At 43.0% G+C, this 144,179-nt stretch overlaps 1 protein-coding gene and 1 pseudogene across 2 annotated transcripts; both read left to right on the top strand.

Moving 5' to 3' along the window:
* The first annotated feature begins 4,410 nt into the window (after positions 1-4,410).
* On the top strand, positions 4,411-32,308 carry LOC149467356 (guanylyl cyclase inhibitory protein). The gene is made up of 5 exons (XM_089671702.1): positions 4,411-4,489; positions 16,020-16,152; positions 21,312-21,461; positions 24,495-24,600; positions 26,499-32,308. Exons 1-5 carry the CDS (start codon positions 4,422-4,424, stop codon positions 26,660-26,662), a joined length of 621 nt encoding a protein of 206 aa, XP_089527828.1. The 5' UTR covers positions 4,411-4,421; the 3' UTR covers positions 26,663-32,308.
* Positions 27,199-95,759, top strand: LOC149467357 (uncharacterized; annotated as a pseudogene). Its single transcript, XR_016311932.1, has 10 exons — positions 27,199-27,207; positions 32,595-32,673; positions 37,553-37,629; positions 44,771-44,900; positions 57,549-57,601; positions 61,476-61,573; positions 67,957-68,062; positions 71,056-71,105; positions 72,387-72,465; positions 94,182-95,759. The product of XR_016311932.1 is annotated as an uncharacterized LOC149467357 (transcript).
* Positions 95,760-144,179: the final 48,420 nt, after the last annotated feature.

A 144,179-nucleotide genomic window follows, 5' to 3' on the forward strand; every position in this document is an offset into this window, starting at 1 on the left:
AGTAGCAGCCTGTGTGCAATAGTCAGAAGCTCAATATTTCGGTCAGAGCTAAGAGGCTCTGCAGACCAGCTCTCTTGGATTTTCCCCTGCTCTAGAACTTTGGAGAAAGATCTAGAAGCAGTGGGTGGAGTTGAGGAGTGGCTGGTCTGTACTCTTAGAGGATCCTGGCCAATCCCCAACAGGAGGATTGGCAAGGGGCCAGGGCAGCCTTTAAGAGTAACTGAGTCTACTCAGCAGCAGGAGAGTTGTAGTAGAGTAAGGAGGAAGATGGGAAGGAAGTGAAGCTGGAGAGCAGGAGCCTGGGAGGGGGAGGGACTCACCTCCAGGCTGGAGGACTTTTGGAAGGAAGAAAGCTTGGGACTTCACCAGTCCCCTGAGAGAGGAACACCTGTGAGGCAGAGAAGGAGCAGCACTGCTAGAAGGCCTACTAGTAGCCACCGATCCACTGGCATCACAGGAGAAGGACTAAGTGAGTAGACCTGCACCCCCTGGGCCAGACAGGGGAAGGAGCACTCTGGTGGGAAACCAGATTAGCAACTACCTCGGACTGTCTTACTTTAACATGACCGGCATTGGATCCCCTACTTAGGGATTTCCCTCAGATAACTGGATGAGAGGAGGATTCATCTGGGGTCTGGGGTGCTACAACTGGAGACATTGGCTAGCTCCCCAAAAGAGACTGTTTGTTGTAAAAACTTGTATATAGGTCCAGGAAGTTTTCCTTGGTTGCACAATTCCATTGGGCATCCCGTATACCTCTTACCTTATCCCAGTTCAAATCCCCTAATAATGCGTGTTGGCTGGCTGTGCAGGACTATAGAGGAACCCAAATCTCTAGTGACTCCTAAGGGGGCAGTGCTACACAGGTAATTACTGATTGAGCAATTATATGCGAGTGACCACGCTTAGCTGCCGTTGCTGTCAGCATCCCATCGCTTTCAGTAGGGCTTCTGCCCCCAGCTAATTGCCAGGAACCCCCGATGAGTCTCCTATATGTAATTGCAACAGCTACTCACTGTATTGTATCCTGCTGTCACCTAAGTTGCTTGGACTACAGAACCATCTTCTCTTCTCCATAACATACAGGGGAGGTGTTTTGTGGTTCAGCAGATGTGAACTGGGCAGAGAGGGCAAAACTACTTGGAATTTCAGTGCAACACAGACAGAAAGCATGTGGGTGAGGCCAACTCACCCGGTGCACATGGGACCTTTCCTTGCTTTGCTGTGTACAGGTGCCTCCTGGTCCCATGATACGTACACCTGCACAGGATGTGAAATTTTGAAGGAGACACCAAATTGAAATGTCCTGTTCCACCAGTCCAGCTAGACTCAGCTACCCATCTCCCAGTGACATAGTGGGTCCCGCCGGGAACCAACGCGGACCCCATGCGCGTACATAACTAACTCTTCTGTTCCATACGGCTAGGTCCCTAGGATCTCTGTTACGTGGATTCAGTCCCAGTTGCTGAACTGCTACCCTCACTATACCTGAGACCCATCACCCCTGCCAGAACATTCTGTATGGCTGTCTTATCATCCTTCTTTGTCACTAGCAACAAAATGTCACCACTTCACACCGTGTGTGTGTTGCAGCCCTGTTCTTCTATACACAATTACCACCATGCACCCTTTTAAGTAACTTCAGACCACACATGACAACATTTTAAAAGCTTTACTGGAATAATGAAAGAAAACAGTTCAACAGAAAGTGCAGTCTTTTCCTATCATCCCTAACTACAGGCTTCTCTGCTGCCCCAGCATACCTGCTTAGGAAAGAGTCCATGGCTGGTATCTTCTGGGAGGACTGCAAGTCTCAGCAATCCCCCTACATGTAGAAGGTGTGTAGCAGCTTTGCTGGAATCAGAAACAGAAGCGGTCTCCCACATCTTGCTGGCAGGGCCAGATTTACATCTCAGGAGCCTACAGGCAGAGAATTTTTTTCTTGCTAAAATATTTTTATGTAAATATTTTTATATGTGTAAAGGGTATGCTGCAGACTTTCATGTAAAGGGGAACACTGCAGACTGTGATGTAAAGGGGAACATTACAGTCTGTGATGTAAGGGGGAACTCTGATGTAAGGGGCTCTCTGGTCACCAGAACACCCCTTACACAAGAGTCCTCAGAGTTCCCCTTTACATCAGATTCTGCTGGGTTCCCCCTTACAGTGCAGGGGGGGCCTCTGCAGACCCTGATGTAAAGCGGAACCAAGGGGGACATGGCGGACCATGATGTAAAGGGGAACTCTGATGTAAGGTGGTCTCTGGTCACCAAAGCCCCCCACCCCCACCCCACATTCAGCAGCTTTCCCTTTTACAACAGGGTCTGCGGTGTTCCCTCTTACATAATAGTTTCCCTTTACATCACGGTCTGCAGAGGTCTCCTAGCACTGTGGGGGGGGGGGGGGCTCTGGTGACCAGAGCCCCCCTCACATCTCTGTGGAGGAGGTGATGTGTTCGGTGTGATCCACTCTCCCCTCCTCCCTCTTCTGTGTACAGGACAGCTATGCAGAGACTCCTCCACTTTCATCACTGACAGGGACTCACTGTCTGTGTCCTCTCTGCTCTGCCTAGAGAGATCCTGACTGTCCCCGGCCCAGACTCCTCTGCTCACTTCGCTCCCCCAGTACCTACTGGAGAGTGGATGGCTCCGTTCACAGTGTCTGCAGCCTGACTGACCCTCTCACGTCTGCACCAGACAGCGGGCCCGAGTGATCACCTCCAAGGAACCAAACGCCTTGTAGTCCTGCCCAATCACTGAAAGCCTCGATTCACCAATAGAGCCGCTTGATCAGCTGCTGGGGACCAGGAGCTGGAGGTGATAGTGGGAGGGATCTGTGTGCCGCCAGTTATGTCGGCTACCCACCTCGCCTGGCATCGCCTGTTTTGGCACCATGTGCACAAAGTTCACTGCAAGCAGTTCAACTGTCTATAACAGACCTTCATTTCTGGAACTCCTCAGGACAGCTGTCAAAAAAAAAAAAAAACTTATACTGACGAGCGCCCCTCTAGGAAGGGCATCTGTAGGCACATGCCTAGAGTGCATATTGGGAAATCCTGCTCTGCTTGCTGGCTGTCTGTGTCTTTCTTTCCCATTCAGCAGGCTATGTGTTGTGGGACTACAGGTCTCAGCAGCCCCAGCCATGTTGGCAGACTCCTCAGGCAGGCAATCTATAGTGAGGACAATCAGAATGAGAAGGTAGCTGAAGACAGAGAGGGACAGTGCCCTTGGGTAGGTGCTGGAGGATCAGGTTACATCTCAGCTGTCAGCCTAGTTTCTCCCATGTGGCTGGACTCATCTGGGCAGAGCTCCATCCTGATCTTTTATTGACAAGGAGCCCAGCAGCAGCAATCAAAAACAGAGATATGGGAAATAAGTTACTCTTTCCCTCACTGCCGGGCAGCACCTGACCGGCACTTTACAACCTGCTTACTAGCACAAAAAGCTGCAAATGTACTGGATTTCTGGCATGAGCAACTATTTTTTTTTCTGCCCTTTTAAAAAAATGATATAGAAAAACGTTTCCAGTAGTATATTTAACAGATCAAATTATAGAAACGTGTTTTACCCTTGCAGCCCCAACCATTTACCATTTAAATGTACGTCGTGATGCCCAACCATGTACCTACATGTATGTCGTTTACAGGTAGGTGGTGTTTTTGTTGTCTTTATGGCAGCCTAGTTCATTTATTTTATTATATGTATTTATATTGTTTACCCCCTTTTATGTGAATATTTGATTTTTTTTATGTATTGCCACTTTAATTTTTTTTGTCTTTTTCATGTTCCATTTTTTTCTTGCTGTGCAAGAAACATACAGTAATGAGATTAATGATGGGGATTTATGGCATGAGCAACAGTTTTTTTCTGCCCTTTTTAAAGATGATATAACAAAAACATTTCCAATGGTATATTTAACAGACCAAATGGTCTGACTCTAGACCATTTTTAAAGAGATTTCAGGGGAAAAAAAACACATTTTCACTCTGTTCACTTGTCCCTAAACAAAAAAATGGCAGTTGTTTATGATAAATGGTGCTTTAGTAAACTACCGTAAATGTCATTCAGTTAAGGTTTACATTTACTTTAAAACAATGATTATGGGACATTTCTGGACACAGACATTGGGGCATATTCTTTTTTAAAAAAGGGACATTCCGCATCTAATCATGCTATATTAATATACATAACTGTTATCCTCCATGTTCAGCCGTGTTTGGCAGCCAGGAGGGTTCAGGCAGGGCTGTGTTGTGGTTAAAGTGAATTATAGTAGATGTAATCACATTAGGCCCAGGGCATTGAGTCTGAGCAGATTAAATACTTGTAATGTCATTTGGCAGATGCCGCTCTCCTAATCTTTCACCTTATATAAATTCTGCTGCCAGGCACGGGCACAGTCTGGTCTCTCGATGTCGCTCAGTCATGGGTCAAGTGGCTGCCATGCCACGCAGATGTGGTGCCTACGTCCTGGAACTGCATGAATGGTATAGGTAATTTTTTGTATACATTTTGTTTGGTGTTTGTAAACTGTGATAACAAAGGAGAATCAAAGATGGCAGATAAGAGATTTATCTAATTTATAATGGGGAAAAGTGTAACTATACCCTTTGGGCCCACAGGCCCAAGGGTCCTAAAAACTGCCTGGCTACACAGTAAGTTATGCAGTTACCGATAGAATTTGGCAAAAAAATATATTTAATATCTCCAGAGTGCCTGCCTTTAAAATGAAGATAGGAGAGGTGGGAGGCCCTTAAAGTGTAAAGCAAACCCAAAGATCTAACTTTCAATGAAGATTGGAGAGGTGGGGGGCCCGTAAAGTGTAAAGCACTGAGCAAACTGTTGGCACTATATCAATCCTGTATACTAATAATAATAAAGAAAACCCACAGATCTAACTTTTAATTCTTGTTTCCCTTTTGTCTGTTAATTTTTCTATTGAAACTTTTTTTTTTAAATCTGTTTGTTAAGTTCAGAAAAAAAAAGGTTGATCCTTCTAGGAATTCAGCAGGCAATGTTTCCAGTTCTCTCCATTAACTACAAAACACCTCCCCCTATGTGGAGATGAACCCCTCTTGAACCTCTTAATAGTTAAAAGGAAACACTTTCATGCCTAATAATCATTTGTTTCACTGAGATCCTATTAATATTTACGATAATAACTTACTCAGTCATATTAATAATATAATTATATTAAGTATTGACTATGGTAAGTGTATGTGTAATTATTTCTATATATTTGTGGGTGGGACCTCAAATAGGGCAGCATACGTTTTGTCAGCATTTTGAGAGTTTATAAGGGTTATCAATATGCTTTTTCTTTCCATTAACATAAATTGGTGTGTATTTGGGCTTTTATTGCTGTCAGATCTGCTTTTCAGTCCATACAAGTCAATGGAAATACCAAAGCAGCTTGATGCAGCTTAAAAGAAGGTCAACTGAAGGTCAGAAAGAAGTCAAGTGAAGTCAGAATGAGGACAGACAGGGGTTAGATATAGGTCAGAGAGAAATAAGATTGTGGTCAGATTCCAGCCAAAATGAGGTCAGAAGGGGGTCCAAAACAAGTCAGAAGGAAATCAGAATGTGGTCAGAAGGAGGTCAGATATAAATCAGAAGGAAATCAGAATGTAGTCAGACGGAGGTCAGATGCAAGTCAGGAGGTCAGAAGAAGGTCAGATACAAATCAGAAGATCAGAATGTGGACAGAAGAAAGTCAGATGCAAGTCAGAAGGAGGTCAGAAGTAGGTCAGATATAAATCAGAAGGAAATCAGAATGTAGTCAGAAGGAGGTCAGATACAAATCAGAAGATCAGAATGTGGACAGAAGAAAGTCAGATGCAAGTCAGAAGGAGGTCAGAAGTAGGTTAGATACAAATCAGAAGGAAATCAGAATGTGGTCAGAAGGAGGTCAGATACAAATCAGAAGATCAGAATGTGGACAGAAGAAAGTCAGATGCAAGTCAGAAGGAGGTCAGAAGAAGGTCAGATATAAATCAGAAGGAAATCAGAATGTAGTCAGACGCAGGTCAGATGCAAGTCAGAAGGAGGTCAGAAGAAGGTCAGATACAAATCAGAAGATCAGAATGTAGACAGAAGAAAGTCAGATGCAAGTCAGAAGGAGGTCAGAAGTAGGTCAGATATAAATCAGAAGGAAATCAGAATGTAGTCAGAAGGAGGTCAGATACAAATCAGAAGATCAGAATGTGGACAGAAGAAAGTCAGATGCAAGTCAGAAGGAGGTCAGAAGAAGGTCAGATACAAATCAGAAGGAGATCAGAATGTGGACAGAAGAAAGTCAGATGCAAGTCAGAATGACGTCAGAAGGGGGTCAGATACAAATCAGAAGGAGTTCAGAATGTAGACAGAAGAAATGTCAGATGCAAATCAGAGGGAGGTCAGATACAAATCAGAAGCAAATCAGAATGTGGTCAGAAGGAGGGCAGATACAAATCAGAAGGAGATCAGAATGTGGACATAAGAAAGTCAGATGCAAGTCAGAAGGAGGTCAGATATAAATCAGAGGAAATCAGAATGTAGTCAGAAGGAGGTCAGATACAAATCAGAAGATCAGAATGTGGACAGAAGAAAGTCAGGTCCAAGTCAGAAGGAGGTTGTCATGGATCGTGGCGTCAGACCCCAGACCTTCTCACCAAACTCGTGACCGGAGGACTGGCCGATCCAGACCGCGATGTGATGTGCATAACAATGCCACACCCAGCTACACCCTACACAGCGATTTTCCAGCTAATGGATTTCAATCTGTGTCTGCAGCCTGGATGCGCTTGTTACTGGGTCAGGTTAATTACGCAATTGACCCTTACACACTGCCACCACCCCTTTTTCGTACAGAGAAAGAGGAAACTCTCTTTATCAAATATACACTCTAATGGTTGAAAAGTCGTCTGTGCAATACGGTCACCGCAGGCCGATTTGGCAGAGGATTAAACAAACACAGTAGCGTCTCTTTAGAGGCAGGGATTCGTAAATTGCAATTAAGCACTTTGGAAACAGTCTAACACTTTCAGAAAGAAAGATTTATTACTAAAAGAGTCAAACAGGTGCAATAAAATATTTACAGAAAAAGATGTAACTAAGATATATATATATATATACACACAAAGAACCATAGCACAGCAAAGAGATAACAGGGAGAAGTTAAAGGGTTAAGTTACTTGCCATTTAAGCCTTTGATGTAAGCAGATCCAAACTGCAGAGTGAAAGGGTCTCCCCAGGTGGTATTGATGTTACAGATGGGAGATGTCTTCAACTTAACTTTTTAGGCCTGCTAGCCTGTTTTTTAAAGTCCCCCAGCAGGGGGGTGGCTCTGAGTAACTGGTCTATAGCTTCTCAGCTGCACGAGCTATAGTCCCCTCGCGGGTATATTATTACACCGATAAGTCTAAGGATCATGTAGATATGAATTATGAAATTGTACGTTACATGGTGTATGAGTTCTATGTTTTGGCCACCCTGAGCATGCAAAATGAGTGGAGTGACCTACTAAACGATTCGCCTGCCCCTCGCCCATCCGATGATATGTCTGGCATTTATGTATGTCTCTCATATTCTAAGATATGAGACATAGGATAAAAATTGATTTGAGGAATGTTCATTTAGTTCTGTCACCTACACTGCTAGGTTTTATGAGGTTAAAACCTCTTTCAATTCCTGGGAGAGCTACCTTATCTCTGTTACGGGGTGAGAAATTACACAGGTTCTTGGGCAGAACGGCTCTGTCTCTCTTGGGAACATTGGCCTTATCCTGGCCTAGGTGAGGAAGGCTACACTTTCGCAGACTGCTTGGCACCGAACTAGGGATGCCTTGCCCTGCTGTTGACCCATAACCAGCACACACACATCTGTCACTGTGCCTCTCAGGAAGGGGGGGGGGAAGGAATGAGAAATGGATACCCTTAGCAGGACTGAAACCAAAATGGTTGCACCGCGTCCATCTCAGATGCGCGTTTTTGCGACAGAGGTCAGAAGAAGGTCAGATACAAATCAGAAGGAGATCAGGATGTGGACAGAAGAAAGTCAGATGCAAGTCAGAAGGAGGTCAGAAGGGGGTCAGATACAAATCAGAAGAGGATCAAAATTTGGTCAGAAGCATGGCTGCACGGAGTTGGGGACATCAATTAATGGTAGCCATGAAAAGTTCAGAACCACCTGGTATTATTGGTTGGAGTTCTGCACAGAAGAATTTAAATAGCTGTGCTCAGGTTGAAATCTTCACTTTCTGACTTTGGACTTTATATGGTGGTGCCTTGTCTACTATTGGCACTCCTCCTGGCATGGGGGGGAGGACTTTCCCACCTGATGGTACTTTGCTCCTTTTTCCTCTCCTTACCCGCTCATATTTTCTGTGTCTCGTTCTACTCTGTAATTGGGGGGCTAGCCCTACCCCCTCGGAGGAAAGGTTAAAAACACCTTTTGGCTCACTTCTCTCTACCGTGTACAGGGATGAGTTTATCCCCTTTTTCTCTTTAGCCCCATATATACAAGGGGCTTTCAAGTCAAACTGGGACTTTTAATTTTCCAGGTATAAAAAGGGATACTAGTGTGGCGATACTACATGCAGTAGTAAGTGGCAAGTGTGTCCTATTACCGATAGGCCATGCACATGTTTCAGGCCAGTCAAGAGACTGTTAATCAAAATGGCAGACAACAGTGTTAATGTGTGCAAGGAACAGTGCGTGGTGATGAAGTTTCTTGTGAATGTAGGCATAAAACCTGCAGATATCTTCAGAACACTTCAAACACAGTACAGTGATAAGATGCTCAGCCGCTGTAAGACATTCGAATGGTGTAAATGTTTCAAAGATGGCTGTACGTCCATCAGTGGTTCCCAGCCCACAGCAGTCATTCCTGTGAGTATTCAGTGTGAGGAACGTCTGATCCTGGATAATCAATACATAACCTGTAGTGAAATTACACAAAAGACAAATCTTTCTATAGGAACAGTAAACACAATGATTACGAAGTGACGCAGGCTGTCCTAGGATGGTTAAGGCGTACTGACAAATCTTTCTAAGCCAAAGCTTTCCAGGCATTAGTTAAATGCTGGGATAAGTGTATATATGTAGCAGGGGAGTATGTTGAAAAATAAATGCAGTTTCCACTCCTTGAAATTTGTTCTTTTATGATATAAACTCAAAAGTCCAGATTTGACTTGAACGACCCTTGTACAAAAACTAAGATTCGGGACTATTGTTACTCGTGTATTTTCCATATCTCCCAAACCAATATTGTCACTGTTAGATGTACCTGGAAGCCTACTGTACCATGCTTGTCTGTTACCACCATACCTTATGTATATTTACTGTTTGTGTAACGCATTTTGACAATCTAATCTATGTATACTCGGTTTCACCTGGACTGTAAACTACCCAATTTATTAGCAAATTAAAGAAAGCATTAAAAAAAAGAATGTGCTCAGAAGGAGGTCAGATGTAAGTCAGAATGAGATCAGAAGGGGTCAGATACAAGGCAGGAGTTCAGAATGTGCTCAGGAGGTCAGATGTAAGTCACATTGAGGTCAGAAGGGGTCAGATACAAGTCAGAAGGAAATCAGAATGTTGTCAGAAGGAGGTCAGATGCAAGCCAGACAGAGATCAGAAGGGAGTCAGATAGAAGTCAGATCAGAATGTACTCAGAAGGAGGTCAGATGCAAGTCAGATAGAGATCAGAAGGGGCTTAGATACAAGTCAGGAGTTCAGAATGTGCTCAGAAGGAGGTCAGATGCAAGTCAGATTGAGGTCAGAAGGGGGTCAGATACAAGTCAGAAAGATTTCAGAATGTGCTCAGATGGAGGTCAGATGTAAGTCAGATAGAGATCAGAAGGAGGTCAGATGCAAGTCAGACAGAGATCAGAAGGAGGTCAGATGCAAGTCAGAATGAGATCAGAAGGGGGTCAGATACAAGTCAGAAGGAGATCAGAATGTGCTCAGAAGGAGGTCAGATGCAAGTCAGAAAGAAATCAGAAGGGGGTCAGATACAAGTCAGGAGTTCAGAATGTGCTCAGCAGGAGGTCAGATGCAAGTCAGATTGAGGTCAGAAGGGGATCAAATACAAATCAGGAGTTCAGAATGTGCTCAGAAGGAGGTCAGATGCAAGTCAGATAGAGATCTGAAGGGAGTCAGATAGAAGTCAGAAGATCAGAATGTGCTCAGAAGGAGGTCAGAGGCAAGTCAGAATGAGATCAGAAGGGGGTCAGATACAAGTTAGAAGGAGTTCAACATGTGCTCAGGAGATCGGATGCAAGTCAGATAGAGATCAGAACGAGGTCAGATGCAAGTCAGATAGAGATCAGAAGGGGGTCAAATAGACGTCAGAAGATCAGAATGTGCTCAGAAGGGGGTCAGATGCAAGTCAGATAGACATCAGAAGGGAGTCAGATAGAAGTCAGAAGATCAGAATGTGCTCAGAAGGAGGTCAGATGCAAGTCAGAATGAGATCAGAAGGGGATCAGATACAAGTCAGAATGAGATCAGGAGGTCAGATACAAGTCAGAAGGAGATCCAAATGTGCTCAGAAGGAGGTCAGATGCAAGTCAGATCGAGATCAGAAGGAGGTCAGATGCAAGTCAGATAGAGATCAGAAGGGGGTCAAATAGAAGTCAGAAGATCAGAATGTGCTCAGTAGGGGGTCAGATGCAAGTCAGATAGAGATCAGAAGGGAGTCAGATAGAAGTCAGAAGATCAGAATGTGCTCAGTAGGGGGTCAGATGCAAGTCAGATAGAGATCAGAAGGGAGTCAGATAGAAGTCAGAAGATCAGAATGTGCTCAGAAGGAGGTCAGATGCAAGTCAGAATGAGATCGGAAGGGGGTCAGATACAAGTCAGAAGGAATTCAGAGTGTGCTCAGGAGGTCAGATGCAAGTCAGATAGAGATCAGAAGGGGGTAAAATACAAGTCAGAAGGAGATCCAAATGTGCTCAGAAGTGATCAGAAGGGGGTCAGGTACAAGTCATAAGGAGGTCAGATGCAAGTCAGATAGAGATCAGAAGGGATTCAGATACAAGTGAGGAGATCAAAATGTGGTCAGAAGGAAGTCCGGTGTAGATCAGAAGCACGTGTGAAGAACTCCAGGGTGACTAAAACTGGCCCCAAACTAGTAGTCAGTTGTATAGCTGTAGAAAGAAATACATTGAAGAAGAGAATTGGATGAAACAGACAACACAAACCAATCTTTAGGTGTGGTTAATTGCTAGGTGTAGTGAAAGCAGGCTCAGCCAGTTAAAACCTTTCCACACATTTTAGTAACTGAGTGTACATATACTTTAGGGTCCATTCACAATTCTGGTTGCAGTGGCACATGCATTAGCACAACGCACGTTCTTGCACATAATATATGTTGCTGTATTCCAGTGTCATTCATTTTGAATGGCATCCTAATACACTAAGGCAGCACGGTGTAGCGTGCCAATGCACAGTAATGGGGTGCAATGCATTAGAAAAAAAGGAACTCATGCATTTTTAAGCACATTAGAGTGCATTACCTGTGTGTGTTAATGCACCACAAAGATGTTAGTAGACCCTTAAGGTTGAAGGAAGAAAATGGAAAAGTGTTAAAGTATATCTAAAGCCATATTTTTTTTAGTTTAGATAGCGTGGGGGAGGGTTAAAACTGCTATCATTTTTTTTCCATCTGTGTTTCATTATGGATATTTCCCTTTACTTCCTGTTCTGTAGACTCCAAAGGAAGTGAGAGGCTACCAGCGAAGTTGATGTTTAGAACAATAAAAGAGTAAATCTCCCCAATGGGGCACAGACAGTAATAAAATGCTGACAGATGTTCCAGCTCCTCTTCAATTATAAAGAGAAAAAAAAAGCTTTGTCTTTATTTATACTGTACGTTAAAATGGTTGTAAACCTCTGACTCCAGAGCACTAAGTGTCATTCCTGTCTGCTGTTCCTCTATTATCAGCATGGATCACGTTTTACACATTTCCCTGACACCAAGACAAAAAAGGTGAAAATGGATGGAGCTCTAGCACACAGTCTGTGATTGACAGCCTCAGCTCTGTTCCTGTATGCTTTTTGAAGGGTGGTGTGTTCCTTCCCTCCAATCAGCTCTCAGAGCTCTCCTCACTGAACTCTGTAGAGTGTAACTTCAGCTCCCCACCACCTGCTTCCTGAAAGCTCAGACAAACTGTATAAACTCTGCGATCTGAATGGCTGTAGAGAAGACATACCTGCAGAATAACAGGTACAACTTGTGTAGGAGGATTTGTTTCACTTCACTGGGTATATGTAAGGGTTTACAACCACTTTAAGGCTTAATATAACTAAGGTACTGTCATAAGCTCATATAAAGTGTGACTGACTATGCCCACCCATCTCCAACATTCATAGTAGGCATACTATAGATTCTATGAATGAAGAACAGATGGATAATTGATAGCCCCACCCCCTCCATTTATAAATTGTGTTTCATTTATAGTAGCTGTAGTACAGCTTCTAGGAATGGAGCAGCTGGGCAGAAAGGATGGGCATAGTTGGGCTCTCTTGATGACAGCCTGTGGCAGTCCTTCAGTTCTATTAACCTCTGCCACACTAGTAGCTTATGGCAGAAAATGCACGGGGACATGGATGGAGGTGGATTTCTACTAACAGAAGAAGTATCAGCACAAGGGATATACACTACTGACTGTGTTTTTCCTTTTTTATTTTGGCTGCACTTAGACTTTGAAGAAATGTCTTTTACAGAGTAACTATACTGTTTTAAGTCGCTTTATTTTAGTTTAGTTTTTTTTTTGTATTTTTGTTTACTTTCTTTTTACATAGCACATTATATAGCCAAAAAATTGTGAACACTGGACCATCACAGCAGTAGGAGCTGGCTGGATGTCCCATTATGAAAACTTTGACATTAATATGAAGATGGCTATCCTTTGGAGCTCCAGCAGCCTCCACTCTTCTGGGAAGGCTTTCCAAAATATTTTGGAGTGTGGCTGTGAGAATTTGTGCCTATTCAGCCTGAAAAAGCATGTGTAAGATCCAGGGGCGGACTGACAACTCATGGGGCCCCCGGGAAATAGGGGATCATGGGGCCCCTGTGTCCTTGCCCAAACTCAAAAAAGCCTATGAAAAAGGTACCAGGGGCATCTCATGGGGCCCCCTACTGACCCCGGGCCCTCGGGCAGTGCCCGACTTTCCAAATGGTCAGTCCGCCCCTGGTAAGATCAGATACTGATGTTGAGGGGAAGACTTAGCTCACAATCCCGGTTCCAATTTACCCCAAAGGCAAACCTCCCAACTTTCTGAGATGGGAATGAGGGACACTTATTAGCAAAACTATGTAGGAAAAGGACACATCCCCTCCCTGCCCTTAACCACTTGCCCTCCAGAGGATTTACAACCCTTCCTGACCAGGCTATTTTTTGCGTTACGGCACTGCGTTATTTTAACTGACAATTGCACGGTCATGCAATGTCACACCCAGATTAAATTTATGTCCTTTTTTCCCCATGAATTGAGCTTTCTTTCAGTGGTATTTGATCACCTCTGCGTTTTTTATTTTTTGCACCATAAGCAAAAAAAGACCGACAATTTTGAGAAAAAAACAATATATTTGACCTTTTGCTATTAAATATGTCCAGTAAAAAAATTTTAAAAATATAAATTCATCAGAAATTTAGGCTAAAATGTATTCTGCTACATGTCTTTGCTAAAACAAAATCCCAATACGTGTAAATTAATTGATTTACGTGAAAGTTATAGTGTTTACAAATGGTGGTATAGATACTGGGATTTTTTTTTCCCTACTAGTAATGGCAGCGATCAGCGACTTTTAGCGGGACTGCGGCAGGCATTCTGACACTGGGAGGGAACTAACTTGGTGTCACTGACATTACCAGTGACACCAATACAGTGATCAGGGCTAAAAAAAACAGCACTGACACTGTACTAATGACACTGGAAAGGAAGGGGTTAACGTGAGGGGCGATCAAAGGGTTAACTGTGTGTATGGAGTGTTTTACTAGGGGATGAGGGGGGTGTGCTTCACTGTAAGCACACTGATTGGATGGCTGTGCTGTGCACAGCCATCCCGTGCAGTGTGCTCGAGCTGCCAGGGAGGAAGACTGTTTGTAAATAAAACAATCTTCCTCCCCGTCGGTGATTGTCGGTAATCACCGGGCGCCGGCAGGTAATCACCATCCGGTACTCGGTGATTGACATTCGCGGTCGTGAATGGCGGCGCACTGCTCAAGCGTTCCCCCTACCCGGTAATGCAAATCACACATATATATATAAATATATATATATATATATACACGTGATTTTGCGCACCTGTGCTGCCGTTTAGCAGTATGTCTGCTATACGGCGGCGGGTAAGCGGTTAAAGGAGATGTGTTAAAAAAAAAGATTGATTAAACCCGCAAGTGCTTTTTTACAACTACTAATCCTTTATATTGATGTTTGGAATTTACACATGCAGCAATTTAGAAATTGGATGAAAGGTTTAACATTCAAAAACACTTTTTGATAGATAAGTAGTGCATTTTATATACAACTATATAGATCAGATGAAAATGAGGGACATATGAGGAGGAAAGAGGAAAATAGGGACTGAATGAGGGACAGCCCCTCGAAATGTGGGACAGTTGGGACCTATGCCAAAGGTGTTCAGTAGAGTTGAGGTCAGAGGCCTCTGTTGGCAACTTGAGTTCGTCCACACCAAACTGGTCAAACCATGTCCTTATGAAGCTTACTTTGTAGTCAGATGCACAATCATACGGGAACAAAAAAGGGCCTTCCCCCAGGGTTACCACAAAGTTGGAAGTGCACAATTGTCTAAAACATCTTTGCTAAAATGTATTCAGTTCAATTTTTGGCACTAATTCACAAAAACATTGGGAAACTGGAGAAAGTACAGAGAAGGGCATCCAAACTGATAAGAGGCATGGAGAAGCTCAGCTATGAGGAAAGATTGGAGGAACTGAATTTATTCTCTCTTGAGAAGAGGTGATTAAGGGGGGATATGATCAACATGTATAAATACATCAGTGTTTCATATAGTGAACTCGGTGTAGAGCTATTCACCCTGAGGTCATCACAGAGGACAAGGGGGCACTCTTTACGTCTGGAGGAAAAGAAATTTAATCTCCAAACATGGATAGGTTTCTTCACAGTAAGAGCTGTGAAAATGTGAAATAGACTCCCTCAAGAGTTGGTTCTGGCCAGCTCAGTGGATTGCTTTAAAAAAAGCCTGGAACATTTATAGGTAAAGTTGATCCAGGGAATATCTGATTGCCTCTCGGGGGATCAGGAAGGAATTTTGTCCCCTGCAGGAGCAAATTGGATTGTGCTTTGCTGGGTTTTTTTTGCCTTCCTCTGGATCAACTGTGGATGCAGGATTCTAACTTTTTTTTTTTTGGTTGAACTGGATGGACTTTTGTCTTTTTTCAGCCAGACTAACTATGTAGCTATGTATGCTATAGCAATAACAGTCATTTTCACTGGTAACACATGAACTCAATCATTTAGAGGGGTGTCCACTTATCTTTGGCCTTATAGGGAAGTGTGATGGCCAGTCATCCACATGATAGGTACATGCAATTTTGTTCAACAAAAACAAAGGATTCCCAGAGCTGGATTAGCTAAAGAGTCCTTGCCACAGAAGCTTCCTGCCTTGACCCCTTGTCTGATTTAACCTTCAGACTGAGCCATTTAGTGAAAGAGGAGTCACTGCAATGAGGCATTCTGTGTGTACATTTTTGCTTTAAGTTATAGAGGTCTATAAATAACAGATTTTTTTCCAACAGGCTGTAAAGATATGTGATAATATAAAAAAAAAAACAAAAGCTACACTTCCTTGAAAAAAAAAATCAAACATAAATATACAATGCTTAATATGTACCTGCCTAATGCAACGAAAAATATATTTGTACAAATTTTATTTATTTATTTTTTTCACAATTCATCATAATAAATGAATAAAGAAAATCTGCAGAAAAACCCAGAACACAATGCATTCTATACACAATGTAATCATCTTCAACAGTGTGGTTTTTGTTTACAGAAAGTTTGTCCAGGAATGTCCTAGTGGATTGATCACTCTCCATGAATTTCGTCAGTTTTTCGGTGAATTTACAGTGGGAGAAGGATCTTCGGAATACGCAGAGCAGATATTCCGAGCCCTGGATAACAACGGGGTAAGAGCAGTCCTAGATCTTCTATTCAGTGATTTAAAGCTGATCTCCGGCCAAACAGTTAAAGTTTCTGACCTAAGTTTGGTCAGAAATAAAGAAAAACAAACATCAGAACAAGGGAAATTACTTACAGTCAGTAGGATGTGTCATTTGTTCTGCTGGATCTTCTATTAGCTGAAATCCTTTTCCTTCGATCTCACCACCACCTCCACTGTAATCTTCCAGAGTGGCAGGGGTTAAAAGATTTGATGGGGCTATGACAATCATTCATAAAGAGTGCCCTACTGTGTGCACTCTTTCTCTGTTCCTAGAAGTTTATAAGTGGGCTTCTGATTGGCAGACTGTTGGCTTTTTCTTGGATAGGACACCAACCCACTGCTCTAGCCCAAAGCCTCTGCCATATTGTGCCCACTCCTTGCTGTAGGCCTGCCCACAACATCCCCAACCATTAACCTTTACAGTATATTCTCAAGAAAAGGAATGTCCATGCAATGAATTATATTTTCTGCACTTTACTAATGTTCTTCAACAATGGTAGTAAGACATCACATCAGCGTATTGACAGGTGTCTCCAGCATACATCACCAAACACAAAAGTGGATAAGCTGTAGCAGACTTTTGTAAAAGCCGAACATTGCACATCCCTCATAAGCCATCTTCTCTCTCCCTGGGACCACCATATTGTTGGAACCTGTCTCCCGGTATATTAAATCTATAGCATTCTTCTCTATTCAAACTTAGATTCACAAGGTGAAGCAGCCTGCTCTGTCGGCTAGGAATAAGAAGGTACCTTCAGTAGTATACTGGCTTCTCTTTCTATGTCCCACTCCATAGCTCTACCCAGCTGGGCATGCTCCCTGGTGTTACTCCCAGGGTCATTAGTACTCGCTTAGACTTGGCCCATTAAGCTCTATGCACCCTTCTCACTCCCTGCATGTCATATAAGAGACAGAACTGCTGCAGCTGCACCCTGGGCTGTTGTTAGAAACCATGGGACTCCATACAGCCAACTTGACAGGGCCCTCCACCCCAAGAAAAACAGTTTACTAGGCTTTATTTACGAATGAACACGGAGAGTGATTGGTACCAATCAGTCATTGTGTTCATTCAGGAAAGGAAGGGCAGGTAAACTGGTAAAGTGGGGCAGCACAGTGGCTAAATGGTTAGCACTTCCGCCTGGCAGTACTAGGGTCGTGGGTTCAAATCCCAGCCACGGCACCTCCTGCCTGGAGCTTGCATGTTCTCCCTGTGCCTGCGTGGGTTTCCTCTGGGTACTCCAGTTTCTTCCCACACTCCAAAGACATGCTGGTAGGTTAATTGGATCCTGTCTAAATTGGCCCTTGTATATGAATATGAGTTAGGGACCTTAGATTGTGCACCCCTTGAGGGTCAGGGACTGCGTAAATTGACGGCGCTATATAAGTACCTGAAATAAATAAATGTGACTTATTTACTGGACCCTTCCCCCACTCTCCATCCTGAAGGATCCTATTATGTGCTTGCAGCTACTGGTGGGAAGGAGAGGAGGGAAGTTGGGAAGTTGGCAGCACTGCAAGGGTGGGGGCACAAAGGGGAAACTGGCAGGGTGAAAAGTATGGTGCACAGGTAGGGTGATGGGTGCAGTGAGGGGGCAATTACTGGAATTGATCCCCTGTATGGCTTACTCTGCAGCAACTGAAAGCAAGCAGAAGGGAGAGGAGAAGAAGCCAGATTTCAGCTGCTGCAGGGAGAGCCATACAGGGGATCAGTTCCAATAATTGCCCCTCCTCCAATACCGATCACCCTCCCTGCACACATTCAATTCACCCAGCTGGCTGGCCCCCCCTGCTGGCCTGGGGCCTGTACAGGAGGACTGCTGGTACCCCCTTATCCATGGCCCTGGCTGCACCTACTGAATACTCTACACTTATCTCCGGACTTCAGCCCTGTGCAGGTACTCTGCAGAAGCTCACTACATACATACATATGTATAGCTCTGGGTGTTTGCCTCCCATGCCCAATCTCACAAGGCTCCTCCCCTCCCGGCATTTATATGGGCACTAACTCCACCCATTACATCACTCTAGGAAGGCTTTGTCAAAATGGGAACCTAACACCCCAATTAAATAATTCCCTATTACCACACTAATTTCAGACAGAGCCACCCAGTGGCAGACTAGCTAACTACACCTGGTTACAAGCTGCATTATAGCTTCTATGAATGAAACATTGTCTATGAATGGAGGAGAGATGGACGATTGAAAGCAGCAGGTAGATGAGCTCATCTCTCTGCCTCTCTGCTTCTCCCTCTCCCAGGCTGTACAAGGACTGCAAGAGGCTATTACAAGTCAGATCCAGTAACTTACCCTGCTTGTATCTATTGATGGGCCACCCTATAGCAGAAATACTGGTGTATATATATGTGATTTTGTAGTTACGGGTAGGGGGCGCACACATAGCAGAGCCATACAAAGCAGTGTACTTACAGTGAAGAACACACACAGAACACACAGTAAAACAGCACGCAGCACACAGTTAACCCTTTGATCACCCCATATGTTAACCCCTTCCTGCCCAGTGCCATTAGTACAGTGTCAGTGCTTTTTATTAGCACTGATCTTTGTATTGGTGTCACTGGGGATGTCAGTGATACCAAGTCAATTCCCCCCAGTGTCAGAATGCCCACCGCAGTTCTGCTAAAAGTCTCTGATTGCCGCCATTACTAGTAAAAAAAAAAATTCCATTATACATACCATTTGTAAATGCTATAACTTTCACGTAAACCAATTCATTTACATGTATTGGAATTTTTTTAGCAAAGACATGTAGAAGAACACATTTTGGCCTAAATTTATGATTCATTTTGATTTTTAAAATGTTTTTTACTGGACATGTTTAATAGCAAAAAGTAAAAAATATAGTTTTTTTAAAACTTTTTTTGCTTAAAGCACAAAAAATAAAAAATCACAGAGGCTCTATTTGTGGGAAAAAGGGACATAAATTTCATTTGGGTGCAGTGTTGCATGACCGCACAATTTTCAGTTAAAGTGACGCAGCACTGTTTTGCAAAAAATGGCCCGGTCAGGAAGGGGGGTAAATCCTCTGGAAGGCAAGTGGTTAATGGAGGACAGAATTAGTGAGTGCCTTTTGTATCTGCCTGGAGTTTAAGAGGAACTATGATAGATTTAGATCCATTCTAATTCGCATTTTTGATGAATACGTATGTTTTTAAACCAATTTATATCTTTTTTACAATTTACATAAAATGTTTATTTTACTAATAAACATTTAATACACCATACATCCATGGCATAGAGTACTGTGGGTTTTCTAAAAAGAGAGTACAGCAGAAACTGTTTGCATTCAGACTGTATCTCTCTAATTGAAACCCTGTATAATCTTGCTGGATAGTAAAGGGAGGGAGGGGTATTGATCAGATGTGTATGTAAATTTGAACTTCATCTATTCAGTGCTGTAAACAACTCTTAAACTGTAAAGAGCTCTTCCTGGTAGAAATGTAATCTGACTGTAAAAATGAAGCTTGCACAACTACTAGTCTTAATGTTTAACAAATGTTCTTGTTCAGAGTCACTTACATCTCTGGCCAGACTCTGCCTTTCTTCAGGGCTTAGTCATAGAGATTAATTTATCCAACTAAGAAAAAAATGTTTTAAATGTCCTGAACATTATAAATAAATAAAGAAAACCTATACAAAAAACAATAAAGATTAATTTTAAGTGAACAATTATACTGAAATTATAATGTTTTTTTTTAACTGGACACTTTTACCCCCTTCCTGTCCAGGCCAATTTTCAGCTTTCAGAGCTGTCACACTTTGAATGACAATTGCGCGGTCATGCAACACTGTACCCATATGACTTTTTTAGCATTTTTGTGATAGATACAACTTTATTTTGGTGGTATTTATTCACCACTGGGATTTTTGAAAAATTTAGAAAAAAAGTGTTTTTCTTATAAAATTTTGCAAATAATCTTTCTTCATAAATCTTGGCCAAAATGTATTTAGTTATCTTTTTAGTAAAAAAAAATAACCAAAATTAGTTTATAACCAAAAATTATAATTTTTCTAAAACTTTTTACATTTTTATTTTTTTTTATATTTATATTATTATTTTTTTTTTTAGCATACTGTCACCCTAGCAGTACAGTGTCACCATAGAGACACTGTACTTCTTGTGGGGGGTGATGAAGATTTGTTTTTCTTTTTTTTACACTGATTGCTGTTACACCCATAAAGGCTGTAAAAGCAATCATTTCTCTTTCTCTGTCTGCATTCTTGCAGCCATTGAGAAATACTGTGAGAGCTGTGATTTGTCACAGCTTGTCACAAGGTACAAGGCTGTTGTGAATAACCTTGTACCATGTGACCTCTGTGATCATTCACAGAGTTCACACGTAGTAAGCAATGATGTCAGAAGTGACATCTTGCTTACTACTGTTCATGTGATCACTGACTGGCCAATCAGTGATCACATGATTGGGAACTCACACAGAGGTCCCATACAGCGATCAGTGTTCTGTTGTGTCCTCCGGACACAGCGGGCACCGGATCGCGGTGCTGCGCGCTCCCATGGAGCTCGCACAGCCTAAAATTGCGGGCGCCGTTTATGAACGGCAACCCACACCTGCGCTGCTTCCGTCCAGCCGATTATATACATGGGCCGGACGGGAAGTGGTTAAAGAACAGTTGCTTAAACATGAATGCAGTTGTGCTTCTGTGTTGTCACCCTTTCACACAGACATCCAATAGGTTAAAAGTGGCTGTTTAAACACACATTAGGCAGGCAGGGTGCACTGTTGTCACCATCAGGAAACCTGTCCTGAGAATTACCTTGTAGCATGCATATAGACATGGAGTGTTGAAAGGATGCTGAGGGAGATCAATAGCATTACGATGCAAGATAAGATATAAAAAGGTGAAAATAAGGATTTTATTGGAAAATAGAAATTGTTCATGATACACATACTGTAACTAAATACCATTCAGTTAGGGTTTACCTTTACTCTCAAGTACAGCTTTACTTTAGGTCTGGCTCTTGGTACCTGTTATTGTGCAAGCTATTTCCAAAAAAACCTCATCCCTTTTGCACCCAAGAACTGTGAATACACTTCCATATTCAGGACTCCATGTATTACAATTGTTCCCTTATCTTGACTGTAGGATGGAATTGTGGACTTCCGAGAATATGTTACAGCAATCAGCATGCTTGCACATGGGACCCCAGCAGACAAGCTTAGGTGGTCCTTCAAGCTATACGACAAGGACGGAGATGGTGCTATCACCCACTCGGAGATGCTGGATATCATGAGGGTCAGTAAACATTGTGGGGAATCTTCTTGAATTGTTTTCACTGTGTCTTCAGAATCTAAGGAGCACCTGGTCTTCTCCAGATCTTTTAATTATTTGACTTTCTTTCCTGCAACCACATTCAGTGTTGATGGGGGAATCCTTCCCGTGGAGCTATTGTGTTCTCCCAGTGGGGGGCACATCTAGCTGTCCCTTCCGAGAGAACACAGCTGAACTGGTTGAGATTCGAACCATCTATAGCCGGCTTTAGTGGTAGAGGTGGAATGTTTTTGTTGTACAGCTACCAGGTTGGCCCCATCATGATGGTAAGAGAAGTGAGAGGTTGAGCTGGGATGAAGCAGGATCACAGATTGGGAGTTAAGAAAGTAATCAGATGTAAGGCAATATGGTAACCAGAAGGACAGCTAGTCAAGCAAGGTACAGAATGGCGGGTGAGGTTGCAGGAGACGCAATGTCAAGAGAAGGAAACCAAATCATATTAACAATAGGAAGTGTGGTCAGACAAGCCAGACTGATGATTAGGTATATAAGTGGAAAAAACAGGGAATGAGAGAAAGCCAGAGTTCAACAGGCCAAGTCAGCAAGGTAACAAGTCAGCTGGGATCATAGAAATAAAGTTACAGCCTGCCAGTAGATTGGAGAGCTGTGTCCCTGGAAGCAATCAGAAGCTTTTAACTGCTTTTGTGCCATTCTTCATTGATAGACACACATTGGGATGTTGACATCAGTGCTTACAGCTTGCACAATACCAAGGAAGGATGAGAACAGCAGAATATGCCTATACATCTGTGTCCACTAATGGCTCTAAAACAACATAGTTCAGTGGTATCTTTAAATTAATTTATATTCTTTAATTGTTTTTAGAAGATATCTGCTTGGTGTAAATACTCTTCGGTGTGTTAATGGGCTAAAAACCTTATTGCTATGCAGGGCTGTGGATAAGGGGGTACCACCAGCCCTCCTGTATGAGGCCCAGGCCAGCAGAGGGGCCCAGGCAGCTGGGTGAATTGGATGTGGGCAAGGAGGGTGATCAGGATGGCAGGGTGTGAGGGTGTGTGTGTGTGTGGGGGGGGGGGGATTACTGGAACTGACCCCCTTATTGCTCTCTCTGCAGTAGCTGAAAGCTAGCTTCTTCTCCCTTCCCTCTCACTGGCTTTCAGCTGCTGCTATACAGGGGATTATTTCCTGTAATTGCCCCACCGCTGCACCCATCGCCCTCCTTGTCCACCATACATTTCCCCCTGCTGCTCAGGCACCCCTTTATGCCCCCACCGCCGTGGAGCTGCTGGCTTCCCCCCTGTTCTTCCCACCGGCAGCTGCAAGCACACAATAGGATCCTTCAGGATAGAGAGTTGGGGAAGGGGCATGTAAGTATGTCACATTTACCAGCCCTTTCCTTCCCTAAATGAACACAATGAGTGGTCAGTACTGATCAGGCCTGGACTGGCCATGGGGCACACCAGGCATTGCTCCATGGACTTCCAAGAGCTAGAGGGAGCAATGATTCAAGGACAAGAACTACCAGGAGGCCATGGGCAAGTATCACTGGGCTCTGCTGGAGCTGAAAGGGCTTCCTGGGAAGCAGGACAGTGTGGCCGGTTCCCAGGCCAGGTACTCGATGTCTGATACAAAGAGAGGGAGGGGGGAACCCCCCAGGCAAGGGAAAGAGCAGGGCGGTGTCAGCTGACATTCTTGCTTTGTGATTGGCTGGCCAGGGTTTCTGTCAGTGGAGTAGTAAAGGAAAGGACAAGGAGGGATGGCTCACTGTGCAAGAAAGTGATGGGAGAGGGGTCCAGAGGGATGACCACTGTGTGGTGCCGAGGAGGGACTTTGTCACCTGTGGGGGGAGGGGAGGGGTGCTGCACTACCACCAAATATATGGAGAGCAGAGCACACATGTGGGATAGGGGCTCAGCCTGTAACCTTCGCTGTGTGCATGCTGGACGTGGCTACATGATTGATCACAGCTGGGTGGTTCTACAGGGGCTCATGACCATGGATGTGAAAAATGCTGCATGTCTATTACGTTAGCATCTGTTCACACCTGTGTGTTAAATATGCACTTTAGGTGCATTATAAAAAAATCCTGCTTGCTGCATTTGTGATGTGCTTTCATCTAAATCAAAGTAGAATTCAATGGTAACACACCAAAAACGAACTGCACAGATGTGAACAGAACCTGTACATTTGATGCACTAAAAGGCACGTGCTCAACAGTGCAAGTAAAATATCCCCTATAAAGGCTATGTAACCAGTCAGATCTGTGCATTGCGTTTTATACTATATGTGCTGGGTGTTTGAAATGCCCTACTTGATACATCTTTAGCGTATATTGCGTAGGCTGTCCGCTGCATCTGCAAACCGTGAGTAGAAAACCTCTAGCAAGATGAGAATCGCGTGTGAGCACCGGCTTGATTTTAGAAAACAAAAATGGGATGCTCAGTCTGAAATTCCCAGACCGGGCCTGGTACCGATCACTCATTGTGTTCATTCACAACGGAAACATAGTAAACTGTGTTTGTTTTGGGGGGGGGGGCTGTATGGGTCCTGTGGTTTCTACTATGTATATTTTGTAATTATATATGTACATGGGGCAGACATAGTTGCATAATATATACACAGGACCTGTTTTCTGCGGTCCTATGACTGCCTAGGCTGAGACAATGTGCAGTTTTACTAAAACTGGATCACTCAGAATGCTGCTGTAGCTGTGCATGGTAGCCAATCAGCTTCTAAATTCAGCTTGTTCAATTAAGCTTTAGCAATAAAACCTGGAAGCTGATTGGTTTCTCTGCAGAGTTGCACCAGATTTTGCACTCTCCAGTCTTAGTAAATAACTCTCTGTATGTTATCAGTCTGGTGCAGGCATGAGGAATATCATGACTGTGTCATCTCTGAGATGGCATCTCATTTTATGATGTAGATGTTGGCCCTGGATGATGTCTGAACAAAGATGGCACTGTCCTAAATTTTCTTGTGATTCAGTAGTGGCAGTGGTCCAGGTGACTGTTTTCTATTTTCTCTGTCTCTGCACAGGCTGTGTATAAAATGAGTGTCGCAGCATCCCTTACAAAGGTCAACCCAATGACTGCAGAAGAATGCACTAATCGCATCTTCATCCGTCTGGACAAGGATCAAAATGGTAAAATGAACATATTAAACTTTTTATTCACGCTGAACTCCATACACACAGCTAAAGGCTTCTATACATGGCTTGGCCCTGTTGGTTGATTGTTGTGTTGACTTTTGTTGAAGGTGTCTGGTAGAAAACAGCACCTGCAAGGTCCTTGCTGTCATAATAAAATACTATATATATTTACTATCTTACCTGCCTAAGGATTTGTATTTTTATTCAGCCCCTCTTGTGATGTAGGGACCCCTGCTCTGACAAAATGGCGTGCTTGAAGCTGTGTTTAGATATGAAGGAGTGTCTGCTTGTTTTGCTTGTTTTTGGTCTGGGATAACTGAAAGGAGCTTCACCACCTTAAAGTGGTTCCAAAGCCTTAAAGTGTTACTAAACCCACAACAGTAAAATCAGTCTGTATATACAGTAAAGCATGCTTGTTATACTCACTGTGGAACCTAAGGGGTTAATCCTCTGCATTGTGTAAAAAGCTGTTTGATTCTGACTTATCTGCCCTCCTCGTGTTCAAATGTCCATGCTGATTAGACAGACTGAACCTGTAGCCCTTCTGCACATGCTCAGTTTAGTGTGTATTGCTAGAGGTTTTTTTTTTCTTGGGAGAGTGCATGTGATCAGCACAGGGCCAATCAGCAATGTCCAGACAGAGGTCAGGGGTTCTGCATCCTCCTAGAGCAGAAAGAAAACTTACCAGTGCTCTGCTGATGAGAAAAGGCATGTAGCAGTTTATATTTACTAAAATAATTGCATCTCCATGTTCTGTGTGAGACCAGATATTGTGAATGCAGAGTCCTGGGTTTATTTATTTCAGGTACTTATATAGCGCTGTCAACTTATGCAGCGCTTTTACATATATATTGTACATTCACATCAGTCCCTAACCCTCAAGGGGTGTACAATCTAAGGTTCCTAACTCACATTCATACATACTAGGGTCAATTTAGACAGGAGCCAATTAACCTACCAGCATGTCTTTGGAGTGCGGGCGGAAACCGGAGTACCCAGAGGAAATCCATGCATGCACAGGGAGAACATGCAAACTCCAGGCAGGTGGTGCCGTGGTTGGGATTTGAACTAACGACCCTAGTACTGCCAGGCGGAAGTGCTAACCATTTAGCCACTGTGCTGCCCTGTTACTGTTTAGTAACATTCAGGGGTGAAGTAACAACTCATGGGGCCCCCAGGCAATAGGGGATCATGGGGCCCCTGTGCCCTAGCCCACACTCAAACCACACCCAAAAAAGCCTATTAAAGGTACCAGGGGCATCTCATGGGGCCCCCTACTGACCCCGGGCCCTCGGGCAGTGCCCGAGTTCCCAAATGGTCAGTCCGCCCCTGGTAACACTTTAAGGTTTTTCATCTTACTGCATTCTATGCATTAGGTGAAAAACCTTCTGTGCTGCAGGAACCCCCCAGCCCTCCCTTACCTGAGCCTGATCCAATCCAGCGATGTGCACAAGAGCAGTGGCTCTCCCGACATTGTACCTCCTCCCTGGCCAGATTAATAGCAGTTGGAGCCATTGTCAATTAAGTGCTGTGCCGAGCCAAGGGGGGCGGGGCTGAGCCTCCCACTCTGTTTCAATAGACATAGACAAGGCGGCTCAGGAATGAGCCTACAGGGGTGCCCTCATGGAAAATGTCTTTCCATGGGGGCACCCACCGAAAAGGATGAGCCTGGAGTGCTGGCAGGGGTCCCCAGAAGAGGAGGATCCGGGCTGCTCTGTTCAATACCATTGTACAGAGACGGTAAGTATGACATGTTTGTTATTTTAGTGAAAAAAAAAACAAAGGTTTAATGTTGCTTTAAGTTTCACCTTCTGCATTTTTGCCAACATTTGGGAAAAATTAAAGCTTTCTCTGCCGCTCAACTTATATGTTAATATGTTCTCCTCTTTCAGCCATCATCAGTCTTCAGGAATTTGTAGATGGTTCTCTGGATGATGAGTGGGTCAGAGAGATGCTAGAATGTGATCTCAGCACGGTGGAAATCCAGAAGATGACGAAACACGGTCATTTACCTGCAAGATCATCCAGGGAAAGACTCTTTCATGACAATACATAAACTTTCAATTTTTTTTTTCCCTGCTTAAAACACATTGCTCAGAATGCACAGCCTACCTACAAAGTGACACAAAGTCTCATTGCATCAAAATCTGCTAAATCCCTTCACTTGCAATGATACTGAATTACTAAATGGTCAAAAGGACAAAAAAAAAAAAAAAAAAGCACGTTCCCTGGTTCCAAGCACTGCCACTGTGAATTCCTGACAAATATATAAAATTCAGATTGACTGGTACTTCTGGCTTAAAGTGTATGTCAGGCCAAAAACTCTGTTTCTTCCTTTTAGATTTCAGACGTGATTGGCCGCTTTCTTGCATGTCCCTGCTACATTGTTGGTGTGCACATTACATGTACAAAAGAAGATCACAGTGAAAATATAAAACATCTCTTTTTAAGGAAGAAATACTTTCAGAAATATTATAAAGATAGAATAACTCAATCTTTATATATTATATACATGGCACTAGAGACATGACCATAGGACTTGGGGCAGAAGTCTTCATTTTCTAAAGTTTAGACACCCCGGCCAGATATAGCATGTATCAGGTAACGTGGCAACAATTCTATGTTTCATTTTTCTGGTTGACAGCGAGTCTGAGAACTAGGAACACACCGGTTCACATTCCTAGTTCTGCTGCAGGGTTAAATAATGTTCCCACAGCAAGGGCATTTGGAATTATAAAGTCGTATTGCAATCATGAGTAGGTTTTAAGGAAAGGTTTAAAATGGATCTAAAGCCTCAAGATTTTTTTTATTTTAATGCAGTTTATGCATTATTGTAAAAAACCTTTTTGTGTCACATATTCCCCCCTCACCCACCCTTATGCTTACCTGAGCCCCATCACAATTCAGCTCTGTGTATGAGAGCTGTGGCTCTCCTGGCTCTGTCCCTCCTCCCTGGGCAGATCGATACCAGTGGGAGCCATTGTCTCCCATCCCTTTCAATCAACTCCAGTCCTGCTGTCTGTGTCAATAGATGCAGCAGCGGGTTTCGATAGCGAGCTCGCACAAGTGCCCCATGGGAATTCACTTCCTATTGGGGGCACAAGCAAGATAGGAAGAGCCAGGAGCACCGGCGGGGGACCCGAGATCAGGAGGAGCAGAGTATAGAGATGTTAGAGATGTTTGTTTTAGTCTTTTTTTTTTTTTTTTTTTTCTTTTATACCACTTTGAGGCTAATAAAAATTATTCACTTCAGCTCTCACACCTGTATACCATCTATGAACCAGAACAAATGTAACACTTCTAACTTGGGCTTTTTGATTCAGCAATAACTTTTTCATTACAAAGATAACAAAGAAATATATATATATATATATATATATATTTCTTTTTTATTTATTTGTGTATTTATATTACTACTTTGACTAGTGCTAGTTTAAAAAATAGTGTTACTATAGCTAAAGGGGATACATTTTATTCTATGGTTTCTCCATGGTTCTTTGTTTTTTTTCCATTCAAAATGGTGCTATGATTGTGGTACAAATCACTGTTATTTGTAAATGAAATAAAGGTTTGTTTGTTTTTTAATTTTGCGGGGGTTTTTTGGGACACTGAAAACATTAAAGAATCAAATAAATATTTAAATATTAGTTTATAGAAAAATAGAAATCAGAAAACAAATCATCATGAAAATATTCGTTAATCAATTTATGAATGGAGATGGACCTTTGATCTGTCCATTCTCTATTCATAGAGCACTTTCCATTGATGGAAGCTTTAGTAGAACAGTACCTGTTACACTAGGGATGAAGGAATCTGACCAGGTTCAATTTGTTAAGGGTTTGGTGAATCTTGTTTATAATTTAGTGAGCTCTTGTACTTTTAGTAAACTGTGGCCATTTTTATTAAAAAAAGCCTGAGAATCTGGGCATTGTTATGGGGGACATGTACCAATGAAAAAAAAATGTGGGTCTTATCATGAGGCATCGATGGCGACATTAAAAATATATACAAATCCTTAAAATAATCTGCTTTGGGGATGCCTTAAAGTATATCTCAAGCCAAAACTTTTTTTTTTATTTTGGATAAATGGTTAGCACTTCTGCCTAGCAGCACTAGGGCCACTGGTTCAAATCCCAACCATGGCACCACCTGCCTAGAGCCTGCATGCTTTCCCTGTGCCTGCATGTGTTTCCTCCAGGTACACTGGTTTCCTCCCACACTCCAAAGACATGCTGCAAGGTTTATTGGCTCCTGTCTAAATTGGCCCTAGCATGGATATGAATGTAACTTAGGGACCTTAGATTGTATACCCCTTCAGGGTTGGGACTGATGTGGGAGCACAATATATGTGTAAATTGACAGTGCTATATAAGTACCTGTAATAAATTAGATGGATTTTCATTCACTTTCTGTCCTGTAGACTCAACACTGGTCTATTTATAAAAAGCTTGCATAAGGGCCCTTTCACACAGTCCATTTTCAGGTGAATCTGATCACACCATCCATTGTTCTCTATGTAAGCGGATAATTGCCCGTTTACACCCGCTTGTATCAGATCCGATCTGATCTGCTAAAAACAGACAGATGGAAGATCTGTTACCCATCTAGTGGATCAGATGGGATGACAGTTGGATGTAAACAAACAAGTGTTCCATTTACATCTGACCGCCCCATAGAGCAGTGGTCTCCAAACTATGGCCTGGGGGCTGGATGCGGCTTTGCTTGCCCTTATCTGGCCCTTCGGGCACTTTTTCTCCCACTGATACAAAACACTATTCCTCCCACTGACACCAACAAGGGGGCATAATTCCTGCTACTGACATCAACAACAATCAGTATTCCTCTCATTGAAACAAACCATGGGGCACTATTCCTCCCACTGACACCAACAATAGGGCACTGTTTTTCCCACTGACACCAACGATGGGACACTATTTATCCAATTTACACGAAGACTAGGGTGCTATTCCCCCCCTAATGCCCCTAATCCCAAAGATGCATTGTGTAATCCCAATGACGCAGGACAATTTGCACTCCCAATGGCCCTAAAGTTCGAAAGCCAGTAAACTGGACCTTTGTTTAGAAAGTTTGGAGACCCTGCCATAGAGAACAGTGAGCTGTATCACCCGCCTGTGTGAAAGGGCCCTAATTAAGTGTTCTTGCATGGCAAGGCCACTTACTGTTATCTCACATATATATTCTTATTATTATAGCCAAATTTACCACCCTAACTCCTCCCACGGTTTTTACACTACATAGACAGTAATATGCTGAAACGTGCGGATTGTTCCCGATTGGTGTGCTATTACTTTGTGGATCGTTTCTCCGAATGGTTCACGAAATATCGGCGTTTTTGTGGTGAAATTGGGCTGAAAAATCAGGACATGATTTCTAAACTGCCATCACTCCCTCATTTTCAAGCCCACCTACACAAATCTTATATCAAAACGTTCAGCTATCCCTGCTGCCACTAAAAATGTTCACGGCTAAGCCATAGTCCTGATAGTTTTCACAATATAACCATTTGTTTACAAGTCATGCAGCCCATTGACATTCATTGAAACTCCACTCTAGCCACCTCAAAGTTGAAGGGCAATTTCTAAACTGCGACTGTGCCTTCATTTTTAATATTTTAGAGACATACTATGCATCAAAATGTAGGTCTGGGTCTTGTGATTCTCACAATATAAAGCTCTTTGGTGTAGGATTTACAATTTTTAAACTACAACCGTTTGAAGATGGCAACCGCCAGTGAAGTGAGCAAGTTGGAGCAGTTTGTTTTTAACCGCTCTTCTCTGCCCTTGCTGTAGAATGAGTTGCCATAGGAACCCAGGTGGAGGCAAGAGCACTTCACACAATTTTACCAGAAATTGTAGCTTTGCTAGTAGTGTAAATGTTTTCTTGTTGCCTTTTGACTGGGTGAATGTACCATTCCCTAACATTCAATTCTAAGAGAAAAATGGCTATAGGAACATTTGATCCTTACAATGCGCCAATAGAGAAAGTAGCTTAACATTACAGACTAAGAACAGTCGACCAGCAGGAGAATAATATGAGGGAGAGTTCTGCACAGTGTATCATCTGTGGAGAATTTTGTGGGAATGGCAGAATAAATGCATTTTTCAACTGAACAACCCTCCAGCTGCAGTGTGAAGCGAAACATTTAGCAGTAGTATTATTACCACTGCTAAATGCGACAGCTTCCTCCTAGTTATTAGGGAGCCAACATGAGTCCTAACAACCTATAGTGTTTGGTGATTTCTCTATTGGGGAATGTTTGTGAAATGGTTGTAAAGGCATGTCATTTCTTGTATTCAGGAAAAAATATCCCAATTTTTATTGTCTCCCACCCCCTACCTTCTAAATACTTACCTATCCCAATTTTTATTGTATCCCACCCCCCACCTTCTAAATACTTACCTGAGTCCTTACTCGATCCAGCTCTGTGCCCATCTGCAGCAGCTCTCTCCTCTTTCTCTGCTTACAGAGGCAGCATCAGGAGCCATTGGCTCCTACTGCTGTCAAACAAATCCTAGCAGAGAGTGAGGGCGCACTATGTGTGTCCATGGATGCACACAGCCCGGCTCAGGGGGAAGCCTGCATGTGCACCCCCATACTAAGTGGCTTTCTATGGTGGTATACTGAGAAGAGGAGAAGAAAAGAGCGCTGACAGGGGACCTCAGAAGAGGAGGTTTGGGTATGTTCTGTACAATACCATTGCACAGAACAGGTAAGTATAACATTTTTGCTATTTAAAAAAAAATTGCCTTTGCAACCTCTTTAAAGTGGTTGTAAAGGCTGAATGTTTTCAGCCTTCAGTGTGCAGCAGCTTCCCCAGCCCCCTCAATACTTACCTGAGCCTCATTGTGATGTGAATGACAGCCTCGGCTATCCCGGGTCTCTGCCTCCTCATTGGCTGAGACAGCAAGTGGGAGCCATTGGCTCTCGCTGCTGTCAATCACAGCCAGTCAGCCAATGAGGAAAGAGGGGGTGAGGCAAAGTCACGGCTCCGTGTGTGAATGGACGCATGGAGAAAGCAGGTGCCCCCATAGCAAGCCTCACAGGACAGTCAGAGCAGAATGAAAACTCCTCCTATAACCAGTACTCAGCTGGACACTGATAGAAGTCACAAGACTGATCTAACTGCTGATGAGAAAAAGTATTTAGCAGTTTACATTTACTACAATAAAAACATTTCCATGCTCTGTGTACTGTGACAGACTGAATATAGTGAATGCAGGGACCTGGGTTTAGTAACACTTTAATGTCAAATAAAATGCTGGTTTCAATCTTAAAATCATTCCTGGTGATTTTGCCCTAAAGTTCTTGTTCAGCCACTTCCTGTTATAGGGTGACAACGCTTTGTCCCTGTTTCCCAACTGTGTTCCTATACTGTCACCTGTCACACAGGGCACAAGCAGTTATTCACCACACTTTACACAAGCGCATTCCACTATTGTCACCATCAGGAAAACCCGCCCTGAGAAATACCATGCAGCCATTCATGGAGTGCATATAGACAGGAAGTGACTGCAAAGAGGCTGCAGGAGGTCTGCAGCACTGAAGCGCAACAAAGGATGGCAGAAATGTGAAAACTGTATTTTATTGGAAAAAAAAATATATGTTACATGGAGCTTTAGAAAATGTAATTTTTATCCATTGGGGTTTACATCTACTTTAATAAAATGCATTTTAAACATTTCTTTCTTTGATATTGTACAGTGTGGTTAATCATGTTTAGAGATCTTTCTGAAAAAAGAGATCAAAGTAAAAACAAAGTAAAACAAAAAAACAAAACAAAACAAAAAAAAGATTGCACTGGCTCTTAGAACCCATTTAAAAATTGATGGTCCCAAATTTTCTGGGGCTAACAAGTAACCCAAAGCTGACTCTCTACCCTGTGCTTGGGGGAAGCCTGGGCTTAAATTGAAGTCATTTGCATGCAAACCGTTTGACTTCTGTCCCCATAGTGACATGTTTGTTGACAGTCAGTGATTGCCAGCAATCAGCACACACACCCACTGCTGATAATTCAGCCTGGACACAAAGGGGAAGACTGGAAGGAAGGTAAATAATATTTTATGGGCTTGACTCTTGAATGGATTAATAACATTGTTATCATACAAACTTCTGATTAAGACGTTGCAGCTGTCCCTTTAACCCAACTGCCGTATGTCCCTGATTGATTGCCAGGTGCAGTCCCGGCTTAAAGAGCTGTCCCTGGAAATGACAATGAACAATATCACAGTAATGTCTTTTTTATTATATTCTTTTCCTATGGCCTATTGAAGTTAAAGGAAAACTTTACATATTTTGCAATTTTAAAGTAATTTTTTGCTGTTCCATGCTTTTGAAATGTGTTACATATCCAGGTAGATTCTCTTTCTGGTCTGTATATCAGGGACTGTGGTCAACATTCCCTTTATGACTCCATTCATACTTATGCTTGTGTAGATTTTTGTGCGTTGACATCTGTTGTTTTAAAGCCTAATGCCAGCTGTGGTATCACTTTTTTAAGGTATATTTAATCCCTCACCTTGTAAAACAACCTATACAGTTTAAAATAGAAATGAAAGGTAAAACATTTTTCTATAGCTATATAAAAAAAATTATAAATACATATCCCCCCTTTTTTTTTTATAAGTGATCGCATTCACTCTGTTCTCAGCTGCATAGAAAGGTCAGGGTGGAGAAACAGCAGTACACCGATCTTTCCAGTGAATGACTGTGCAGTGGGTGTGTCAGGACAAGTCTGATCATTGGAGAAAAGCCCACTGTGTTCCCAGCATAGCTAGATAACTGGCCACGCTGTGATCTCCTGCTTAGTGTGGTCAGTTTTGTAAAGGAAAGCAGAGTGACTGGCAGGAATACCAGGGATTTCACACAAAGGATGCAATACAAAGGGAATAGGATACATTTTCATACAAGTTCATGGTGCAGCAGGCACATATCATAAATACGAAATGTTGGTTTAACACATTTCTTAACTTACCCATATAAGCTGTTCCCTTTACTAATTGATGCACCCACTGTCAATGCTGTATGGACTGTACGTTGCATGAGTTGCATACAGTATACAGTGCTGTGTTCCGGCAGCAGTACAGGTCTTCCCATCCCACTCCTGGAACAAAATCAAGTTGAGCTGAGGGCTGTTCAGCCATTCATGGCAAGTTTTGTATTTTATGAATGAACACAAGTCTTTCTCTGAATGTCTGAGGCAGAGCGGTGGGCAGATAATGTCACGATTTCTATCTCAGCCAATCAGTGGAAGCCTTGTAGTCATTCATAAAATACAAAACTTCCTGTGAATGGCTGAGCAGTGCTCAGGCCGACTCCATATTGTTCCTGAAATAGGATGCCAGAAGACAGAGCTATATACTGTATGCAGTTGCTGCTCCATACAGTTCATACAGTACTGACAATGAATTAGTAAAATAAATCGTTTAAGAAAAAAAAGGGGGGAGATAGGCGCTAAAGAAGCAAATATTGCAAATAAGACCATGCAGGAATATAACCATAAATTAAGCAAAAAAGTCCATGATAAGTCTATTAAATGTCCATAATTTTAAAATATATGTAGGCACCACCGGCAGCACCCTCCAGAGTGAAGTTGAAGCTCTAATTGCTGTAAGTAAAAAAAAACACAGAGGGGCACCAGACTAAGAGCAGTATGGGACAATTCCATTTATTAAAATGTAGCAAATTGGCAACTCAGCATTGAGCAGATAGAATACGCATATAAAAGCATCTCAACATACACAGTCTCAGTACTGTAAAAGACATGTTAGCAGGTTGTAATAAGAAAGAATATCTGACAAAGGAGGTGACTGGTAGGCGGAGTGGTGACAAAGGCGCCCAAAGAGGTAAAAGGTAGCAGCTCAGGCAAAAAGGTCCCTACACTGTCCCTCCTTCACTGGAACCTTTCCCTATACTAGACACTCTGTCCTTCACTGGGAGGTTTCTGTCCCTGACCTAGACAAATGAGCACCAACTACAATAGGACAGTGCAATTAGCACTGCCCTCACTAAAGATGGCCACTGAGGTCAAACATATTCAAGATATAGTTCTATAATGGATATGAGCTAAAAGTGCAACTCTTAGGTTTAATTTGAGGGTATGTACATCCAAATTGGAGGAAGGGTTTAGGAATTACAGCTCTTAAGAGTAGCCATCCCCCCTTTTTCAAGAGACCAAAAGTAATTGAACAATGGAATCAAAAGCTGTTTAATGGCCAGGTGTGGGCTACTCCCTCGTTATTTCTTCATCAATTAAGCAGGTAAAAGGTCTGGAGTTGATTCTAAGTGTGGTATTTGCCTTTGGAATTTATCGCTGTGAACCTGCATCATGCATTCAAAGGAGCTGTCAATGAAAGTGAAACAGGCCATTGTAAGGCTTCAAAAACGAAACCAATTCATCAGAGAGATAGCAGCAACATTAAGAGTGGCCAAATCAATAATTTGGTATATTCTGAGGAAAGAAGAACGCACTGGTGAGCTCAGCAACCTAAAAAGGCATGGATGTCCACAGAAGACAACAGTGGTGGATAATCGAAGAATCATCTCTATGGTAAAGCAAAACACATTCACAACATCCAGACAAGTGAAGGACACTCTCCAGGAGGTGGGTATATCATTGTCAAAGTCTACAATCAACAGAAGACTTCATGAGAACAAATACAGAGGGTTCACCACAAGGTGCAAACCATTCATAAGCCTGAAGAATAGAAAAGCCAGATTAGACTTTGCCAAAAAACATCTAAAAAAGCCAGACCAGTTCTGGAAAAACATTCATTGGACGGATAAAACTAAGATTAATCTGTACCAGAATGACGTGAAGAAAACAGTGTGGAGAAGGCTTGGAACAGCTCATGATCCAAAGCACACAACGTCATCTGTAAAAAATGGTGGAGGCAGTGTGATGGCATGGGCATGCATGATGGCTTCCAGTGGCACTGGGCCATTGGTGTTTATTGATGATGTGACAGAAGACAGAAGCAGCCGGATGAATTCTGCAGTGTTTAGAGATATACTGTCAGCCCAGATTCAGGCAAATGCAGCAAAGGTGATTGGATGGCGCTTCACAGTACAGATGGACAATGATCCAAAACACACTGCAAAAGCAACCCAGGAGCTTATGAAGGAAAAGAAGTGGAATATTCTGCAATGGCCAAGTCAATCACCTGATCTCAACCCAATAAGCATGCATTTCACTTGCTGAAGGCAAAACTAAAGGCAGAAAGACCCACAAACAAAGAACAACTGAAGACAGCTGCAGTTAGAGCCTGGCAAAGCATCAGAAAGGAGGAAACCCAGTCTTTGGTAATGTCCATGGGTCCAGACTTCAGGCAGTCATTGCCAGTAAAGGATTCTTAACAAAATATAAAAACTGAACATTTTATTTATGAGTATATTCATTTGTCCATTTACATTTGAGCCCCTGAAAATGGGGGGACTGTGTATAAAAATGGTTGCAGTTCCTAAAATTTGTACTTGATATTTATGTTCAACCCCTTGAATTAAAGCTGAAAGTCTGCACTTCAAATTCATTTGGATTGTTTTGTTTTAATTTATTATGGTGGCATACAGAGCCAAAAGTAGGAAAATTGTGCCTGTGTCCAAATATATATAACTGTATATTGACTTTCATGCTACCATAGCATAATGTTTAGAGTTTTTTTTACATGCATTTAACTTCTGTAACACACTCCAGGTTAGCTAAATAAGTTTTATTTTGTTAGATTGAGGCTGAGAAACAGCCTGGGATGAGTCAGCCTGGGAGTGAGGCAGGGAGGTCACCTCAGGAAGGCTGGGAGGCTCTAACAAGTCAGGGCTTCTGGAGCCCTTTCACCTTTTCAGAAACCTGAGAGCTTTCTGGAGCAGGGGAGAGGAGGGAGGAGGCCCAGATCTGCATGTTTGAGGGACCTTGGCCAATGCCCTGGCAGGAGGCTGGGCATGGTGACCAGGGCAGCCCTCAAATAGGGCAATTCCTGGGGGAAGGTTGCAGTGTCAGGTGGAAGATGGATTGAGGAGCCTGGGAGTGGGCCCCAGGGAGGGGAGCCTACCTACAGGCAGGTCTCTGGAGAAATGGATATTCGCTGCCTCAGTGTCAGTGCCTGTGTAGCAGGGAAGGAGCCAGCCTGAAGGAAGCCACCAAGCAGCTAATCTAAGAGGAGAAGACAGCCCTGGGCCAGATAAAGGGAGAGGGTGGTCAGGTGCAAGACCCAATAAGCTTCTCATCCGGAACTGTTCAATTGACAGCTCTTAGGCCCCCTTGCTCAGAGATACCCTCAGGCAACTGGGTGAAGGGAAGGAATCATCCAGGGTCTGAGGAGGTACACCTAAGAGCTTTTAGTGCTCTTCAAAAAGAGACTGTTGCTGATCTAAATCTTTGTACATACTTACTAATAGGGTATAGGATTATAACTTTTTTTATGGTTAAACTAGATGGACTTTTGTCTTTTTTCAGCCAGAGAAACTATGTAACTAACTATGTAACTAAGGTGTTGTCTTCAAGTCCTACAGTTCCTCAGGTATCTCATATACCCCTCTACCCTATAAGTTTAACCTCTCAATAAAATCACAAAGCCAAGCTCAAGGACTGTTTGCTGAATCCATTGTGCAAGGTGTGGAAAGTGCGTGTTACCTGGTCATGCAGAACATAGGGGGACCCAATTAAATTCCAGCGGCCCCTAAGGGGGTAGTGCTACACATCACACACTTCATTGCTTGTGGGTCAGTCACATTCATTTTTTTGTTTTGGTTTCGAAAAGCCAACATCTGCTCATGAACGCAGGCCCTTGACCCAAACATACCATACAGATTTAGCCCTGCTTTTTCATTTGTTTGCTTGTTTAGGCCCCAAGTCTTCACAGAAAAAAATATATCATTCAATAAGCTATAAAAGTAAGTTTCAATGTTTTGCATAATTGTAAACTGTCTCCAGCAGAGGGCACTGATGCTGCAGAAATGACTTCTTACATTGACAATTCTCCGATTCTGGAGCCCCAGCAAGATTTCCCAGAGGTAAGGCATTTTTTCATATTAAATTTTGACTTTTGCATTCATTCATAAAATGAGCTTGTTCTGCCATTTACATTCTAATAAAAATGAATGTGGTCAGAACTCGCATTCTGGGCTTGCCCGAAAAGCTACAGGTCCCTAGGAGATAATTCAATCTAGGGGCCCCTCAAATATCATAGGAAAACCCTTGACAGTGCTTTATCACGTCAATCCTTATAAGCCCTTCAAAGGGTCAAATAGCTGGTGAGAGAAAGGAAAAGAGAAAGACCCGGCTAATTTATTTTTCATACAATGTGATGTGAATAAAGTTAGAGAGATATAGGGGTGGGCATGCTTGACCCCCCCCCCCATACACACAAACCTCACAGGGCCTGCAGCAGTTTGCACCCTGTGTAGTTAAACCCTAGTAAAAGACCTATCATTGTGATCCTCTAGCCTGGCATTTGCTTTAATAGTTTATCAGCGCATGTCTGTGCCACTTTTACAGCATCTTGGGCTCCTAGGCAAAGTAATGCACTAGGGGCCCTTACCAGGGAGATGGTGATATATGGGACACACAATCCCACTTGTTGGAGAGGAAACTTCAGCTGGTGTGGGGGGGGGGGGGGGAATGAAAAGGACAGCCCTGGCTCACTTGGCTGAGAAGTTCAGACGCTTCAGAAGAACAGGGATGCAGGTAGAGATAATGGAGAATGTAAGCTAGTCAATGAGGTTGATTTACTAAAAGGCAAATAGACTGTGCACTTTGCGAGTGCAGTTGCTCCAGAGCTTAGTAAATGAGGTGAAGGCTTCACTTTACAAACAATATCCAATCACATGCAAGGAAAATACAAAAAAAATGCATTTTGCTTTCACATGATTGGATGATAGAAGTCAGCAGAGCTTCCCCTCAAGTCCTGGAGCAACTGCATTTGCAAAGTTAACAGTCTATTTGCCTTTTGTAAATCAACCGCTTAGTGTGACATGTCAGAAATGTTTTCTATAGACTTATAAAGTTTCTGAAAGGTCCAATTTAGGCCTTGTTTATACTTATTTTACGCTCTGAAGCGAAATCCGCGTTATATCACCTCCCGTGTTCACCCTCCAAATGCCAGATTACTGCGCCTCAACCGTGTGCATTGGTTGCAGTTGTGGGGCTATTGTAATGTGACCCTCTTCCCTTGAATGGGTCACGTTTGGTGGGCAGCACCAAGTGTGATGGGGGTATAACAGCTCCTGCTGATGTGGTATATGTACACCCCTGAATGCTGCCTTTGCAACTAAAGGGTGAGTTGTTGAGGGGTGGCAAAAAATGTGTCTCAGATGCAGGGTTTTACTACCCCCCAACTACTATAGTAAATGAGCCCTTAGGCTGATCACTTTCACTTATATTTATTACATAAAATATACTATAGAAGTTATATCTTAATATTACATTCCCTTTAACAAGCAAGCTTTGACTTTTAAAACAAGAACATACTTAACCGCTTCCCCTTGCCCTATTGCAGAACTACGGCTACAGGGCGGCAGGGCTATGCAAAGTCACATATATATATATATATATATATATATACGTGATTTCGCATGTATGGATAGGGGGCGCGCGTGCCGCTCTACCTGCGCCACCATTGGCGGCTACAGATGTTGATCACCAGGTCCCGACCAGAGATTCCCCACCGGTGCCCGGCAATCACCAAGTATCACTGACAGGGGAGAGACCTGTGTGTAAACAACACAGGTCTCTCTCCTGCCAGCAGTAACATGCTGCTGTGTATTTCTCTGTCACAGAATACATTTTGGCCTAAATTTATGAAGAAATTAGATTTTTACATTTTATTTACTGGATATGTTTTATAGCAAAAAGTCAGAAATTTATTTTTTTTCGAAAATTGTCAGTCTTATTTTGTTTATAGCACAAAAAATAAAAACCACAGAGGTGATCAAATACCACCGAAAGAAAGCTCTATTTGTGGGAAAAAAAGGACATACATTTTATTTATGTACAGTGTTGCATGACCGCGCAATTGTCAGTTAAAGTAACGCAGTGCCGTATCGCAAAAAATGGCCTGGTCAGGAAGGGGGTAAATCCTCAGGAGGGCAAGTGGTTAATCGAATGTTCCACGAATATGGTTCCAGCTGTTGCACAAGGCTTCAGGTACATTGTTGCAGTCTATTTTTATTCTCTAAGACCAAACGAAGTGAAGGATGCTGAGTGTAGATGGGGTTGTTGAACAGGAGAGGTAGGAGGCTGTTATCGGGAAGATGCATAAAAATAGCTGTGAGCACGATTGGTGCACGAGGGGAAGAAGCAATGAATATACTCATTACTTTGTGTTCTCTTCATACACATTAGTCTTCTAGAAGCACATTATGTTTAGAACACCTCTGGCAATGTTTCGGTCTATTTCTGTGACTTTTATTTAGGACAAGAATTAAGGCGAAGCAGCTCCCTGGCAGCACACTGGCTAGCAGAGAGGGAAGACATAAAAGCGGCCATTAGTGTTCTGGGTGGGGTGCCAGGGAGCAACCCTTAAAGTGAAAAATAGGTAAGCCATGTTGTTTTCAGGTGATACAAACTGACAAAACTAGCACATTCTAATAAGTATCTTAGTAAAGAAGCTTTCAGAAAAAAAGTGGTAAACAACCGCACTTGGCTACCTGAGGTTCTGGGAAAAAGGAAGAACCAGTATTATTATTATTATTATACAGTATTTATATAACGCCAATAGTTTGCTCAGTGCTGTACATTATAAAGGGAGACAGTACACGAGACAGTACAGTAACAATACAATACAATACACGAGGGGTTCGAGGGCCCTGCTCCTTGGAGCTTACAATCTAGGAACTAGGGTCAGTGCTTTAGCCCCTGCAAAAAATGGCTCGGGAATGGCACCCCAAGTATAGTGCCCCCTATGCCCTCTCCTTTTGTGGGTGAAATGTTGAAACTGTCATGGGATTCAGTGGACCCTCTGTGCCACCTGCAAGGGTTGGAAGGATCTCACTGAGCTTGCCCAAGATGCAAAGGTTGTGCTGCAGACAACACCAGAAGCCAACATTCAGGATTGCCCAAACTGTGGCAGCAGACTTGTGCAGGCAGAATCAAAATGCAGTACTAAATCACAGAGCAGGAGTGCACTCAGGACGGGAGGTAAGGGATAATGGCAGATGATTATAGTATTCACAGACAAGGTGGGCAGCCAAAGCCAGCAACTGAGGTCAACTCTGGAGTGAGACTGGTAGGATACACACACCTTTGATCAGACCATGTTTGAAAAATCTTAACCACTTTTCCCTCCAGGTGACAGCTGTAACCATATTCATGGAACATTCAATTAACCACTTGCCCTCCTGAGGATTTACCTCCCTTCCTGATCAGGCCATTTTTTTTGCCTTACAGCGCTGTGTTACTTTAACTGACAATTGCGCGGGCATGCAACGCTGCACTCAAATGAAACTTATGTCCTTTTTTCCCACAAATAGAGCTTTCTCTATTTTGGTATTTTATCACCCGTGTGGTTTTTTTTTTTTTTGCGCTATAAACATAAAAAGATCGAGAATTTTGAAAAATAAAACTATATTTTTAACTCTTTGCTATAAAACATATCCAGCAAAAAAATCAGATTTCATCATTCATTTAGGCCAAAATGTATTCTGCTACATGTCTTTGCTAACAAAAATCCCAATATGTGGAAATTGGTTTATGTGAAAGTTATAGCATCTACAGATGGCAGTATATATACTGGAATTTTTTTCTTTTTTAACTAGTAATGGCGGCGATCAATGACTGTGGCGGGCATTCTGAGACTGGGTGGGAACTGACTAATTGTCACTGACATCCCCAGTGACACCAATATAGTGATCAGTGCTAATAAAAAGCACTAACACTGTGCTAATGACACTGGGCAGGAAAAGGTTAACATTTAGGGCGGTCAAAGGGTTAACTGTGTGCTGTGTGTATTTTTAACTGTGTGCTGTATTTTACTGTGTAAGCATGCTGCTTTGTTTTGCTCTGCTATGCAGAGCAATACAAAGCAGTGTGCTGGAGTTGGTAGGGGAGAGATCTGTATTTTGTACATACATACAAACCTCTCCCCCATCAGTGCTCCTCGGAGATCGCTGGGTGCTGGCGGGGAATCACCAGCCTGGACCTGGCAATCGACAGCCGAAGCCGCCCCCTACCCCGAAATACAAAGTCACTTATTTATACCTGATTTTGCACAGCCCTGCCACCCTGTAGCAGTATTTCCCCTGTCAGTTTGTATTGCTGTCTGTGTCCCTGTTAGGGAGATTCCCCCTCTCTGTTCATCCTGTTTAACTTTCCTTTATCATTGAAATTGAAAGTAAAATTTTGGGTAGTCCTCAGAAAAGTAAAAGAGGGGAAATATTCTAATGTGGACACTAGTTCTGGTGACCAATGGGTCCCGAAGAGATTCCCTTAATTTGCAGAGATTTCCTCTCACTCCCTGTTTTGGCTATAGGAAAGGAAGTGAAAGTAAATCTTCCCTTATGGGACAAAGAGAGCAAAAATAAACCTTACTCTATAAAAAATGAAAAAAAAAAAGTTTTGCCTATAGTTAACTTAAAGTGATTCTAAAGCCTTCTGTGCTGTAGGATCCCTCAACCCCCCCCCCCCCCCTTTATTCTTACCTGAGCCCGATGGCTGCTGGCTCCCTTCTCACTGGAGAGATTGATAGCAGCTGGAGCCATTGGCTCCCACTGATGTCAATCAAATGCTGTGACGAGGGACTGGGGGCAGGGCAGAGCCACCCATTCTGTGTCAATAGATGCAGACAGGGTGGCTGGAAAGCAAGCCCGCATGGGTGCCACCATGGAAAGAAGCTTGGGACCCCAGAAGAGGAGGATCAGGGCTGCTCTGTGCAAAACCATTACACAGAGCAGGTAAGCATATCATGTTTATTATTTTAATTAACAAAAAAAATAAAATTTTAATGTTACTTTAAAGTGTTATTAAACCCCCAACAGTAAAATCAGTCTGTACATGCAGTAAATCATGCTTGTTATACTCACTGTGGAACCTAAGGGGTTTATCCTCTGCATTGTGTAAAAAAGATTGTTTGATCCTGTCTTCTCTGATCCTCCCGTTTTTCTACTGTCCCCAATCCATCTGCTGATAGGACAGAGCTTTGTGGGCAAGCTGCACATGCTCAATTTAGTGTGTATTTCTAGAGTGCATGTGATCAGCACAGGGCCAACCAGCACTGTCCAGACAGAGGGTCAGGGGTTATACAGCCTCATAGGACAGTTGGGGAGAAGGAAAACTCCTCCTACAAACTTTAACCTGTCCTCAGCTGGACACTCATAGAAGTCACAACTCTGAGAAAAGGTATTTAGCAGTTTATATTTACTAAAGTAATTGCATTTCCATGTTCTGTGTACTGTGGGAGACCATATTTAGTGAATGCAGGGTCCTGGGTTTAGTAACACTTTAAGTACTGCTAAATATGGTTATTTGCGGGGCAGCACAGTGGCTAAATGGTTAGCACTTCCGCCTGGCAGCACTAGGGTCGTTGGTTCAAATCCCAACCATGGCACCACCTGCCTGGAGTTTGCATGTTCTCCCTGTGCCTGCATGGGTTTCCTCCCACACTCCAAAGACATGCTGGTAAGTGAATTGGATCCTGTCTAAATTGGCATGTATGTATGCATGCATGTATGTGTATGTATAAATGTGAGTTAGGGACCTTAGATTGTACACCCATTGAGGGTGAGGGACTGATGTGAATGTATAATATATATGTAAAAGCGCTGTGTAAATTGACAGTGCTATATAAGTACCTGAAATAAATAAATAAAAATAAATAGTTGTGCAATTGTAGCATAACCATGCCACAGTGTTGAGCGTCCTGCAGATGGCAAGGGTGGGTGTTTTGACACTTGGAATCTTCTGGCTGCTGGGAGATACACATTGGTTGACATTGGAACTACAAACTTCCACTCTGGGAAGCACAGTGCCACCAGCAGGTAATCCAGGTCCTGACCCTGTAATTCTAAACATTTCACGCAAATACAGGAGGGGTGGTGGAATAAGTTGCCTATGATTAGAGACTGGCTCTGGGTCTGGTCTAAACATGGGAATTTTCTGGTTCTCAGGTTCAGGGAATGTCCAAATCAAAAAGTTGTTCAATGGAGATGAGCTGCTGCAGAGGGAAGTGAAACATTTAGCAGCGGTATTACTATTCCCTACAGTAGGACTGTGTCTGCTCAGTGCTAGTTTATGATTGGCTGCAGGTGTAGACCTAATGGAAGCCAGCACTGATAACTCATAACCATTAGAGAGAGTTTTGAAGGGAGCCACCACCTTATCTTAAGATCCTGTCAGTGGTGGCTTGCTTTTTGAAACCTTCAGTTTCCTAGATGAAAGTACAACGCCTATACACCCTGTCCTGTCATTACTGTCATTCCAAAGAATTATATTACTACTGAGACTCTAGAGCAGTGGTTCTCAACCTATGGGTCACAACACCTTTGGGGGTCGAAAGACCCTATCACAGGGGTCACCTAAGACTATCGGAAAACACATATTTCCGATGTGTAAAGAGCAGCTACTGTGTAGAAAGCAGCTACTGTGTTGAAAGCAGCTACAGTGTTGAAAGCAGCTACTGTGTTGAAAGCAGCTACTGTGTAGAAAGCAGCTACTGTGTTGAAAGCAGCAGTATTGAAGGTAAAACGACACTTCATGAATTCTAATTATGGGTAAATAATTTTATGGTTGGGGGTCACCACAACATGAGGAACTGTATTAAAGGGTCGCGGCATTAGGAAGGTTGAAAACCACTGCTCTAGAAGGCCAAGTCACTTACTGTCTTGTTATATCTTTTGGTATCTCTGTACCACAGTTACTGGTTCAGTTCTTGCCTGCCTTAGAGCTTTGTGTTTCCACCCAGTTTGGTGTGTTCACACGTCTCCAGCATTCTCTATATTATAACATCATTTAAGAATCCAGCTGACAGAGTGGGACCCCCTTGCAATGGCCACAGCAGGTTGGAGGACACAGGAACTCAGCACAGTGATCTCACCACTGGAGAGGCAACATAAGCCGTTAGTTGGTTTAATTTTCTATCTGCTAAATGTCAAATATTATCTTTGCGTGGACTGACTCTTAAATATGTGTTTAATACTGGATTGTGTGTTGCCTTGGTTCCAGGGACGTCAAGCCGGTCACTTTGAGCATGTGGCCCAAATGAATATGTTTGATGACATGTCAAGGTTACCCCGGATCCCACCAAAGATATGTTTGGTAAAGATATCTGCCAAAGAGGACCCAGAATCCTCAGGTAAAGTTCTTCCTGAGCAATGAGCATTAAGCTAAATGGTAATACTACATGGAATTATAATCACTAGCCAATGACATGATCATACAATCTTTCAGTTGTGTGCAGAAATACTTCATGCCATCTGTGTATCTCACACCACGGGCAGCCACTTGTTATATCTCTTCAGCAATCAATCATTAGCACTTTTCGTAGAGTGGTGGGGCTGCAAAACATTGCCTGTGCACAGCTCCAGGCTAATGGGTTGTTTTGGTCAGCAGTTTTACAAGCTCTTGATGTGCCAATTCCAGGCATGATTTCACATTAAATGTTCATTTATTATTGCTAAAGCATTGCTATGGTGTCCAAAGCCCAACTCCATGGGATGATGGACACCATGGACCTCTAAGGGGCAGGTCCATGACAGCCTGGACTCACAGGAGGTGGGTTGAAATATACTGGATGTCATTCAACCAGGAAAACCAGCAATAATAACATTGCTACTGCATTGCTCTTTATTTTTCTTTCTGTAGTGGAATTGGGCTTTAATTACAGATCTGCTGTGGCAGGAGCAATCATAGGTATAGCAGTACCTCCCTAGGAGTCACTGAAGTTTTGTGTTCCCCTATAGTCCTGCACAGTCAGGCATTTTCTACAGACAGAAACCAGTCCTTGAGCTTTGTTTTGAAGTTTTATTAGGGGTTTAGAACTTGGATAGGGTAAGGGGTATATGGGATGCCCAAGGAAATGGCAACTGAGAACAAACTTCCTGAAACTATATTACAAGTCTTATGCACAAAAATCCTCCTCTGGAGAGCTAGCCAGCATCTCCCAATGTACCTTCCAACCCCAGATGCTCCTCATTCTGGCTGTATGGAGGAATCCTTGGATAGGTGATCTAGCAGTTACTACTAGAAGGGCAATAGTCCCAGCTACAAAGCGAGTTAGGTTTCCCACCCAAATGCTCTCTCCCTTTCTGGCCCAGGGGGTGTAGATGTACTCACTGAGTCCTTTTCCTTTGCTGCTGTTGGGTTGGTGGCTGCCATCAGGCCTTCTACTCCTTCTACTTCTCCTGCTGAGTAGGCTCCCTTACCCTTAAGGGTTTTCCTGGCACCCACTGACTCTTTACCAGAACAACATGAAAGAGATCAATGATCACCAGGGTTCAGCGCCATTTAAAAAAAATAATTAACTAGCAAGGCCTAACTAAATAGCAAGGAAAATGTAGAAAAATATAATAAAACAAATGTCACTGTAAAAATACAAACTTAGCCTACCTTAAAAGTGGACAGTGTCAGTGGGGCAGAGGTTGTTGTTAGTCAGTAGAGCAGAGAATGGTGTCAGTAGAACAATTTGTTTAGGAGCCCTGCTGAAAGGGGAGTACTTGGGATAAGGGCCAGGCAGCAGAAAAAAGGAGGAACAAGGTTGGGAGGGGCATTGGGGGAGGCATTTACTAGAACCAATCCCCTGGATTTTCCTCCTGCCGCAACTGTACGCTGGTGGGAAGGCAAGGAGGAGATGCTAGCTTTCAGCTGCTCCAGCAGGACAATAAAGGGGATCGTCGGAAGGCAGGTATTTTAAAAATCTGATTGCCCAGCAAGTGGCTGGGGATTGGAATTTTTCTGCCCCCCCCTAAGATGGCTGCCTAAGTAGCCGTATGCTGAGTGCCAGCATAAGGCTGCTTAGGCAGCTGCCTTAGGGCACCAGGGGGGGGCAGAAAAATCCCAATCCCCAGCCACTTGCTCAGAATTAAGATTTTTAAAATACCTGTCCTGTCCATGGGAGGGATGGGGGGGGGGAGGAGAACGCTGCTGGTGGGGGAAAGGGGGCAGAGGACATTGCTGAGGGGGGTGGGTGGAAGGGGGCCAGAGGTCACTGCCATATGAGAAAGGGGGGGGGCAGAGGACACTACTGTGTGTGTGTGGGTGATATGAAGGGCAGTAGAGGACACTGCTATGGGGGTGACCCTGCCCATAGCACTGTCATCTGCACATCACCTCCCTCCCCCAGTAGTGTCCTCTGCCCCCCCCCCTTTCCAACATAGCAATGACCTCTGGCTCCCTTCCCTCCAACAATGTCTTCTCCCCCCCTTTCCCCCAGCCTCATCCATTGCTGCTGACATCCTCAGTGCACAGCGGAGAGCAGAAGGCAGCACAGCTCAGGATAGAGGGTGGGAGGAGGAGCTGGCCAAATGAACTTTTCATATTAACCCACAGGTGATTGGTTGCTAGGTCAGTCCTACCAACCAATTATTTGTGGGTTAATATGAAAAGTTAATTTGGCCAGCTCCTCCTCCCACCCTCTATCCTGAGCTGTGCTGCCTTCTTCTCTCTGAGAATGACAGCAGCAGCGGAGGAGGCTGGCGGAGAGGGACCTGTTTGCGGTCTACCTGTCACCTGCCCACGGTCATCAGGTAGACAGCAATCGACGGGTTGCCGACCCCTGCTCTAGATCTTCCTCCAAAGCTCTAGAGAAGGGGGAAATTCCAGAGGGGCTGGCCTGCAGCGCCTCTCAGCCCTGACCCAAATTTAACCTCCTGACTGTCACACCCAGGCTGCTACGCAGCCCTCTTCTCTGACAATCAGGATTCTAGCTCCCCCTAGCAAACTAGGAGGGCGCTACATAGGTAATGCACCAGGGCTGAAGCAAAATTTAAAGAGGAGCCAGGAGCCTGTCAGAATATCAGAACTTAGAAAAATGGTCATCACAGGTATATCTGGATAGAGGAAGGGGGAGGAGAGCTCTTTCCTAAAGTATATTTAAACCCAAGAACAAAAATGTAATGTATTGCACCTTACTGTTCCTTAAATGCAGTGGCTACACTAGGATTTTTCCTATATTTTCACCCGGTGATCCTGCCACTAATACACTTCCTGTCCTAAGGTCATACTCACTTACTGCACTGTTTCCCTGCAGCATTGCCATCCTAGGACAGGAAGTGTGTTAGGACTACAGAACACCTCCCATGCTCCTTATCTCTGTAACATAGAGGGGTTCCCTAGTTTACAGAAAGAACTCGGGAAGATAGGGCTGATAACAATGTTTGAGATTTCAGTGTATTCTCCATGGTCATGTAGATGTCCATGGTCAATAGGACTCTTAGGTCATTATTTTAGGCTCTTCTTTTTCCTTCAAATCTTTGGACAATCTGTGATACATCAAGCTTCATTTCCTGACAAATGTCAGTAGGAGAACATGCACAGAATAACAATTTAGCAGCAGTTACATTAATCCGCCAGCACAGCTCTGTGTAAATGTGGAACAATTCAAGATGAAAAATGTTTTTGTCAATAGACGATTAGAGGGAAAAATGAAAACAGAAACATCTGCCTGTGTGGTGCCGTCAGACAAAATCACGCTGTAAGAATTGCCACCGTTCATCAACCCTCTCTCACAAGGGTGCCAAGTTAATCATGCAAAATCAGAAAGCTTTTTACAAAACACAATTAAACAGACAATGGGTATGTGAAGAGACTCACAAAATATTTGAGTGGTAGGAGAGCAGAGTTCAATGGACGTGAAAGCATTCAGTTAATGGCATAAATGTAGGGAGGACTGTGGTCCTATGTTTCTCTTAGATTTAGGGGACATGGGGGTCCAAAGTTCTGGGGTGAGGCTCTGTCTTTACTATTGATTCTGATGTCCTAACCAAGTGAGGCTAAAGGGTAAAGCATGTGGCTGAGCCAGTAGGGGCAAGGAGAGTGTGTAGCAAGATGGGGCTGTATGCTGATTTTTTCATCAATTGTTTAAAGACACCATGAGCAAAGTCATTCTTTGAACCCACATTTAGAGCAAATTCAGTCAATTCACATTTATCGTGGTAAACCTGGTGAATGAGTTTGCTTGTGACCTGGTAAGGGGGTAGGTTACACATTAGGTTTTACTGTTTTAGACACCGTTTCATGTTTATAAGCAGATTTTAAAAATACTCAGGCAGAGTGAATTTCCTCTCACTTTCTTTTTTTGTAGCAGCAGGATAGGAAATAAAGGGAAATGTCCCAGTGGTGCACAGGCGGCAAAAATGTTTTAGCTTTAGAGTATCGGGTTTTATTTCCAAAGATTGGGTATAGCTTCACAAGGTTCAGATTGAGAGTTGTTGAGGGTGCGTTTGCATGGCAAGTCATGTCATCTTAGGCACTCCCTCTGCACAAAGCCAGTGTATCCATATACAGTCAGGTCCATAAATATTGGGACATCAACACAATTCTAACATTTTTGGCTCTATACACCACCACAATGGATTTGAAATGAAACGAACAAGATGTGCTTTAACTGCAGACTGTCAGCTTTAATTTGAGGGTATTTACATCCAAATCAGGTGAACGGTGTAGGAATTACAACAGTTTGCATATGTGCCTCCCACTTGTAAAGGGACCAAAAGTAATGGGACAGAATAATAATCATAAATCAAACTTTCACTTTTTAATACTTGGTTGCAAATCCTTTGCAGTCAATTACAGCCTGAAGTCTGGAACGCATAGACATCACCAGACGCTGGGTTTCATCCCTGGTGATGCTCTGCCAGGCCTCTACTGCAACTGTCTTCAGTTCCTGCTTGTTCTTGGGACATTTTCCCTTCAGTTTTGTCTTCAGCAAGTGAAATGCATGCTCAATCGGATTCAGGTCAGGTGATTGACTTGGCCATTGCATAACATTCCACTTCTTTCCCTTAAAAAACTCTTTGGTTGCTTTTGCAGTATGCTTTGGGTCATTGTCCATCTGCACTGTGAAGCGGCGTCCAATGAGTTGTGAAGCATTTGGCTGAATATGAGCAGATAATATTGCCCAAAACACTTCAGAATTCATCCTGCTGCTTTTATCAGCAGTCACATCATCAATAAATACAAGAGAACCAGTTCCATTGGCAGCCATACATGCCCACGCCATGACACTACCACCACCATGCTTCACTGATGAGGTGGTATGCTTAGGATCATGAGCAGTTCCTTTCCTTCTCCATACTCTTCTCTTCCCATCACTCTGGTACAAGTTGATCTTGGTCTCATCTGTCCATAGGATGTTGTTCCAGAACTGTGAAGGCTTTTTTAGATGTCGTTTGGCAAACTCTAATCTGGCCTTCCTGTTTTTGAGGCTCACCAATGGTTTGCATCTTGTGGTGAACCCTCTGTATTGAGAGTGTTCTTGATCTTGCCAACTGTTGTGAAGGGTGTTTTCTTCACCAGGGAAAGAATTCTTCGGTCATCCACCACAGTTGTTTTCCGTGGTCTTCCGGGTCTTTTGGTGTTGCTGAGCTCACCGGTGCGTTCCTTCTTTTTAAGAATGTTCCAAACAGTTGTTTTGGCCACGCCTAATGTTTTTGCTATCTCTCTGATGGGTTTGTTTTGTTTTTTCAGCCTAATGATGGCTTGCTTCACTGATAGTGACAGCTCTTTGGATCTCATCTTGAGAGTTGACAGCCACAGATTCCAAATGCAAATAGCAGACTTGAAATGAACTCTGGACCTTTTATCTGCTCATTGTAATTGGGATAATGAGGGAATAACACACACCTGGCCATGGAACAGCTGAGAAGCCAATTGTCCCATTACTTTTGGTCCCTTAACAAGTGGGAGGCACATATGCAAACTGTTGTAATTCCTACACCGTTCACCTGATTTGGATGTAAATACCCTCAAATTAAAGCTGAGAGTCTGCAGTTAAAGCACATCTTGTTTGTTTCATTTCAAATCTATTATGGTGGTGTATAGAGCCAAAAATGTTAGAATTGTGTTGATGTCCCAATATTTATGGACCTGACTGTATGTTATTTTGTGTAGCCAAGTTCTTGACTGGGAATGGAGAATGAGAGAAACACTGGCTGCAGCTGCTCTTTCTAGCTGCTGCCCTGTGGTGCTGAACTGGTTAACAGCTATATCAGCAAGAGGAGGGAGCTGCTGTGCAAGAAGAGTTAAATAGACTGAGTCAGGTAGCAATACACTGTGGGAACTGTAGTACAGAGGAAACAGACTTTGCTGTACTCAAGAGCTTTTGGACTGCATTTTCCAGAAAGAGATTGCCAGGAGGAGGGAAACAAGTGGTATTTTCTCAAGCTATTCAGGACAAGCTTCCTTTTGCCATGAAGGAGCCTAGAGAGTGCACATAGCTGTCCAGTGTTCACCACCACTGCTGCCTTACATTGGAGTAAGCAGGATGCTGAATGTTGAGTTCGGGGTGCAGACAGCCAGAGTCACCTGGGTGCAGAGCAGAAAGTGGACTAATCGCTGTGTGTGACCAGATGGTGAGCTGCAATATTGCTAGGATTGGTGATCTGCTGCTATGGAGATTTACTATCTTCTGCTAGACAAACTGAGCACTTTAGGAACTGACCATACAGCCATCCACTAGCCTTAATGCTGCCTGCAGGCTCGACTGGGACTAGTCTCATGTGCACCAACGGTACAACTGGATCCCAGTGCTAGCCGAATGAAGAGTTAGGAATAAACATGGTATCTTTGCTGTTGCTACTCAGAGAATTTTACCTATTGCTTTAGGTAAGAGGTACAGTACCTCTCAGGGGACATTGCACCATATCTTAGCCATTCTCATAAAGTGCACCCTAGACTAGTTATAGTTTTATTATTCATATTGTAGTAAATGCTTATATGCACTGTTTATTGCCGACTTTGTTGATTTATGTGTTGATTCTTGTCTAGTGGTAAAGAACTCTATTCTAAATTACTTTGGCATAATGAGTATACTGTTCAGTAAACTGTGTCTGAACCTACCTTCTTTATGCTCATTTATGCTCAAACCACCATTCATTCTAACCCTTACCAATACATTGAATTAATTTACCATATGGTGTTGTGTCTATTTCCTTGTACTAATTCACAGTCAAATTAAAGGAATATGCAGAATACTCATGTTCTTGCTTGCAGTAACTTTCATTCAACCAGGTGTGTCAGAGGGGCTGAGGGTGTTCTTGGAGTTGAGGTGCAAAATATTGAACCCAAATTTCTATGCTCCTGCATGGGTAGCACTACATTTAGAAAAAAAAGATGCAAAAATTAAGCTAGGTTTTTTGTACATTCAACTTTCTTTCTTTTTCTAATCCCACCTTTTTCTTGTGGAGCAGATTAAACTCAAGTTATTAGAAACAAGGCTTTACAAATAATCTTTGCTTTAAATAAGTGTCTCAGCATGGCTGTGTAGATTCATTCTGTTTTAAGGCGTGGGGTTAATTGGAAGACAAATAATGGACTGAATCTTTATTTAGACCGAAAATTAATTAGAAAAGCCCCACGTAGTCCTCTCCTTGAACACAATATCCTTGCCTTCAGATCTTCCTCAGTGTGGAGATTATTTTGCTGTGCCTTATAGGGACTGCACTATCTCACCTGTCTGTGTATTCTGAGAAATATAATTAACAGTTTTTGTCCCTTGGAGTTATAGACGAGGTAGCTAGGTGACTGGGTGTTAAATCCACAGCAATTCTTCTATCAGTTATAGGCGATAACTTGGCCTGTATTAATTTTGGCTGGTGAAGCAAAGATTTTATACGTTCACGAGAGATACACAACAAAGGAAGAACTGTGGTTTAAGGTTTGATTTTATTGGGTTTGATGGGGTGTCAGTAATAGCTTGTTAGAAGATCAGTGAAAAAGATGTCTCTTTAGTCTTTGTCCATTGAGTCTACCTTGTAATTAGGAGGTCAAAATATATGAGCTTCATTTTCTGTATCAGTTTTTCTCTTGAGCATGAACTGACAGTCCAAAGAATTATATTCATTTTCCACCAACAAGCACCTGTGTCTACAGGATTTGGGCTTGTGCCAATGGTATCAGTTTGACATCTGTTTGAGACACTTCTGAGATCATTCAGGGATTAATTGAAAGCTACATTTAACCTATAATTGAGCTTCTATTGACCGTCATTTGACCTAATTAAAGCAGGTTTTGGATTCCTGTAGACTTGTATGAAAATGCAAAACGTGCATGACAAGAAAAAAAACCTATTGACACAGGCCAAACAAGTCCTCAAACTTTTTTGGTTATTGCAGCCAAACTTGTAAAGCCAAGATTTTGGAAACAACCCAAATCATCAACAGTTTTAGAATTGTTGAAGAAAGCTGAAAAATTTTGAACAAATTTAAAAAAAATGACCTTTATCATTTTCTCAATTTTAATTAGTCTGTGTAATTGGGCTATATAGGTTGAATAACAAAATATATATATACCGTATTTTTCGCTCCATAAGACGCACCTGACCATAAGACGCACCTAGATTTTAGAGGTGAAAAACAAGAAAAAAAAAATATTCTGAACCAATGGACTGCAGACACAGTACAGGGGATGACCAGAGACTCCGGACACAGTACAGGAGATGACCAGAGACTGCGGACACAGTACAGGAGATGACCAGAGACTGCGGACACAGTACAGGAGATGACCAGAGACTGCGGACACAGTACAGGAGATGACCAGAGACTGCGGACACAGTGCAGGGGATGACCAGAGACTGCGGACACAGTGCAGGGGATGACCAGAGACTGCGGACACAGTGCAGGAGATGACCAGAGACTGCGGACACAGTGCAGGAGATGACCAGAGACTGCGGACACAGTGCAAGGGATGACCAGAGACTGCGGACAGTGCAGGGGATGACCAGAGACTGCGGACACAGTGCAGGGGATGACCAGAGGCTGTGGACAGTGCAGGGGATGACCAGAGACTGCGGACAGTGCAGGGAATGACCAGAGACTGCGGACAGTGCAGGGAATGACCAAAGACTGCGGACAGTGCAGGGAATGACCAGAGACTGCGGACAGTGCAGGGAATGACCAGAGACTACGGACAGTGCAGGGAATGACCAAAGACTGCGGACAGTGCAGGGAATGACCAGAGACTGCGGACAGTGCAGGGAATGACCAGAGACTGCGGACAGTGCAGGGAATGACCAGAGACTGCGGACAGTGCAGGGAATGACCAGAGACTGCGGACACAGTGCAGGGAATGACCAAAGACTGCAGACAGTGCAGGGAATGACCAGAGACTGCTGACCTTTGGGGAGGGAGGGGGAGCGGGTACCTGAATTTGACAGGTACCTGCTCCCACGTCCGCGGAGTTGTCCTTCCCTCTTCTTTCCGGGCCGGCTTCTGTGACAGCCGGGTGCCCACTGCGCATGTGCGAGAAGCGCTGCTCTTTGTGAATGGCCCGGCGCCTTCTGGGACCTTTCATGTGTCCCAGAAGACACCGGATCATTCACAAAGCGCAGCACATGCGCAGTGGGCACCCGGCTGTCACAGAAGCCAGCGCGGGAAGACTGTGCAGCGCTGGAGCGAGGAACAGGTAAGGCCCTGCAGGAGAGAACAGCTGAGCGGCCGGCCCGGTATTCTGACATGGTGGCCGCAAAAATACCGGACTGGCCGCTTTATATTCGCTCCATAAGACGCACTGACATTTTCCCCCCTTTTTTGGGGGAAAAAAAGTGCGTCTTATGGAGCGAAAAATATGGTATATACCGTATATATAAATCAATATTATCTAGCTGACTACCGAAGACCTACTCTGAAAGCAGTATGAAACCCAAAAGCAAACATTCAATATGTTGCAGCTAACCAATTCTAAGATGCTGTATTAGTTTCCATTTTAAGGCTTTCTTTCTTCTATTTTCACCTGGTGGTCTGGCCAGTAAGACTGTTGTTTTTTAACAGAAAAGTTCTCTTGTTACCGGGATGAAACAGATCATTCAGCACAGGCAGGGGTGCTTAAATGGTCAGATTGTATTTATTTATGGTAAAACCTTTATTCCAAAAGGAAAAAAAAAACATTTTTGCTGTAACAGATTATAAAGTATTAGCTAGGGTTCGGCTTCAATTTATTAGTGTATGTAAATCTGATCACGGTTCACGACCTATGCGGAAGTCAGTTGATGATGAAACGCATCAGTAGGATGTGACATCAGCCGCAAAACCGGAACTACCGCAGCAGCCATTTTAAAGAAGGTCTTATTTGTCCGAGGTTCATGTAAGCACACTTTTAATTAACAAAGTGTTTTACATATATTACCGCACTATGGCTTCCATTTTAATTATATGTATTGGGAGTATGCGGTGCGGTGGAACAAATAGAAGATTCTGGGATATATGAAGCAATTTAAACACAGCAGAATTATTTAAGATGCCTATTTACAATTAGTACCCTGGTAAGGTGCATGACCTGAAGGGTGAGGTGTGGAGCACAGTTGGTGATTGGAATCACACACATGGTGGATAAATCACTTTATTTATGTGTGTTTCATTCTGTTATGAATAGAAGAGATTGTGATGAAGATTTGGATTGGAGATTAATATATTGATTGATGCAAGAAATTTACCAATGGAGGGCAAGAGTAAATATTAAGGAAGATGAGTTTATTATGATCACATGGTGAAGACATTTGGGCACATGAAAAGTGAACACATTATTTTTTTTGAATTTATACAAATATTGGGACATACTACACTATATGCAATATTTTTTTCTTTATGTTACTTGGGAGTATGCACTGTGGATGGGACGGAAGTGAAGCAGAGTAGAGGAAGATTTTGCTGATATATATAATGCTCTATTGCATTAAGTGTCTGGTGAGAATATAAGGAGATTATTACTAATTGTATGTAGACTTTTAAAGGACTGAGAGTGCGCTGGTTTTGTACAAATAATTCAAATTTGCTAATACATCTAACACTCCTCCGCCTCAGACTGACAATGCTGCTGTCCAAATCCGCCTCTGGGCTCCTTTATCCAGAGTGGTGTCTGCAGGGGCGGACTGACAACTCATGGGGCCCCCGGGCAATAGGGGATCATGGGGCCCCTGTGTCCTTGCCCAAACTCAAAAAAGCCTATGAAAAAGGTACCAGGGGCATCTCATGGGGCCCCCTACTGACCCCGGGCCCTCGGGCAGTGCCCGAGTTTCCAAATGGTCAGTCCGCCCCTGGATGTCTGTATAATACAGGAGGTGTGTTGCTGGCCAGATCACCAGGGGATAATAAAGGGAAAAAAGCCTAAACAAAGAAAACTAATGCAGATACCACATCTAAAGATTGGTAAACTGCAATATATAACATTTTTTTACAGCATGGGTTTTCAATATTTTACCTGTTTAGTACTGAACATGATTAATGTGTTACAATTTGTTATATGTCTGTATTTTAAAAATGTTATATTTAATGTAAAAAAAAATCCCACTCAAAATGGCATATGTTATTATATGGAAGACCAAATCTTTGAAGAACCTTTGATGTCATGTGACATCTTTACTCATACTACTTCTCCCAGATTTGCTGTAGGTTATCTCTTGAAAGAACTGTCTTTTAACTTTATAGGTTCAGTCACCATCTGTAGAGACCCATATAGTGTGTGTCTACTCTTCAGCTTTCTCCCCTCTATGTTCTAGGTGCTATATGTAGTTAATAAAATCATAATTATACTTTTTGATGGTGAAACTTGTTCTAAGAGAAATATGTACTGTAGGTTGCCATAGCCCTTGATCTCCATCTGAAAAGGATGGTTGCCTGAATGTCTCTGTCTATATAAATTTATGAGTCTAGAAACAATTGAATTGAAGCAAGTCATAAACCCTGATTGCCTTGTTCTATGTGAGTTATAAAATATTGAAGCCACTAGGATAGTATAAAAGCCAGAGAACTAACATTTTCAGGTTTTTCTAAAACCTCTGATTCCTTTTAACCCAACTCACCCTAACATGTTTGATTATACTTTCATGTTATACTTGAAATTTTCCACATTTTGTCATGTTACAACCAAAAATGTAAATGTATTTTATTGGGATTTTATGTAATAGACCAACACAAAGTGGCACATAATTGTGAAGTGGAAGAGGAAAATGATAAATGGTTTCCAAAATTTTTTACAAATAAATATCTGAAAAGTGTGGTGTGCATTTGTATTCAGCCCCCTTTACTCTGATACCACTAACTAAAATCTAGTGGAGCCAATTGCCTTCAGAAGTCACGTAATTAGTAAATAGAGTCCACCTTTGTGTAATTTAATCTCAGTATAAATACAACTGTTCTGTAAAACTCTCAGAGAACATTAGTGAACAAGCAGCTTCATGAAGGCCAAGGAACACACCAGAGAGGTCAGGAATAAAGTTGTGGAGAAGTTTAACGCAGGGTTAGGTTAGGCTAACACTGTAACGAAAAACTCACAAATAGTGAATTAACCAGTCTTCCAAATCTTGATGACTCAGATGGTTATTATTAAATGACCTAAAAACTGATTCTACAGATTATGTAGCTGGTAATTATTGTTCTCCACAAGTACATCAGCCTCAGCAAAATTACACAAGTGATACAGAGGGGTTTGAAGGCAGCCCATAAATGCCCATTTATGTTAGATGGGAACACAGTGTACCACTTTTTGTCCTGTGATAAAAAAGACCATCTGAGTAACTCTAAAATATACAATTATGGGTGAAATTGCATTTAAAAATACCCTTAATTTGAGTCTACAATAGAAGAGCATTAACTTAGCAACTAGGTCGTGACTTAAAAGCCTTCAGTCGTTTATTTCCGTTCAGTCTTGCCAGCCAGTTTACTCCATGGCCTTTCAAGCAGGATATGATTCATTAATGTGAGCCTAAGTTAGTGAATGCATTTTTTTCCTCCTCTTTTAGTTTCATATGTAATTATAGCCTCCCCTGCAGCTAATTTCTTCATCTCTGTTTCAGGGCTCGGAGATAAAAATTTCAAAGTGCCGGACCCTGCTGATTCTGCGTCATTCGTGAGTCACCCTAATAACGCAACTTAATATCTCCATAACAATACAAATTAATTGCGCTCTTTATTCCCTCCAGCTTGACATGGGTTCTTTGCATTGTATTCTCTTTTCTCGTAAAGAAAATTATTATACCAAAAGACAGAGATACTATTGCTCCATCGGAAACATAACCTTTTGTTCTACTTTTACGTTGTCTACGTAAATCCTATATTTTTGTTTTGAATGGACGACAGTGGGATTAGTTAATCACCTAGTTCTTTATATGTCAACATAATCTTGATGTATGTTGCGGTCCTGCTGCCCAAACATGGCCATTATAAAGACAAAGAAGGTGTCTTGTTTATAAAGTTTGTATAGCCAAAACTTTGCTTTTTTTTGTTCTTGATAGAGTAGAGTGGGATTAAAACCATTGTCAAGATTTTTCTGCTGTCTGTGTCCTGCTAGGAAGATTTTTCTTTACATCTTGTCTTGGAGACTCAACAGAAAGTGATAAGAAATCTCACATAAAATCAAAGGAATTCCCATCTTAAACAATTGTCACCAGAACATTGATCTCCATTTAACCGCTTCCTTCCCAGGACAATTCTGACATTTCTCTCATATATGTAAAAATCAGTGGTTTTTAGCGAGAAAATTACTTGAAACCCCCAAACATTATATATTTTTTTGTAGCAGAGGCCCTAGAGAATAAAATAATAATAAGTGGTCACTTCAATTTTTTATGTCACACTGTATTTGCGCAGCAATTTTTCAAACTCAATTGTTTGTGAAAAAATACACTTTAATGAATTAAAAAAAAAAACAAAACACAATATATAACTCTATAAGTAATTGAAATATTGTGGAGCCCAAATGACTAAACAACCAAACAGTAATAAGTGTTTCCTGCATTAAGCCAGGCAAAAAGAGGTTAGCAGCTGCCCCTAAAAAGTTTAATACACTTGAGCAATTAAATACGTGAATAACTAGGCGCTGCAATAATTGTGTGTCAAAAAATAAAAACAAATAAATAATACAGTATACTCTCAACATCATCTAACTAATGATGTTCCTAGACATATATAGTGAACATTAAGGTGACAGTCCCATGAAGATGTAGTCCCGTAGACCAAAAAATGTGCTCTTTTACCATGTGCAGACAATAAGCGAATTGCTCACCCATCAGAAAAAATTGACCCCGGTTAAGGTGGTCCCAACTCGTTATAACCACCTGGTGAAATCAAACTTTGATTTGACTTTGATTTCACCAGGTGGTTATAACGAGTCTGGCCCTCCCAATCAGGATTCAGAGTGGAAAGGACATGGTGAAACCAGTAGCTACATCTTCATACCAGATAGATGACCAGATTTTATTTTTACTCTATCACTTTAAAAAATGTTTTTTTGATCACTTTTATTTCTATCACAAGGAATGTAATCATCCCTTGTGATAGAAATAAGCAGTGACAGGTCATCTTTCTCCCCTCTACAATGTAAAGCATTAGATTCTTTAGGCCTTGTTTACATTAGGTGATGTAATGACGCTGCTCCGGTGCTCCTAGGCGATAGAGATTAGTGGAGGCCATCTTTCCTTCACTCCTCCCTATGCCCAAGTGCCGTGAACCACAGATGCGTACTCGGACTTACCGATCTTCCAGGTACACTGCTCAGACCACCTCTAGGAGGAAGAGAATCGCCGTCTGAAAAAAGCAATACTGGGGTTATGGCACTTTGCTGCAGCCATATCCCCAGTATTCCACTCCAAACTGAAGATGTATGTATATATTTGCCGGTTGGCAAGTGGTTTTACTCTCAGCTTTTGGTCTCATTAAATGTTAAAATGTAGGATGTTCCCTTATGTTCTCTCCTGGTGACAATGGTTACCACAACAAATAGAGGGGCTAGTGCCCACAATGGGGACACAGACCACAATAAAAATTTGGCAGCAGTTTAAACCCTTGCAAAAAAAAGTTTTGCCTTTACTTTAAAAATGGTGGATTCTTTACAAGATTTTCTGCCATTGCATACTTGTATAGGTCTTAGAGGGTAAGAGACTGAAAAGCTAAAAGACCTTCCCAATGTAGTACAAAAGAGATAAAAAGCCAACTAGTTAATTAACTGATGTTGATCTAAGATTGAGATGTTATCTTTTGATAGATTTACAAATTTTCCAAATCCAAATTTTTAATTTGTGGTTTATTTCAATGATTGGTCAATGTTTCTACTTCGGGTCATGAAGTTGCTTATTCATCATGAAGGGTTGAATACTTTCACAATCTTTCAGTGCCTTGGAGTGGTCAGAACCAAACTAAGGGACATGTGCTAAACATGTGTTATCTCAGTTATTATTAAAACCCTAAGGGAGATTTTAAGTGGTTCTGTCCTTGGCATGTCCAACTGGAAGGAATTTCAGGTAGACCCAGGACTCCCATGTGGTTTTTACATTCTCATTGGTCTGAAAGCATCTCAGAGTTTATAGTCCAGCAAAATCCCCAGAGTGGCTTTCGGTTTCTTTAAGCTCTGCTTAAGCCCTCATGAACTCAGTCGGTACTAGACATGTGCATGCCAGAAATTTTTGTTTTGTTTCGGATACATTCATTCATTTAAGAATTTTGTTTAGTCATATTTGTTATGTTGAACAGATTTGTTTTCAGGATTTGTTTTGTTATATTCAGCATTTGTTTTGTATATTTGTTGATCCAGGTAGATTCAAAAAAATTTTTTTTTGTAGGATTGCTATATATTTTGGGTGGATTTGATATTCATATATCAAAACCATGCAAAAGGATTTGATATTTTCGGACACAACGGAATAGATAATGAAAAATGTGATGGCCCCAAATTTTTCAAACCAAAGAATTGCATTAGACTGTGGAACTGAACTGAACAGACTGTGACAATTACAAATTCAATTTAAATCACAAATTTATTTGAATCAGAATTATTGAACAAATTAAAAAATGTAATTAACTTTCCATGGGCCCAAACTACTCTAGAATCATGTGATGTAGTCTGAATGAAATAAATGAAATAATTTATTAATTTTATTACAAATTTTTTAGGATTCGTTTACATTCATTTCTATGACAGTTCGTAGATATGTATATATCTGAATCTCTGAAAATCAAATTTTCTAATGAAAATGGAATCGTTATGAAACCAAACGCACATGTCTAGTTGGCACTGTTTATATAGATCTATGTTAAAGGTGTACAGATAGGATTACAGATATATCTAATAATTTTAGAACATGAATAAAAGTTTTTTCACACAACATCAAAATCAATCTTATTAGGAGCCCGCATGTATTAATACTTTTTAATTAATGAAATTAAATTACTGAAATCTTGTTGCTTTTTAATGAACTTTACCAGGGGCTCGAGCACCAAGATGTAGATAGAGCTCAGGTCAGTATAGAGGGAAGAAACACAAAGAGCCATTCATGTGCTAACAAGAACCAATCTGATAAGAGGGGAAGTCAGAGTGACAGGGAGATGAGCTCATTAATCTGCTGCTTCTCCTTTTACTGACTAATCACATGCTGGAGGAGGGTCAAGACCTCTAAATGTTACTGAAATGCAGTAGGGAAAAATAAGGTCTCTTGCCTTGCCAGACAGGGCTGTACTTTGCGGCAGAACTGTATATAACTTAGACTTGAAAGGGTAAACAATGCCAATGCTTTGGAAGGTAAAACAATTGATCAGGTTCATTTTTAAACTATTTATCAGGAGGTGGACAATCAAGATAAAAAACGTTAGAGAAACACACCAAGACGTTAACTCTGCACTAAATGCATTCTTGCTTTGATTTCCTAAAACTTCAGACTATTGCAGTTGTTGGATTGAGGACCTCATTTTTCATAGAATCATTTTTAAAGTGTTAACTTTAACTTCTACAGAAAAATGACGGCCGCTTCAAACTGTTGAATATAGTGAGGCAAGATTTACAGCTGAGTGACAATGAGGACAGCGAACCAGAGAACACAGAAAGTCCCAGGTATATGCTTTCCACCTCAGTCCCTTATGACAGATAACATGTTAGCAGTGCAGTGTTACCTTTTAAATGGGAATTCTACAGTATTTCAATAATTAATTTTTTTTGTATTGCAAACAGAGGCGGACTGACAACTCATGGGGCCCCGGGCAATAGGGGATCATGGGGCCCCTTTGTCCTTGCCCAAACTCAAAAAAGCCTATGAAAAAGGTACCAGGGGCATCTCATGGGGCCCCCTACTGACCCCGGGCCCTCGAGCAGTGCCCGAGTTTCCAAATGGTCAGTCCGCCCCTGATTGCAAATGTATGTTAATGTAATTTTTGATAGCACTTGATGATACAGGTACTGAATATAAATTCTTCTTATCTGGGTTTTTTTGTTTTTGGTTATATTATTTTTACTATTGCATTGGAGAAGGATAAACAATCAGCATACATTTCCCATAAATGTACATGGAAATCAAATTTCTTGAAGACAAGAAAGATATTATCAAAAAGGTAACCTATGCAAAGTGGGTAGTTAGCAGCAACATATATGTACAATGTTCTACAGACTCCCCCCCCCACTTTAAAGTGATACTAAACCCACAACAGTAAAACCAGTCTGTATATGCAGTAAAGCATGCTTGTTATACTCACTGTGGAGGGGTTAATCCTCTGCATCGTGTAAAAATGCTGTTTGATCCTGCCTTCTCTGATCCTCCCCTTGTTCCAGTATCTCCCTCTTATCTCCTGATAAGACATATCGTGTGGATACACTCTGCACATACTCAGTTTGGTGCATTTTTTTTTTCTTGGGAGTGTGCATGTGATGAGCACAAGGCCAATCAGCACTGTCCAGACAGAGGTCAGAGGTTCTGCATCCTCCTAGAGCAGAATGAAAACTCCTCCTACAGGCTTTAACATGTGCTTGACTAGACACTGATAGCAATCACAAGACTGCTCTAACTGCTGATGAGAAAAGTTATTTAGCAGTTTATATTTACGTAAATAATTGCACTTCCATGTTCTGTGTACTGTGGGAGAACAGATATAGTGAATGCAGGGTCCTGGGTTTAGTAACACTTTAAAGGATAGAGTAGGTTCCTGTTGGAGATGAAAACTGGATAAGGAACTGACCGAAATTTGCTCAGTGGGTGGCTTTGCTGGCTGCCTCCTGGTACCCAACATTTCTTGATTGGAATATCGAAGGAACTGGACAGAAAATAGTCGATAGTGACTGAATCCAGTCAGATGCAGCTGCTGTTTGGGTATATTAGCAGCTGGCAGGGTGGCTGTCAAAATGCAAGAGCTGTATATTGTGGATGGGGAAATCAGTTTGTTTTTTCTAAGGAAAAGTATATAGCCAGCCTAAGATATTTTTAAACAGATGAAGCATAAACCTTTTTTCATTAAAAGCCACACTTGAGCTCTAGTCAATGACTTTACCTCTGCTGAGATGAAGCCATCAGACTGCTGCAGGCAAGAGGAAGCATTTTACTCAGTCTTCTCTTGCCCAGAGTGTCAGATATTTGTAGACAGATTAATTCTCTTGGGACTTGTTCATCTACTATATAATGGAATGAGTCAAGCCTCTTCAATATGCACTAGCTAGGTGACCCAGGTTACCAATTTTGACACTAATGTGTAGGCATAAACAAAACTTTGAGTTTTCAGTTCCCTGAAATGTCCCAAAAAAACAGGTTATTACAGTGAAATGTCAACATTTTGGCAAAATGCAATGAAGTCAATGGGAAAGTGAAATGAATTTGGTTTTGGTGGGTTTTAATGGTATAGTAGACTTTTAATAACTCCTGAGGGTTTGAGAAACTCTTTTAGACTATCCTGGACTTATTTCTGTGCAACAAACCGCCCTTTATTAGCCTAAATATTTAACATTTTTTCACAGGAAAACCCCCCAAAAGGAAATAAATTAAACTACCATGGATACACCCCCAAAACCCCACAGCCTCCAAAATAAATAAATAAAGATACTTTTTTAATGCAATATTCTTATTTGTCAAAGTCACTCCACTTATCCCTACTCATGTATATGGTGGCTTATAACATATAATGTGGCTTGTTGGTGAGCATTTTTTCTTATTACGCCACCCCCACCCCCACCCCCAACACACACACACAGATTTATATATGTAAATCCAGGTGAAAAAATAGTTGATAACTGAAAAGATTGCAATTTATCATGGGAGAGATCTGCTAGCACCGCTGTCACTGACTTATCTTCTGTGAGCAGTTGTTCACATCTGAACGCAGCACTTTGATTACTGCTAGAGACATCAACCCCCTGCCGCACTGCCTTGATTCATTCTTCTGATAATAAAATGTTTATATAACAACTGTTCATGTCCTGTAAAATTCAGTTGAAAGAATAGCTACAACCAGAGATAAAAATGCAACAAAGAGTTCTGGGGAAATTATTACACTTGTTCATTTCTATTATCTATTTTAGGTACTTCTATAGTGAAGTCAATTTACACAGCACTTTACATACATATATTGTACATTCGCATCAGTCCCTAACCCTCAAAGGGTGTTCAATCTAAGGTCCCTAACTCACATTCATACATACACATGCTAGGGCCAATTTAGACAGGATCCAATTAACCTACCAGCATGTCTTTGGAGTGTTGGAGGAAACTGGAGTACCTGGAAGAAACCCACACAGGCACATGGAGAACATGCAAACTCCAAGCAGGTAGTGCTGTGGTTGGTATTTGAACCAATGATCCTAGTACTGCCAGGCGGAAGTGCTAACCATTTAGCCACTGATATTATGGAGAATTACAGGGGCACGATCCAGGAGATCTACAGGTGTTTATTTATTTGCATATCTGTGTCTGACATCAATTTTCCCCCTTAGAACTCTTCCAAATTCACCTTCAACACTCTAGGAACACAAACTCCCCTCCTTTGCTCTCAGACTATGATGTCCTGTTTATAATGATAGCACAGTGTATTAACACATCCTTCCATTCAGGTCCCTCATTTCTGCCTACAGAGACCGCTATACAGCACAGGCCATCCCCTTTACTTTCCTCGATCTGACTTTGGTCCTCTTCTGGATCCTGAGAGAACCCCTGGCCAGCAAATGGAAAATGTTTAGAATCAAAGGTCAAAAAACAAAATAGAAAAAAGAATCCCACGTTGTCATTCTAAAACATTAAGAAATCCCCATTTGAGCGAATGGCCACACAGATTTATGGGGACAGATTTCAGTGCTATCATCCATAATTTTGTCATTTAACCAACAGAAAGTACCATAACTCCAATATTCTTCCATGTTAGCTGCCAAGAGGTGCAATTTACTAAAGCAATGTTTGGATTGTCTGTGTTAATTTTTATTTGTTTGTCACTTTGTTGCTTATCTTCACATTACACTGATGTGGAATTTCCCTCAGTTTGAAGCATTTGTTATATTCACGAAATTTTGAACACACTGAAGTTTCATCAACAATTACACTTTTACAGATGGTTACTTTGTGTCTTAATGTTGAATTCTGTATCCCTTTTGAGATTCACTGAACTCCACAAGTACGCCTTCCTTTGCATGAGCATCCCATTTTTGTATGTTATTTTTTTTGGGATGTGCACATAGATGGTTTAAATTTGGGACCTTTCCATTTCACAGTACATATGGAGTTTTCTCAGTTGATTTTCCTGGTAGTCGATTTTGGAGATAGAATGTGGTCATTGTGGTTGGCATATCTGCATCAAACAGCATGGTTCATCCACTCTCACAGTCTAGAGTACGGTTTATTCTTTCTGCAACCCTGATTCAGAGGATCGCAGCTACTCTCTGGTCATTCACAGTTTATGACACTCAGGAGATCAGCGATGTCAACCTTTCACTGGCGATCTGTGTTCTCCCTCCAGATTCTCCAGCCCAGAGCTGGAGAATCGGAGGAACCACAAACTAAGCAGCGATAATTTACCTCTGCTTAGTAAACTGATCTCTTACTGTAATCTCACGAGATTATAGTAAAAGCAGCCATTTTCCAGCGTTTGTAGATCACTTCTCCCTTCATTCAGAGAACTGATCTACACCGCTTCATAAAAAGGCATTCGCAGGAGAACTGTGTTCTCCGAGAATGCCGGAGAACTGAGTAGGGATCATTTACCGCTGGTTCATAAACGGACACCATAGTGTAGTATACCTGGATCAATCATCTATAAAAGCGAAAAAATACCTTTTCTTTCCTGGAGTCATTTTTTCCACTGGACCACAAAGATCGGAATTAATTTAATCCAGAGGATTTTTAGCTTTGCTGTTACTCTGCTTTGGAAAGGCTTTTCTTGTCATTTTTCCTTTTATATAGCTGGTGCATTTCATTGTTTGATCACATGGACTAATGTTTATTCCATTTGCATAGTCATTCTCAGGTAATTTCTTTATTATGACAGGACTTTGTTGCCCAAATAGACTGTGCCATGTGAGACTGCAGTTTGAGTGTGAATGCGGTTTGAATGTTTTTCCTCCTTGGAAGTATTAACCACCTCATTGCAGTTCAGCTGATACAGTTCTGCAATTTTAGCCTTTTCAAGTAAGATATCCCCTTTTGTGATGGCACAACTGTCATCTTGGAAGATCCCTACATTGTCTTGTTTAGAGAGCTTTTTCACTGACAAAAGATTGGTTTTAAGAGCAGGGACATATGGAACATTTTTCACAGATATTTTTCTGGTGAAACTCTAAGAAATAGGGCAGTAAAGAAAACCGTCTCCTATACCTTCTGATTCTATTATTTGCCCATTAGCTGAGGTGATTTTTCTGTTTTACTCTGCTCAAGGTGAATAAAAACAATTCTGTCATTTGTCATGTGACTCATAGCTCCTGAATCAACACACCATGCTGCAAACATGAGGTACAACGTTTGGATCGAAAAACATGTTCATTATCTGAAGAAAAATCAGTTTCTCCTTCAAACTTTTGGCCTTTTGTAGTTTAGTTTGTTTTTACATTCTAGCTTTCCAAATTCTGCAATCTGCTTTCAAATTACCTTGTTTCTTGCACACAAAGCATTCCCTGTTTCTTGTTGCATGTTACAAGTTTTATTTCTATTTCTTATCTTTAAAGAAGACTCTGCAACAAGGCACCGTCACTATTATGCTTTCCATTTTATGCCTTTATTCATCCATAAGCTTGCCTTGAACATATTCCAATGTTAGTTCATCATCTGGACATGCATCAAGTGCTGTGACAAGCATTTCAAAACTTTCTGGTAAACCACTAAGTATTAGTGCTGCGACATGAAAATCTTTCATTCTTTTCTCCTACACCTCTCAGGCATTCAACCATTTCCAAGGTGTGCCTTATGTAATCCTGCATATCCTGGCCTTTCATTAGCTTGGTTTGGTATAGCTTTTTGATCAAATACAGTTTATTGCTGAGAATTGCTCTTCCATGCACCTTTTGTAATCCCTCCCACATTTTTGCAGTCATTTCACACTTATATATATATATGATTTGATCATCTTCCATGATAAGAGAGATTGTGTTTTGAGCTTTATGGTCTTTCTCTATTCACTCATCTGAAAGGTGTTCTGGCCTGACTTCATTATACATTTCCATGTATCTTCTCTTATGAGCAGCATTTTCATTTTTAATTTCCAATACTGGTAGTTCTGGTTTGTCAGATGTGCAACTGGTCATTTTATTTTATTTTTTGCAGTCTTCTCTCTGTTGCTGTATCTTGCACTTCTCTGCTGTAGCTATGTCTGGTTGTCTGGGTGGGTATCTGGGCCCATTAACCTGTTAGAGATTCTGTGTATAGCCCTACAGAACATACAGTGCACAGTCCACATGTGTTTATCAGCTGTGTCTCTGCTAACAGGAAACAGGAACTTTATTATAGAGAAAAGACATAGAGTTTAACATAGATGCGGGTACAAGCAAATAAACAGTGCCATCTACTGGTTGAAGAATATATCTCTACTGAATGCTTGTATACAGTAGTAGTTGTTGTACAAAAATACATGAACACCTTATTCCAACACCCAACCCAGCACCAGCTGAGGCCCAGACTACAACTATTGTCTCACACTTGCTGTCTAGCAGAGGAGCAGCCTCCTCCCAGGCCTCCCCAAACATTTATCACCTCCCACAGCCACCTTCTGGGTGCCCTCTTCCCAAGATTGGCTGGGGTCTGATAAATATGAATAAATCAGTGGTTGATTCTCCTATTCTATTTTCTGAATGCTTCCTCCAGAAGCACACAGGAGCAATCAACCACTGACCTAAGGGAAACCCTAGTCAGACCAAAAAACAGTTTATTTCTCTACTGAGTACAGTGATACTACTAACTATACCATAACCTTTACAATAATTTTGTACATCTGTATTAGGTGATAGTAATTTCTGTGTCTTATTCCGTTAATATATGTCTACAGCTCAAAGAAGACAAGTAAGAAAGAGAGAGAGAATTACCAGGAGAAGGCAAAGATAAAGGAAGACCCTAATGATGATAATGCGGAGTGGTATAAAGCCAGAAAGAAGGTAATGCATTACCATTAAAGCTGAACTTCACTCTCTCAAACGACATTGACTATTTGTAATTCTTATGCCGCTAGCATAGTAAATAGATAGGAAAGTATATCATATTTCCTTGTTTTAATTTTTTTTTACATTTCTTCAGTTACTTCCTGGTTTCCAGAGTTAGGCAAATGATGTCATACATTCCAGGAGTCTTCAGAGGGGTTTTCTCAGCTAAACACACCCTCCTGTTTGCATGCCTGAGCTAAGTGCAGATGGATTCCAGAAAATAAATTCAACATGAAACATCTGCCCTTGGTCATGATGGCGGGGGGGGGTTCAAAGTGATTTCTCAGCAAAATAAAGCATCGAGATATGGATGGATGAGTTTGCTTTGAATATTAACAATGAATTATATAGTGCTTTTGGTCTTTGGTGTTCAGATGCAGTGTGTTTCTAATTTAAAGAAGCTCCAGATTATCCAGAAATGTTTCCATAGTTTCTGGAGGTCTATAAAAAAGAACTCATTCAAAATGCTGTCTCTGAGAGGCCTACTATCCTCCAAATTAGGTGATCTTCTTGAAGTTTATTATCTTTTTTTTTTTTCTTACTTTGGATAGAGTATAAGTAGTTAGAACGCTTGTCAGGTTGTTATTGATGTTTGTGTCCCCTCTGGGGAGATTCACCTTCTCTGTTTAATAAGATTGTAAGTGGGACTGAAATTTACATTTTTCAGCAGTGCACTCAAGTATTTTCAAAGGGAGACTATTGGTTGTAAAATGATTGTTGAACATGCATAGACATATCATGCTTAACCCAAATACAAAGATGTAATATATTGCAGCTGGCTGGTCCTTAGATGTGGTGGCTGTATTAGTTTTCTTTTTTCAGGCCTATAATGTTTTGAGCAAATACAGGAAATGCCTATTGGTTCTGCAAGTCCTTGTCACTTCTTGTGGACTGAAGTGAATTCACAAAGAATCCTAAACTACAAATTATATCACTACTCTTATAAAGGAGATGAAGAGTTCATATCAGGCACACAGTACAGGGTGAAAACCATGACTTCTTCCATAGATACAGTGGAGTAATGAGTGTAGCCACACAGGGAGAGGAAGTCTATTATTTGCAGGATTTCCAGGTGAATATAAAGGAAAAAAATTAATGCAATCATAACATCTAAAGATTAATAACCTAAATGATATTACATTTTTGTTTTTTAAATATGAATATTCTTTAGGCTCATATTGTCTATAAATTCAATATAAATTTGTAAATTGTTGTAATGAAATTGTTCTTGGGATAGGGGGCTCCATTCAATAAAGTAGATCACTTGTGGTATTTAGGTGTCCGGACACATTTTCCCTAAATATCGATAGGGGGCATGCTGGGTTGATGATGTCATATGGGGTTAGGGTCATCGGTGACATCACCAAGTGGCCTCACCACTTAGTTTATTTTACAGTGGGAGGAGACGGAGCTGTCAGGTGGCAGCAGCTAGTGTCGGGTACTGACCTCTTTTTGTGGGGGGTTTTGGCCAGCGCTCATTGCAGTTGACATTGGATCTACTTTGGAGGACATTTATTTTGTGATTTTAATAAACTTTTGGTAAATGAGTAGGGGTACAGTGTACCCCATATTCATTTACATAGAGGGGGGTCAGGATCTGGGGGCCCTCTTGTTAAAGGGGGCTTCCTGATTTCAATAAGCTTCCCACCTGTAGACCCCTACAACCACGACCCAGGGTTATGGGGAAGAGAACCTCATCCCCATCAACATGGGGACAAGGTGCTTTGGCGGAGAGCCCCCCTGCCCCATAGCACCCTCTCCATGTTGATGGCATGGTTCAGGAGGAGGGCGCTTGCCTGTTCCCCCTTTTCTGACCTGCCAGGCTATATGCTCAGATAGGGGTCTGGTAGGGATTTTGCCATTTTTAAAAACATTTTGGCATGGGGTTCCCCTCAAAATCCATACCAGACCTAAATGACCGTGTTTGGATTGGAGAAGGGACCCTACACTGTTTTTTTTTCTTATTTTTTAAATGCCGGCAATTCTTTTGCTTACATTCTGCTGTCAGCGGGGAACCCCGCTAACAGCAAATGAGTCATGGTTGTTAGGGAAGCGGTGGCCACCCTCTCCTTAACAATCATGGCAGTTACTGGCTGTTAAAACTCTTTGAGGACCAAGGGACGTATTTGTCCCATGTTTTTAATTGCCTATATCATCTAATTAAGAACTTAAAATACTTTTTTTTTTGGTTTGAGTCAAAATATTAGTTCTTATCAACAAATGGATCTAGCTTTTTGCCAATTATTTCATGAAATGGCTTAGTTACAGCAACTGAAGTGTACGAACTTTAAAAACAAATATTTATTCTTTTGGCATTCGGTAATCTTATGGTCCTCAAAGGGTTAAGGACGCTGGCTATCGCCAGCATTAACTTAATGCAAGTTTTCACAACTAAAATACTGCATCACTTCATTAAAAAGTGCATGCAGTATTTTAGCAGCATTTGTTTGTGAATTGAAAAAAATGTTTTTGAAAAAATGCTAAGCGATATTTTACTGCATTTTTTAAAGCAGTAGATACCGCTTTGTGAATGGAGCCCACTGAGGCTGATTTACTAGAGTAATTTACAAAAGAAAAGAGTGAAGATTCACTTCAATTATTCAATCGTGTGAAAAGCAAATTCTTAACATTAAATCTGCACAGGATTGAATAACTGAAATGTATGTTAACACAATTGTTTTAGTAAAACTTCTTTTAGAAAATTCTTTTAGCAAATCAGCCTCACTGTGTCAGCAGTTTAATCAACTTACTGATTTTTTTCTGACAAGTTTTCTTATGTTCTGTGAACTCTACATCTTAATATTTCCCCTTTATTGCTAGCCTAACTGAAAGCAAATTTGTGCTGTATGTAGCTGACCTAAATCCTGGCAAATCCTAAATCTTTAAAGTAAAAGGTAAGAGGTAGCAAACAGCAGAATCTGATTAGTTTTAATTATCATGCTTTGCAGGTTGAAGAATTCCTGGATTTTCCAGCAGTGATTTCGGCCATGAACTTTAGGTAACACGAATTTAGGAAAATTCATAACATTGTATTGACTTATCTTATCTTACCTTATTCCTTCATCTGACATCAATGATGGGGCACTATTTCTATCACTGACATCATCAATGGGGCACTATTCTTCTTCCCACTAACAACAATGATGGGACACTATTTCTCCCAATGACACCATCCATGGGCAAAATTCCTCCCACTGTAACCATTGATGGGGTACTATTCCTCCCACTGACACCAAAGGCGGGGGAATATTCCTCCCACTGACACTAACAACAGTGGAGCACTATTCCTCTCACTGACCCCACAGGTGGGGCACTACTGCTTCCACTCACACCGAAGGTGGGGCACTATTACTCCCACTGACACAATAAACAATGGAGCACTATTCCTCTCACTGACACCACTGATGGGGCACTATTCCTGACGTCATAGGTGGGGTACTATTCCTCCCACTGACATCAACAATGGAGCACAATGCCTCTCACTGACATCACTAATGGGGCACTGTTCCTCCCACTGACACCAAAAGTGGGGTACTATTCCTTCTACTGACACCAATGATGAGGCACTATTCCTCCCACTGACACCATTGATGGGGCACTATTCCTTCCACTGAAACCAAGAATAAAGCAGTATTCCTCCCACTGACATCATTGATGGGGCACTATTGCTCCCACTGATACCAAGAATGGGTCTTTGTTTTCTCCCACTGACATCGGGGCATTTTCTACTCCCACTGGCCACATTCTGGCACCCTAAAGCCCAAAGGACAGTAAACTGGAGATGCCTGATCTATTTAGCTATGTATCTATTGAAATGTTATTATTTCATTTTATAAAATCAAGTTACAATTTAGATGTGCATACATGTTATCATCTGATTACAATTAGATGCCCATACATGTTACAATTTGATTATACAACCTTATATGATCTTCTTTAGATTTATCACTCTATAGTATGAGGAACTACCTAAGCATTCCATTAAACCTATATGCAATCAGATAGGCCCCTGCATTACACAGTCATTAGATTTAAAAGAAATTGTAGAATAAAGCATATGTGGCCAGTCTAACTGCAAGATTATTTATATGGCAATAGAGACACAATTGACATATGTCCTACAAGATGTATGGGGACAAACATTCTGTTTCTTAATTACCCTTTCTTGGTGAAAATGGCTGAACTGCCACCACGTAACCTCGCAGCGAAGGAAATTATGTAAAAAAAGTTTGGATATTGTTACAGATAAATAACATTTGAAATGTTGTTTCCATTCCAGGAAAAAGACAGAGTCTCCAATGTTTTCTCAAAACTCACGTACATCTAGTAATCAACACATGGCATTAATAGAAGCAACAGTGAGTATAGCTTTTTCATGTTTAAAGTGGCCCTAAGCCTACTCCACAACTTCGTGTGACACAGATCAGGACACCTAGGGATACTTCTAGGAGGTGATAATGAACACTGACTTTGGAATTCCTCACAAATACACACTCCAGCATGTTGGAAAAATCCCTGACAAATCCCTAACACTGTAACTTGACTTAATGTATAACTTTAACTACTACCCCCTAAACTAATTCTCACCACCGAATGTAAACTCTAATTTTATCTTAAGCCCTAAACCTAACTTTAATCTCAATCACTGGCCACCAAACCTATAATATTCTTCAGTCTGGTTGAAAAAAGTCCATCTAGTTCAACTAATAATGTAAGGGGGAATCCTATATACATGATCCTATACCCAGAATTGAGCCAAAGGAAGGCATAAAATCGGATATTCCCTGGATCAACTTTGCCTATAAATATTTGTATCCAGTTATATGTACATTTAGGGAAGAATCCAGGCCTTTTTTTTTTATTAAACAATCTATTGAGCTGCCCAGAACCAGCTCTTGAGGTAGTCTATTCCACATTTTAACAGCTCTGGATGTGAAGAAACCTTTTCATATATGGAGATTAAATCTCTTTTCCTCCAGATGTAAATATTTCCCCCTTGTCCCCTGTGATGACCTTAAAGTGAGTAACTCAACACCAAGTTCACTATATGGGCCACTTATGTATTTATACATGTTTATCATACCCCCCCTTAATCTCTTCTTTAACCCTCAACTGAACCACAAGCTAACCTTAACCATGAACTGGGAACCCTAATCCTACTCTAATCCTTAACCATCAGTAACCCGTAAATCTCAACCTAACCTCATCCACAAAATGCCAGCTCTACTCCTATACAAATCCATAACCCCCAGTCTAACCTCTAAACTTCAACCAAACCTACTGCATAGGCAATGTACAGGTATATGTGGAAGCCATGAAGTAGTGAGGCTTCCACTTATAGGTGAATAAAGCACCTGGATCGGATGGCATACACCCACGGGTCCTTAAAGAATTGAGCTCTGTCATTTCAAAGCCATTGTTTCTCATTTTTAGGGACTCTGTAATGACTGGCATAGTAACACTGAATATTTAAAAAGGGGTCAAAATATTTACCAAGTAAATATAGACCTGTTAGTTTAATTTCTATAGTTGTGAAGATACTGGAGAGTTTAATAAAAGACCACATAGATGAGTTCTTGCTGGAAAAAAAATATTTTAAGCAACAGACAGCATGGATTCATGAAAGACAGAAGTTGTCAAACAAATCTGATTTCTTTTTATGAGGAGGTGAGAAAAACCTTTGACAGAGGGGTGGCGGTGGACGTGGTATACTTGGATTTTGCAAAAGCGTTTGACACAGTTCCCCACACATGGCTAATGTGTAAGGTAAAGTCTACGGGCTTAGAAAAATCTGTATGTAAATGGATAGAAAACTGGCTAAAAGATCATATATATTCAAAGGGTAGTGGTTAATAATTCATACTCAGAATGGTCTAGGGTTGTCAGTGGTGTACCCCAAGGTTCAGTGTTGGGCTGTGCAGTGGAATAACGTCCTTACAGGATGTCTTCAACTTACAAGCCGACCTCAATGCACTGTGTAATTGGGCAACTATGTGGCAAATGAGGTTTAATGTTGATAAATGTAAGGTTCTGCACTTGGGGGCTAAAAATATGCATGTGTCATACATACTAGGGGGGGGTACAACTGGGGGAATCAATGGTGGAAAAGGATCTGGGAGTTCTGGTAGATCACAAGCTTAATAATGGCATGCAATGCCAAGCTGCGGTTTCTAAAGCGAGCAAAATCCTCTCTTGTATTAAGAGGTATCGACTCCAGAGAGAGAAATATCATATTACCACTGTATAATTATTAAGACCTCATCTGGAATATGCAGTTCACTTTTGGGCACCAATTCACAAAAAGAACATTGGGGAACTGGAGAAAATACAGAGAAGGGCAACCAAACTGATAAGAGTCATGGAGGAGATCAGCTATGAGGAAAGATTAGAGGAACTGAATTTATTCTCTCTTGAGAAGAGGATATTAAGGGGGAATATGATCAACATGTATAAATACATCAGTGGTTCATATAGTGAACTCAGTGTAGAGCTATTCACCCTGAGGTCATCACAGAGGACAATGGGGGCACTCTTTACGTCTGGAGGAAAAGAAATGTAATCTCCAAACACGTAAAGGTTTCTTCACAGTGAGAGCTGTGAAAATGTGGAATAGACTCCCTCAAGAGTTGGTTCTGGCCAGCTCAGTGGATTGCTTTAAAAAAGGCCTGGATTCTTTCCTAGATACACAGAATATAACTGGATACTAACATTTATAGGTATAGTTGATCCAGGGAATATCTGATTGCCTCTCAGGTGATCAGGAAGGAATTTTTTTCCCTGCAGGAGCAAATTGGATCATACTTTGCTGGGGTTTTTTGCCTTCCTCTGGATCAACTGTGGGTATAGGATTATAACTTTTTTTTTTAATGGTTGGACTGGATGGACTTTTGCCTTTTTTCAGCCACACTATGTAACTATGTAATATGTTCAAAAGATCATGTCTATGAGCACCGTACAACAAGCAGAAAACATTTGCAATTACCTATCAATTTAAAAAATTATCTCACAGCACAGTAAAGTAAATAATTCTGCATATAACATCGCTTGCAGAAAATAAAAATTGTCTAGTTTTCAGTTTAGAAAAAAATTGAAATTGAGACACATCCAGCAACCAGCTCCCTCCTTCCAGAAGTAATATCAGCAATTTGTGATGAGCAGACGTCAGCCAGCATTCCTGCATGTTTAATCAGATCATTTGTTTCACTTATTAACTTACATAAGTGTAGCACCTGTCTGCGTTTACTCTGGGGCCCATATGGTGCTGCAAGATTCATTCAGTCATGGGCAACGATGGCGTCAACATAACAATGATTCATTTTGACTTTTCTGCAATGGAGTCTATTTAAAGTGCACCTGGCATTTTGTATTAAACATGCTGCAAAGAAGGAGAGTGAAAAAGAGGGCAATTGTTATTATATTTTTAAGTAATAAATGGAATGGGTGATAATGATGCCTCCTATACTGTGAAGCTCCATGTTCCATATTATCTGTCTTAACCCTCCTTGACAAAATCTATTTTATTATTGCAGCTATATGGGGGTGAGATGGTTGGAAAATTTAGTGTCACTTAGCCCTCATACACATGGGAAATGTTTAATCTTAGCATTTCTAAAGCATTTTAAGTGGATCTGGCAACAGATACATGATTTCATGTTAAGTACAAAGTGATGCGTCAGTGTAAGACTTCCAAGTATTTATTTCTTCTCATAGAGATCACATTACTCCATTGACAATGCCTTCATCTGCTTTTCTCACCAGAAGCAGAGCACCATATTTGTTCAGGCATGCACTATATTTAAAGGTCTATAATATTTATTTATTTATTTATTTATTTTTTGGCATTAGGGCTCAGATTTGCATTAGGGATAGATTTGCAGGCATATATGTACACATCATAAAATACTGTACGTCTGTATTTGTGGTGCCTGGGAGCCCCAGATGCAGCGTAATTCTGCCCAGAGGAATGAATGACAAAATATGTTGTATATGGATACATACGTGTAAATGCTATCACTTGCATTTACAGGCACATGTGTATATTTTCCTGAACACAACATTTTTCACTGGTTCACACTGATGCGGTGCGGAATTCGCAGTGTTTTCTGTGTGAATTCTGCACAGCATCAGTATCGCACCCCGCTTATGCGAACCGCTGTGGGTGTGTATGTTAAGTTAACAATACCCCAAAAGCGGTCCGCAAAGTGCGGTGTAATGTGCAGAATCGGATCGCATAGGTTTGAATACCCATGCAATCCGATTCTAGAGTGGACTAAATAAAGGGTTCTGCACGTTTTTGGTGCGGGTGCGGTGCGATTAGAGCCATAGAAAATGTAAGGTTCCGATCACACCGCACACAAATCGCATGTGATTTGCACAGGACTGTGGTACGGTTCCTGTGCGAATCACATGCGATATACCACACCGCATATAAGTGAACCCGAGCTTATGCTGTACAACCAAATGCCTGTAAATGCGTTCATGTGCATGAGCCCAAAAGGATATGTTGCCTTTTGTAAATATAATACAACCCCTAAGATCTCATTCCTTTCATTTTAACTTGTTTTGGTTGAGTTTGGCATGTCTACGTAAGGGTATTTGAAGCTTGATAAAATGGACCTTTCACTAACTTTAAAAGTCTGCATAAATGCATTTCTAACATAGCACAATACATACCAATAATGTAAATTTGTGCTAAAGTGCCACCTTTTACCGAAAAAAATCTGTCCCTGATCTCAAGTCCAGTGACTTTGTCTAGGCTGAGATGATGTCATCAGTCTGCTGCAGGCAGGAGCAAGCCTTCTCTGCCCCAGTATTCAGACTGCAACATTGTAACTTTGTAGCAAGGTGTAGGGTTGCCATCTCACCCCTTTAAACCTGAACACATATTAATTACACAGGTTCTGTGGCTGATTAAGTTGGTAATTAAACTCACTTAGTGCTTTATCTGCATTAAATAAGCTTCAGAACCTGTGTAAATAATATGTGCTTGGGTTTAAAGGGGTGAGATGGCAACCCTAGCAAGGTGAGAGGCAGGGGCTGATTTGTGTCAGACATTTTTTAACACATCCAAGAACTCCACAGGCACCAGCATTTTCATGATTGTGTCATCTCTGAACCAGCATCTCAGTCTAGGAAGTAGATGGTGACTCCAGATGATGCCTGAACAAAGATGACTTCTTCTGAAGAGATAAGCAGAGGAAGGCATTGTCAGAGGGGACACTGAGATTTCTAAGGCCCCTTTCACACTGACAGTCCGATCCGGCCCACCTGTCAGTTTTTCTGGAGGACCCGATCAGACCATCCATAGCACTCTATGGACTGGTGGGTGTCAGCAGACATGTGTCTCCTGCAGGGGCGGACTGACCATTTGGAAACTCGGGCACTGCCCGAGGGCCCGGGGTCAGTAGGGGGCCCCATGAGATGCCCCTGGTACCTTTTTCATAGACTTTTTTGAGTTTGGGCAAGGACACAGGGGCCCCATGATCCCCTATTGCCCGGGGGCCCCATGAGTTGTCAGTCCGCCCCTGGTCTCCTGACACCCACTGGCATCTGATCTCGCCCTGTTTGGTAAAAACAGACGGATGGGGATCCCCATCCATCTGGCGGATCGGATTGGATGACGGTTAGATGGAAACGGACAGGCGGTCCATTTTCATCTAAACGGCCCATAGAAAACAGTGGGCTGTGTCCGCTCTGCAGCAGCGGAGCTGACACAGACCTGTCATCCACTTGCTCAGCAGGGATCAGCAGAGAGATCCCCCGCTAGGCAAGCGGGTCCGTTGATGGGTCTGTCCGTCTGAAAAGGGCCCAATACGGGTAATAAATTCCTGGAAGTGTTACAATGATAATTTATTTAGCATACATGAATAAATATATGTGATACAGAGTCTGCTTTACACTTATTTTATTTTTTATTTTTTTATAAGTGCATTACACTCATTTTATTGCATTGCTTTTAACAAGATGCTTCTGCTGCTAGTTAGAATGAGGCCTCTACTGTTTTATGGCAGTTCTGTCAGACTGTGAAAAGTGAGTGAAAAGTCTCTGTGTGTGATTAATTGATTTTATCTCAGCAGCCTTATAGTAGTCTTGTTAACTGTACTACTTTCATATACAGAATCTGCAAAGCGGTAAATAAAATGCAGTCGGAACATTTAGAACAGCAGGTAAAATTGTAGAAGGCACATTAAAAATCTCCTTTCAGGTAAACTTTTTATGAATGACTCAGAACGCCCACTGAAAATACACTCCGGTCTTCCTTTAAATAAAACATGGATGTGTGAAGACTATCATCAGCGGTACTGCAGAGGCAACAGCTGCTTATCTGCATCCACAGGGATATGCTGCATGAACACCTGACACAGCAGGGAGCAGCGTGAAATCTCCGGAGATTAAACGCCGTCTGGCTCACTTATGGGGCGGTGAGCACATCAGCCTCACCTGAGCTTTTTCTGATTTTCTGTGGATGAATATGAACGGTGTATCTCTATGCTGTGCCTTGTACCAAGAAACATTCCCTGTTGGTTAAAATTGGGTGCCAAGGCATAGGAAAGAGGAACTGCTGACACCTTTCACCTCTGTGTATGGAGAGTAGGGATCAGTGGAGGGATTTTAGCAAATGTTGTTTTTTGGGTTGGGTTAGTTTACTTACATATTTGCGGTGCATTGACTCATGTGCGTTATGCGATTGTTAATGTGCGTTGTGTTAGGACAGCCCTATTAAATGAATATGCTGTCAAAGCACCCTTATTTGCTAAGAATCATACTGTACCTGACCCTTTTTTCTAGCTGTGCACTGCAGGGCCCTATGAAGCAGGTGAATTGCCTTAACCACTTCCAGTCCGGACACTTTTACCCCCTTCCTGTCCAGGCCAATTTTCAGCTTTCAGCGCTATCGCTATCACACTTTGAATGGCAATTGCGCGGTCATGCAACACTGTACTTATATGAATTTTTTTAGCATTTTTTTGAGACAGATAAAACTTTATTTTGGTGGTATTTATTCACCAATGGGATTTTTATTTTTTTGCTATATAAATGAAAATGTCCAAACATTTTGAAAAAAAAAAGTGTTTTCCTTATAAAATTTTGCAAATAAATAATCTTTCTTCATAAATCTTCGCCAAAATGTAATCAGCCATCTTTTTAGTAAAAAAAAAAAAAAATAACCCAATTTTTTTGTTTACATTTTTATTTTTTTGTTTATAGTATTATTTGATTTTTTGGGTTTTTTTTTCAACATACTATCAGCCTAGCAGTACAGTGTCACTGTACTACTTGTGGGGGGTGATGAATATTTTCTTTTTTTACACTGATTGCTTTTACACCCATAAAGGCTGTAAAAGCAATCATTTCTCCTTCTCTCTGGCTGCATTCTTGCAGCCATTGAGAAATACTGTGAGAGCTGTTATTGGTCACAGCTTGTCACATGGTGAATAGTCTTGTACCATGTGATCTCTGTGATAACTGTGATAATTCACAGATTTCACAAGTACTGTAGTAAGCAATGATGTCAGGAAGTTACATCTTGCTTACTACTATTCATGTGATCACTGATTGGTCATTGGTGCCGGTCACTCCCAGGGAGCGCACACAGGCAGTGAATGCGGGGGTTATTTATAAACAGCAACCCACTTCGGCAGTGCTCTAAGTGGTTAATGTGTAGGGTTGCCACTCCACACAGTGGGGTTGATTTACTAAAACCGGAGAGTGCAAAATCTGGTGCAGATCTGCATGATAGCCAATCGACATCTAATGTCAGCTTGTTCAATTAAGCTTTGACATAAAAAAAACCTGGAATCTGATTGGTTTCTATGCAGTGCTGCACCAGATTTTGCAAGCTCAGCTTTAGTAAATCAACCTCAGTATGTTACATGACTGGGAAGTGTAAATGGGCTCTTCAGTGTTCTTTGTATTACTGTTTTATTTCAGTTTTGGGTCTTTGTTCGTTATTTGCTTACTGGCACTTAATTTTTTTTTTGGGGGGGGGTGGTAAGGATGGAAATTGTTTGAAATTGTAGCAAAATTTTGCCAATGTGAAGTCAATGGGGAAGTTAAAGGACACATTTATGTTTACACTGTATGAGGAGCCTCAAAGCCTGTAATCATCATAATGCTTGCAATGGCAATATGGCTGTAATGAACAATAAGAGTCTATTCTTTTTTCTATGATGCCCTTTTGAAATATGATGCTTACAGGCTGCCAAGACAGTGTACAGATTGTCTTCCGTAAAATAAACCTTACCCTTAAAGCAGGAGTGGACTGACAACTCATGGGGCCCCCGGGCAATATCGGATCATGGGGCCCGTGTCCTTGCCCACACATTTAAAAAAGCCTATAAAACAGGTACCAGGGGCATTTCATGGGGCCCCCTACTGACCCCGGGCCCTCAGGCAGTACCTGAGTGCTCGAATGTTCAGTCCGCCCCTGCCTTAAAGTATATGTGAACCTTAGCTTGTAAAACAGCCCATCTAGTTTAAAATAGAAATGAAAGGCAAAACATGTGTTTCATATACTGTAGATATATATATATATATATATATATATATATATATATATATATTGTCATGGCCAAATATATTGGCACCCCTGCATTTCTGTCAGATAATGCACCGCTTTGCCCAGAAAATTGTTGCAACAACAAATGTTTAGGCATTCTCATGTTTATTTCTTTTGTTTGTATTGGTATGACACAAAAAAGTGGAGAAACAAAAAGCTAAATCTGATTCCATGAAAACCCCAAAAATTGGATTGGACAAAATTATTGGCACCTTGTCAAAATTGTAGGAAATAATTGCATTCCAATACGTCACCAGCTGAATGGTAAGGAACGCTATGGTAGGAGACCCAGGAGGACCCCACTGCTGACACAGAAACATAAAAAAGCCAGATTGGAGTTTACCAAAACTTACCTAAGGAAGCCAAAATCCTTTTGGGAGAATTTGCTGTGGACAGACAAAACAACGTTACAGCTTTTTGGTAAAGCTCATCATTCTATTGTTTGCAGAAAAAGCAATGAGGCCTTTAAAGAAAAGAGTACAGATTCTAAAGTCAAACATGGTGGAGATTTACTGATGTTTTGGGGTTGCTTTGCTGCTTCAGGCACTGGATGTTTTGACTGTGTGCATGGCATTATGTAATCTGAAGACTACCAAAGAATTCTGGGGTGCAATGTAGGGCCCAGTGTCAACAATCTGGGTCTCAGTCAGAGGTCATGGGTCTTACAGCAGGACAGTGACCCAAGGCACTCATCAAAAAGCACCAAGAGATAGTTTCAGACAAAGCACTGGAGAGTACTGAACTGGCCAGCAATGAATACAGTTCTCAACCCTATAGAGCACCTATGGAGAGATCTTAAAACAGCAGTTGGGAAAAAGGAACCCTTCCAATCTGACAGACCTGGAGCAGTTGGCAAAAGAAGAGTGGTCCAAAATTCCAGTAGAGAGGTGTAAGAAACTCATTGATGGTTACAGGAAGCAAATGATTTCAGTTATTTTTTTCAAGGGGTGTGCTACCAAATAATAAAATGAAGGAGCCATAATGTCCAGTACATTTATGGAGGTTATTTGGGGAATGTGTCAAATGTGGCTTTTTTTTTCTCCACTTTTTGTATCATACCAATGCAAACAAAAGAAATAAACATGAGAATGCCTAAACATTTGTAATTGCAACAATTTTCTGCGTGAAGTGGTGCATTATCTGACAGAAATGCAGGGGTGCCAATATTTGTGGCCATGAATGTGTGTGTATATATATATATATATATATATATATATATAAATATATATATATATATATACAGTAAAACACATCACATACCCTCTGTTCTCAGGTGCATAAGGATCTCAGAGAGATGGGGGAGGAGAAACAGCAGCACGCACACTGATCTTCCCAGTAAATGGCTGTGAAAAGGGGGTGTGTCAGCACAAGCCTGAACATTGGATGAGAACAGGGTGAGTTCTCAGCACAACTAGAAAACTGACCATGCTGTGCTCTCCTGCCTAGTGGTGTCACTAATTCTATTTTAATAGGAAAGCAGGGCTGGCATGAACACCAGGTAAGAAAGCAATAAAAAGAGACCAGGATACGTTTTCTTTCAAATACATGGCACAGCAGGTAAATATCAGGAATATGAAAATTTAGGTTGACATGGGAGCAATGGGGTTTAAATGGGCTGCAAAGGCTCCTTTCCGGATCTGTTCTTATGCTAAAAAACAACCCTTCTTTAGTCTCATTATTACTTATTTTTTACAGAAAGCAAAAAAGTAACAGTGAAAATATTTAAATAAAAAAAGTAACCAACAGTGCACAAATAATGTCTAATACACAAAAAAAAAAAGAAGTAAACAAAAAAAAAATCCCCAAAAAACTAAACTACCCTAAATACAATAACAAAACACTGTTTTGGGCAGGGCTTAGGTGTCCTAGTGGAGGACACTTAGAACTACACTGGTTAATTGCCTAGGTTCTAGGCAGGAGTTTGCTGTAATGCAAAATCAGCATTCAAGCACAATTCCAGACTCAGACGCAAGCTGCAATGAACTCAGTTAACCCGCTAGCAACTCAAGGCTAACTGGCTGTACTATTAACTCTAAACCCTCCAGACACTGAGAGAACACTAGAGATGAGCGAATCGAACATGACGAAGTGGAATTCGTTCCGAAGATTTGGAAAAATTCGATTTGCGACGAATCCGAAGATTAGCAAACTTCGGATGCACGAATCGAATTTTCCCAAAAATGGCGGCGACATGTGTGGCGACAGGAGAAAATGGACAGAGAAGATGGGGCGTGGATCTCTGGGAAGGCGCGCAGACAAGGCGCGCTGACCCATAATGCATTCATGAGTCATGAATCATGACATGTGATCGCATTAGCCAATCAGCAGCCAGCCAGCACTGTGTAATGGTGGAGCTATAAATCGCGGCCATCTTAGAATTCTCCATTAGCCTCCGGTCATTCAAGAGAGACAGACCTGTCTGTATTAAGGGACAGAGTTAGGGCCACAGAGACTTTAGGGCCACAGAATCGTTACTCAGGGCCACAGAATCGTTACTCAGGGACACAGAATTGTTACTCAGGGACACAGAATCGTTACTCAGGGACACAGAATCGTTACTCAGGGACACAGAATCGTTACTCAGGGACACAGAATCGTTACTCAGGGCCACAGCTATCAAAGAATCGAAAATTTAAAGTGACATACACCCTTTTTTTTTTTGGTGGCTGTCGTGCACATTTGGTGCTGCAGTTTGCCGATTGTGCAAAAATAAACTGACTTTCTGCTTCACAACCACTATTGTACGTTCAAAAAGTTAAATCCATATACACGCCGGGTGGCGGTAATATTTTTTGGGTGATTAGTGCATTCCAGTGACATAAACGTACAGTTTCCAGCCAACGGCAAGCTGCAATTGACCGATTGTGCTAAATAAACTGACTTTCTGCTTCACAACCACTATTGTACGTTCAAAGAGTTAGATCCATTTACACGCCGGCTGGCGGTAATATTTTTTGGGTGATTAGTGCATTCCAGTGACAGAAACGTACAGTTTCCAGCCAACGGCAAGCTGCAATTGACCGATTGTGTACAATAAACTGACTTTCTGCTTCACAACCACCATTGTACGTTCAAAGAGTTAGATCCATTTACACGCCGGGTGGCGGTAATATTTTTTGGGTGATTAGTGCATTCCAGTGACATAAACGTACAGTTTCCAGCCAACGGCAAGCTGCAATTGACCGATTGTGCTAAATAAACTGACTTTCTGCTTCACAACCACTATTGTACGTTCAAAGAGTTAGATCCATTTACACGCCGGCTGGCGGTAATATTTTTTGGGTGATTAGTGCATTCCAGTGACAGAAACGTACAGTTTCCAGCCAACGGCAAGCTGCAATTGACCGATTGTGTACAATAAACTGACTTTCTGCTTCACAACCACCATTGTACGTTCAAAGAGTTAGATCCATTTACACGCCGGGTGGCGGTAATATTTTTTGGGTGATTAGTGCATTCCAGTGACATAAACGTACAGTTTCCAGCCAACGGCAAGCTGCAATTGACCGATTGTGCTAAATAAACTGACTTTCTGCTTCACAACCACTATTGTACGTTCAAAGAGGTAAATCCATTTACACGCTGGCTGGCGGTAATATTTTTTGGGTGATTAGTGCATTCCAGTGACATAAACGTACAGTTTCCAGCCAACGGCAAGCTGCAATTGACCGATTGTGTACAATAAACTGACTTTCTGCTTCACAACCACCATTGTACGTTCAAAGAGTTAGATCCATTTACACGCCGGGTGGCGGTAATATTTTTTGGGTGATTAGTGCATTCCAGTGACATAAACGTACAGTTTCCAGCCAACGGCAAGCTGCAATTGACCGATTGTGCTAAATAAACTGACTTTCTGCTTCACAACCACTATTGTACGTTCAAAGAGTTAAATCCATTTACACGCCGGCTGGCGGTAATATTTTTTGGGTGATTAGTGCATTCCAGTGACAGAAACGTACAGTTTCCAGCCAACGGCAAGCTGCAATTGACCGATTGTGTACAATAAACTGACTTTCTGCTTCACAACCACCATTGTACGTTCAAAGAGTTAGATCCATTTACACGCCGGGTGGCGGTAATATTTTTTGGGTGATTAGTGCATTCCAGTGACAGAAACGTACAGTTTCTAGCCAACGGCAAGCTGCAATTGACCGATTGTGCTAAATAAACTGACTTTCTGCTTCACAACCACTATTGTACGTTCAAAGAGTTAAATCCATTTACACGCCGGGTGGCGGTAATATTTTTTGGGTGATTAGTGCATTCCAGTGACATAAACGTACAGTTTCCAGCCAACGGCAAGCTGCAATTGACCGATTGTGCTAAATAAACTGACTTTCTGCTTCACAACCACTATTGTACGTTCAAAGAGTTAAATCCAATTACACGCCGGCTGGCGGTAATATTTTTTGGGTGATTAGTGCATTCCAGTGACAGAAACGTACAGTTTCCAGCCAACGGCAAGCTGCAATTGACCGATTGTGTACAATAAACTGACTTTCTGCTTCACAACCACCATTGTACATTCAAAGAGTTAGATCCATTTACACGCCGGCTGGCGGTAATATTTTTTGGGTGATTAGTGCATTCCAGTGACATAAACGTACTGTTTCCAGCCAATGGCAAGCTGCAATTGACCGATTGTGCTAAATAAACTGACTTTCTGCTTCACAACCACTATTGTACGTTCAAAGAGTTAAATCCATATACACGCCGGGTGGCGGTAATATTTTTTGGGTGATTAGTGCATTCCAGTGACATAAACGTACAGTTTACAGCCAACGGCAAGCTGCAATTGACCGATTGTGCTAAATAAACTGACTTTCTGCTTCACAACCACTATTGTACGTTCAAAGAGTTAAATCCGGTTTTATTTTTGGAGTGCTTATTGAATTAAAGAGTATGTCAGACAACACGCAGAGGAGTGGCAGAGGAGGCAATGTTTCAGGAGCGAGCAGACGTGGCAGCAGAGGAAGGGGTCGAGGCAGCACTAGTCGCAGCCAGAGGCCAGTGCTCCCGGTGTCATCCAGTGGTCGTGTCTCCACCGACAACCCTGCCGTCATCGATTGGTTGACTCGGTCGTCTTCCTCTTCCCAGGTCACCTCTGACACCTACAGCCAACGGTCGGTGGGTACGTCAGACACAACCGTTAGTTGGCATGGCCTGGGAGCAAGCCCACTGAAATCACGTGTCCTCGACCTGCCCCTGTCCTTTGGTGTTCCCTCACCAAGCGAAGTATCGCATGCTGTGGGCTCAGCCCCACTGTACAGTGAGGAAGAGCTAACAGAGGGCGGTCAGGAACGGGGGGAGACATCCGCCTCTTCAGCAGCCAGGCGAAGAAGTACTGGCGAGGAGAGTGGCTCGGTAGCTGGTCTAGAGACAGGTCTGTCTCCTGACCCACACGCAGCCGAGGGGGCTAGTAGTGACACGGAGACCCTAATTGATGATGATGAGGCTGATCGCACTTGGCAGCCTCGTCGTCATCAGGCTATTGCTTCCGCATCATCAGGAGAAGAGGGTGCCAGCTTGCCAGCGAGCAAAACAGTCAGTGGGTTGCCCAGGAGGCAGCAGGGTCGCAGCAGTGTCAGTGGAGCCAAACGGCCACGGAGTAGAGCACCAGCTCCACTGCAGCCTACCACCACGGCCAGTAGTGGTGCCGGTGTGCACGGAGGAAGTAGCAGTCAGCCAGTGAGGAGTAGCGGGGGGCAAAGTTTCCTAAAATTGCGGTGTGGCAATTTTTCGTCACGCCGCCCGAGGAAGTAAACGTAGCCATATGTCGACTATGTGGCCAGAAAGTCAAGCGTGGCCAGGGGGCCAATGTTGGGACTACAGCGTTGCGTCAGCATATGCAGCGTCGCCATTCGGTGGCCTGGGAAAACCGTGATAAAGATACGGCGGTTCTGCCTGCCCCAGCCCCCGCTCCATCACCCGCTCCGTTACTTGCTCCGTCACCCGACGTCAATCGCCCTCTATCAGCCAGTCAAGGCTCCAACACCTCTGCTGAGGGGAGTTGTCGCTCGTTGGCATCTTCCGCTCGTTCAGATGCTCCTTCTCCTGCTACTCCTCTTCACGGATTCCGTCAGCAGTCTTTCTTGGAATCCGTTTCCAAGAGACAACAGTTTGCGAGCACGCACCCGACGGTGCAGAAGCTGAACGTCCTCCTGTCCAAGTTGCTGGTGCTGCAGTCCCTCCCTTTCCAAGTGGTGGACTCAGCACCTTTCCGAGAAATGATGGCTTGTGCCGAGCCGCGGTGGAGAGTGCCAAGCCGGCATTTCTTCTCCAAAAAGGCAGTGCCAGCCCTGCATTCACATGTAGAAGAGATGGTGGGCCAGTCTTTGAGCATGTCGGTCTCTGCCAAAGTGCACGGCAGCGCCGACGTGTGGAGCTGTAACTACGGTCAGGGACAGTACATGTCATTTACGGCCCACTGGGTGAACGTGGTGCCGGCACAGCCGCACCAGCAACTTGGACAGGTCACGCCGCTTTTGCCTCCACGTTTGCACGTCCTTGGTCCAGCAAAGATGTCCGCCTCTACCACCTCTTCTTCCGCCGTGTCCTCAGCCGCCACCCCCGTGCCAAGTCCCATTACCCGACCGGCATATCACATGTGCAGGGCGCAACGGTGTCACCCTGTGCTGCACCTGGTATGCCTTGGCGAACGTAGTCACACAGGGGAGGAACTTCTGAGTGTAATGAACAGAGAAATCGACAGATGGCTGTCTCCGCGCAAACTGAAAATCGGAACCATGTTGACCGACAACGGAAAGAACATGGTGTCTGCTCTGCGTCAAGGAAGGTTGTGCCATGCGCCATGCATGGCTCACGTGTTCAATCTGGTTGTCAAGCGGTTCCTAAAATCCACCATCCCACTGCAAGACATCCTTAAAATGTCACGTAAACTTTGCATGCATTTCAGCCATTCCTACACCGCAAAGCACACCCTCCTTGAGCTGCAGCGGCAGAACGGAATTCCACAGCATCGCCTGATCTGCGACGTTGCAACAAGGTGGAATTCAACCCTACATATGTTAGACCGCCTTTACGAACAGCGAAAGGCCATCACCGATTTCCTGATGTTACAAGCGGATAAAGGTACTCCCCTGTGTAACTTAGATGTCAGCCATTGGCAGCTCATGCGTGACACTTGCCGCTTGCTCAGGCCCTTTGAGGAGGCCACACTATTTGTGAGTCGGCAGGACTATGGGATGAATGACGTCATTCCTCTGTTGCACGTCCTGGAACAAATGCTGTTAACAATGGCTGGTCAGGGTGCGGTAGACGTGGCGCACAGATCAACGCCACATGACCCCTGTGGGGGCAGGACAGGAAGAAGAGGAGGAGGTAGAGGAGGACATTGGTGCTCAGGAATTATTGAGTGAAATGGGTGGTTTTTCCACTCAGCGGACAGGAGTGGAGGAGCAGGAGCATCTGGTAGAGGAGGAGGAGGAGACAGAGGACCCAGACGCACCGTGGCAGTATGCTGTGGAGATGGAGGCAGGGAGTCCCTCGCATTCCTTGGCACAAATGGCCCATAGCATGCTCGGTTGCTTGCGTAGCAACAGCCGAATAATAACCATCAGACAGAGGGATGACTTTTGGCTGTCCACCTTGTTGGACCCTCGCTACCGTTCAAAAATGGTGGCCTTTTTCACACCTGCTGAGAGGGAGGCCAAAATAAAGTACTATAAAAACCACCTATGTAGTCATGCAGTATATAGCCCTATCGGCCACTTTCTGGCATCCAGTTGCTGTAGCCCCCATCACCACACTGTGCCACGGGCCCCTGTACCGCCTTCTCATACTGCTGCCAGATCCATCCTCTGCCATGTGCGTCTTTGTCGTCTGCTCACGCTGCTGGGTTCCAGTTTTAAACCTAGGCCTGTGTATGGCTTCCGAATACTGCTGCCTCCACCGCCACCCTGCGCCATGTGCCTCTGTCGTCTGCTCACGCTGCTGACGGCTTCCGCTTTTTAAACTAGTCCTGTGTATGTCTTCCGAATACTGCTGCCTCCACCGCCACCCTGCGCCATGTGCCACTTTCAGGTCTCCTTACACTGTTGGTGGGTTCCATTTTGTGATAGGGTGCTGTATGGCCTTCCATTGCTGCTGCCTCCACCGCCACCCTGCGCCATGTGCCTCTGTCGTCTGCTCACGCTGCTGACGGCTTCCGCTTTTTAACCGAGGCCTGTGTTTGGCTTCCGAATACTGCTGCATCCACCGCCACCCTGCGCCATGTGTCTCTGTCGTCTGCTCACGCTGCTGACGGCTTCCGCTTTTTAACCTAGGCCTGTGTATGGCCTTCAATTGAAGCTGCTTCTGCTCCGCCACTCTGCCATTGGACTCTTGATAGTCGTCTCCCCACGCTGCTGCTGGGGGGACTTTTTAACATAGGCCTCTGTATGGCCTTCAATTTTAGCTGCTTACGCTCCGCCACTCTGCCATGGGCCCCTGTACCGCCTCCTCATGCTGCTGCCAGGCCCGTAATCTGCCATGGGCCCCCGTACCGACTCCTCATGCTGCTGCCAGGCCCGTAATCTGTCATGGGCCCCTGTACCGCCTCCTCATGCTGCTGCCAGGTCCAGAGTGTGTCATGGGTCCCTGTACGGCCTCCCATTGCTGCTGTCTCCATCGCCACACTCTGCCATGTGCCACTTTCAGGTCTCCTCACACTGCTGGTGGGTTCCATTTTGTCATAGGGTGCTGTATGGCCTCCCATTGCTGCTGCCTCCACCGCCACACTGTGGCTCCACACTCTGGTTTTGGCCCCGTGACTGCCCAAATGAGTGAAGTGTGCGGTGATTCTAAGATCGACGGCACTCATCTGCATGTCATACTGACTGACAGTATTATTTCTCTTCCCCAGCAGACTCCAAGGGCATTTAAATTAAAGGTACAGTGTTCTGCACTAATATAAAGGCTCTCTGAAGCCTAGAAACACCCTTTTTATAAGTTAAATTCGCAGCGAATATATTCGGCACGAAGCGAATTTAATCGGCGAATTCGGCGAATCAGCCGAACCGAATTTTTGAATAATTCGCTCATCTCTAGAGAACACCAACTCCCAGGTGCACAGCATATAAGAACTGGTACTGCAGAGTCTGCACCAGCATCCACCAACCCAGTAATACTTGTCACCTCACTCCCAGTGACATGTCCACTGTTGCTATTGGATACAGAGAATGCACTTCACTCAAAACTACATGCGTGTTCTCTTTCAGGGGCCCCTTTGCATATCTCTCTCTCTCCTGTGACCTCAGGGTAGGTCCCTGGGTATGCTGTCCTGCAGATCCCAGTATGTGGGGAACCAGCTGCTAGTAAAAGGACCAAGCATAACACCCCTTTACTGCCAGTGTAATCATCATCTGTTGTCAGTCACCCATTCCCTGGCTGGTTGGCTACTTTTAGCAATGACACGTATGCGGTTGTCCTAGCAACGGCAATATAGCCTACACTAGACAACAAACTACATGCTGGACTAAAATGCACTGTATCTCCCTTGTTAAAATCCATGTTCTTTGGATACACCTTACAAGAAAGTTCAGATCAGGCATTCAAAAGAATGCAAACAGTCTTTACCGAAGAATTGCAAACATGCAGGAACAGTTTTTGTAAAGCAACATCTCACATAAAATCCTGCACAGAGGTGCTCTAGTGCCCTTTGGATAATAAAACCTGAGTAGCAGCAAGTCCATATTCCTTTAGGGGCAAGAGTCTATTAGGCAATAATCCACAGCTGGTAGCAAAAGTCCTTACAGTCCATGTTTGGCAATAATCCTTAAAAGGCAATCAGTCCATCTTAGCCACTCAAAAGTGCATCAAGTTCTAGGCTGGGGCTCAGTCTAGCTGCAAGACAGCTCACATCTTGGCAGTAGTTTAGCACGGAGACCTTTCTGGGGGCACAGAAGAGCCCCAATTTTTGGGATGACCTATAGGGGGCAGTGGCTTTCAGAGTTTTGGTAAGAAAACTTGGCCAGCAACGTTACCCCTTTCCCCTGGACACATCTACCTAGCAGGTCATCCTGAAGACACAGCGAGCATACACAACAACATTGTAACAGTTTCACAGGAAAGACAGCAGATTTAACCCATATAACTGAAGAACTTGAGTCAGCATAGAAAAAAAAACCATGAACCCCTTGGAAGCACCTGCATAGAATCCTCTTTAGCAAAAAAAACTTTTTTCACGCAAATATCACAGCTTTTTGGCCATAATTAAAGTGCTACTAAACCCAGGACCCCACATTCACTATATTTAGTCAACAACAATACACACTACATGGAAATGCAATTATTTTAGTAAATATAAACTGCAAAATACATTTTCTCATCAGCAGTTAGAGCAGTCTTGTGACTTCTATCAATGTTTAGCCGAGCACAGGTTAAAGCTTGTAGGAGTTTTCTTTCTGCTCTAGGAGGATGCAGAACTCCTGAACTTTATCAGGACAGAACTGATTGGCCCTGTGTTGATCACATGCACCCTCCCAAGAAAAAAAAAAAAACCTCTCTAGCAATACACACTAAACTGAGCATATGTAGAGTGTCTCCACACAATATGTCTTATCAGGAGATAAGAGGGGGGCACTGGAAAAAGGGGAGGATCAGAGAAGTCAAGATCAAACAGCATTTTTACACATTGCAGGGGATTAACCCCTTAGGTTCCACAGTGAGTATATCAAGCATGCTTTACTGCATATACAGACTGATTTTACTGTTTTGGGTTTAGTAACACTTTAAGGTTTTCACTTCGATATAATATGTAATTTTGTAGTGTAATCAATTTCACCTTAATCACTTCACTCATTCCTAGTTTACAAGCCTTTAAAAAGTTGGCAAATATTAGCTGAAAATTAATTATTCAAATGAATCCTCCATCATAGTTTATAGCACACCAGTCATGAGACTAGAATTTGATATGCAAATAAGGCAACGCATATGAATTATTTTCCTGGTTAAAACAGAGCAAGTGTTGAGAAATGCCCCTGGCTCATCCTTTGGCACACTGTGGTCACAATAGGTTGCTGAGGTTCTGCAGTGCATTGTGGGCTGGATTGATTTTGAAGTTTAGATGAAGTTAGATTCAATTCTAATTTTATTAATTTAGTCCTACGTCCAAATTTCAGTGTTATTTTCAGCCATTTGGATTGCAAAAAGTCTACTGGGAGAAAGGGACCAAAGGCTGCTCCAAAGGCTGTTATAGCCTTTTATCTGCTTCTGCTGTTGCCTGAGCCTCCTTAGCTTGACTGTCAGGTCCCACCATTCTATCTTAGTGTCCCTGGTACAAAAAAAATAAAGAAAGTGCCTCAGGCTGTTTGTAGCCCCCCCAAGGCTGGGCTGCAAGGATTTCACAAACCATTCTACATGGTTTTCTAAATACTTTTTATTGGAGTTTCTTTTCCATTTTATTAGACTGAACAGATAAATCACACAGAGCCCTGTAATGACCTTCGAAGACTGAATGACAAAATATTAGTAGGCGGATAACAAAATAGGACCATAATACAAACAGTGTCCAGCAGTACTGAGCAGACACAAGTGGACTAACAGAGACTTTCTTATTTCATAATACCATAAAGGTCCATACAAACAGTACTAATAGTTAAATAGAAAAAAAACATAAAGGTTACTGTCAGATTGGCAAAACCAACCCATCACACACAAACATTAAAACTAAAGACTATTGTAAAGTTGCAAAGACAGAGTATGTATATCACACAATATTACAATCTGGTCAATAGAGGAACAAAGTTGTGATGCCGGGTGTCAGCAGGGTGCATCACTAATGCAAATATATGGTAAAGCGTATTGTAAAAATGAGCACTGGAAAAGGTTTTGTATTACTAAAGATGCCAGACCAGGGACAGCTAACCATGGCTCCCAAGGTATAGCAAACCTATCTGAGGTACAGTATTCCTTTGCTGATGAATCAAACGCTTCAGAAGGGTGAAATTAACTGCACCTGTCTTTCAACGTGGGGGGATCCATTTAAGATCTATCATTTATTGGGCAAGAAATAGAATTCTCAAGATCGGCACCCTGATTTCAGTGGACAACGCTTCCTTGTCTAAGTTACCCAAAACACAACCCCCCTGGGGATCCAAAGCAATTTGCATTTCAAAAATGGCATCCATGATTGATTGCTAGTATCTAAATAATTTTAGGCACCTCCAAAGCATATGAAACAGATTTTCTGGAGCTCCTTGACACCTTGCACAGTAAGGACTATTCCCTACGGCTACATTGAAAGAGCTTCAGGGGGTATGATATACTCTCTGAATGAAAAATAGTTGAGTCAATCTCTGTATAAGGAATCAAGATATAATCTACACTTGCTCCAGAATATGCTGTCAAACCTCCTCTGTTAGTGGACTTGATTCCTCTTCCCACCCTTTTCTACCAGAGAAAGGAAGGTTTTCTAGATGGCCACCTAGAAGTATTTGATATATCAGTGAAATAAGACCTTTTGCAAAAATATCTAACAGCTGGTAAATATATTGTATCACCACCTGGTACCAATTCCTTATAATTTTATATTATGTGCTGCTCTGTATGACGCATCTTTTTTGGAGCTCAGCTTGGATTTCTGTCAAATTAAATGCGGCTTCTAGTTCAGAAATTCTGAAATCTGAGGGTTCGCAATTTTTTTAAAAAGTTGGGCTGAACTGATCAAACATCTCAGAAGTTTGTTCATCTCTAATTGTTGGATATAGTGTGGTCATGCTTTAGGACTGACTTAGAAAAGTAAATAAATTTCTATACAGTAGGGATCAGGGTTTCATGAGCCCCAGGAAACCCTGCAGCAGTGGATTGTGCACAGGGGCGGACTGACAACTCATGGGGCCCCCGGGCAATAGGTGATCATGGGGCCCCTGTGTCCTTGCCCACACTCAAAGCACACCCAAAAAAGCCTATAAAAGGTTTCAGGGGCATTTCATGGGGTCCCCTACTGACTCCGGGCCCTCAGGCAGTGCCCGAGTGCTCAAATGGTCAGTCCGCCCATGATTGTGCAATCTAACCTGGAGTCGTATTCTTTGGATCTCTAAGGATAATTTAGTACAGGGATTCTCAAGCAGGGTTCTGTGGAAACTGAGGGTTCCTCCAAAGGTAGTTCAGGGTTCCTTGAGCCCCATCTGATGGTGCTTGAATATTTCTAGGTCTAACACCACTTAGCAGAGCCTGCTGAATGATACCAATGTTCGTTATCCTTACAGGCGCATTCTCCCCTAATCACCAATGTAAGGGCCATTCTTCCCACTGACCTTCAATAAATTAATTTTCAGAATTCAGGGATTCTGTGAAACCTGAGAACTATTTCAAAGATTCCCTTGGGGTGAAAAGTTTGAGAGAGGCTGGTTTAGCAGCTTATAGTATCTCTCGTGACAGGTGTGCTTTAACTGACAATTGTAACATGCTAATAAATCAGCATTCTGTATTCTGTTTTGCACCTGCCAGTTAATGTACAAACATATTTTTGACTGCCCAGTGAAACCAATTATTTTCTTCCTGTGCTTTCAGGTACCTATTCCAAACACCAGACACAATGCCGTCTTCCTGAGGGACAATCCAAAGGCTGCACAGGTGATCCTGACGTCTCCGTATCACAATGGTGAATATCTTAGAACTGAGATTAAAAGTGATACAAAGGAAGATCATAAAGGAGACCTGCTACTCAAGAAGGGCCTCAACTTGGCTGAAAAACCCCAGCACCAACACAGAGGCAGAAACAGATGCTGACAGATGAGCAGGGAAGCTGGATAATTATAGAATGATGCCACCATCATATTTAAATTGCTTATATAACAGGTTCACCAGTACATTTCTAAAATATTTGAAATTCTTCAGGTTTGATACATTTGCTCAATATATCTGGGAGTCCAAGTTTTCTCCTCCACTTCAAAATATTCGTGAAAGACTTCCATCTCCGTAAGGCCTGTATATGACACTAGCAAATAGAAATGTAATATCACCCCCTGCTGCTTACTGGTTGGTTTGGTAGTCTGAACTATTTGGAGCCTCTCACTAAAACTGAAATCTTCATGAGTCATGGATTACAATTTTGGCAAGAGCTTGTGGTCAGTCAAGGAATGGACATATACTGGTTAACATGTAAGTCATGTGTCATAAGTTTTGCACTCTGTAATGTGTATATTATTCAGCAGCAGGGGCGGTCTGACCATTTGGAAACTCGGGCACTGCCCAAGGGCCTGGGGTCAGTAGGGGGCCCCATGAGATGCCCCTGGTACCTTTTTCATAGGCTTTTTTTGAGTTTGGGCAAGGACACAGGGGCCCCATGATCCCCTATTGCCCGGGGGCCCCATGAGTTGTCAGTCCACCCCTGTTCAGCAGTGAATAACCAGAGAACATGAAAATGAAATCACATTTATTCATTAATGTGTTTGGGCTGTGCCTAATTAAAGAGTAAGTCTTGCAAAAATATATGTATTTGTATTGGGTAGAATGGGAAAGAATTAAAACTAATTTTAGATTTCATTACTATCTTGGGCCCTGTTAGATTTCTCCATACGTACTGCCACCAGACAGGAAGTGATGGTAAATTTCCAACAGCAACACAGAGAGAAATAAAAATTTTGTAATTTTTGCTAGAAAAGGGAAAGGCTAGAACTTGTGTCAGATTTTTATTGCAGTCTGTGTCCATGTTGATTTTCCCTTACTTTCTGTCTGGTGAAACTGTTGAGGACAGTTGAGAGCCCCAGACGGGAGTAAAATATAACAGAGGCCTGAACCCACCCCACATTATGGGGCTTGACATACAGTTGGCATACACTTTATTTTTTAATAGCTGCTCAAGTCTGGAACTGCCCCAAGCCATATGGTCCTGTCTAGGTTGGTAGGTGTATAAATTGCATGGGCTGAATCATTTTGCATCCTATGTTTATAACAATTCTGAAAGTGTGGTATGGTACTTACGTACTGAAAGTAAGTCATGCATATTTTATATTTTTGTTGAGATTATGTTTTGTAAGTTTAAAGTATATGTAAACCCTCCCCTTGTAAAACAACCCATTCAGTTTAAATTAGAAATGAAAGGCAAAACATTTGTGTATAGACATAAAATAAATTATAATCATATCACGTTTCCCCTTTTTTTAATAAGTGATCACATTCCTTCTGTTCTCAGCTGTATAAGAGCTAGGGGAGGAGAAACAACAGTACACTAATCTTCCCAGTGGAAGGCTGAGTAGATGGGTGTCAAGACAAGTCTGGTCATTGGAGGAGAGCACGCTGAGTACCTGGTACAACTAGAGAACTGACCAAGCTGTGTTCTTCTGCTCAGAGTGACACTAAAGCTTTGTTTTTCTTCTAAATAACAAACCTATCTTTACGTGCTCTGTGCAGTGATTTTGCACAGAGCAACCCAGTTCCTCTTCTTTTTGGGTCCCTGTCAGTGCTCCTGGCTTCTCCCCCTCAACCGGTGCCCCCAGGGAAAGTCGCTCGCCCTGGGGGATCCGCTGCGTGACCGTCCTTGAGCCACTGCTCTATGCATCCTTAGAGCTGTGACTTGGCCCCACACTGCCCATCCTTCCGCTCTCTCCTTATTGGCTCACTGCTCTCTTCTGCCAATGAGGAGGAAGAGTCCCCAGACTATATAGGCTGTTGTTAACGTTGCTGGAGGGGCCTAAGGGGGGGGTAGGGGCACTGCACACAGAAGGTTTTTTACCTTTATGCATAGAATACGTGAAGGTAAAAAATCTGCTTGAGCCTTTAGGAAAACAGAGGGACTGGCAGGAACACCTGGGATTTCACACAAAGCAAGCAATAAAAAAGAACAGGATACATTTTCATACAAGTACATGGTACAGCAGGCACATATCAGGAATATGAAATCCAAGAACATTCTGCTAGGACATTTGTCTTCTACTCATATTGGTCCCACTGTATGTATGACCATGGCAGGGCCATTAGAGTGTAAATTCCTCCGGGAGTAAGGACTGATTTGAACGTTCCAATGTTCTCTGTAAACTGTTGCTTGAAAGAGTATTAATGAAAATAATATATATATAACCTAATATATAATAAAAGTGGATTAAATCAGAACCTGTCAGCTCCAAAACAGATTCTAACTGAGCCAGCCCCTTTTCTTGCGTATTGACATGTATATACTGTATGTTGGACTAACACTTTTAGAACCAGGGATCTGCCATTACTGTTAGTTACTGAACTGACTAGTTTCTTTATAATATATATATATATATATATATATATACTGTATATATATTTGGTTTTATTTTTTGTTTCAAATTTACTCAAATGCTTTTTTTACCAACAAAGCCTGACATCTGTATGCAAGTAGAAATGGTTCTATAAGAATGTATAACTTTTTAAAAATACATTCTGTACATTTTACTTAATAAAGAAAAATTGTGAGTTTTAAGATATTTAAAAATGTTTTTTGATCAGGTAACTGTAAGATATCTCAAAGGAATATTTTGTTTAACATTTGCTGATAGAGGATGGAGAGTTCTAAGCAGAAACACCAGCTTCCACTGGCCTTTTTGTAGTGCTATTGTCATTGTCCTCAAACAGACCTAAATCTGGTATACACGGGCTCAAAATCGGCTGGTACAGCAAGAACCAGACAAATTTCACTGTGTGTGTGCACCTGTCTGTTCAACCTGCTGGTTGAACAAATAAAAACTCCCCATGTAAACCCAGCTTAAATACTGGGCAGATCAGTTTGCACAGACAGCTGAATGATTCAGAGGAGGGACATTCCCTCTCTGTACTCTACAGGACACATGAGTGATGTAGCTTTTGAATGAGGAACCACAGCACACAGTGGGGGACACAGGCATCCAATGCTTCTGAAGGGTCAGATGCTGAAGAGTCTGATGGAAGCAGCCGTCCTACGACAGAGGAGAGATAGGAAAAATGGGCCACTGGAGAAGTGATGATTATACCTTTTCTTTTGAAATAAGCCAGGACCTACTCATAGGATTTTTAGGTTTGGCAGCACTGTTACACTGAAGATCCACTGCTCTAGCTCAGGCCACACTGTCCACACCCCACACATCTGCTGAGAGGGTGCTTACCCAGCTCTCAAGCTGCACAGTAGACAATAGAAATCCTGCATCCCAACTGATCCACTTTATTGATATATGAAAATACCAACAGGCAGAATCACATACATTGGGAGAACAAGAGCAAAGTTTACATGTTTTGTGTGTTAGCGCTTACTCATAACCTCCTTGCTTTAAACTGTATCTAAACAAGTGGTTCTGGGTACAGAATAAACCAGGGGGATATATGGATGCTCAAGTTTGGGAATTAAAAAAAAAATGATGCTTACCTAGGTCGATGCAGCATCAATCCATTGCTGAATCTGTCCTCTGCTGGCTGTAAGACTGAGAACTGAGTGATGATACAACACTGATTGCTCAGTTCTCCCTGCCACTCTAAGCAGAGTGCAGTGACTATCTGCTCTGCTCCTCGCCAGCGCTCACTGGAGTGCTGGGCTGTGGATGGGGTGGGAGGTGTTGGTTCAGGCTCTCAGTGATGCATTGAGAGACTGAACCAGGCGCCAGTCCAGGTTCCTGGGTGGATCCCAACCATACGGTAGTGATCTTTCCCAAGCTTGGACCAGCTGAATGACATGAGCCTTTAGCCCGCTGTCAGCTGACAATGGGTCACAGGAGAAGTACAGCTAAGTGAGCTTTGGCTGTACTTCTCCTTTAAAGAATTAGTCCACCAAAAAGTGATACTTTAATCTTAGGTGGAGAATGACATACTGAGGTATCCACTGGCTTCTTTTTCAATAATTTTATTGAGTTTTTGTACAAAAAAAATAAATGTACAGTGAATAAGCATTTGGTCTGCTCATTGGCCCCATGGCTATATAACATGAATCAAATACAAAATATTTGAATAGAACACATAAGTATAAAGTATGGCAGAAAACATTCCAATTATTCAAATGGAGGTAATCCTCTGGCTTCTTATATGTCTTGGGTACTTCAACAGAGAGATCTCTGTGCCATAATTTTTACTTTGTTCCTATGCACCTGGGAGTGGTGGTGGCAGACTGCTGTACCTAGCTTCCTTAAAATATCACAGCACCCTGCCTTAGTTCTCCTCTCAAGAGCCCTCAGCCCCAGCTGCATTGTCATATAGATGGAGGCTACACCTCCATGATTTAAAGGACTTAAATCTAATAAATGAGCAGGGCCCTCTGTTTCCTTTTGTACCACATTGTATTGTAACTGTAATGTCTACCTTCATTTTGTAAAGTGCTGAGCAAACTGTTGGCGCTATATAAATCATGTATAATAATAAATGAAAGGGATAGGCCAGAGATAGTCAGGCTGGGGAGAAAAAGGCTAGATAATACTGGTTGACCTCCATTCATGAAATGAGTTGAGCGCTATCTAATTTGCTGCAGCTTCCCATGCACATTATAAGAAGCTCACAGTGTGTAGCATAATCAGACTTCATTACAGGAGAGGAGCCAGTACAACTGTGCAAGACTGAAGGGAAGGCTAGAATTCAGATTTAAAGCTGGAGTATTTTTTTTAAACGTAGGCGTTTATCCACTTTCAAGTGATATTAAACCCGCAAAAAATGTAATATATTGCAGCTTAGCAGTCTTTAGATGTGATGGCTGCATTAGTTTTCTTTTTTAGGCTTAATTTTCTTTATTTGACCTGGTAATACAGCCAGAAACACATTTCCTGTCTTATGCCTAGTACACGCGATGAGAAAATACTGCTTTTGGAGCAATCGTATGATTATTATTAATATACAGCATTTATATAGCGCCAGCGCGTTACATTATAGTGGGAGACAATACAGTAACAATACAGTTCAATACAAGAGGGATTTGAGGGCCTGATCCTTGGAGTTTACAATCTAGGAGGATAATCTGATCATTCACACACACTTTTTCTCATACGATACCAGAATGAATGATTTTTGTTTAGTTAGTACAGTATTCGTCTGAAAATAAATCAAGAGACCAAGACCGCACATGTTCGGAAATTAAAGTATACATTACAATACAATTCATTACATCACTTCCGAAGTTATATTCTGTCACATGAGAATTTTTATAACTTTAGAAACCTCTTCATTTTTGATGAGACTAGCATGCAAAAAAAAAACCCCGAATGATCATTCATCCAATATGCTCATTGTGTATATGAGGCTTTAGGATGTCTGCATTCTGAATGAAGAAGTAAAGCAAACACCTTTGGACAGCAGCATTGTAAGCATGGGGGAGGGTAGTGTTTGTCCAGTAGATTTTGATGGGCTTGACTAACAAATTGAAGCTGAATTCCAGCTAACATTTTATAAGTGGTTACGGCAAACAGTTTTCATGGCGCCAATATGGCAGCATACATGCTGGTATGGATGGGCGCCAGGAAAGTAAAATTACAATTGATACAATTTTCCTGGGGTTTTTTTTGGCCTTAAAAGGTTTTACATACAGTAAATGAATACAAGTTGACTGTTGTAAGCACCCCTGTCAGTGGTAAATGGTGTAATTGAACATTCTAGCTGCCACTTTTACCGGGCATCTTGGACTGTTAAAGTAAGTTGAAAAACAAAGCACGTACTGGTTGGGCCAACAGGTGAAGATAAAAGAGAAAAAGCCTAAAAGAAAATAAAATGTTTGAGAGCTTAAATTAACTGCCTACATTTGCATTTTAACACATGTGCAAAACCCCAAAGTGATTGTAAACCCTCACCTTGTAAAACAACCTATTCAATTTAAAATAGAAATGAAAGGCAAAACATTTGTATCTAGAGATAAAAAAACATTATAAATACCTTTTTTCCTGTTTTTTTATAGGTGATCACATTCCCTGTGTTCTCAGCTGCAAAAGAGCTAGTGGCATAGAAACAGCAGAACACTGAACTTCCCAGTGAATGGCTTTGCAGAGGGGCGTATCAGCAGAAGTCTGTTCATTGGAGAAGAGCAGTGCCCAGCATAGCTAGATAACTGACCACACTGTGCTTCAATGTCTAGTGGGGTCAGTTTTCACTAGGAAAACAGACTGACTGGCGGGAACACCAGGAATTTCACACATAGGAAGCAACACAAAGAGAACAGGCTACTTTTTCAAATGAGTACATGGTACAGCAGGCACATACCAGGAATATGAAATGTTGGGTTTACAAATTCCTTAAGAAAAGGAGGTTAATCATATCTAATGCGCATATATCAGATTTCCTGAAGCTTCTTTCCTTTGATACTGTACATTATCCAGAACACACACACATATGTAAGTCATGTAATTTACTTTCCAAATCCTCCATGTTCATCTGTGTTAAATATAGAAGACACTAATAATATTGTTTCTGAGACAGGCATTGTTTTGATTAAATTTCTCATTAAAATGAAGCATCACGGAGTGGATGGCTCTCCTTTTTTTATTGTACATTTCAAATCACTTTTCTCATAAAGGTCATGAGTGCTGGTTTGTGTTTACAGGAACTCCAACCATAATTTGTCTTTCAATTTCACATCTATTAATCTATCTATCTATCTATCTATCTATCTATCTATCTATCTACAGTCAGGTCCATAAATATTGGGACATCGACACAATTCTAACATTTTTGGCTCTATACACCACCACAATGGATTTGAAATTAAACAAACAAGATGTGCTTTAACTGCAGACTGTCAGCTTTAATTTGAGGGTATTTACATCCAAATCAGGTGAGCGGTGTAAGAATTACAACAGTTTGTTAAGGGACCAAAAGTAATGGGACAATTGGCTTCTCAGCTGTTCCATGGCCAGGTTATTCCCTCATTATCCCAATTACAATGAGCAGATAAAAGGTCCAGAGTTCATTTCACGTGTGCTAGATAGATAGATAGATAGATAGATCTATCTATCTATCTATCTATCTATCTATCTATCTATCTATCTATCTATCTATCTATCTATCAGTATGTCTCTGTGCTTGGCGTTATAAGCCTGCAGTTCTTTTATTAAAGCAGATACATCTCCCCACAATTCCATTTTGCATGTTTTATATTTTTTTTTTTGCTACTCTTGTTTGAAGTATCAGCAGGCCAAACACAAAGAACATAATTCAACATGCCAGAAACTTGCACTGCAATTACTTCCAAGTGCTGCAATTGTTCCGTATAATTAATATCTTAAAGCTGAAATTTGCACAACAGTAAATGTAAAAATAATTACACGAGCTTGCTTTATAATACCTCCAAATTAATCTTTTCAATAAAACACTAGCAGTCCTACATCTCTATTCATAATGAATTCCTCTGTATAGGATGAAATGGCATGAAGAGGGTTGTAGGCTGAAATATACTTTACATAGATACCTAACACACTGTCTCACACAGGGTAAGCTTTATCGTGTTAATATCATTTAAAAGCCCTTTTTATTATATTTAAATATGCAGCTTTCATTAAAATAATACCTGGCGGTGGTCCTGCCTAGAAGGTCTTTGTTTAGATGCTCTCTGTAGGGATGCTTTGTCTCACAGTTGTTCTCTTGTAATGTAGACATATTGAAATGACACGTCAAACCACAATTTGTCAACCAGGCTGCAGTAAGAGCAAGTGGCAATAGAGCAGAGTTGTAATACAGTTCACGATAAAGAGCAGACAGGAAGGGTCAACAACAGAATCCAAAAACAGGTCAAGTTCCTAAACAAGGTGACAAACAATAACAAACTGGACTTCAAAAGTTCCAAAAAGTGCTAGGAGCAGTGGAATATCATCCATCGGTGAAGAACGTTCACTGCACACGGGCCCCTGAGGAGGGGGGGGAGGGCCACTGTGCTGTGAACACCCAGCACCATGGATGAGATGTATCTGGAGCAAGGGGGATGAGGGATGATCGGTGAAGTGGTGGTGGCAGTGACAAGCACAGATCTTCTTGTATGGGTTTAAGTGAAGCAGCTGGGAACCGCCTCTCCTCCTCTCTGTCCCGCAGCTTCCAGCTGCTTCATTGAAAGCCATACAAGGAGATCGCTGCTTGTCACTCCCCCCACTGCTGCACCGATCATCCCCTGCCATCCATCGGATTTCTCTTTGTGGGCCCCCCTGTGTGCTCCTCAGTGCCCAGTCCCCCCTATCCTCTGCACCAATAGGAGAGAGGGAGGCTGGATCTGCTCTGCCTCCCCCTGTGCCCACTCACACCCCAGTCTGTGACGTGCAGAAGAGGATGTGTGGGTGGGAAATTGTATCCAGAGCAGCCGACTGCTCTGCAATGCTTCTGATTGAGCTAGTGAGCTGGGGGACAGCCATGTAAATCCGATCTTCCTCTCCTTCCTTCCTTCCTTCCTTCCTTCCTTCCTCCCCTTCCTTTCTTCTTTCCCCCTCTTCCTTTCTTCCTTCCTCCCCTTCCCTCCTTCCTTCCTCCCCTCTCTTCCTTTTTTACTTCCTCTCTCCCTATCTTCCTTCCTCCATCCATTCCCTCCCTCCCTTTTCTTCCTTCCTTCCTTGCTTCTCTTTCTTCCCTTCCTTCTCTCCCTTCCTTCCTTCCTCCCCTTTCTTCCTTTCCTTCCTTCCTACCTACCTTCCTTCCTTCCTCCCTTTTCCTTCCTTCCTTCCTTCCTTCCTTCCTTCCTTCCTTCCCTTCTTCCTTTTTCTTTCCTTCCTTCCTCCATCCACTCCCTCCCTTTCCATTTTCCTCCATTTCATCAAGAGTGTCCCTGATCACTGCCATATCAGTACAGTGTCACCAGAACCAGTGTGGCCAGCAGCATTGTTCTTGATTCCCACCACACCAACGCATTATTACCTCTGCCTTCCACCTGTATAGACCCTGGCCTGTTTATTGACGACATTTCTGTCCGCTGCCTGGACTCATCCCTTGTCTGTTTGTTGACCCCGTCTTTGCCTGCCACCTGAACTGACCTATCTGCACATCCCACTATGTTCTTGCAAGACACCACTATCAGTTACCCCCTGCAGACAACTGCACACATCTGAAACAACAACTCATTTGTTCATACTTTGTTGAGGCTCCTGCACCTCTTGACCAGTTAAGAATGCATTCCTGGGGGCAGCCACATACCAGTAGTTTAGGCTTGCTTCGCTTATAATAATGGAGACTACAATAGGTGATGCTACACTAAACTATATTCCCTGACCACTCATACTGAGGTGAGCATTACATTACACTGTTTTTGATCCACTGTTGGTTAATTTTTATGATATACAAGATACAATGTCCATTGTGTAATCAGTCCAGACATTGAAAAGTCTCACATGTGTAGTATCCCCATACTCAAGAAGAGTAGCAGTTTTGATGTGAAATTCTAAGTATGTGTGTGAGAAACATCCTATTAAGTTGACAGCAAAAAATATACATTTTCATTTTCTTTCTGCATTTTCCAAAAAATGTGTGGCAATCAATTAAATCTTCAAACGATTCACCATGCCACTTAAAATATCTCAGGGTGTTTACTCTCCAAAATGTAGTAATTTTGTGGATGTTTCTACTGTCCTGGTTCTCCTGGACCTAGACTGTGAAAAAGTCTCAGAAAAGAGGTATTCCCATACTTAGGAGTAGAAGAATGTTTTTTTAGAGTGTAATTCTAAGTATGACTTTGCTGTGTGTTTGAAATTGCTTAATGACAACTTTGTGTAAAAAAAAAATATATATATATATATAATAATCTTTTTCCCTATTTTTCAAAAAGTTGTGGCAAAAAATTTCAATTGTATAAGGCTCACAATGCCTCTTAAAAATTTCCTTGGGATGTTCGCTTCCCAAACCGAATGTTAGGATCGTATAGCGCTCCTGCTCCATCACAGCTGCTGGTCTCATTCCAGCATCCTGGTTTTGGTTGTGATACATTCTCCCTGTCTGTTGACCCACCTGCAAGGTGAATTGATGTGGCCAGTCTCTGGGTGGAGACCAAAACTGATTTAAGCCAGCCAAGCCTGCAGTCTCATGCTTGTGATATTGCGTTTGTAACGTGCTCCATGCTCCCATGTTTGTTTGCCCTGTTCCTGCTAGTTTGGATTCTTTCGTTGATGACCTTAAATTGCATATCGACTACTCTTTCAACTCTGCCTGCCTTTTGACTATGGATTTGACCCAGACCATTCTAAACCTTGTGCCTGGACTGTCATTGAACCACTCTGCCTGTCTGTTGACTGTAAGTATCTGTTTGCTGTGCTCAGTTTGTGCCTCCCCTGGTGTGGAAGCCAGGCATTATGGCTTTATGTATAAATCCTGGGAGCCGAGTACCGGTAGGCCTGCTTGCATTATGGGATAGGGGGCTGCTATAGGTGAAGAACAACAAAAGCCAGCTATAGTGTCTGACCACCTGCATTAGGGGTAAGTGTGACACCGGGTCATTTAGTGGGTGTTTCTCCTGTTAAGGCAGTGGTTCTCAACCTTTCTAATGCCGCGACCCCTTAATACAGTTCCTCATGTTGTGGTGACCCCCAACCATAAAATTATTTTCGTTGCTACTTCATAACTGTAATTTTGCAGTGGGAGGACTAGCGCCCCATCACTGATGTCAGTGGGATGAATAGTGTCCCATCGTTGGTATCAGTGGGAGGAATAGTGTCCCATCATTGGTGTCAGTGGGAGGAATAGTGTCCCATCATTGGTGTCAGTGGGAGGAATAGTGCCCCATCATTGGTGTCAGTGTGAGGAATAGTGTCCCATCATTGGTATCAGTGGGAGGAATAGTGTCCCATCATTGGTGTCAGTGGGAGGAATAGTGTCCCATCATTGGTGTCAGTGGGAGGAATAGTGCCCCATCATTGGTGTCAGTGGGAGGAATAGTGTTCCATCATTGGCGTCAGTGGGAGGAATAGTGCCCAATCATTGGCGTCAGTGGGAGTTATAGTGCCCAATCATTGGCGTCAGTGGGAGGAATAGTGCCCAATCATTGGCGTCAGTGGGAGGAATAGTGTCCCATCATTTACGTCAGTGGGAGGAATAGTGCCCCATCATTGGCGTCAGTGGGAGGAATAGTGTCCCATCATTGGTATCAGTGGGAGGAATAGTGTCCCATCATTGGTGTAAGTGGGAGGAATAGTGTCCCATCATTGGTGTTAGTGGGAGGAATGGTGCCCCATCATTGGTATCAATGGGAGAAATGGTGCCCCATCATTGGTATCAGTGGGAGGAATAGTGCCCCATCATTGGTGTCAGTGGGAGGAATAGTGCCCCATCATTGGTGTCAGTGGGAGGAATAGTGCCCCATCATTGGTGTCAGTGGGAGGAATAGTGCCCCATCATTGGTGTCAGTGGGAGGAATAGTGCCCCATCATTGGTGTCAGTGGGAGGAATAGTGCCCCATCATTGGTGTCAGTGGGAGGAATAGTGCCCCATCATTGGTGTCAGTGGGAGGAATAGTGCCCCATCATTGGTGTCAGTGGGAGGAATAGTGCCCCATCATTGGTGTCAGTGGGAGGAATAGTGCCCCATCATTAGTATCAGTGGGAGGAATAGTGCCCCATCATTGGTGTCAGTGGGAGGAATAGTGCCCCATCATTGGTGTCAGTGGGAGGAATAGTGCTCCATCATTGGTGTCAGTGGGAGGAATAGTGCCCCATCATTAGTGTCAGTGGGAGGAATAGTGCCCCATCATTGGTGTCAGTGGGAGGAATAGTGCCCCATCATTAGTGTCAGTGGGAGGAATAGTGCCCCATCATTGGTATCAGTGGGAGGAATAGTGCCCCATCATTGGTGTCAGTGGGAAGAATAGTGCCCCATCATTGGCGTCAGTGGGAGGAATAGTGCCCCATCATTGGTGTCAGTGGGAGGAATAGTGCCCCATTGTGGGTGTCAGTGGGAGGAATAGTGCCCCATCGTGGGTGTCAGTGGGGGGAGGAATAGTGCCCCATCGTTGGTGTCAGTGGGGGGAGGAATAGTGCCCCATCGTTGGTGTCAGTGGGGGGAGGAATAGTGCCCCATCGTTGGTGTCAGTGGGGGGAGGAATAGTGCCCCATCGTTGGTGTCAGTGGGGGGAGGAATAGTGCCCCATCGTTGGTGTCAGTGGGGGGAGGAATAGTGCCCCATCGTTGGTATTAGTGACACAAATGATGGGGCACTATCCCTCCCACTGACACCAATGATACTTACCTTGCTGACTCCTGCTCCAGCCTGGGCTCGCTCTCTCCCTCTCCCATCTACAGCCTGTATACCTGGCTGCAGCAGCAAAATTTGCACTTACCTGTCAGCTGTCTTCCTTCTTTGGCCTCTCTTCACTCGTTCCTGCAGCTCCCTCGATCTTCTTCGATCTCCGCGCGCTGCCGCTCGGCTCCTCCTCTCCAAGCTCCACCTTCTCGCCGGTGATTGGCCGCCTGTGTGCCTCTCCTGAGCTACAGTTCCGGTGGCCAATCAGCGGCGAGGAGGCGGTGACAGGGGCAGCATATCATCCCGCCCACACATTGCCGGAGACAGGAGCGGCGTCTCGGTTCCTAAGACCATCGGAAATATGTGTTTTCCGATGGTCTTAGGCGACCCCTGGGAAATGGTCGTTCGACCCCCAAAGGGGTCACGACCCCCAGGTTGAGAACCGCTGTGTTAAGGCAACTTTGGGGCCACAAGAAATGTGAAAGGTAGTCAGGAAATTAGATGCCCAATTTTTGCCCCTTGAAAATTTGAAGGTGCTCCTTGGATTTTGGGCCCCTCAATGTGAGAAGAGGAGCAGAATGTGTTTTGGAGTGAAAATCTTAGTATACTTTTATTGTGTGTGTATGTGTATAAAAGATATCTTAATGATTGACATGTTGGATATCTATTTACTCGGTGCAACCTCATCTTTTATATTTTACAAAAAAAAGCATCATTTATTGTTTTTTTTGTGCCCTAAAAAGTAGCCTAAGTGTTTTTTTTACTGAAATTTTGCGGCAATATTGGTAATATCATGAAATTTAAAAAATTGGAACTACTACTATTTTATTCTTTAAGGAGTCTGCTTTCAGAAAATAAAAAAATGTTTGGGGGTTTTGTGTAATCTTCAAACCTAAAATGATTTTTTTTAAACTTGAGCAAAAAAAACGCAAAAACGACTCTGGCAGTGAAAGGGATAAAGGATACGCCCGACACTCCCCTTTCCTGAAGAGCACCCAACCGGTCCTCATTACATTGCAAGGTCTTTCTCCTCCCTGCTAGTCTGTGGGTGTAGTGCTGGAGAGAGGCAGGGAGGGGAGGAGGAGATAAATAATGCAATGTTAAACATATTAAACGTTTAAGTCACCATAAAGCCCCTTTTGATTTTAAAAGCCCCAGATATTCCTAAAAGCACCTCAGATTTAAATACAGTCTTGGTTAACATTTATTTATTCTCTTATCTGGAAAAGTATATTGTCATGAGGGATAAGTAGATTGGAACTCCAATTTAGTCCCTGGACAAGTAGTTTTTTTCAAAAATTTCCACACCCCTGCACACTATCAGCAAACCAGTGCTGTCTCCAGGCAGGCCCCAAGATCTGAATAGTTCCTTGATGTTAACTTCTGCTGGCTCAGGTGGGACCCATTAACATTGGAGCACAAAAGCAGTGTGATGTTTCTAGGGTGTAGAGTTCAGGAACAGTTAATTTTAAGGTTAGAATCTGTTAGTGGGTGATGCATACATGTTCAAAGAAAGAGGGAGTGCAATGTGGAGAGAGGATTGGAAGGAGTTAATGTCAGGATATAATGTAACAAATTGTTATGAAAAAGGAATAATCAAAGTCAGTAGTCTGTGTCACGATCGCGGCGTCAGACCCCAGACCTTCTCACCAAACTCGTGACCGAAGGGCTAACCGATCTACAACCGCGATGTGACGTGCGTAACAATGCCACACCCACCTGCACCCTGCACAATGATTTTCCAGCTAATGGATACCGATCGATATGCCAGCAGCCTGAATCAATTGTTACTGGGTCAGGTTAATTACGCAATTAACCCTTCACACTGCCACTACCTCCTTTTTGATCAGAGAAAGAGGAAACTCGGCGTTCAGCTATAACACTATAATGGTTGATATAATCGTCTGTATAAAACGGTCCACAGGCCAGTTATACAGAGGTTCAAACAAACACAGTAGCGTTCTCTTTAAGGGCAGGGATTCGTAAATTGCAATTAAGAGCTAAAGAAACAGTTCAACACTTTCAGAAAGAAAGATTTATTACTAAGAGGTCAAACGGGTGCAATAAAAAATATTTACAGAAAAAGATATAACTAAGATATATATATAAACATACCAAAAAAGATGTAACTAAGATATATATATAAACATACAGAGACTAGCAGCACAGCATAGAAATATCAGGGCGAGGTTAAAGGGTTAAGATACTTGCCATTAAGCCTTGGATGTAAGCAGACCAAGTTTCTGAGCAGAAGGGCTTTGATCTCCCTATGTTACGATGGAAAAAATGGGAGATGTCTTCAACTCTCTACTCTTAGGCTTGACAGCCTGTTTTAAAGTTTCCCAGCAGGGGGTGGCTCTGAAGTAAAGGACCAATCCCCTGTTTAGGGAGGAATCGTCAGGCGGAGCCCTAAACTGGAGCCATCACCTTTTATAACTCATATTCTGGTCGATAACCTTCCATCTGCACCAGGGACCTCCCACCCGCGGGTAGATTATTATGCAGACGATTCTGAGGATTGACCAGATACGAATTATGAAGTTGTATGCTACACGGTTCGCGAGATCTATTTCTCTGCTTCCCCATGCGCCCGAGATAAGGCGAGTGACCCATCAAACTGTTCGCCTGCTCATCGTCCATCTGATGATATGTCCGGCTTTTATGTATGTCTCTCACATTCCAAGATATGAGACATAGGGGAAAAATGGATCTTTTAAAAATGTTAGCTGGTGTGGGCTTCTTGGGAATGCCTTGAACTCCTGGGAAGGCTCAGTTATCTTTTTACGAGGTGTGAAATTACACAGGTTCTTTGGACAGTGCAGCACATGGCTCCCTGCTGGGATCTGGCCTGTGACACTTTTAACACACACACATGGCTACTCTTAACAAAATGGAGTCTACGTACTTCACTGTGTGTTGTGCATGTTTGGGACAGTCTGGAATAGTGCAGCTTTGGTGGAGGTCTTTGGCATTCATAGCTGCAGCTTTCAGTAGAAAATGACAGCCAATGTGTTCAACTTTTATTGGATAAAATGGTCAATGAAATGTAAGAGTCCTACTGGGCCTCTAGGGCAGATAGGAAACAACAGTTGGAGAACAGGGTCAATGAAATGTAACAGCCCTACAGGACCTGCAGGACAGACAGTCAGCAACAGTTAAATATGACAACTGTGAGGGGCAGGAACCCTCTAACCCAATCCTTAGGAGGCAGTGAGTAGTCTGTGTGGTGGGGGGCACCCTTAAGTACTGATGCAGCTTCAGTGCTCTGGATGAATGGAACAAAGTCAGCTACTCTGGAAAATAGAAGATCCCCCTCATGTTTTCTCCCCAGCTCATCTCCCCAGCCCAGCTCAGCAGCCTTCCCCATGGCTGTGATGCAGCCCTGTAGAATGCAGTCCAACCTGACCTGGTCCACACAGCATGGCACAGAGCAGTCAGAAACACACTTTCCCGATTGGCGCATCTCTCTCTTCCCAGGCTTTTTGTTTTTTATCATCCCTCCCCTTTTCTGGTAATTGTGGGCCTTGTAGTTGTGACCCCAGCTGTATGCAAGATACTCCTTACTTTTCCCATATTGCTCTGGGCATTTGAATTAGAGCTATGGCAAGGCAAAATAGGGAGTTATGTATCTTCAGTAACAGTGCTCAGTGTCACACACTTCTGTTATTATTTTTTTTATCAAAGAAATGTAGCAGAATACATTTTGACTTAAATTTAAGAAGAAAATTATTAATTAGAAGTTTTATAACAGAAACTATGAAAAACTATTTTTCCCCAAATGTTTGGTCTTTCTTCCTTTATTTATATTTATATTAAATAAAAAACTCAGTGGTGATTAAATACCACTAAAACAAACCTCTATCTGTCTCAACAAAATAATTTAAAATTAATTTGATTACAGTGTGCATGACTTAAAATATGACCTGAAAAATAACCTGGACAGGAAGGGGGTTTAACATGCCAGACATCAAGTGGTTAATTAATACCAGACTTTTTCTGATGAATTAATAATAAGTGATTGTTTCCAAAATTTATTGTGTGAAGACTCCCAACTCCTTCAGTACTGTCTCAATTGTCTCAACTGTCTCAATCCATTAAGCAGAATTTTTATGTTGCTTGTTAGATCCCTGACAAGCTTGTGCATACCTGAGGTGCCTACTCATCCTAAGCCAGCAAGTGGCGTTAGTACACAACTAAGAACACTGTGCTGGAACTGTTGAGTCAGATGTCACTCTTGGGGTCTCTGGTGGGCTTGTGGGAGGTCTGCTGTTAATTGTTTACAACCTAATTATAGTTCTTAACAGACTCTATGAGGGGGCATATTATTCATTTGGCAGTCTGCTACAGCACTTGCATTGGAAGTTTTTAATAAGGTGATGTACAACAGAGTCTCTCTTCAATAATAAACCTAATAATCTTATCAGAGGCTCAAACAAAAGATAAAGTAAAGAGGAAGGGATGTAAGGGAAGAAATGGTGCTTTGGTTAGTTTAGAACATTATTTTGGCAAACAGCTGGGAAAAAACAGAACATCTAAATATGGGCCTTATGAATCGACTAGATACCTTCCCCGAGATACCTCGAAGTACACTATATTGCCAAAGGTATTGGGACGCCTGCCTTTACACACATATGAACTTTAATGGCATCCCAGTCTTAGTCCGTAGGGTTCAATATTGAGTTGGCTCACCCTTTGCAGCTATAACAGCTTCGACTCTTCTGGGAAAGCTGTCCACGAGGTTTAGAAGTATGTCTATGGGAATATTTGACCATTCTTCCAGAAGCGCATTTGTGAGGTCAGGCACTGATGTCGGAGAAGAAGGCCTGGCTCGCAGTCTCCGCTCTAATTCATACCAAAAGTGCTCTCTCGGGGTGAGGTCAGGACCAGTCAAGTTAAGCGAACCGAAGCGGAGTTCGTCAACTGAAGCAAATTTTTGCGAAGTCTCCCGTTTGTGAACTGAGTTGTTTGTGAACAGAAGCGTTCATGAACCGAGGTATCACTGTACCACTAACAGTTGACCGTGGAATATTTAGTAGCAAGGAAATGTCACGGATGGACTTATTGCATAGGTGACAACCTATCACGGTACGACACTTGAATTCAATGAGCTCCTGAGAGCTACCCATTCTCTCACAAATGTTTGTAGAATGCATGCCAAGGTGATTGATTTTATACACCTGTGGCCATGGAGGTGATTGGAACACCTGAATCCAATGATTTGGAGGGGTGTCCCAATACTTTTGGCAATATACTATATATCCCTGTCCCACGTCTTCCAAAATTATACAAAACTAATCCAAGATATTTCTCTTCTGAGAGCTGTATTTCTCTACTTAACCCCATCATTAAACGTCTTAGATATGGTAGTTGCATTAGCTTTCTTTCTTTAAGCTTTTTTTTTTTTCATTTCACCTGTTGATTGTGGCAATAACACACTTCCTGTCTTAGTGTGACAACACAAACTCAACAAACTGTATCACAAGAACAGAAACAGGATAGGATAGCAGAAACCTCCCCAACTCCTCCATAACATACATGGTAAGTGTTCTGAGAGCACAGGAAGTTGTCATATGATAAGATTTTGGCTGGATTAATATATACTTTTTTGCACTATTTGAATAGCCACCGCTGTCCAATTGAGTGTGGACTCTGAGCAACTGAGTCTGGGAAGAGGTAAATGGTATATCCCCTGGGTGTTTCAGGAAAGAATGTGAGCCCAAAGGATAATAGAGAGTAGCATAGTGGTTAGCCCCCCTACCATGCATCACTAGGGTCCTTGGTTTAAATCTCAAACAAGATGCTATCTGAGTGGTGTTCTCCCTGTGCTTGTGTGGGTTTTCTTCCATACTCCAAAGGCATACTGGTAGGTTATTGGCACCAATTGGACCTAATATGTGTATATATGTAAGTGAGATAGGGACTTTAAATTGTAAACTCCTTGAGGGCAGGAACTAATGGAATGTGCAGTATCTAAAGCACAATATACATGTTATAATATGTTTGTGTAGTATCATGTTTAGCAGACTGTGTTCTTCTATTGTTATGACTTAGATGACGTTCAGAGCACATTTTATGCCCAATTCATGCAAAACTCCACGTAATCCCAAGGGGTTCACATACTTTTTCTTGCAACTGTATATTGTCAGCAGTATAAAAAATATGCATGTAGCACCCTCCTAGTGTAGGATGCTAAGTAAATTTAGTTTCTGGCTCGTTCGGTAATCAAGGGACCAGTGATGGTTTGGTCTGGTATGTTCAGGGTTTCACAGGCTGGGAATTTGATTGCTTCTCATTGCCTCTAGTTTTTCATTGCCTCTAGTTTCTCATTGCCTCTAGTTTCTAGAGCTTAGGGAGGGAGAATTCACATAACCAGCCTGAATATGGATCAGGGTCTAGCCAATCCCTGGCAGTGTTCTCAATGTCAGTATTTTTACTTGCAGCCAGTAAAAAACAGGCTCTTTCCTCCTGCCAGTAAATGCTAGTGAAAAGAAAAGGTTGCCAGTTAAAAATATGGCTGTGATGCTCAACTTGGAACTGAGCATGTGCAGTTCCATTCAGGAGCAGGCCGAGACCATCTGAGTGCCTGCTACGGTGTGTTTGAGCGGTGCTGGTGGGGGGTGGGTGGGTCTGGTTGAAGTGGTGCCTGAGTGTGTCATGTGATGTCATGGTGCAAGGAAGCGGAGCAGAGCATCTAGAGCTTCTTGTGAGGGTCTGCGGGATGCGAGCAAGGCAAGTCGGGAGCTGTCAGTACTGTTTGGATTGGAGTAAACTGAAGGGACCACTTGGAGTGGAGGAAGACAATTACTGTGACTCATGTCGGTGAGTTGTCATTATCATCTATGCTGCTGCTGCTGCACACTGCTGTCAGTGTCATTGTGAGAGTCAATTTTCATGTGTGTGTACCTGCCCATTCTAATTTCTTGTCCTTCTGAGTCCTGTCCCTGAGCTACTTACTGAAAATAAAATAATAAATATGTTTCACCTTAATATCTACCTTAAATCACATTGCCAATTGCATATTGTACTTGTTTGTAGCCTAAATACTGAAATTTACACTTTAAACGGTCCTTGTTTTAACTTTTGGAAATGCCAGTAAAAACTTGGCTGGGCCAGTAAACTTTGGGTGTCGTGTCAGTAAATTTCAATCTGGTATGTTGGCAACACTGACCCCTGGGGAGGTGTAACCAGATGGTAGTCTGGGAAGCTGATAAATAGTCTGAAGCCATGGAGAGATTGACTTTCCTGAGGAAGGAGAGTTCCAAGCCTCAGAGGGTTATTGCCCCTGAGGCACCCTTTAGATTGTGTTGCTGTTCTGTGAGGTCTCAGTGGTGGTAGAGCTGAGACCTGGAAGAGATCTAAAACTGACTGCAGAACTTCACCAAAGAGAAGGGCTGCCTGTCTCGCTCACTGGAGTGTGTCAAGAGAAAGTTGGAAGATGGCAGCTCTCCTGGGGACTTGTGAGTAATGGCCCTGAATTGATTCCTGTTGACTGTGTGCTTTTAGGATAAAGGTGCCAGAGGTTGCTTGGACTGAGACATCTCTCATCTCTCACAAGGTCATTCCCTATCCTCAGCAGTGTCCCAGACTGTGAACTTAGAGTGCCCTCCTGTGCAGTGTTCCTGAGATTGCTGTAACCAGATGCCAAAAAGACTGGTCCCCAGCTGTGAAGCCTTAGACTGTTCAATATTCACAGTTGCTTAAGGAGAAGACTGTTCTCTAATTGTTAAGTAGTAACCATTTTGGAGTATCCCATGCCCTAATTCCTCTCCTGTTACAAGTTGTATTAGCAATAAATGACAAAAAACAGCCTCTAGATTGCTATTGAAGCTGGAGTGAATGGACTGTTGCTTTGGTGGCTGGTGGCCTCTGTACTATTTGGGGGAAACCCAGTTATAACCAGTGCCCCCTGCTGGGATAGCACTACATATTGCTTTAAAAAAGGCCTGGATTCTTTCTTGGATACACAGAATATACCGTATTTTTCGCTCCATAAGACGCACCTGACCATAAGACGCACCTAGGTTTTAGAGGTGAAAAACAAGAAAAAAAAATATTCTGAACCAATGGACTGCAGACATAGTACAGGGGATGACCAGAGACTGCGGACACAGTACAGGAGATGACCAGAGACTGCAGACATAGTACAGGAGATGACCAGAGACTGCGGACAAAGTACAGGGGATGACCAAGAGACTGCGGACATAGTACAGGAGATGACCAGAGACTGCAGAAACAGTACAGGAGATGACCAGAGACTGCGGACACAGTACAGGAGATGACCAGAGACTGCGGACACAGTACAGGAGATGACCAGAGACTGCGGACACAGTACAGGAGATGACCAGGGACTGCGGACACAGTGCAGGAGATGACCAGAGACTGCGGACACAGTGCAGGAGATGACCAGAGACTGCGGACACAGTGCAGGGAATGACCAGAGACTGCGGACAGTGCAGGGGATGACCAGAGACTGCGGACAGTGCAGGGAATGACCAGAGACTGCGGACAGTGCAGGGAATGACCAGAGACTGCAGACAGTACAGGGGATGACCAGAGACTGCGGACACAGTACAGGGAATGACCAGAGACTGCAGACAGTACAGGGGATGACCAGAGACTGCGGACAGTGCAGGGAATGACCAGAGACTGCGGACAGTGCAGGGAATGACCAGAGACTGCGGACAGTGCAGGGAATGACCAGAGACTGCAGACAGTGAAGGGGATGACCAGAGACTGCTGACCTTTGGGGAGGGAGGGGGTACCTGAATTTGACAGGTACCCGCTCCCACTTCCGCGGAGTTGCCTTCCCTCTTCTTCCCGGGCCGGCTTCTGTGACAGCCGGGTGCCCACTGCGCAGGTGCAAGAAGCGCTTCGCTTTGTGAATGGCCCGGCGCCTTCTGTGACCTTTCATGTGTCCCAGAAGACACCGGATCATTCACAAAGTGCAGCACATGCGCAGTGGGCACCCGGCTGTCACAGAAGCCAGCGCGGGAAGACTGTGCAGCGCTGGAGCGAGGAACAGGTAAGGCCCTGCAGGAGAGAACAGCTGAGCGGCCGGCCCGGTATTCTGACATGGTGGCGGCAGAAATACCGGACCGGCCGCTTTACATTCGCTCCATAAGACGCACTGACATTTTCCCCCCTTTTTGGGGGGGAAAAAAGTGCGTCTTATGGTGCGAAAAATACGGTAACTGGTTACTAACATTTATAGGTAAAGTTGATCCAGGGAATATTTAATTGCCTCTCGGGGGATCAGGATGGAATTTTTTCCCGTGGGAGCAAATTGAATCGTGCTTTGCTGGGTTTTTTTGTATTCCTCTGGATCAACTGTGGGTGTAGGATTATTACTTATTTTTTTTTAATGGTTGAACTAGATGGACTTTTGTCTTTCTTCAGCCAGACTAACTATGTAACTACACCTCTAATAAGTGTGAGGGACCGCCGAGCGGCACCACTAGCACTCCACTGGTCAGGCGTGCCCAGAGCGCGGAATCTAAGCCCCAGGGTACTTGTTCACCAGGGCCCCTGATGGTGGGGATGGACTTGTAGTACCCCGAGACCAGGTCGCCTCTACTGAGCACACCTGTCAGTGGTAGGGGTGTCCGCCAGGGGTTCCAACCAGGGAGAGCCAAATGTGAGGAGGTCGGGTGACCCCGATGGGATGGATGGATGGCTGAGCAAGTGCGTAGTCAGACAGGCCGAGTCGGTAATGTAGAGGACGGTAAGGTACAAGGGAGCAGGCAGAGAATCGTCGGGTCACACGCCAGGTCAGCAACAGGAGGTCAGATCTAATGAGGGGCATCCAGGGAAAGAGGTCAGGCAAGCAAGGGTCTGGGCAGGAGAAATCAGCAAGGTCAATAGCAATCCGGGTCAATAACTTACTAGGCACAGGTACAGGAACGCAGGAAGCAGGTAAGACCAGAAGTGTCAGGGCAGGGCTGTGGAACGGACAGGTAGGCCTAGTGGCAGGGTAACGCACTGGCTGACGACAACCACCACCAACAGACTGAAGTCCCTCAGGGCGCGGAGTCTAAGTCCCAGGCTGCCCTTCACCAGGGCCCCTGATGGTGGGGATGGACTTGACGCAACCAGGGACCAGGTCGCGGCCCCCGAGACACCCCAGCTGCGGTAATGGCTGCCGCCAATGGCGTGTAGTTGGTGAGAATGACAATAGCGTAGTCAGACAAGCCGGGTCAATAACAACGGGACAAAACAGTACAGAACAGTAGACAGAGAATCACAGGTCACGGGCCGGGTTCAGCAACGGAAGGTCAGATCAAAGGGAAACGCAGAGAATGGTCTTAGTCACAAGCCGAGTCAGAATACCAGAAGAGTCACGAGCGTATACACAGAGCTGTAGCAAGACAAAGACACAAGACACAAGTGCAAAGAGCATGTGCAGATCCCAGGCTTATATGTACTCAGCCACACCCCTCTGGGGGATGGACCTCAGAGACCTGAAGGCATAAAAGATTCCCATCATGCTCAGCAGAAATCCAAGATGGATGCTAGCACATGGAGTAACATAACCTCTGGGAAAAGGTAGGACCTTGACAAGAAGGCAACGAAATGACAGCTCAGGGACATTTAAATATTCCGCCCTGCGCTGCCATTGGTGCCCAGCGGGCGGCCGCGGCTTCTACTGCGCATGCGCGAACTCGAACGCCGCGGCCGGCCCGGAACTAGTGCCCGTGTACTGGGAGGAGCAGTGCGCCTGCGCCGGGACCATCGAGGCACGGAACGAGGGGATCCCTGACATTGCCCCCCCCCCTACGGGCAACCTCCGGATGCCCACCCGATCTCTCCACCACGGGTGATCACAAAGAAACCTCCGGACAAGCCTAGGTGCATGGACATTATGGGCTGGTTCCCACGAATTGTCCTCAGGGCCGTAGCCCTTCCACTTGATGAGAAATTGGGTCTGGCCCCCCCTACGACGGCACTTCAAGATTGCCTCCACCTCGAATTCTTCTTCCTCTTCAACCGTTACGGCCTCCGGGGGCCTGGATTCCCGTTCCGGGAAGGCATCAGGGACTACCGGTTTCAACAGGGACACGTGGAAGACAGGGTGGATCTTGAGTGTGTCAGGGAGAACAAGTTCATAGGCCACCTCATTGACCATCCGTTTGATGCAAAAGGGGCCTATGAATTTAGGTCCCAACTTTTTTGACGGGCAGAGCATCCTCAAGTTTGACGTAGCCAGCCAAACCTTCTCTCCGGGCTGCAACACCAGGTCCCCTCTTCGCTTTCTATTAAAAGCCCTCTTGTAGTCTTCTTGGGCTTGACGGATGGCTTCCTGTAGTTTCTTATTGTTGGAGGTGAAGAAGGTCAGTGCATCCTGTGTCGCTGGAATCGGGCATTCCGGAACCAAGTCCGGGAGGAAGACAGGATGAAACCCATAGTTGGCGAAGAACGGGGACTGCCCAGTTGCTGAATGGCAAGCGTTGTTGTACGCGAATTCTGCCAAAGGGAGGAGTGGCACCCAGTCGTCCTGAGAGAATGATGTGTAGCATCGCAGGTATTGCTCCAGGGTCTGATTAGTCCTTTCGGTCTGGCCATTGGTCTGAGGGTGAAACGCCGAGGAAAGAGACAGCTTGATATCCAGGGCTTTGCACAACGCCCTCCAAAACCGCGAGGTAAACTGCACCCCTCGGTCCGAGACGATGTCTTCGGGAACTCCATGCAGCCTAACGATCTCTCGAATAAAGACTTGCGCCGTCTCGGCTGCAGATGGAGTCTTCCGTAAAGGGATGAAATGGGCCATCTTGGATAAGCGGTCCACGACCACGAGAATTGCTGTGTGGTCCAGTGAAGGTGGGAGCTCGACTATGAAGTCCATAGAAATTTTCTGCCAGGGCCGTTCAGGGATGGGCAATGGACGTAGCAGGCCCCATGCCTTATTCCTTGAAGGCTTGTTCCGCTGGCAGATGGCACAGGAGCTCACGTAGTTCTTACAATCCTTGGCCATGTCCGGCCACCAGAAGGAACGTCGGAGGAGTTCCAGGGTCTTGACCGGTCCAAAATGTCCTGCCAGTGGGTGGTCATGGCAATGTCCCAAGACTAAGGTTCGGGCATCCTCTGGCACCACAATCCGGTCCTCCCTCCATAGGAGTCCCTCCTTGTTCTGGAGGGGGGCCCCATCGGAGGTAGACATCGCTGTGGACGCCCTCAGGATCTCGGAGCGAAGGTTTGTCTGAAGGGCCAAGAAATTTCCTGCAGGAAGAATAGTGTCGGGCACTGGGATCTCCTTGGTGTCCTCATACATGCGCGACAATGCGTCAGGCTTTGTGTTTTTTGAGCCGGGCCTGTATGTGATGTGGAACTGGAACCTCGAGAAAAACAATGCCCATCTTGCTTGTCGTGGGCGTAGGCGTTTGGCCGTCCTCAGATATTCCAGGTTCTTGTGGTCCGTGAAAATCAGGATGGGATGGGAGGCACCTTCCAGCAGGTACCTCCATTCCTCTAAAGCGGCTTTGATAGCCAGTAGCTCGCGATCCCCAATGTCGTAGTTCCTCTCCGCTGGGGTAAGTTTCCGTGAAAAGAATGCTACTGGGTGAAGTAATTCCTTGGCGCCCTTCCGCTGGGAAAGGATGGAGCCAACCGCGTTTTCAGATGCATCTACTTCTAAGATGTAGGGCAGGGAGGCGTCGGGATGACCCAGAATGGGTGCTGAGGTAAATAACCTTTTTAGTGCTTCAAAAGCTTCCTGTGCCTCGGGCGTCCATCTGAATCGCGTCCCAAGTTTAGTTAATTGAGTGATGGGGGAGACCAGACCCGAGAAGTTCTTGATAAACTTCCGGTAGAAATTTGCGAACCCAATAAAACATTGGACACTTTTCCTGTCCGTGGGTTCAGGCCAATCTAGGATCGCTGAGACCTTCTGAGGGTCCATTGCGACCCCCGTGGCGGAGATAATCAGACCCAGGAATGTAACGCTAGCCTGTTCAAAGCAGCATTTCTCTGCTTTAGCGTACAACCCGTGCTGCCGCAACCGCCCCAACACCTTCGTTACATGTACCCTGTGCTCCCCCAGGGAGGATGAGAAAATCAAAATGTCGTCTAAGTAGACGATGACAAAGATGTCCAGGAAGTCCCTAAAGATGTCGTTTACAAAGTGCTGGAAGGTGGCTGGCGCATTGCATAACCCGAAAGGCATGACCAGGTATTCAAAATGGCCGAAACGGGTGCGGAAGGCCGTCTTCCACTCATCCCCCTCCCTTATGCGAACCAAATTGTAGGCTCCCCTTAAGTCCAACTTGGTAAATACTACTGCAGCTTTTAAGCTCTGGAATAATTCAGGTACCAGCGGTAATGGGTAACGATTTTTAATGGTGACCCTATTCAGCTCCCGATAGTCAATGCATGGCCTCAAAGTCTTGTCCTTCTTTTCTACAAAGAAGATCCCTGCACCTGCTGGGGAAGTGGAGGGACGGATGAATCCCTTTCGGAGGCTATCCTCAATATAGTCCTTCAGGGCCCCTAATTCTAGCTCAGAAAGGGGAAAAATTCGCCCGAACGGGATTTCAGAACCGGGCAACAGATCAATCGGGCAGTCATATGGGCGGTGGGGGGGTAGAGCATCTGCTCCCCGTTCACTGAACACATCAAGAAACTTGTGATAGGCTGCAGGAATCACTTGTTTCAGGCTGTCATCCCCTTCAGAGCACAGAAGAACCTGGGGGACCTCCGGGCCCGAAGTTCGACACAGTTCCCGACAATATGGGGAAGGGAACGAGACAACCCCAGTTTCCCAGTCAATTTGGGGGTTATGGGCCCGCAACCAAGGGAGCCCCAGAATGACTGGGAAAAGGGGTGATGCAATAGCATCCAGGCGGAGGAGTTCCCGGTGCTGACCGGCAATGGAAGTCATATCGGAAGGGGTCTCCTGGTTGACTACTCCTGACTTTATCCGGGAACCATCAGCCAAAAAGATATGAAACCCCTTCTCCTTTGGGCGGAGGGGAATACCCTGCTGGTGAGCAAAATTGATATCCACAAAACAGCTGCATGCCCCCGAATCAACTATGGCCGTCACCTCCACGGTCCTTTCGGAAAGCTGAAAGGAGAGGGGAACAACTAAGTACTGGGACGGAGCCATATCGCCAACAGATAAAGAAGATGAAGTGAACTTACTCAGTTTCTGCGGGCAGGAACGCACCATGTGACCAGCTTCGCCGCAGTACAGGCACAGATTCTGGGAGCGTCTGCGCTGGCGTTCCTCAGGCGATAGTTTAGGCCGAGCCAGGCCTAGCTGCATGGGTTCGGGAGCATCTTCAGGCGGCAGGTTCTGGATGCTTGTCCTAGTATGTTGACCGGATCCCTGAAATGACCCCCAGGGATTTCCGCGACCCTGACCAGACCTCTCCAATCTGCGCTCCCGTAGTCTACGGTCAATTTTAATAGTGAGTGCAATCAAGTCCTCTAATATCTCGGGCACCTCTACCCGGGCGAGCTCGTCTTTCAGAGCCTCAGATAGGCCCATACGAAACTGGTGTAAAAGGGCGAACTCGTTCCAACGAGTGTCACCCATCCAGCGCCTAAAGTCAGAGGCGTATTCCTCAGCCGCCCGCCGACCTTGTCGGAGTGCGTATAATGTGGCCTCGGCCGAGGCCGCCCGTTGTGGGTCATCATATAAGATGGCCATGGCGTTAAAGAAGCTGTCGACCGAAACCAGGTGAGGGTCATTGTTTCCCCTTAGTCGGTGGGCCCAGTCTTGGGGTTCACCCTGCAACAGGGAGACAACAAACCCCACTTTCACTGACTCTGTCAAAAAGGTCCGTGGCTGTAGTTCAAAAAAGAGCAGACAAGAGTCACGAAATGACCGAAAGCGTGTGCGATCCCCATGGAAGCGCTCGGGTAAGGGTACTCGGGGTTCCGCCATAGGGAGTGATGTGGGAGGCCCAGGAGCCGGCTCGTGGGCTGCTGCGATTGGTGGTGCAGGAGCCGGGGCCTGTGAAACAGGAACAGATATGGTGCAGGCCTGAAACCGATTCTCGATCTGCAGACATCTGTCCTGTAATGTGTTTACAGCTTGCGTCAGGGTAGCCAGGTGCCTGCAAACCTCGTCCAACGGGGAGAGTCCTCCTCGAGGCTCAGTCATGGCCTTCTGGTACTGTGAGGGACCGCCGAGCGGCACCACTAGCACTCCACTGGTCAGGCGTGCCCAGAGCGCGGAATCTAAGCCCCAGGGTACTTGTTCACCAGGGCCCCTGATGGTGGGGATGGACTTGTAGTACCCCGAGACCAGGTCGCCTCTACTGAGCACACCTGTCAGTGGTAGGGGTGTCCGCCAGGGGTTCCAACCAGGGAGAGCCAAATGTGAGGAGGTCGGGTGACCCCGATGGGATGGATGGATGGATGGCTGAGCAAGTGCGTAGTCAGACAGGCCGAGTCGGTAATGTAGAGGACGGTAAGGTACAAGGGAGCAGGCAGAGAATCGTCGGGTCACACGCCAGGTCAGCAACAGGAGGTCAGATCTAATGAGGGGCATCCAGGGAGAGAGGTCAGGCAAGCAAGGGTCTGGGCAGGAGAAATCAGCAAGGTCAATAGCAATCCGGGTCAATAACTTACTAGGCACAGGTACAGGAACGCAGGAAGCAGGTAAGACCAGAAGGCAACGAAATGACAGCTCAGGGACATTTAAATATCCCGCCCTGCGCTGCCATTGGTGCCCAGCGGGCGGCCGCGGCTTCTACTGCGCATGCGCGAACTCGAACGCCGCGGCCGGCCCGGAACTAGTGCCCGTGTACTGGGAGGAGCAGTGCGCCTGCGCCGGGACCATCGAGGCACGGAACGAGGGGATCCCTGACAATAAGTGTATGACCCTCCCCTGACCTCCATGAGGCATGGTGGTACACCCAGGAACAGGATGAGCTGACATTTCACCTCGGTATAGATTTTTTAGGCAATAGTGGGAACTCTGAACAGAATGGCACCAGTCACTTTCAAAACAAAAAAGAAGTTTTCTGCTCATGTTCAACAGAGGGCAACAGACACAAGTCCAGGAATCCAGCAACGTGCACCTTTTTAGAAGCAGCTGTCTCTGTAAGCAACCATATCTTCTCCAGTAGCAACAGCAGTAGCCTCAATGATCTCATCTTGATGCTTTCCCAGGATCTCTATGAGTTCCTTACCCAGGACCTCAAGCAGCAAAGTGACCTCTGGTACTTCGTCTCAGACTTCATCTTCTCCTCTTCTGTCTCATATGAGGCTCCCTGAAGACCTGGCATTAAGCAACCTAACACACTGGAAAGGCAGGCTCCTTCTGCTCCAAGCACATGCATAGGCCTCTATGGCGTAGGCCTAATCTTTCAGCTGCTTCTCACACACCTTTCCCAGGCTGGATCCTAGGGGAAAGAGAAAGATCATGTGGGCTTCCCCAAATATTTATATTATCCCCTAGCATGCACCAGTGGAAAAAAAACCCTCTAAAAATAATAACTCCTACTAGCTGGCTAGGAGAACCATGATTATTCATAACTCAGCTTTACTGTAGCTTCTCATGCTAATACTAGAGTACCAGTGACACCTAGAGGCAGAAGGGAGAAACCACAGCTCCACTGAGTTTAGGGGAAAACCAAATGAGCAAGGAGACTGTAAATCAATTTCTAATGGTAAATTTAAAAGACCAAAAGGGACTGAATACAAAAAGTTTACTGTAAGGGTTTCATGTACCCCAAATCTTACTCACCTTTGGCTCTTTCTCTTCTACTTTAGCATGTAAACCCTATTGAAGCAGGGTTCAAATTCCTGTAAATTCAAGAATGTGTTCTTTGTTATGGTTGCTGTACCTTTTTGGTCATTCAATATCATGTGGTAATTTAGTAACATTATATGTAAATCGATAATACTCTTTATAATAATGTTCATTAGTTGATGGAACAGATGTTAAAGAAAACCGGGCAAATGTTTAAAAAAACTAAAAAATTGTGGCTAAATAATTGGTACGTTATATCTTTAACTTGCCTTGGGCTGTAACACAGAAAGATAGTATTTATAAGCACCATTGCTCTTTAAAGCGGAATTCCAGTCAACTCTCAAAAAAATAAAAGTCAGCAACTACAAAAACTGTAGCTACTGACTTTTAAAAAAAAGAGACACTCCCCTGTCCTATGATTCATCGGTATGCTCATAGCAACTGGGCTCACCAGCCATCCTCTCTCCCCGGCATCAGCATCTTAAGTATGGGCATCCGGCTGTGACAGCTTGTGGCTACACAGCCAGGTGCCCACTGCATGAGTGAGTAGTGCTGCACAGTGTGAATGGTCCCATATTTCCCCCTAAGGTTGCCAATTCCTTGCGCTGTGCGGGGGACCAGTCCTTAACCGCCTCCTGCTCGCCATATAAGGAAATGACGGATGGGTGGTGGTTCTCCTGTTCTGGGAGGACGTCCTCCCACTCTAACCGTGTGTGTCCCCCCCGGGGGCATGTAGCACGGCGATCGGTGGTGCGCTGTGTCCCTGGGACACAGAGGATCACCGATCAGCGGAAAGAGCCGATGACTTCGGCTCTGTCATGTGATCAGCTGTGTCCAATCACAGCTGATCACATGTAAATAAAGAAATGCCGGTTATCGGCATTTCTCTCCTCACGCTGACAGCTCGTGAGAAGAGGAAAGCCGGTAATTGGCATTCCTCAGAGAGGACATCTACACTGATCATCAGTGCCCTGATGATCAGTGTAGCCCCATCAGTGCCACCTGTCAGTGTCCATTAGTGCCACCTGTCAGTGCCCATCAATGCCACCTGTCAGTGCCCATCAATGCCACCTGTCAGTACCCATCAGTGCCACATCAATGCCACATATCAGTGCCTACCAGTGCACATCAATGCCACATATCAGTGCCCATCTGAGCTGCCTTTCAGTGCCAACTATCAGTGCCAGTCAGTGCCGCCTATCAGTGCCATTCAGTGCTGCCTATCAGTGCCTGTCAGTGCTGCCTATCAGTGTCCATCAGTGCCGCCTCACAGTTCCAATCAATGCTACCTAACAGTGCCAGTCAGTGCCACCTAACAGTGCCCGTCAGTGCTGACTATCAGTGTCCGTCAGTGCCGCCTAACAGTTCCGGTCAGTGCCACCTAACAGTGCCAGTCAGTGGTGCCTATCAGTGCCAGTCAGTGCTGCCTATCAGTGCCGCCTATCAATGCCATATATGAGTACTGTCTTTCAGTGCCCATCAGTGATGTCTGTCAATGCTCACCAGTGATGCCTGTCAATGCCCAGCAGTGCCACCTACCAGTGCCTCCTCATCAGTGCCCATTAGTGCTGTCTATCAGTGCCCATCAGTGCAGCCTATCAGTGTCCTCACTGCAGCCTCATTAGCGCATATCAGTGAAGGAGAAAAATTACTCATTTACAAAATGTTATAACAGAAACTATGAAAAAAACTTTTTTTTTCAAAATTTTCAGTTGTTTTTTGTTTGTTTATCAAAAAATGAAAGACCCAGTGGTGATTAAATACCACTAAAAGAAAACTCTAGTAAATATATATAAATATATGTAAAGAAATCATCAAATCATAAGTCCAGAAAAATATATATATACCAATACCACAGAAAAATATAAAAAACTTTTTAGGTGCAAAAAAAACTTTTGTGCAAAAGGAGTGTCTCAATATAAAAAAAGTGTCTCAATATAAAAAAATTTCACCAAAAAACCTTGATAATATAATGGCAGATCATCCATAAAAATATCTTCAGAAACGGAAGCTCTCCAACACACCGATCCTCATCGATCGAAATAACAGGACGAAAAACTTTATAGTTAATCGAAAATCCACTTCTCCGTGAGGACGTCGATGACGAAACGCGTAGGGCGGAGCTTGATTGATGTGATGTCATTACGTTTTTGACTGCCAGCTATTGCACATGTGCTGAGTAGTCAGGCTCGTTTATGTGATTGCTGTTGATGCTGTTGATGCTGGTGTCGGCTGGGACACCTCTTGAGTAAGTGCAATGAGTATCTAATAAAGGAATTGGTTTTTATAATATTGCACCATGAAGTCTTTCTGTTTCTCTCGAGTGCTTGGCATTTCCCCCCATGGATACGTTTGAAGGTGGTCCTTTTTCTATTGGAGAAGTGGATTTTCGATGTCATCAATGAATCTGCCATATACAACTATATTGCTATTGATATTGGAGAATACTACTTCTTCCTCCCATTTAGCCATGTAAAGATTGGCAATACTGGGTGCAAAACGGGCGCCCATGGCAACTCCCCTTAATAATGTTCCAGTTCACAATAGTTACTCACCATTAGAACAACAACAACAGGACAATCCTACCCCCAACCCTTTTTTAGGATGGGATTACAATCCCACACACAATATAGAAAGATCAGAAAGAGGGGAAAGAAAAAGGAAACAAGAAAAGGAGAAGAGACCCATAGGGGAAGGCATATACAATTTAAGTGGTATTCAATTAAATAGTGATGAGATTAAAACATTGGATAGAGGTCTGAAGTTTGCGCCAACTAATAAATTGAACAAATTTGAAACGTATATAAGTGTACAAAAATTTATAAGAAAATTAAATTTAAAAAAATACTTTATACAGAATCCCATTGCTACCAATAATCAGAGCATTGGAAATATACAACATAGTACGTTGAAAAATAAATCAGTATTCAATCCCAAAAATAAAGATAATCTATACATAAATAATTTTAAGAAAATGGTGATGAAAGATATAGAAGAACTGAAAATCAAAATGTTTAAAGGTGAATCTGATATAAATAAAGGAATTAAATCTCTGCAAGATAGAAACAACATAGTAGTGAGACCAGCAGACAAGGGGGGGGGAATAGTGTTATTATCGAAAGATTCCTATGAAAAGTCCATGAGTAAAATGTTAGGTGATACTGATACTTACTGCAAATTGACTAATAACCCCACTAAGTTATATAAAACAGAATTAAGTAAATTAATACTGTATGGAAAACAAAGAAATATTTTGGATGATAAGGAAGCAAATTACCTGGTGTCCTCAGTCAGTAAGATACCAGTTTTGTACTCAATACCAAAAATACATAAAAGTTTAGAAGATCCCCCCATGAGACCCATAGTTAATGGTATAGATGGGCTACTATCTAGAATTGGACAGTATATAGATCAATTTCTTCAACCCTTAGTAGAGAAAACAAAAGCATATATAAAAGATACCACACATGTGATTAATATTGTGCAGACAGTGGAAAAGAATAATAACTTAATTTTAAGTACAGCCGACGTCTCTTCACTTTATACCATAATTGATCATGTAGGAGCAATGGAGGCAGCAACTTGGGCTTTGAATAAATATTCTACTCTCTCTAAGAAACAAATTAAATTTTTGATTAAATGTATCAGATTTTGTCTCAGCCATAACTATTTTTGGTATAAGGGAGAATACTACTTGCAGATAAGGGGAGTTGCCATGGGCGCCCGTTTTGCACCCAGTATTGCCAATCTTTACATGGCTAAATGGGAGGAAGAAGTAGTATTCTCCAATATCAATAGCAATATAGTTGTATATGGCAGATTCATTGATGACATCCTAATATTGTGGAAAGGTGATACAGTATCACTGATTGATTATTATCATAATCTGAATATGAATGTTAAAAATATTGTATTGAGTTGGAACATCAATGAGAAAGAAATACACTTTCTAGATCTCACTTTAGTGAACACGGATGAAGGGATAATAACAAAAAATTATTTCAAAAAAACTGATCGTAATTCATATATCCCGGTTAGTAGCTGCCATTACAGACCATGGATCAAAAATGTACCAAGGGGACAATTTTATAGGTTACGACGCAACTGTACTAATATTGAAGATTACAGAAAACAAAGTCAAATACTTGTTCAAAGATTTGTAGACAAGGGTTATAAGAAAGAAACGATATTGGATGAAAGAGGTAAAATAGAACTTATAGATAGAACAACATTGTTAGAGGGTAAGAAAAAAATTAAAAATCAGAGAACAAGAATTATCTATAGTATTACCATATAGTAGACAATATAGAGATGTTCAGAAAATTATAAATAAACATTGGAACATACTCCAACTCGATAAAACCTTGAAGAATGTAGTTAAAGAACAACCCAGGTTTATTTATAAAAGAGCACCAAATATTCGTGACCGAGTAGTCAAAAATGTGTTAGAACCCCCCCAAACTCTGAAAAGTACTTTAAATTTCTTTAGTGGAACCGGGTTTTATAAATGTGGTCGGTGCTACAGTTGTAGGAAAACACATTCAAATCCAAGACATAGAGAGTCATTTACAAATCCAAGGAACGGCAAACAATATAAAATAGATCAATTCATTTCTTGTGACAGTACAGGTGTAGTGTATGCCTTAAAATGTCCCTGCAATTATCTATATATAGGTCGTACAAAGAGAAGTCTGAAAGAACGCATGCAAGAACACGTACACAATATAGAGATAGGATTTAAATACCATCACCTATCAGTACATTTCAAAACGCACCACAATCAAGATGCAGATAAAATTGAATTTTGGGGTATCACTAAACACTTTTCACACTGGAGAGGGGATAATTTAGTACGTGAAATAAGTAAAAAAGAATCATTTTGGATTTATGAGTTGGGTAGTTTAGCACCAGGAGGATTAAACAAAGATTTTGATTTATCATGTTTTATTAGTGATATATAGATTGGGGAATGTGCGCCGGATTCACTAAGGATATATATACATGTGTGTATATACATAGCGGTGGGATGGGGTGTGGTGATAGTGGGACGTACATTGGTCCCACTGTGCGGACACCTTAATATACTAGTTTCCCATTTATATAGACCTTTTTTTTATATATACATGTGTGTTGGCATATGGACCGGTGCATATTTTTCAATCAATTATATATAATTTTTAACATTTTTTATAATATTTTGGAATTTATTATATATTTTTTATTTTTATTTTTATTCATTTTTTATCTATTTTTTAATTGTAATATGGATTAAATTTTTGTAATTTGTAATTTAATTTTATATGTTTTATAATTTGCCGATATTTGTATATTTCATAAAGAGATGTACTTATGATGTGGGATATTCCATAAAGAGATGTATTCATGATGTGGGATAAAAATAGATTAATCTGAGCTGACTGCGGGGTTGTGATGTTATGTACCCCTCTGGGATGATCACAGTGTTGTCAGAATCACAAAAAAGCAAGGCATTTATCTCTAGGAAAATGGCTGCCCCCATTAGATAGTCAACAAAATGGCGGAGCCGTGCTTTATAAGCCGGCAATACACGAGTGACCGACCAATCAAATCCCCCTGATGAAGCCACGTGACCAGTGGCGTAACGCGTAGGGGTGGGACTGTATACGTCACTCGGAGGGAGTCAGTCCGTTTGCCGAACCACGAGCGCACAGCTCCGACAGTCAGCGGCAGTCTGGGATAACAGTTGTACTACCACTATCCGAATATATGTGAGTGCCACACCTGTAAGCAAATTAAAGTCAAGCTTTTAAAACGATAAAGCACCATGTCAGGATCTTTTTTATATATGGAGAACCGCATGGAGACAGGAAGACAGAGGAGTGGCACCCTATGAGAGGAGATTTTTTCCATAGCATATGTCGCATTCCATGGATATCTTATAAACAGGAGTTCTTAACAAGCAGGTTCCAAAGGAGGTGAACCGCAAGCTTTAATAGCCCAATGGCTATGCTTACTCTTAGAACATGAACAAGTTATTTCTCTATACTGAATTAAAGGGTCACTATGGACAATAGATACAGTCAACCAATGAACCAGTTGAAGAGAAACTTCAGATTGTAAAATAAATCTTTCTCTCTCTCTCTCTAGAGAGGGATTTTGGAAATCTTACCGCAATTCAAAGGTGATTTAAATATTAAACTAAATTAATTTGAACTGTTTTCCTTTCTATTCTATATATTCTATACCCCCTTCTATTTACCTAGATCAGTTAGCTAGCTGGTTGGGTACTCCAGCCCCTTTTAGTGCTGGATGGGTAGTATGGTACTGGTATAATGAAACGCCGCACAGTACATTAGCAGCCCAATCAGCACAGAAGAGGATTGGAGTGCTGTCCATAGACCATACCTTCTGGATCAGGTCGCCTGCTGATCTAATGTAAATAGAAGGGGGTGTAGTTGAAATAAGAAGATAACACTCAATCAATAATGATTACGTTTGTTAGAAATACAGATACAGGTAACATTTAGCTGCTTCTATTCTGCTGATGCTGATGTAAGCTTTGTCAGCAATTTCTGAAACTGTTAAGCAGACAGATCTGCTTTCACCATAGTCACATGAATACTCTCAGTGATATAAGAGTTAGGTTGTATGCAGCACATGGGCTTTCTGGACAGCGGACATGCACCCTAATTTAAGTTGCATGGGCTCTACCCATGTGTCAGAGATCTTGAAAAATCCAACTCTGTGATTGCTTTACACATGCTAGCTCTTGAATATTTTTCACCAAATTGACACACTGCAACCACAATGAACCCTCCCCCCTATTCCATATTGTAGTGGTCTGTGTCTGGAAACAAGCATTATCACTTTGGGAAGGGAGGAGGGTGCTTTTTTGTTGGGTTTTGAGAAAAGCATTGCATATGACGGGAGAGTGGGGGTGTTTTGGTGCATGTCATGGAGAAGGTGTGACCCTCTAAATCAGGGGTTTACAACCTATCTAAAGAAAGAGCCAGTTTACTGTTCTTCAGACTTTAGGGGGGCCGGACTGTGACCAGTGGGAGTAAACAATAACCAATCTTTGGTATTAGGGGGAAAAATAGTTGGTGTCAGTGGGAGGAATAGTGTCCGATTTTTGTTGTCAGTGGAAGGAATTATGCCCCGTCATTGGTGTGAGTGAAAGGAATAGAGTTCTATTGTTGGTGTCAGTGGTAGGAATTATGCCCCATTGCTGGTGTCAGTGGCAGGAATAATGCCTCAAGGGCAAGATAAAGGCAAGCAAAGGCCCCAGGGCCGCAGTTTGGAAACCACTGCTCTAAATGATGAGCATTGGCTCGGGATAGTATTGACTGCACAGACCTTCTACTTTTTATGATAACAGGATAGGAATACTTTTACTAATACTCTTATAATTTTTTTCTTTTTTTGCAAAGCATGGATAAAAGGTAGGAGGGAAGGTAAAGAGGCTTATTATAGGGACAAGGGTTGGAAGATTGTTTCTGACTGCTTGGTATTAGTTACTACAATTCACATTTTTTTAGCATTGCAAAAAATACAATTTTTAACATGTAACAACACGCTTGTAAGTTTAAGATGGCAAAAAAAACAGATTGCTAATAATTTCCAATTTTTGTGAATCACCACTGATTAATTGGTTAGTGATTGGTTGGTAGAGCTTGCCTGCGGCGGCTTCCTCTGCTTTTGCCCTTTGATGCGTGCAAAGTTGTTGTTTAGCCTTAGGGACTTGTTGCTTTATAATGAGTAAGACATTAAACCTCAGCAGACATGCATTATATGTGTAAACCAGTTACTCATCCTTATTTCCTATCTTTATCTCTTTCATTTAAGAGGAAAACACCGCTCCCTTTTCCTCTGGGGGTCACTGCCCGAGTCTTCCTAATTATGTTTTGTCACTTTCTCACAATCTTTTCATGAAATGAATAACAACTTATTACGGCACGATCCATGGGCGGAACTTACATTCAAGGGTCAAATTCTCAACTCCAAGGCTAAAAATACAACAGCTTAAAGACTAAGAATCCAAATATTTTTTTTATCTGATCCAAACATCCTGTGTTCTCATTAGAAGAAACTCTCTGTGTACAGTGTGTGCCATAATATCATTAGCAGTCCTCACATATGTTATAATTACCACTCTATTAAATGTATAAAAAAACTTTCTTAAAGAAACACTGTCATTAGCTATAAATGGTAAAGTTATTGCTTATTTATAAACTAAATGTATAATACGTACTTGCTAACTTCCAGCATTAGAGGCACTGGATTTCCCATTAGGTGTGGTAGGCACATGCCTATACTCTGGCAGGCGGACCTGAAATTGCAGGGACCAACAGTCATTTTGATAGCTGGGACCTCGTTTGTCACAGAAGCACTGAAAGCTGACAGGTCCTGCTTCATCTTGATGGTGACTCTTTATGGATGCCAAATCCTACTTCTCTCATCAACAGTCAAGCTTCTATCACCCATTGTGCCCCCTGTCACCCCTCCTCTCCCACAGAGGTGGGCTCTGAAGAAAAGGATAAGTCCTTGAAATGCATCAGAAGTTCCATCGTTCTGTCACATCTTAATGTTTGTGGACTGTTTGTGCTGTTTTCATGAGATGAACATGTACCTTTATTCATTTTTATGAGTATAATACTTACCTTTTTATTTATTAAAGCTATTTTAAAGGATAATGCACTAGGCCAGTGCTCCCTCTGTTTGTTTATTATTGCAGTGCCTCTAGACTCCCCCAGTCTTGTGAGAGCAGCAAGGCGAGTGCATCCCATGAAGGCCAAGATCTGACTTCAGCCCACTAATCTCTTTTGGGCCTACTCCCCAAGCGCAGGAGTATTTACGTTTTTCCAACTCCTCCTCTCCCTCCTCACCTTCACTTGTTACATTCAGATGATCAGTTTTCCAGCAGTGACGATAAAACATTTTAAGCAAGGTCCATGTTTGTGGGGCAACCTGTTTTTGGGCAGGACTTAAGGTGCCTATGTTAGCTCTTCTCAACCTTTTTACTGTGAAGGAACCCATAATTAATTTTCAGGTATCATGGGATCCCTGCCAAAAAATAAATGTATCTACAGCTTATTAGTCACACCATACTGGTGGTCAATGGGAGAAGAGTCACCCTATCCTGCTGGTCAGTACAAAAAGTCCCCTTATGTGGGTGATCAGCAGTAAGAATGCTACCCTCACAGACCACTAACATAATCATTGGTGTCAGTGGCTACTTATACAAGAAAGAAGATGAAACGCTCCACTGGCCCCATATTGCTATTTTTCCCAAGTGGCATTGGTGCCAGAACTATGCAGGCACAATAGTGTAGAAGAACAAGCTGCTACTGCTCGTAGGTCAAGGAAGCCATAGAAACCTCAACAGAAATCCTAGAATGCCACAGAACTGTAGTTAAGAAAGTCTGGTCTTCAGGCTTCCAGGCTGTAAATCCAACCCTGAAAGTGCACCTAGAATCTTCAGCATCTGTCAATTCTGGACCCGTTTGATACCTGCCCCCCCCAATACAGTTTTCCCAATGTATGCTGCAGAGCTACAGGGACACGCCAATAAAATATCTGTCAGGGAGAATGACAGTGTGCTGTAAGAGATGAAAGCATTTGAATATTCTAATAACACCTCTAACACCTATTAAAGTGTCTTTTGGGGAAAGAAGGGAATTGATACCTGAAGGATGTAAATAAGGTCCAGGAGGGCAGTATTTTCAATATAAAGCTAATATAAAGAACACTGGAACACAACCTTAAAATAATTGTAAAGTCAAAATTAAAAGAACAAAAACAAAAACCAAACATGATATACTTACCTGCTCTGTGTAATGGAATGGCACAGAGCTGCTTTGGGCCACCTCTTCTCAGGTCCCCTGCTGGCACTCCTGGCTCCTCCTCCTTTCAGTGTGCCACCATAGGATGTAGCTTCTTATTGTGGAACACTTATGGGCTCAATTTCAAGTCCAGACAGCGTGCCTTGGCCCCACCCTGCCCCCATTCCCTCCTCACACAGCAGGAGTTAATAGCTCCAGTTGCTGCCTCTCTGTCCAGTGAGGAGAGAGAGAGTCAAGGTAGTTATATTCAGGTAAGTATAATGAGGGATGTGGGTGGGAACTGCACAGAGTAGGTTTTTTACTTTTGGAGCCACTTTAAACATTAAACTTAGAAAGTATTATTTTACAGAAAGAAAAAGAAACAAACAAAAAATATAAAAAAAAGGGGCTGACTTGACTAACCACTTGGTTTTTTATTGCTGTTAATCTTCTATGCTTCTATGTAATGCTACAGGGGAGCAAAGACTGTGGTCACCAGCCAAGAAATCAAAACTTGCCTTAGAAAGTATAATATTACAGAAAGAGTGGTGTATGCTTGGAACTGACTTCCAGTGTAGGTAGTAAGTCAGTCAACAGTAAGTGAATGTAAGCTTGAGGCAAACATAGACCTATACTAAAACCAAAAAAAGTTACGTTAGGTAAAAAACCCCCCAAAAAATAAAAAGTGGGCAGACTTGATGGATTACATTTTCTATGTTTCTGTGGTACGCTGCAAGACAGGAAAGACTGGATTCACCAACCTACTTCCTGTCAGCCCAGGGTGTCATGAGCACACCCACTATTGGTATATCATCATACTGCCATGGCCCACCGCAGAAAGCATCAGGGGACAGTGTTCATGTCACTACGCAAGCAGCATTGTCTACAGCATTGATTACCGCCCACTGCTTGAGGAATAGAACTTGTCAGACAGAAGACCTCATTAAAAAAAAGGTATATATACTGTGAGAACTAGCATCAAATGTAGAGAAATAGCGTCAATGACACACTGATCACCGGCAAATGCAATTGCTGGTTCTCGGCTGCACTTTCCTCATTCTATCAGAGCATGAGGAAAGTACTGCCGAGAACCGGCAGTTGTCAGAGCAGGGATCGGCACCGATCATCAGGGCACTGATGATCAGTGCCCTGATGATTGGTGCCCAGCAGTGCCACCCACCAGTTCCGCCCACAAGTGCCCAGCAGTGCCGTCCACAAGTGCCCAGCAGTGCCGCCCACCTGTGCCCAGCAGTGCTGCCCACCTGTGCACAGCAGTGCCACCCACCTGTGCCCATCAGTGCCCACCTGTGTCCAGCAGTGCTGCCCACCTGTGCCCAGAAGTATCACCCACCTGTGCCCATCAGTGCCCATCAGTGCATCCCAACAGTGCCGCCAGTGAGTACCGTCCAGCAGTGTCACCCAGCAGTGCCGCCCAGCAGTGCCACCAGTCAGTGCTCAGCAGTGCTGCCAGTCAGTACCCAGCAGTGCCACCAATCAGTGCCCAGCAGTTGCGCCAGTCAGTGCCACCTATCAGTACCAACTATCAGTACCCTTCATCAGTGCCAGCTCATCAGTGCCACCTATCCGTGCCACCTCATTAGTGCCGCCTATCAGTGCCCATCAGTGCCGCCTATCAGTGCCCATCAGTGCTGCCTATCAGTGCAGCCTCATCAATGCACATCAGTGAAGGAGAAAAATTACCTGTTTGCAAAATTTTATAATAGAAACAAAGAAACTTTTTTTTTCTAAATTTTTGCTCTTTTTTTGTTTATAACGCAAAAAGTAAAACACCCAGCAGCGATTAAATACCACCAAAAGAAAGCTCTATTTGTGAGAAAAAAAAGTCATAAAATTTTCATATGGGTATAATATTGCATGACCGTGCAATTGTCATTCAAAGTGCAACAGTGCTGAAAGCTGAAAATTGGCCTGGTAAGGAAAGGGGTATACAGTAAATGCCCGGTAGACAAATGGTTAAACAAATACCCTGGAGCCCCTCAACCTGCCTTGTTGTGAAATATCCTTTTTATATCATGACAGATCACCGCACTGTCACAGTACACCGTTAAAAAACGTAGGAGCTTCAAGGTGGAAAGTAGGCAAGAAACTGAAGTGTTCACAGCCTGTAGTTGGGCATTAAACACCCCTCTGTGCTTTTAGAGACCATTTATTTTAGTCAATATCTTAAGGCTTGCCTGTTACTCAGTTTTTCACATTTTACAGGTTTGCTGTGTGATATGTTTATGGGCATGTTTCATGTACACAGGTTTGTAGATTCTTCCTCAAGTACCATCTTCAAGTAAAACAGTCCAGTTCAATTCCTTTGCTGAACAATTGCTGCATGGAAATCAATCAGAGGACAAGTGGATGATAGCACCTGAGCCATCTTAGAACTATACCCAAGTGTTAACTTAGACCAGTGTTTTTCAACCTTTTTTGTGCAAAGGCACACTTTTTTCATGAAAAAAATCACGAGGCACACCACCATTAGAAAATGTTAAAAAAATTTACCTCTGTGCCTATATTGACTATATATAAAGTAATTCTCTTGAATAGGAATCAAACACAAAGAAATTATTTTATAATTACTTTATTATGAAATAATAAAGTATTTTATAATTGGACCCGGGGGCCGGACCAAGAGTAGATGAATGATGTGTATGTGTCATCCATAGTAAGTATAGTAATATTCCCCCATAGTAAGCATAGTAATTAATCCCCCATATAGTAATTCATCCTCCATATAGTAATTCATCCCCCATAGTAATTCATCCCTCATATAGTATTTCATCCCCCCATATAGTATTTCATCCCCCCATATAGTATTTCATCCCCCCATATAGTATTTCATCCCTCATATAGTAATTCATCCCTCATATAGTATTTCATCCCTCATATAGTATTTCATCCCTCATATAGTATTTCATCCCCCATATAGTATTTCATCCCCCCATATAGTATTTCATCCCCTCATATAGTATTTCATCCCTCATATAGTATTTCATCCCCCCATATAGTATTTCATCCCTCATACAGTAATTCATCCCTCATATAGTAATTCATCCCCCATATAGTATTTCATCCCTCATATAGTATTTCATCCCCCCATATAGTATTTCATCCCTCATATAGTAATTCATCCCCCCATATAGTATTTCATCCCCCCATATAGTATTTCATCCCCCCATATAGTATTTCATCCCTCATATAGTAATTCATCCCTGATATAGTAATTCATCCCCCATATAGTATTTCATCCCCCCGTATAGTATTTCATCCCTCATAAAGTAATTCATCCCTCATATAGTATTTCATCCCCCACAGTACTATTCCCCCCCCCCCTTCTAGTAAGCCAAGTCCCCCGTGTCAATTCACTTACCTTTTGCGTTCCTCTCGCTGTCTTCCCGCGCCGTTCGGGTCTTCAGGGCGGACTGTGAGAGGAGCCTAGCTCCCCTCCCCTCACGTTCGGCACGCTGCCCCGCCTACACACATCCTGACAGCCACATCCGCAAGCCGGATTAAAAGGTCCGCGCGGACTTTTGGGGCTGCCAACCGAGAGGAGGCAGGGGAGCGGCCGACCGAGAGGAGGGAGGGGAGCAGGCGCCCGGCACACAGAAGAGCCGCATTAGACTGGGTAAAGAGCCGCATGTGGCTCGCGAGCCGCGGCTTGCCGACCACTGAATCATTAGATTCTAATGATTGGTCTATTTGTGAGCCGAAGCCACATGTTACAGATGAAATTGGAATTTTTCCCACGGCACACCAGACAATATCTCACGGCACACTAGTGTGCCGCGGCACAGTGGTTGAAAAACGCTGACTTAGACCATTGTTTACATTCTTTCTCTGATCGATAAAAGTAACATTGTTAATGTACAAATGTAAACACGGTAACAAGTAGTTCAAGTGGTAGAAAACCCACTGTGTTAACTTTTTCCTACAGGTAAGCTTATAATAAAGCTCACCTGTAGGTAAAATTAATATCTCCTAAACATGCACCGTTTAGGAGATATTTGGGGGGGGGGGGGTTTAGCTGGCACATGCGCTCTGAAGGGACGACATACTTGTGCTGTTCCTTCAGCGCACTGTGCTGTGGCCCGTGACTCCCATGCACATGTGCGGAATGACGTCATCGCGGAAGCCTTTACAGTGGGGACAGTACGCCGCTGGAGGGCTTTGTTTTAAGGTAAGTTTTACATAATGTGCTACAATGCAATGCATACTAGTACATTATGCCATTGCCTTGCAGGGAATTGTTTTTTTGTTAATGCAGTTTACTACCACTTTAGGGTTGATGTGGAGAAGAAACTTTGCAACAGATTTATGTGATCAAAAAACTAGGCTTTTGTTCACACAGTCCTTGCTGCTGGGGAAATTCTGGGTTCAGATTGGCTGTACTCACTGGTCTATTTAGGCCTCATGCACCGTGGACGTTTTTGTGGTTGCCCCTAGGGGTGTCAGGTGTTTCTTTTTTTCCTTCCTCTAATCTCCCCTAAAAGTTAGTCTAGACCGGGTGTCGGCAACCCGCGGCTCCGGAGCCGCATGCGGCTCTTTTTCACCTTTCCTGCGGCTCTGGAGCACACTGCCCACCAGGTGACAGGCAATAGGGTCGGCAAGCCGCGGCTCTTTTAATGCAGCTCTTCTGTGTGCCGGGCGCCCGCTGGCAAACATTGGCTGTCAGGATGTAGGCGGGGCAGCGTGACGAACTCCTCTCCTCTCACAGTCTGCCCTGAAGACCAGAACGGCGCGGGAACACAGCGAGAGGAACGCGCGGAGCAAAGGTAAGTGAATTGACACAATATGGGGAATGAATTACTATACGGGGGATGAATTACTATATGGGGGATGAATTACTATATGGGGGATGTATTTTCAGTTTTAAAAATGTTTCTCTCAAAATAAATTTCAATCGTGGTTTTGGCGAGATTTGGCTCAGTTGAAAAAAAAGGTTGCCCACCACTGACCTAAGGCTATGATTGTGATTATGACGATACACTGTGGCCCTGATTAACCCTTTGCTTACTGGTCCCTTAAACCCCCTTCATGACCAGAGCGTTTTTTGCAATATATGCAGTGTCGGATTTGTTTTAAATGTTGCAATGGTTTTGCGGCTCCCAGTCTTTTTTTCCCTCCAAGTCCAAGTGGCTCTTTATGTCTTAAAGGTTGCAGACCCCTGGTCTAGACTTTTAACAGCATTTAGTAGCAGGCCACTTTTGTAGCATTTAGTAGAAGGGGCTTTTAAGTGTTACTAAACCCACAACAGTAAAATCAGTCTGTATATGCAGTAAAGCATGCTTGTTATACTCACTGTGGAACCAAAGGGGTTAAGCCTCTGCATTGTGTAAAAAGGCTGTTTGATCCTGACTTCTCTGATCCTCCCTTTCTTCCAGTGTCTACCTCTTATCTCCTGATAAGAATATCCTATGTAGACACTGCACATGCACTGTTTGGTATGTATTGCTAAAGAGGTTTTTTTCTTGGAAGAGTGCATGTGATCAGTAAATGGCCAATCAGCACTGTCCAGCCAGAGGTCAGGGGTTCTACATCCTCCTAGAGAAAACTCCTCCTACAAGCTTTAACCAGTGCTCAGCTGGACACTGATAGAAGTCACAAGACTGCCTGGCCTATTCTGGCCAATGCAATGAATTAATGCCCAAGCGCTTGACTGCTGTAAACGCGCCTAAATGCGCAAGAGGGAGGAAAAAAAAACACTGCCAGTGCGTCCTGGAGCAGTAGAGTTTTGGCAAAAAAAATTGATTGACAATTTTAAACACATGTAAAACACCAGGAGGAAAGGCTTCTAGGAACGTTTGCAGAATGTCCAGTATGCACAAGGTCTTAAAGTAAACCTGTATGGACAAAGAAACAGGTTTGTTTATTAGTACTGGTTCGGAAAGGAAAGATGGACTTTTCAGGTGCCAGGACATAAATTAAATAAAATAAAAAAATTGTATTACAATTCTGAAAAGGTTATAAACAGAATAAAAATCTTTTGTACAAAGCACACTAACAGATAGTTCTGCTATTAAAAATTCACCCATGGAAACCACAGTTCCTTTCTTTATAGACAATAAAGTGCTAATATTAAGTCAGATGACTTCCAATGACTGCCTGGGGTATCTTTAACGTGTTTAGAATGTCTCAACACCAGGCAGACATTGGAAGTCATCTGACAATATCAGTACTTTATTGTCTATACAGTAAAGAAGGGGACTATGGTTTCTGTGGGTGAATCTATAAGAGGGAGCACTATGTATTAGTGTGTTTTGTGCAAAATTATTTTATTCTGTTTATAACCTTTTGAGATTTGTAATAACATTATTTATTTTTTATAAGTTGTGTCCTGGCACCTGAGAAGGCCATCTTTCCTTTCTGAGCTATTATTTAAATTATCAGTATGCGTTTCACTTAGGTACCCCCTTTTCCTTTATACCTTGTTTATTGCTATACCCAACCTATGGGTAATACCTACCCCATATTCCAGCCCATTGGAAAAGAAAAAGCCTTTATATAAGTTTTGGGTTGGTCCCGATAAGATCTTACACAGGGTTAAAGAACTTCCACCTGCCTTCATGTGATGGCGATTTGGCATGGGGACACCCAATTCTGCTCAGATGCCCAATTATGGTAGTGTGGAGTAAGGGCAGAGAGTCACATGCTACTCCATACCACAAAGAAAACAATGGGAATTTCATGGGGTTCCAGCAGGTGATCGGATGGTGGGGGAAGTTAAAGTGGAACTAAACCCTCCAACCCTTTCCATCTTGGCCTCTGTTTGACCCAGGGGCGGACTGACAACTCATGGGGCCCCTGGGCAATAAGGGATCATGGGGCCCCTGTGTCCTTGCCCAAACTCAAAAAAGCCTATGAAAAAGGTACCAAGGGCATCTCATGGGGCCCCCTACTGACCCCGGGCCCTCGGGCAGTGCCCGAGTTTCCAAATGGTCAGTCCTCCCCTGGTTTGACCTATAGTTGCCATGGTACTGCACATGTGATCACATATGACACCAGCCATTTGAGGGCCTGACGGTTGAGAGTGCAAACAACTGTGACAATGATCATTCATGGCATGCCTTGAATGTAACTGTTTTGGGAAACAGTTAAATTAATGGTTTTAGCTCTGCTTTAAGTATCAGCATTCACAAGGGCAGCCAGCAGCAAAACTGTTACAAGTACATTTAAAGCCATTGTGTAAAGAAAAGGTTTTAGTACAGTGAATAGCCCTATGATCCTGTAGGAGACAAAAGCCTTTGGACAGTGCTTCTGCTCAGCACTGAACCAAGGAGCTAGAACAGCAATGGGCAAACTACGGCCCGGCGGACCTTTTAATCCGGCCCGCGGAGCTAGGCTCCCGCTAGGCTCCTCTCACAGTCCGCCCTGAAGACCGGTGTAGCATGAAAATCTGTCTCCTATGAGGATCTGTCCCCCTAGACGTATCTGCGCATGTGCCGGAGATCGCCGATCGGCTGCTAATGCCTGAAACTGGCACATGCGCAGATACGTCGAGGGGGACAGATCCTCATAGGAGACAGATTTTCATGCTACACCGGAACGGCGCGGGAACACGGCGAGAGGAACGCGCGGAGCAAAGGTAAGTGAATTGACACAGGGGGGACTTGGGGACTTAATATGGGGGATGAATTACTATATGGGGGATGAATTACTATGGGGGATGAATTACTATATGGGGGATGAATTACTATGGGGGATGAATTACTATATGGGGGATGAATTACTATATGGGGGATGAATTACTATGGGGGATGAATTACTATATGGGGGATGAATTACTATAGGGGGGATGAATTACTATAAGGGGATGAATTACTATGGGGGATGAATTACTATATGGGGGATGAATTACTATATGGGGGATGAATTACTATGGGGGATGAATTACTATGGGGGATGAATTCTTATATGGGGGATGAATTACTATATGGGGGATGAATTACTATGGGGGATGAATTACTATATGGGGGATGAATTACTATGGGGGATTAATTACTATGGGGGATGAATTACTATGGAGGATGAATTACTATATGGGGGATGAATTACTATATGGGGGATGAATTACTATGGGGATGAATTACTATGGGGGATGAATTACTATGGGGATGAATTACTATGGGGGATTAATTACTATGCTTACTATGGGGGAATATTACTATACTTACTATGGATGACACATACACATCATTCATCTACTCTTGGTCCGGCCCCCGGGTCCAATATATGAACCCATTGCGGCCCTCAAGTCAAAAAGTTTGCCCACCCCTGAGCTAGAAGATAATACTTCAGGTGGACATTGGTCCCAGGTCCCTTGTACCACAAGAGGTGAGCAGTCAGATAGGACTATAAGTGGACATTGAACCCAAGACAAGAGTAGACAAATAGGTCTTCTAGTGGACATTGAACCTGGGAATTCTGTGCAAGAGCTAGCTGATACTACTTTTGGTGGATAAAACCCTCCTGACTCCACCTCTGTATAACACATGACTATCCAACAGGGGAATAAAGTTCCTAGTCATCACGGCTCCTAAGTCTTAATTCTTTCCCATAATCCCCTGTCATGGAGCTAATGATGCTATGAATTGGTCTGCTCCCTGGGCCCCTTGTTTAATCTAACCAAGCCTCTCCGATGAAACGTTTAACATTGTGGATGTCATTCTTCACACAGCTGTGCTTGCAGCATCTTTAATTCATGACTCAATTATCACTTTCCTAGACTGTCCCTGCAAGGAAGAGCAGGACTGTGCCACTGTGTTCTCCCCCACCCAGACTGTCTATTATAAAACTTTATTTATTGACAGGGATTCACTCTTTTACAGGTTATATAACAGCTATCATTGTGGAGAACTTTACCCGCTGGGACAGTGCTAATACGGCTTAAAAATCTGTTGTTTCTGTGTCTAAATTATCAGAAAATAAAGCAAGAGGCCATGCAAGGGTTAAAAATAAAGCAATCATGCCCCCTTCCCTATTTGGTGCAATGGCTAGAGTTCCTTCTTGTGGTGCCAGGATGTAGTCTTGAGTGCTTTCCAGCAGTTCTATTTGCTTGCGCTCTCTTTCCACTGTGCTACCGCTTGCCTTGTGGCACACAGACCTCAAGATCAGTGCTTACCAAAAGCACTGCCAGCTCAGGGCTAAATGTTTAAAAAATTATTATTATTCATTTATTAAATTGGAAGCAGTACACCATCTGTGCTTCCTGTCTGGGTGACACCTCAGAAAATGAGCGGAAATCTCTCCATGGTGACAAGAAACCCTCACTAATGCCCCATACACACGATGAGAATTTGCATGATCGTCCGTTTTTTTTGCCTGTAGTCTCATATCGAAAGTGAAGAGGTTACTAAAGATACAAAAATTCTCGTATGACAGAAAGAAAATTCGGAAGCTTTGTAATGTATTTGTATTGTGTGATTAAACAAGATCATATGAACTGGTATCATACAAGAAAAATTTTCGTCCTTGTCCCTTCAAATAATTTCAGACAAAAGCTGTGTACTAATGATCAGATTATTGTACGATCGCTTCAAAAGCAGTATTTTTCATACGATTTTCTGATCGTATGTAGGAAGCTTTAAATGATTGTCACTGTAACAGGTGTCCTCATTGGAAGATTTTCCCCCACCTCCTGTTCCAGTGGCAACGGTAGGGTGTAGAGCTTCGAACTTGCCCTGAAAATTTTGGAGGGGGAGGGGGCATGTGGCTTTATGATCAGGTTGTCCCCTTCCCACGGAGGTCTCTTTTTGGGGGAAGCCTCACCTAGTACTTGGCTGTAAATTGCCTCCGCAGGTGCCTGAAAGAATGGGGTTTGCCTGGTTTTCATTGGGTAGAACATGAATACCTGTCAGGAGTCTTGCAACCCGGTAGTTTAGGTCTAGGATCCCTTGTTTTCAGAATAGGACCATGTGTGGACCCTTTACACATTTTTGTGTGCTTTACTTTTTGTGTGCTCACTTTTTTTTGCACCTGGTATTAGTTTCTTGTGTGTATATGTGTGTATACAGTATGTATAATATGTATATATATATATACAGTGGGGCAAAAAAGTATTTAGTCAGCCACCAATTGTGCAAGTTCTCCCACTTAAAAAGATGAGAGAGGCCTGAAATTGGCATCATAGGTAGACCTCAACTATGAGAGACAAAATGAGAAAAAAAAATCCAGACAATCACATTGGGTGATTTGGAAAGAATTTATTTGCAAATTATGGTGGAAAATAAGTATTTGGTCACTTAAAACAAGCAAGATTTCTGGCTCTCACAGACCTGTACCTTCTTCTTTAAGAGGCTCATCTGTCCTGCACTCATTACCTGTATCAATGGCACCTGTTTGAACTTGTTATCAGTATAAAAGACACCTGTCCACAACCTCAAACAGTCACACTCCAAACTCCACTATGGTGAAGACCAAAGAGCTGTCGAAGGACACCAGAAACAAAATTGTAGACCTGCACCAGGCTGGGAAGACTGAGTCTGCAATAGGCAAGCAGCTTGGTGTAAACAAATCAACTGTGGGAGCAATAATTAGAAAATGAAAGACATACAAGACCACTGATAATCTCCCTCGATCTGGGGCTCCACGCAAGATTTCACCCCGTGGGGTCAAAATGATCACAAGAACGGTGAGCAAAAATCCCAGGACCACACAGGGGGACCTAGTGAATGACCTGCAGAGAGCTGGGACCAACGTAACAAAGGCTACCATCAGTAACACACTATGCTGCCAGGGACTCAGATCCTGCAGTGCCAGACGTGTCTCCCTGCTTAAGCCAGTACATGTCCGGTCCCGTCTGAAGTTTGCTAGAGAGCATTTGGATGATCCAGAAGAGGATTGGGAGAATGTCATATGGTCAGATGAAACCAAAATAGAACTGTTTGGTAGAAACACAACTCGTCGTGTTTGGAGGAGAGAGAATGCTGAGTTGCATCCAAAGAACACCATACCTACTGTGAAGCA

The sequence above is a fragment of the Staurois parvus genome, unplaced genomic scaffold, assembly GCF_062004578.1.
Source record: "Staurois parvus isolate SC_StPar_1 unplaced genomic scaffold, SC_StPar_1.0 ptg000114l, whole genome shotgun sequence".
NCBI classification, from domain to species: domain Eukaryota; kingdom Metazoa; phylum Chordata; class Amphibia; order Anura; family Ranidae; genus Staurois; species Staurois parvus.

Coding starts and splice junctions, on each gene's coding strand:
- LOC149467356 (XM_089671702.1), top strand. CDS start 4,422: ATGGGTCAAGTGGCTGCCATGCCACGCAGATGTGGTGCCTACGTCCTG. Junction 4,490..16,019: donor GAACTGCATGAATGGTATAG/GTAATTTTTTGT, acceptor TTTTGTTTACAG/AAAGTTTGTCCAGGAATGTC. Junction 24,601..26,498: donor TCTGGACAAGGATCAAAATG/GTAAAATGAACA, acceptor CTCCTCTTTCAG/CCATCATCAGTCTTCAGGAA.